The 144,179-nt window shown below is 43.8% G+C and overlaps 6 protein-coding genes and 1 long non-coding RNA gene across 23 annotated transcripts in view; 4 read left to right on the forward strand and 3 right to left on the reverse strand.

Annotated features, from left to right (window-relative positions):
• LOC143473339 (uncharacterized) overlaps nt 1–290 on the forward strand; it is a 7,141-nt gene extending 6,851 nt beyond the window's left edge. Inside the window, exon 3 of the long non-coding RNA XR_013120508.1 lies at nt 151–290. This is a non-coding gene — a long non-coding RNA (uncharacterized LOC143473339). The remainder of the gene's footprint in view (nt 1–150) is intronic.
• abcd4 (ATP-binding cassette, sub-family D (ALD), member 4) overlaps nt 1–5,485 on the reverse strand; it is an 8,799-nt gene extending 3,314 nt beyond the window's left edge. Inside the window, exons 1-12 of one of the 2 annotated variants that reach the window (XM_076970276.1) lie at nt 5,106–5,485; nt 4,826–4,944; nt 4,404–4,531; nt 3,803–3,942; nt 3,574–3,690; nt 3,257–3,382; nt 2,887–2,937; nt 2,534–2,628; nt 1,559–1,680; nt 1,168–1,259; nt 458–547; nt 142–335 (exon numbers count right to left, since the gene is read on the reverse strand). In XM_076970276.1, the coding sequence (XP_076826391.1) occupies nt 142–335; nt 458–547; nt 1,168–1,259; nt 1,559–1,680; nt 2,534–2,628; nt 2,887–2,937; nt 3,257–3,382; nt 3,574–3,690; nt 3,803–3,942; nt 4,404–4,531; nt 4,826–4,944; nt 5,106–5,137 (1,306 nt within the window). In that variant the 5' untranslated portion in view covers nt 5,138–5,485. Of the gene's footprint in view, nt 1–141; nt 336–457; nt 548–1,167; nt 1,260–1,558; nt 1,681–2,533; nt 2,629–2,886; nt 2,938–3,256; nt 3,383–3,573; nt 3,691–3,802; nt 3,943–4,403; nt 4,532–4,825; nt 4,945–5,105 lie in introns of those variants that run through there. The other variant, XM_076970277.1, reaches the window with a different exon arrangement.
• A 497-nt stretch (nt 5,486–5,982) lies between these two features.
• Nucleotides 5,983–16,924, reverse strand: klhl14 (kelch-like family member 14). Of its 2 annotated transcripts, none has more exons than XM_076970274.1 (9): nt 16,174–16,924; nt 14,488–15,382; nt 12,658–12,779; nt 8,744–8,833; nt 8,560–8,638; nt 8,279–8,469; nt 7,902–8,060; nt 7,382–7,539; nt 5,983–7,186 (listed from the first exon to the last, which is right to left on the reverse strand). In XM_076970274.1, the coding sequence occupies exons 2-9, from the start codon at nt 15,357–15,359 to the stop codon at nt 7,046–7,048; spliced, it is 1,812 nt and encodes a 603-aa protein (XP_076826389.1). In that variant the 5' UTR covers nt 15,360–15,382; nt 16,174–16,924; the 3' UTR covers nt 5,983–7,045. The 2 variants fall into 2 exon arrangements, with proteins under 2 accessions (XP_076826389.1, XP_076826390.1); XM_076970275.1 differs by lacking the exon at nt 16,174–16,924 and adding an exon at nt 16,085–16,141.
• A 7,451-nt stretch (nt 16,925–24,375) lies between these two features.
• On the reverse strand, nt 24,376–71,151 carry ccdc178 (coiled-coil domain containing 178). Of its 7 annotated transcripts, none has more exons than XM_076970285.1 (22): nt 68,385–68,580; nt 65,477–65,535; nt 64,534–64,586; nt 64,281–64,352; nt 64,003–64,133; nt 63,201–63,259; nt 63,002–63,087; nt 62,680–62,892; nt 62,069–62,289; nt 59,964–60,106; nt 58,738–58,891; nt 58,410–58,505; nt 57,300–57,436; nt 56,423–56,606; nt 55,450–55,512; nt 54,408–54,569; nt 49,943–50,056; nt 49,704–49,849; nt 48,049–48,208; nt 43,051–43,200; nt 37,896–38,030; nt 24,376–25,098 (listed from the first exon to the last, which is right to left on the reverse strand). In XM_076970285.1, the coding sequence occupies exons 4-22, from the start codon at nt 64,336–64,338 to the stop codon at nt 24,934–24,936; spliced, it is 2,577 nt and encodes an 858-aa protein (XP_076826400.1). In that variant the 5' UTR covers nt 64,339–64,352; nt 64,534–64,586; nt 65,477–65,535; nt 68,385–68,580; the 3' UTR covers nt 24,376–24,933. The 7 variants fall into 7 exon arrangements, with proteins under 7 accessions (XP_076826400.1, XP_076826399.1, XP_076826397.1 ...); XM_076970284.1 differs by having other exon boundaries at nt 68,381–68,580; XM_076970282.1 differs by having other exon boundaries at nt 68,298–68,580.
• dtna (dystrobrevin, alpha) lies at nt 68,663–96,184 on the forward strand. 8 transcript variants are annotated; one of them, XM_076970291.1, is made up of 22 exons: nt 68,663–69,116; nt 73,250–73,308; nt 73,587–73,746; nt 74,938–75,151; nt 75,861–75,946; nt 77,989–78,143; nt 78,712–78,817; nt 79,238–79,404; nt 81,694–81,818; nt 82,494–82,577; nt 83,659–83,742; nt 84,203–84,295; nt 87,409–87,502; nt 87,687–87,775; nt 88,025–88,138; nt 88,809–88,905; nt 90,066–90,228; nt 90,892–90,981; nt 91,189–91,291; nt 92,141–92,241; nt 93,119–93,149; nt 94,723–96,184. In XM_076970291.1, exons 3-22 carry the CDS (start codon nt 73,602–73,604, stop codon nt 94,733–94,735), a joined length of 2,154 nt encoding a protein of 717 aa, XP_076826406.1. In that variant the 5' UTR covers nt 68,663–69,116; nt 73,250–73,308; nt 73,587–73,601; the 3' UTR covers nt 94,736–96,184. The 8 variants fall into 8 exon arrangements, with proteins under 8 accessions (XP_076826406.1, XP_076826408.1, XP_076826410.1 ...); XM_076970293.1 differs by having other exon boundaries at nt 68,663–69,008; XM_076970295.1 differs by having other exon boundaries at nt 68,666–69,008; nt 73,587–73,667.
• A 3,595-nt stretch (nt 96,185–99,779) lies between these two features.
• mapre2 (microtubule-associated protein, RP/EB family, member 2) lies at nt 99,780–114,073 on the forward strand. 2 transcript variants are annotated; one of them, XM_076970301.1, is made up of 7 exons: nt 99,780–99,855; nt 106,553–106,680; nt 110,361–110,506; nt 110,717–110,933; nt 111,187–111,335; nt 111,555–111,713; nt 112,613–114,073. In XM_076970301.1, the coding sequence occupies exons 2-7, from the start codon at nt 106,560–106,562 to the stop codon at nt 112,688–112,690; spliced, it is 870 nt and encodes a 289-aa protein (XP_076826416.1). In that variant the 5' UTR covers nt 99,780–99,855; nt 106,553–106,559; the 3' UTR covers nt 112,691–114,073. The 2 variants fall into 2 exon arrangements, with proteins under 2 accessions (XP_076826416.1, XP_076826417.1); XM_076970302.1 differs by lacking the exon at nt 99,780–99,855 and adding an exon at nt 103,745–104,017.
• Nucleotides 114,074–114,275: 202 nt separating this feature from the next.
• The window catches only part of spidr (scaffold protein involved in DNA repair), a 40,575-nt gene continuing 10,671 nt past the window's right edge, over nt 114,276–144,179 (forward strand). Inside the window, exons 1-12 of the mRNA XM_076970300.1 lie at nt 114,276–114,450; nt 114,711–114,851; nt 114,975–115,041; nt 115,586–115,795; nt 117,657–117,706; nt 126,089–126,312; nt 126,869–126,969; nt 129,384–129,561; nt 133,559–133,772; nt 134,112–134,311; nt 140,951–141,109; nt 143,537–143,624. Of these exons, the coding sequence (XP_076826415.1) occupies nt 114,433–114,450; nt 114,711–114,851; nt 114,975–115,041; nt 115,586–115,795; nt 117,657–117,706; nt 126,089–126,312; nt 126,869–126,969; nt 129,384–129,561; nt 133,559–133,772; nt 134,112–134,311; nt 140,951–141,109; nt 143,537–143,624 (1,650 nt within the window). The 5' untranslated portion in view covers nt 114,276–114,432. The remainder of the gene's footprint in view (nt 114,451–114,710; nt 114,852–114,974; nt 115,042–115,585; nt 115,796–117,656; nt 117,707–126,088; nt 126,313–126,868; nt 126,970–129,383; nt 129,562–133,558; nt 133,773–134,111; nt 134,312–140,950; nt 141,110–143,536; nt 143,625–144,179) is intronic.

Raw genomic sequence — 144,179 nt, forward strand, 5'->3', positions numbered from 1 at the left:
TCGCACCCCACACAAATCTGATTAACATCTGTTCCACGGTAAAAGTGTCTGAGGGTAACAATGTAACGGAGAGGTAAAGGGGGAGGGGCCAGCTGCCCGCACTCTGACTGGCTCTCTGGTTTTCTCCTTTTCTTCTCTCACCACTTGAAGGTTCCCACAGGTGGTTGAGGACCCTGAGGAGGGAGGTCTTGCCCGTGCCCGTATTTCCCACCAGGAGCAGGTGGGAACCCTGGCAGATCCTGAGGCTCAGGTCCTTCACCAGCGGCTCCTCTGAGACTGGAGACTTAAAGGAGAGTCGGTCCAACACGAAGGCAGTCTCACTGCTGCCCGTGTCCCTGAATCCATTACAGAGAAGGTGGGGGTCTTAATGGGGCAAAAGACGCTATGGACGCTATGCAGGCAGACCCTGGTTTAAACACTCAAACACACACACACACGTGATCTGATTATGTCATACCTTTTAAAGTCATTAGTCTCCCTCAGCACGGGGTCATAATCATACTGTTGTCTGCCAACATCATTCATCACTTCCCTTAGCTCTCCAATCCTGTGAAAAGCAACATAAAACATCTAACCTGAAAGGACTCTGTGGTTAATCATCTCTTTTGTTAAATACAACCAGCAACAAACTAACAATATGAGTCATAGAAATCATATACTGAAATCAGAGCAATATTCAGCTGTGGAGAGGTGAATGTAACACTTCATTGGTTTATGTCACAGTGACCCATATTACAGGGTAATGCATAACGTAACTACAATTTACAAAACCTTGAACAAATATTTACTTTGTTTTGAACAAGGAAATGTGTGTAAGATGTTTGCAAAAGTATATTTTAAGAGAAGGTTTAGGGTATTTGTTTAGTACTGGAATGTATTCAATGTGTTAAAGCTATTATAATTTTGTGCTCAAACCTCAGCACCTGTTTTGAAAGGTTACAACTTTAGACCTTCTACTTCTAATATCAACAAATGCATTATGTGTTGTTCACGCAATTTTTTGTACATATGTGAAGAATTTACATTTGTAAATTTGAGTAAATTTAACACGAGGTATTTCAGTGCAGCTGAACACACAACTATTACTAGTACTTGGTTGTATTCACATGGCTCCTGTGTGTGTGTATCCTACATCACCCACCTGTGTGTGTATCCTACATCACCCACCTGTGTGTGTATCCAGCAACATCAGAGAGGGTGGTGGAGAGGTCTATCAGCTGGGTGAAACAGTTGATCAGGTATATGCACACAAAGGCATTCTGCAGGGGGAAGAAAACAAAGCCATGCATATAGACATTTGAGTAAAATAACTGAATGAATCAATTTTGTGAAAATCAATATTGTGTTTTTCCTTCCCTTCAGGTAAGGTGCATTTTGATGTAACCTACAATTACATACTGCAGCTCATCTGTTGCCGTGCATATATTGACAACTAGCATCTACTGGATAAGTAGTGGGCAGTTTATGGAACTATTATATAGTAATCACGCAGATCAAAGCCCCTGAATATCAGCTGATCTGAAAGGGTTCTGCCCAGTACCTCCAGTGGCATACAGACCTTGCTGACCAGAGCGCTGAGCTCACCAGGGGTCATCCCATCATACACGCCCGCGAAGATGGGAATGGCGATGACGACGTAGCTGAGGATGCTTCCCAGATAGTCGAACAAGTTCACGCCCACTGCAAACCAAAAGAAACATGACCAACCAACAATGGTTTAGAAAGAGGCTTTAATGTAAGGTACTTATATAACTGAGGGCAAAGCCATGCGTCCAGAGTGTAAGTGCAGAAACTATTATATAGTTAATAGCATAATAGCAACATAAGCATAATAGCTAGTGTAGTTAAAATGTTCACCTCATCACCTCAGTTACATTTTAGAAGGAGATAAAATCACTGGTGTGGGACAGAGAGCTGCCGTACACATAATTCTAAAGGAGTATGGAGGAGATGCCCATGACATCACACAAAATGACTGCACCAACTGACCAAAGTCAAATAAAAAACAAAAAAAAAAACTCCCATCACGTGGGCTTTACATACAGAAATCAGAGCCCTCCAAACACACAGGCATTACACACAAATAACAGAGCTTTCCAAACACACAGGCATTACATACAGAAATCAGAGCCCTCCAAACACACACAAGGATTATATGCAGATCGCTATTTTTTGCCTCTGATTTCAATCCTTGAATTTTTTCAATGACTCATTTTCACTTGTATTTTTAAATGTTAAGGAAAAAAATTCAGATACATAATTTCAATGCTCAAAATTTCAGCGCTAAAAACTCAAAAGCATTTAAATTTCAAAATCTAGTGAGACTGATTTGGTTCCATACAACACACTCTAAACACATGGACATTAGATATAGAAAGCAGAGTTATCAGAACACACAGGCATTATGTCCACTTAGCAGAGCACACCAAACAGACAACACATACATGTCAGTAAAAGCTCTGTAAGCAATGTCCTTTGGAAGTGTGTTTGAATGCTGTAGGTTTTAAGGCAACAGAAAGAGACCATCACTTACTGTATAGCCAAAGCTCTTTGTTAATCAGTTTCTTCTGAGTGTGTAAGAGTGTGTGCAGTCTCCGATCTGTCCTCATGTGTTCCACCTTTCCCGCTCTAAACGTCAAAACATCAAAACAAACGCCTCATCCCTAAATGCCACTAACTACTAATTCATCTGTTTGACTTTGAAAAATGAAAAAAAAAAAACATATAGAATAATACAATTATAACACACAACATTACTTCTTCTATATGGTTGATACAGTTTATGGTTATATATGGTTTTATGTGGCAAGCCACAAGTCCAAAAGTCCCAATACTGTGCATAACAACAGAGGGAACAGACAAGGGTGTGGAGCCAGGCACACTGACCTGTAGAACGCTGCCGATTCTGCGTTCACGCGAATCTGCATGTGCTTGAACCTGGAGGCGTACAAACCATTCATAGCAGATGAGACAACGGACTGATTCCACCGTAAGAGAATCCCCTGCTTCTCCCAGACAGACAAACAGCTGATTCCCGACCACAGATAAAACTGCTTGACAAATCAGACCAACAAATTCACAAGCCCCTGCCCTTTGGTTTTATATGTCAGACTAAAGAATGCGAGAAATGATTTGCCAGAGTTCAGTCTTTGACGATCTGGCTCTGTATACTCTCAGTATCTAATCCAAACCATCTCTGAATAAGATAAAACCTGTGTTTTCCTTGTAAGATGTTTTTGACACCAGCGGTGACTACCTGAAGTCTCCTTCCAGCTTCTCCTGCTCAATGAGAGCAGACACAATGGGTCCCATCAGGATCTTGTTGACAATGGTCCCCAGCACAAAGTAGCCGAAGATACTGAGGAGTCCCGTCCAACCCGTGCTGGAGGTCCAGAGAGTGAACAGAACACGCGTTACACCCCCAACTGCTGTCGGCCACCGTCCTGAACCAGCGGTCCCAGTGCTAATACAAGCTCTGTGTAGAGTCAGTGGCAAGTAGAATGGGAATCTGTGTTGGTGGATGAGGCTACGTCTGCAACACGTGGTGTAGCGGTGAAGGCAGCGTTGTAGCACCTGCTGTAGCACTGGTAGGTGTAGTAGGAGACGGTGAAGGGGGAGATGACGATCCTGCTCGCCATAGTGCTCAACTGTTTACACAGTCTCTCAGCATCCTGGCTGATCCGCTGGTCTCTGTGTGGCAGAAGGGACACACACACACACACACACACACACACAGGTTTGAATGCAGGTAGACATAGCAGACTGCTAATAGACTTACATGGCTGCATCAAGGCTACATTACGGATTATCTATGTCTTTGCGGAGCACGTTGAGGGTGTAGTACACCCGGCCCCAGAAGTAGTCTCTGTGTAGGTCCTCCGTTAGAGACGTCCTCCAGCTCACATACAGCAGACCGCACACATACTGCTCCACACTTTTCAGCTGAAACAATACATAATTTTGCATGTTTGTGTGTGTATCAGTTAGCTTTGCAAACATCATTTTAAGAATCTTCATGGGTTAAACTAAGCTTAATTTTGGACTTTAACATGATCTGATGGCACTATTTATCCGTAAGAAATAATACTTCAGATGTCACATAATGCTCAAATCAAGTGTGCTTTCCTTATTGATCAATTCAACCTGGTATCAAATGGCATTGGTATCATGAGTTGATAGCGAAATATAAACAGGAGTGCAAAGGTTAGAATGTTAGAGAAAAAAGGAAACAATATCAGTCTATAGAAATTAGAGAAAAACACATTTATTTGATGTTCCCACTGAAATGCAATTCAACAAATTGTCACTAATATTTTTCTATTGATAATGTAAATACCATAATGTCTAATCCCATGAGTATTTCAAAAACAGTGAGCCATGAAGACCAACAAACAGGAACTCACGGTGGAGTTGAGAAGAATGAGCAGAACAGCAAACACTACGAGCTCCTGAAACTTGCTGTGGTTCTTCTCAGACAGGACACCATAGAACTGGCTTGGAATAAGCCCCACTTGATAGATCACCATCTGAACTAACGGGTTCACAGAGGTTCCACGGTGTAAACACAATGACTGACATCAAATATTGACATCAAATATTGTATATACTACATACTCCAAAATAACTTTGACAGCGTCTGACCGCACTACATAACAACATAAAACAAGGACTTGATACCGTTCTAGTATAATACGACTTAATGGAGAACACTGAGGTTCACTGTGGATTTTAAAGTGTACGCTGCCTCTCCATAAACTTCAGAAAGTAGCCTAGTCGTAATCGTCAACAAAATCACATCTGGAGAACGACAAAAAATATATTTTACCTAAAAGAGTGACTGCGAGGAGTGTCCCAAACATGAGCACATTCTGACTGAACCAATTTGGGAAAAGAATTTTCAGAATTTTGCCGAATCTTTGCAGAAACTTCCAGTCCACCTTTGGTCTGAAATTGCATAAAATCAGATTCAAATAAGGAAAGCACAGAGAGCCTGTTGATTAATGCTGCATACACATATATAATATAGTCCCGTTTATTCCGCCCCTTGGTGTGCAGAGAAGTAGATATTCGCAGAGAGGATTCGCCTTGATAAAAAATCTCGTTACCTTTTCTGTTCGGCATTTTTCAACGGCCGCATTGCACCGACACGGAAGAAGTATGAATCTAATTTAACTTTTATTTTGAAAGACTGGAGACTCTAAATCTGCCCCAGGTCCAGGCGGGCAGGAGCGGTGAACTCGCTCCTAAGAGTCTGAAGTGTGACTGGGCATGTGACCGTGGACAAACATGTCCTCACTCTCGCTGATAAACGCATGTTCAAACGGCTGAAAATTTTGAAGTGATGTGGATATATCGGCCTAGGCCCTCCCACTATGTTAAAGCACCAGAAACACGAGTTAGAAAAAAAAATAAATAAATGTTTTTATACTAAAGAAAACATCCGGCTAGCTTGGTTATGTTTTGCAAAAGTGTCAACCTAGCTTCTCTTACTGTAAAGCGCTGAGAGAAACGGCACCCTAAAACTTTCTACTGCCCCCTGCTGGACTGGATACTAAACAATGTGTTTTACCTTACAAGACATTTTATACTAAAATTGTATATATGACCAAGAGACCGGAATCATGTACAGGAACTTATTCAAGGTATATGAGTTGATCAATCACATATATAAAATGGAGGAGCCACAGAAAGTAGTGGAGAAGAAGGCTAACGTTCCTATAAGACCCCAAGATCCAGACATGTGAGCAGATAGCAGTGAACCAACCAGGCACAGTGATAAGATGGATTGACATCATCAATCTCAGTCCAGAAGAGAGTACAGCAAAAACACTGCAGCACAACTGCAAACTCTCGAGTCTCTGGTAAAAGGCCTGCTGCGTGTGAGGACAACAACACGAGACATTGTGTGCTTGGGTGTGTGTGTGTATGTATACACCTCAGCTTTAGGTTCAAAAGATGGAGCTGGCTATTAAGGAGGCAATAACAATCCAGAGTTTTTATTTTTGTTGTCTAAAATGTAAATAACATAACAGGATTTGATAATAAATCCTATGGGCACAAAAATATTCCACTGAAAGCGATTATTTACAAGAATGACAATTAATATATACTGTATACTTTACCTGATTAAATTAGATAACCGGTAACAGTGCTGCATTGGAAATTTGACATTTCACCAGAAGACCAAATTTAGCAATTTAATATTAACCAAACTAGTAAACAAATTGTTAACCACAATTTTCTTTTTCTGACATGTATGAGGAAAAATTAAATTGGTCTTAGAAATAGGCACTGTTAAACATTAACAGGTAATATCAGAAAGAAAGCAAATGTACCCACCATAAAATATAATAACATAAGGGTCGTTGTTCAGGCCATGCATATACATCACATGGCTCAGTAAACAATATTTTGATTGTTCATTCATTTTAGTCCTCATAACTTGTTTGTATGATACTTCGAGGATCTTTATTTTAACTGCATCCCTCACGTTTGTACAAATGGTGTACCATATACAGCATGGCTACGATATTTAACGAGCAGGAGTGTGGTAAACAGCGTTCTATTCTACAGTGTACACAGGGTCATGGTTTTGCTTTGAATTAAACACAATCCTTTGTCGATTCTTTCCAGCACATAAACACATTTCGATCAAACATTGCATCACCTCTGAATAATGTTTTCCACAAAATTACAAATGAGAAAGTACAAATGGGAGCTATATAAGTTCAGTCGAAGAGTATGCGTGCTATATCAAGTTAAGCCAAAAAACATTTACAATAAAAAATGACGACCAAATTGAACATTTGAATGTCAACACGGATGAGCATCAAATACATAAAATCGAATAGTAGTTCTTTTTAAAACTTTAAAGTATTCAAGAAAGAAAGTGCTCTTGTCAGACTTGTAAAAAAATAATTTGTACACCACCTATCTGACCAGGGGCATTCCTCAGAGACAGTCTCCTGCACCGTTTTGTTTAGCGATGGACTTTTCCTCCATCCTAAGGGCTTTTTTGATCTGTGACTCTTCCCCCCATGTTCTGTCATTTGTTAAACGGCAAGCAGGCGGGCAGGATGACTGTAGCACACGCAGGTCCCGCTAAAGGCTCCGCCACCTCACCTTCCAGCTCAGTCCACGTTCCTTTCTCTGGGCTGTAGCATATAGTGGATGACTTATACGCTCCCTGCAAAAAAAAAGCCTTCAGTCAGATGACCACGCAGGCTCACAAGACCATTTGAACACATTCTACTACAACATATAATCCATCGTAGCAATTTACTCATTTTGTAACCTGTTCCAGAAAGAGGGTGAACTATGTTACTTAGCGAAGCATTTTTCTGAAAACCTTCGTTTGAGAGGGAAGGGTGGAACTTCTCACCATGCTCCAACTATAGCCTCCAACGAGGAAGATGCTGTCGTCCAGAACAGCACAGCCAGGTCCACTACGCCCCTCCAGGATGGGGGTCTGGAGAATGTTCCACTGGTCTGCCTTAGGGTCATAGCACTCCACCAACATCACATCCAGATGGGAGAATCCTACCCAGAAGACACATGGTCATCCACACTATATATTATATATATAGCTTGGGACATATTAAAAGAAATTATGCATTCAGTGAGACCAACACTTTATAGCTTATGTAAGCACAAATTAATACATATTTTTGGCACAATGTTGCTCATAAATCCATTTGATTTATAGCACAAGATGGAGCTTCAGATTTGATGAAACTCCTACTGAGTCCCAAATAAATATGGTGTGTTTTGTTTTGTTTTTCGCCTACGTAAGATCAGGGGACCCGTCCTGTGGTTCTGACAGGCCAACGTTGGACCTGAGCTGCATGGGCACATCTGATAATAAGCATTTTCTCTTCCTGTGTTGACTTTGAGAGTTTTACCTTTTAAGTGATTTCCTCCGATAGCATAGAGGCGGTCGTTCATGACAGCCAGGGCGTGGATGGCACGTTTGGTGTTCATGTCCTGCTTCCGAGCCCAGACGTCCATCACTGGGTCATAACAATATAACCAGGACACATACTCCCCATTGTGGACTCCACCTTTACCACAACACACACAACAGAACATCAATAATTCTGCAGTAGAACACCTTGACTTTTTTTTATGGCTTTTTTTTTCTCAGTATTTATATACTATACCAATTAAGTATACCAAAATACTAAAATGTAGATGAACCCAAAGTAGGAGAACCAGTTAGAAACCCCTAAACTAAAACGCTACGAAGAATGCAGTATGAGATGACAGAGGACGGTCCCACCTGAGATGTAGATCTTCCCATTGTGGACGGCGCCGGCGTGGGCGGCGAGGGGCTGGGGGAGGGAGGAGACGTAGTTCCACTCGTTGCTCTCCAGGTTGTAGGCCTCCACGCTGGACAGGTAGCCCGACTCGTTCCTCCCTCCTATTACGTACAGGTGCTTGTCCAGGCAGCAGGCAAAGAAGCTCGCCCTCCTGGAGAGAAAACACGCGGACAGATCTTACGGTCTCCATTCGGGACGGGACGTCGGATTCGAATCGGGTCGTTTGAGCTCGGCATCGTACCTCTCCTGCATTGGAGGCAGCTGAATCCAGCTGTTGAATCTCGGGTCATAGCGACTGACAAAGTTAGTGCTGTGTTTACCTGGACAGGACGAACCAGAACAGTAAGCAATGTGTACTCGGTTCACAAATGAACGTACTGATTAAACTGCATTTGATTGGTCGGTTTGTTTGTTCGTCATTTTACCATTTGGATTCCATTGGTCCTCTCCACCCAGTAGCAGAAGGAAGTTCTCTACTTCTACTACACAGTGATGTGCACTGTTATAAGGCATTACTGTAAAACAAAAACAATATAACCCGTTATTATATTCATTTACACTGTTTACACTTTAAGGCTAGGGCAGGCAAATTACGAACACTCTCATTTCAATAGGCTTTATTTGTGCAGCTGCACTCTTTCCACGGTGAAGTGCATAGCAGCACCTTCTACATCATTACAGTAACAAAAACACAGTGTTCAGCTGAGCAGAGGAACAGACCAAGGAACGATGGTGTGAGATGCTAGGAGAGTCAATTGCAGCCCATTATCTGGGGTCCATTACACTGAATGACGTGGTCCTCACAGAGGATAACCTGAGGTCTCACGCACTGTCCAGGCCCAGGACCAGGGAAGGTACACGCAGCCGTGAAAGGCCTACGAAGTTCAGGCAGGTAAGAAGAGGGCAGCACATGCACCATTTGTTGAACGCACCGACGGGTTTGTGTTTAATGTTGGATGAAGCAGGCAGCGGGTGTAACTGATAGAGATGTGCGCTCGGCGGTGTTAATGGAGAGTGTGTGGGAGAGCGAGCTGCTGCGCTGAAGTTTACTTAAGGTTAAAAGTTCACCCGTACTTTTTTCCGCGACAGACACGTGACACTAGCGAGGGGCTAACGGCTGTGTTGGATTTGGGACTAGCGCAGATCTGGGAATGTCGTTGGTTTTTTGGCACGACCCTGAATCCTGAGATCATGGTGTCTAGTCCGAGGGAGAGCGCGTCTGTTTGGAAGAGGAGGTGGCCACAGCTGATCCCGGGTGACTGCTTAGGGAGCCCTTAAGGACGTGTACCAACAGATGGGAAAGGGGTCTGCCAGAGACTTCGTAGGAAAACCTCGGGAAGTCTACAACGCCATTACGACACAACTGACCATGAAGCAGGAAGGTGCAACAAATATTCATAGCAGAGGCAACACAAGCCATAAGAGGGAGTTCTGTCTTAAACTCGATTATGAAATATAATGGTGTAAAGTAAGAAAAAGACATAGTGAAGACAGAGACATGACTGCAAAATACCACTGATACTGTACTACATTGATAATGCTGTGAAGCAGACTGTATCACCATACACTGCACAATATTGTAGAATGTGAAGGGAGTAATCTTACAGCCTCCATTAAGGGAAGTGCAGCGAAATGCAAATGTTCCCGCATAACGTGAGAAAACAAACTGTAGATGGATGGATGGATGGATAGATAGTCGACCTCTGACATTCTGTATATTCAAAGTACTGTTCCACTATGGGTCTGCATGCTCTGTCTCCACTACTCTGACTTTGCCTTTCTACAGCTAAAGTGACCCCCTGTTGGAATAGAGAGAAATGGTCCTGGGGTGGCAGTCATAATGAACACGATCATCTTCACTCAATAAATCTCTGGCCCGTGCCTCTGCCGTGTAAATCAGTCGTACGTTAAGAGCCACCTGTCTGTCTCTATCAGTCATTTCCAGTGTCACCCCTCTGCTGCCTGATGGATCGCAGTTGCTGTAAAATTAGACAGCCTTGAATCTCACTCCAATCCCATTGGCTGCTGCCACGGTGTTGAACGTGAGTTTGCGGCTGATTCGCCAAAGCCCGTCTGCAGAAAGGCTTGGGAGGTCTGCCTGCCTTCACCACGCCAGCCAGCTTCCTGAGTGACACAGGAAATGCGAGATGGGGTGAGCCGCACTGAGCGTGCCCGCGAGCGCAGTGCAAGAGAAGGTGAGTCCTGAGGGGCGGGGCCAGTGCTGAAGGCTCCCCGCATCACACCTGGATCCCTGTGCCGTTTGGACAGTGTAAACGTCCAATCCCATTCCAGAAGTACAACGCAGAGTGAAAAGGGCTTTTGGCAAACTGAGCTTTTGTTAAAAAAAAAAATTAAAAAAAACAGAAAAATTCAAAAAATTCAAAACGTATTCAAATCCTTATATATATATATATATATATAATGTATCTCAGTATCCTGATTTGAAACTGAATGATATGAATATATATTAGTGCTGTCAATTCCAGGTGCCGCGATTAAAAGTCCTCACCAGGATTTTGCTCAAGCTTGCTAGATTTTTGCTAATTAGCAATCCAGGTAAAATTAGTGGAATCAACACAATCCAGGAAGCCAGAGCAAAATCCTGGTGAGGACTTTTAATCGCGGCACCTGGAATTGACAGCACTAATATATATATATATATATATATATATATATATATATATATATATATATATATATATATATATATATATATATATATATATTAAAAGTATTCAGATCCTAATGTAATTAAGCTCTTTAAACACCACTTCAACTTTTATCTTTTGGGGTGTTTTTTTTGTTTAAGTCATGTATTAGAACATTCATTTTATCTCATCTCTTTCTAAAACAGAGACATCTTTCCATTACCACTAACGATATTGCCAATACTGTACCCATAATTTAACCTAGTTCCAAAGGCTGTAACCTACGCAGTAGGTCTGACGTGGAACTGGAGCAGAAGACCATCAGCCACGCTGGTGAGGGTCCACTGGCAGCGGTCTGAGCACACACTAGATGGCACTCACTCCACTACGGAGGAGCAAGGCGGCACCTTGGTGCTGCTGATGGAGATCTTAATCAAACGTGTCCCCCCCTTTTGGGTTGTGGCTCATTGAAAAGTTCTGATTGAATGTTAATATCCCGCGCACCCAGAAGACCTCGGTGCGCTACTGATGTGCTGGGGGATGGTGGCACGGTTTGGGCACTCCAATCAACCATGGACCATTTGAGACTCAAAGCTCGCAGATGAAACAAAGGACCCTGTGACCTCCTGAGTCCAACCTATACTGATGCGGCTATAATTCAATAATAAATGTCAGTACATACTAGCAATAACGCAATACGCCCCTTTTGGGAATTTTGCCCATGGGTAACACTAATTAGTACTTTTACATATATTTATATAACATTGATGTTACATTAAAACCCCAAAGCCTTTTTCTATTCATTCTGCCTCCAGAAGTGAAGAATACTTTCAAAGAAATAATAAAATATCTGCCAAAAAGCAGATAATTAATAGCTAAGGAGCTTGTATAAAAAAACCCTGAACAATGCATTTATTGAGGTTTCAAGAAAGACGTGCAAGAGAATACAAAGAACAGGGATATTTTTGCAGTTCAAAACAGCAAACTGTATCTAGTGAGTCAGCAAGAGATTACTAACAAACCATTAGGGAATTATATAACATAATTATAACAACAATACTTATATAACAACATTTTTGCTCACATTGATTGTGATGCTATGAAATATGTTTTGAAAGACCCTGCAATAGTATCTAGAAAAAATAAGATTACCGGCAACAATTCTGACTAGGTAATACCGTGGGTGTTGAATGTAGTCTATCGTATCTACTCTAAAAATTGTCAATAAAAATGTAAGAATAAAATTATGAAGGTTACCATGCATTCTTTTAAAGTTTAGCATGTTGTGCCACAATACATTCCTTGATTTCAGTTTTTCACTCAACAAATACATCACAGGTTAATTAAGCACTACAGTAAGAATATGCGATCAATCTGTGTGTGATCATCTGAAGATAAGATCTGATTGTATCATTAGATTAAAATGAATCCTTGCTAGCAGATCACTGTAAGAGAAAAAAAATCAAGGAAATCAAGACATCGAGCTCCTCAATGGTGTGAAGACAGTCACGCTCTGATTAAAAAGTTACATTAAAAGTGATAGTGATACATCATTACCTCAAGCATCTAAGGAGCAAGAATTTCTATTTTACTGCAGAATAAATCTGCAGTAAGACATAAGCGCAAGTAGCCAGGATCCTTCCGGAAGAAGAACAGCACTTGCATGTACGGTGGAAGATTAGAGCACTCACGTGTAAGGATCTTCCATGTTTTCTTTTCATCGTCGTAGTACTGCACTAGATTACTGGGGAGGCGGTCGGGACCCGGGGGAAGACCTCCAACCAGGAGAAGCATTCTTTTGTTGGAACGAATCCTGGAATATCGGAAGGCAGAAACGGATAGGAGGGAAGAATTTGTTAAAAGAATTCCTTTAATTCCTTTTCCAGTCTTTATCAAACGTGAACCTACTCTGCTACGGTTGTCCGGTTAAAATGCACCTGAAAGAATGTGAGAGACAGTCCGAACTTTCCCTCGACTTTAACCGACATCAACTTCCTGATTCTGATCATAAACCTAATACATTTCGTCAAATTACTTTGCCTTGGATATCCACCTGTTCACCATCTATTCATGGCCTCTGTGACATGTTATTGTCACTGTGATAAAACAGCAAAACAAATCCTATATTGTACACTAATCTTTAATATCAATGTTAAATGTGTTTCCTAAGATCACGGTTGGAGTTAAAATAAATTATACAGGCACACCGTTGTTCATCGAGCAAAACATATATATTAGGTTGGTTGTAAGTCCTACACACAGGCCTGGAGCTCTGAGAATTTGCCTGTGTCATATTGCCTTGAGATACTCTAACTAGACAGTGACATTTTAAAGAAGCACTTAAAACTCTGCGTGCATGATGTAATTTGTATGTGTAATTGGTAAACACTGGTATTGACATCAGGGTCCAGGTCTAGATGCTATTGATGACTCGTAAGTTCATGTCCCAAAACAACCCCTCAGGACTCTGGGCCAAGTGTCTCGGTGACAAGGGCTAATCAAATGGTGGGATGTACAGTGGTGTGGCGTTATCACAGAAAACAAGATCTGTGGTGGAACTCCAACTAAGTTGAGTGAACTAGAAAAAGCAGTTGTAAACAATGTATGTCTTTGTTGTAAAGAAAATAAGAATTTTTCATAGTGTATAGAATAAGGTAGGTACAGATACTTACTAAATGCTGTTGAAGGTGATAAAAGGAGGCATATCTTCCTACAAAGCCTTTCTTTCATTCTTAGAACATTTTACTCTTTCATAACCCTTTTTTTCCTTCTCACTATGAAATTCCTTCCAGCTATCTATGTACCGTGTGTTGTCTGACATACTTTTATCAGTTCATAAACATATTTTTATCATTTCCTAACAATCATATTTATACTCCAAAATTGAATGACCACACAATCCCCCCCCCCCCCCCCCCAAGTAAATAATACTTCAGACAGGGTTTGAGTACAGCTCGTGTTTGTGTGAAGGTCCGAGCAAAACATCACATGTCACAGAGCACAGGACACAGTGTGGTCATTCTCTCCGCCCTCATATAGGGACATCATCAAAATGTCACATCTCAAAATACATTGGTGTATCACAGAGTAACTTCACTAATGTCAGTGAAACTTTTCATAGGTGGATTTACTCCATCACAGTGTCACTGTCTTTCTTCATGATTTACAAGTGGCTTTTGGTTTAAAGACAGGGCTACTGACAACCAGAAGTAAACTTATGACTGCAAAGTACATCCTTCGCACCAAAATCCAACAATCATGAGCAGATCAAGAGAATACCAAAATATACTGACATACTGACAAGGAGTCTCTGTTCGTCTTTCATTATTAAATGTGAAACCAGAACAGCTGTAGATAAGTTCAGCTGTAGACATGTTGACTTGAAAGTTCCGACATGAACTCACTCCTAAAATCTCGCAGGTTAGTACTATGACAGGATTCAGACAACATATTTTCAACGGTGGATCGATACGTATTGATTAAGGGTGACACGTGTGCTATGACCGAGGTCACGTTCTCACCTGCTGGCCGTGGTCTGTCTGCAGTGTTGTCGGAAGGGCATCAGGTGGTAGTTCATGGCATCCAGAAGGAGCTTCTGGCACACGGGGTCACTCCTCATGAAGTCCACCGACTGCACCCTCTCCACCAGCTCCGGGGCGGGGATGAGGGCGAAACGGAGGCGCTTCATCAGGTCCGGGGCGTAGTGCATGCGAGTCTCCCTGTCGTGCTCCAACCACAACACGGACATCTGGAAGAGGGCCAGCTCGGACTCCACGGGGGGCGGGAGGGCGTCCAGCATGGCGCACATCTCTTCGAAGTTCAGCAGAAGCACGTCCTCCACTAGGTACTTGTTCGCGAGCTTCTTGGTCTCGTCCAGCCCGTGCAAGGCGGCGATCTTACAGATCTGCTTGTAGTTCTGCACGGAGATCTGGTCGTTGAGGAACTGCACGCTGAGCTTGGTGATCTGGGGGACGTTGAGGATCTTGCTGACGGACAGCACCTCCTCCACCGTGTCCAGCGAGAGGGTCACGTTGGCAGTGTACAGATACTCCAACACCAGCCGCAGCCCGATGGAGGAGCAGCCCTGCAGCACCAGATTGTTGATGGAGCGCGGGCTGGGCAGGAGCTTGTCATCCGGGGAGGAGGAGGGGGTTCCGCTGCTGCCCTGGTCCTTCCCGAGCCCCTCGTTGTTCAGCATGTGCGTGGAGAACAGAGACCTGAAGTACTGCGAGCAGGAGGCGAGCACCGCTTTGTGGCAGTGGAACTGCTGTCCCTGAGCTGTGAGCGTCACATCACAGAACAGCTGCTTCCTCCACAGCAGGTTCAGCCCATGCAGCAGAGTGTCGCTGTGAGTCGGGTCAAACGTGGAGGTTCGGTCACCCGATCTGGACATCACTCTCAAGCTGCTTACACCTCCTACAAGCAAACAATGCCGGAGCCATTGATCCACTGTACACCTGCAAGTCTCAGTTTCTGAATAAAGACAACAGTGTTGCTTCTCGTTTGTTAAGATGTTGCTGGAGTGTAGTTCTAATGACTGCAATGCTTAATAATCCATTACAATGAGAGTGGGGTTTTGTAAATAACGTGCACTTGACGGATAAATAAACAGCATTAAAGTCCAGTTACGTGCAAACCTCTTTGTTCTTTTACTCAGTCATTCGTGACTAGATCTCAAACGGACGCTGCGGACTGTAGCGCATTTCCTAAACAAACTAAACGATACAACCTACTGCAGCGGGTCCACAACGCAACTTAAGTTGGCACCGAGGGAAGCGAGCCGACGGTATCGACTAGTAATAACGGTTCAGGTAGATATCCGAACCCGCCGTGCTCCTTATCTGGACACACACAATCCCACGACGGAGGCGTTTAGACGTTCATGTACGCAGACCCGTACAAAAGCAATTAGTTTGTCTCCGGCAACCACCACAAATGCGCGGCGGCTGCGCCTCTCCGTCGGCAGCCCCGAGTTTGAGGGGAAAACACACGATAACGTAAAGCCCGTTAGTCAATACACACACCGGAACGCTGTCGTGTCGATGTGTTTGAGGACAAATATATCACACAGTCGACGTTATCTCGGTAAACTTGACAGGAGCCGTGAATGTAGCCTACCTTCACCCACTGTCGCTGTCGCCCATTCTCACCAGCGCCTGTCACAGCTAAACCGTGTAAGCAGCAGCCTGAGAACAAGCCAAACTTACCTGACTTAAGAGAAAAGAAAGTAGCTTCGGCTCCTTAATATTCTCACCGGACTTTCCTTTGTTCCCCTTTTAAAATAATCCTTTTCTTTTTAAAAAAAAAAAGTCTACAGTCGACGCAGGAGAATAATCATTGATTCCAACTCATATAGTCTATTTCACGTTATTTGTTGTCGCTGATCATTTGTTCTTCTGAATTAACAAGAAGTGTGTGAGTCTGAGAGGGAGCTGTGCTTTCTGCAAGAGAAGAAGAAGAAGAAATATACGTGTGACAAATTATGCTACCAAGAAACAACACATCATTATCCTTGGGCCTGGGGCTCAGTGAGTCGTAACGAGAGTAATAGGAAATCCACGGTTGGGGAGAGAAACGGTCGTGCATGGCCGGTGGAGAGAGACCATGCAGGGGTATAGATGCTGGAGAGACTGGCAAAATTATGGCTCAAGGCTATTGTAAAAACTGTCGAGCGTAAATGACTGCGATTTCAAACATCTATGGAAAAAAGAAAAGAGAAAAAGGGAGAGAAAAGCGAATCTTTCCCTCGCTGTTATAGAGAGAACCGTCAAGTTTTAGTGCGCATTGCTAATTAGTCAATTTCTCTGTGCCTTCACAGCCCGACGACTTCGCTGCTGAGCTGAAACTGCTAATTTCTGGGACCAGCCTTTTTTTTTGGCTGAGAACGGGATGGATGAATGGCTTGTCTCGCACAAATGACAAAAAGCCCCTGCCTTAATCTCCATCGCCAAAATAACCCCCATCTTATTCTTTTTGCTAGTCCTTCAAAGAAGACACTTTAAGCAAACTTTAGTAGTACGTCAACATCAAACAAAAATAAATATAGAAAATAACAAAACACAACAAAAAAAACCCCAAAATAAATGTATATTGAAATAATCAAATGATTACAGTGCATATTTTCAAATATACCTAGAACACATGAACACTGATCAACGTTTTAAAAAATGTTTATTTCCCCCCAAATCACATATAAACTGACTATTGTTACTAAACATCTTACATACTAATATGCATACAGAAGTGTATTCTGTAAACAAAACTTGTTAATAGATCCACAGGACCAAAATACTTCCACTCTGGCCTAAATGAATGTGTCATTCTACACAAAAGCCTAATAGATACTTATAGCCATATAATCACCACAAGGCTATAAATATTGACCAAACGAACGTGTAGATGGCAGGTGCAGCTTGCCATATGTCTCAACGGTGGAAGGCTTGTAGATTGTAAAAGTATGACCTGTAGAAAGGTAATAAACAAAGAAACAAACAAATAAAATAAATAAATCTTAGGAAAAGCATCCATTTCCTTATTCCAAGTCACATGACCATTCGACAGTGATACTAGTTCAGATAGGACATGTCTGGAGCACAAAGGTCTGTACAATCACTCACATTAAAGGTTCCATCTGAGTAGTATTCAAAACACACGAGTAGTTGATGCGGGAGCATTTACATATGTAGGTACGCATTGTACACATGGTTGAGAAATAATCAGTATAAGAAACAGCTGTAATGACAAAAGCCTCAGCTGGTAATCACAGTTTAGAAATACTATTAGACACATTTGAATACCAATTATCAAGTTTGAATGACCATTTGGATATGTGTTAATCGCAATTTACCATATAAGCATCCAATAAGTTTACATTGTACTGTGATTGCAAAGAACTATGACCTAGGGCAAGAAATCCAAGAAATTATATTTATTTATTTATTGGATATAATAACAATACAAACTGTATTGTTATTATATCCAATAAATAAATAAATAAAAACATTTCTTGGATTTTACAGGGCTATAAGTGAAAGCATGTAGTTATAGGTAGCAATGTTAAAGAGTAGCTTTTGTAGCACCAACAAAGGCATTTTAAATCTATATGATATCGAAATTTCCAAATAATTATGAAGATAAAAATTAGTTTAACATAGGAATATATACATAAAAACATTTTTAAACTTTCCTTAACCAATATGGAGGACCTGGGAAAGTATTAAACTCCAGTTTCCTCCCACCCTCAGTGTGAAGCTCTGAAGTCTTTACAAGACGAAACCGGCAGTCTAAATTGATATTATATCAGCCAAGTCTCCGCTGACTTGTTATAACGTGCGAGACGGTCATCTCAGAGTCTTTAAGCCTCCTCGTGTGTCTCCGTTCTCTCGAGGCCTGTGGCTTGAGAGCAGCAGGCTGGCTGTGCCATGTTACGGGGGGCGTACGGAGAGCCTCAGCATGGTAAAGCCAAGACTGTGGACTTAATTAGACCCTCAGAGACCGCGAATCACGGACAGCATTTACAACTCTCTCTGCCCAACTGTTAAACCACCTCCTATTTATCGCTCACATTAAATATGTGGCGCTCATGAGTAGACTGCTGGCCACACGTCAGTGAATTACACCTGTGGTTCTTGCCTCAAACAGTGGTGTGTGTGTGTGTGTGTGTGTGTGTGTGTGTGTGTGTGTGTGTGTGTGTGTGTGTGTGTGTGTGTGTGTGTGTGTGTGTGTGTTTGTGAATTTCAGATAATCAGACAAACATGTTCAGCCAGATAGACCTCTGACCTTTAACCAAAAAAGGAAATTGCCCAAATTGCCCAATCAAGTCTAAACGTGAAAGCATGAGCACATTTTGCCTTATCATTATAGGTGGCTTCAACCATAAATAAGCTTTTTCTTTCCTTATGGCAGAACACAAGAGACCTTTACATCAAACATCCCGGTTACGTCAAACATCCCGGTTACCGTTAGCTTTTCATAAAAGTCAGATTCCGTAGCATCGCAGAGGTAATAAGAATTAACTTAAGAATTAACGTATTATTTGTTTATACACTAATGCATACTTATGTACTATCTGACTGTTTCCACATATAGGACAGTATTTCTTCCACACTTTTGAGTACGCTTCTTCTGCATTTAGATTTGTACTGCAATTTGCCCAGAAATTCAAGAAACAGTAGATGCATAAAACATAAGAAATAAAACAACCAGTCATTGAAGAGCATAGAGAGTGAGAGAGTGAGAGTGGGAGAGGGAGAGAGAGAAAGAGAGAGGGAGAGAGAGAGAGAGAGAGGGTGTACAAGGAGTGAAAGTTACTAGCTGCAACTCCTCCAGGTACATTTCTTTTGGCTGGCTGCAGAGGGGAGAGTATGCTAAGATAGAAAGTATTATTTTCCTAAATGGAAGGTGTCAGATGGTCACGCTGGGGTGATCGGCTGTTCAAGATCACCGCTTCCCATCTGCAATTTGTGACGTGTGAAAGATTCAGCCCAAATGTGCTCACAAACTGGAAATCCACAGCCCTTTTCCTTATCGCCACCCAGCAAGATAACCAGCTGCTTTACAGATCAGGGGACATATCATATTAATATCATGGAGTAGTGCGATAGCATCTTGTTTGTAAAAATATTTTTGTTAACTAAGGGTGGTGGGATGGCAACCTTCAGAAAGTAGGAATTTGAGGGTTGGTATCAGCACTTGGTAAAAGTCAGATTTTTACTCCCTTAAAAACCAAAATTAACCCATCGCCTGTTTCCAATGCTTATAGTATTTGGATTGTGTGTAATTGAATCTAACACGGTCCAAGTGTAGTGACAATCACACTGCAGTATGACTCTCTCTTTCTACAGCTGCTCATATACATGTCTTGTTATTACTGCAGAACTCCAGTCATAAGGGTGATCACTGCTCTTTGTACAGTACAATTCCTCTTTAACGGTACAAGCAGTGCCTACTTGTTGAGAGTGGTCTAAGTGTTGAACACCGTATTTGAAATCTAATAGACCACCCAGCTCTTTGTGCACATGTGGGACTGTATGGAGCAATTATAGTTTACATACAAAACAGCCCATCATCCACTGGGTTTTAACCAGTGCAACACATGAACCATGCCAGTTACTAGGGTCACACTATCATTTTATCTAAGACTCCTTTACATTCCTCTAGAGACAAGCGTCTGCAGTGAGAGTTCATCAGTGCTTGGTAACCATTGCTTTTGTGTTATTTTTCCACATGCTTTTGCTTGCGTCACGGTGATCGTCCCACATAAGCTCTGGTACCGGGTGTAGCTCGGTATGCGTGTGTGTGCATAAGCGGCATCAGGCGCTGCGTTGAACACCCCGAGAACGCGCCGGCCACATGGGTGTTGATTTGGTGTTGAAACGTGGATGGGCTGTTATCCTCCATATGGGGTTCTGATGGGCGAGTTCTCGACCAGGTGGGCCCAGGCGCTTGGAGACCGGCAGATGATCACTCATGACAAAGGAAAGGCAGCAGAGAGAGGGAGAGAAAGAGAGAGAGAGAGAGGGGGGGGGGGAAGAAGTGTTTAGGTGTACCTGCAGAGGGCAACTGAGCGGCCGGGGCAGAGACATGACGGGCAGCGGGGGCACGGTGGCACGTGCGCGAGCGTAGCCGAGAGCGCGCGCGAGCACGCGCGGGGAGTGTGTGTGCGCTGCTAGCGGGTAGCCACCCTCAGGGCTGGCAGCGTCGGCGGAGCCGTGTGCGACGGAGCGGCCGCGAGCTCAGTGGCGCGATCACCTGGGGAAGGTAAAGGCAGCAGAGCAGAGCTGATGCGTATTTCTGGGGAGAACTGGGAGATTTTATTAGTCAAACCGGCACCCAGACGCTGCTCACAGGGACATGCCGTAGAAACAAAACCAGCCATGTGGGTTTCCAAAGTATGACATTCCAAAAATGTACCTTAAATGAGCAAGTACCCAACGGTTCTAGGATATGATTAGGTAATCATTTCAGATTTAGCTAACATACTTCATATTTATTTGTTGTCATATGAAATTTTGCTTCAGATGAGATTCCTTAGTTATGCATAAGCGCGCGTGCGCGCGCGCGCGCACACACACACACACACACACACACACACACACACACACACACACACACACACACACACACACACACACACACAGCAGTAGTGACTACATTGCTTCGTTTGACTCAGCCCCTCTGTTTTGGGACTCATTTACAAGCGTTCATTTCCCACAAAAAGCTAACGTTCACAGACATTAAGCCTTTAATTTCACTTCCCTTCTTTTGTGTGACATCGGCTTTACCCATTTTAAAATGTTCTCTGTGTCTAATATGGTCAGCACCACCCAATTACTCCCTCCATTCAGCAGTGAAACAAACAGTCGGGGTAGAGCATTTCTGCATTATCTGCACTCCGTGGATAGTCTGACAATAATAACTGTAACACAACGTCAGGCTGCCAAACTCCTGCGCTTCTACTTTGGAAATGAACTTTTAGTCAGAAAGGAAATGTTGGTCTACCGAAGGCACTGTGCGACAGCAGCAGGCCAGCCTCCCGAGCCCGGTCTACAGCAGCAGATCGCTGGCTCGCCGGCAAACTCATGGGACCTGGGGTTATTATCGTGCTAATATTTCCAAACGTTTACCGCGCAAAACTGTATTAGATTTAGCGAGGAGAAACGCTAAAACTACAGACGGGGACCAACAGCTCACTGCGCAGCCCGACATAATAAGCTATTTTGAAATGGTAACGACGTGGTTAAGTGGCCTAAATTGAAAGTCTTTGTTTTCTTCCAGACCTCAAGCCTGTAGTGCTTTGAGAATCTCTCTTCTCCTCTCTCTCTCTTTCTCTCTCTCTCTCTCTCTCCATTTCCCTTCTTCTCCCTGTGCTACAGTAGCCGGTGATTTGGCACCCAACCCTTCAAGATGTCCCCAACAGGATCGTGCTTCGCTGGCCACGTAGTAGAGTGTGTGGTTTCCTTTAAACAGCTGTAATTTGTATTTCCAATCACCGTGCTGATTTCTGCTCATTATATCGCTGTTTCACACCGGTAAGTGAGCAAAAGTTTGGATTGATTGACTCTAATTAAGTAAAAAACGTTCCGAGCCACGGGTTTATTACCATGCTAGCTAGCCACAAATGTCAGAGACTTTCACAAATTATTATTCTGTTAAGATGAATGTGTGGGAGAGCAGGCGAGTGTGGAGACAAAAGGAACATACATTATTTTCCTGATGAATTTGTTTGCCAGTTCCCTCTCTTTTTTGTCATTTTTTCCAGATATTTTTCCCTTAAATGAGCACCCAATCTCATCAGCATCCTTCACACAACTCAAGCCGTTGTCACCGGAACATACTGTAACAAACACATATGGGTAAACACAAGCAATAAAACACAAAGGTGTCCTCTAAATAGTATATAGTTTCAAATTTGAGTCGCCTTAAACAACTACCACATCTCACTAGATTTTTTTCCAGTGAGAATAGTGTCACTCATTGGCCGAGCTAACCCCATCAGAGAAAACCCCCATACACTTCCCCATCACAAACAGGTGATTGTTTCAGGAGTGTTTCAGTTATGAAATTTAGATTGAAAATTAGATTTTGATTTTACAGGTGGATTGTGTTTTTCTTCTTCTCAACCATTTGAATTTAAGTCTTCATTCAATACACATTTTGAGTAGCTATACACATATGTATAGGTAGGAAAAACTAACCTCTGGTTCTTTGAACGTGAACTTAACTCTCCTATGATTAAGAACCTCTCCTCATTCATGCCTTCCACTTGATTCCTGACAGTGTTTCCTGTGTCTAAAAAGCTAATATCCCAGTAAGTGGCATCCACAGTTAAGCATCTGACCACTGAAATGCTAGTCCATCCATACCCAATCTTGACTATATACCTCTTAAAAGATTATATTTGTTTTATTTCAGAAAGGGTGCGTGCGTGTGCATAAATGTGTCTGTGAACATCACATGCGTCTGAGCACTGCCTCACAGCGACGTTTTGATGCATGCTTCTGGTGAAATTAATGACAGGAGGGTTTCAGGTTTGGTGTCATTTATTTCACAGGATTGATTGGGAGACGAGGGGGACCAGATAAATGTGTTTGGGAAGTCTACTAATTTAAAATATGGCTTCCCAAACTGGAGCACATAGCAGAAAGACATTTCATCCTTCAAAACATGCCCGTGGAATCTGCCGCATTGAGGAACAACAGCTTGTATTGCACTAAGGGACGCGGTTACATCCAGGGATACTCAGAGGCACTGGACAAGAATAATAGCAATTATTGTCCAGCTTAAATCAGAATTTAAATGAGCGATTCTGCATGTTATATACATGGAGCCACTGTCTGATCTTCGTATGACAGCATATTCCGAGCATCTTGAAACACATGGTCAGATACCTGAGACGTGATTTGTCTGCAGGGGTTCGAGATTTCTCAGCAATGCAGTGTGCTTGCATGAGGTGACTGGGGTAGTTAGGGCCTGTTCCATTAACAACTCTCTGGAGTGAGATTTCAGAGTGGATACTGCCTGCCATTAGACAGAAGCAGAGTCTGGCTGAGGGGCTGCACCCACTCTGACAGCCTGCGAGGCAACAGAGCATCACGCACACAAACTTTCATACAGCCCTCTAGTAAGGCTGTCAGGAACGCAGCTCAGCCCTGCTCACGCGGCAAGTCAATTACGCCATTACAGCGCCGCTTATGCGTCTGCTTCCATATCATATATGTAAAACGAGACACGCGATACGTATCTCCAACAACGCCAATGCAACGCGTCCAACACGTAGAAGGAGAAGACGGCCACGTCCAGCTCAGCTGGCTCTTACAATAAATGCACGATTCATGTATCAGAACCCTGCAGAACTCGGCCAGATCCAAATTTCTCAGCACCAAAATGGAAAAAAAAAGTTCAAAAAAGGAAAAGAGTACAAATAAAATCGAACAGTACACAGCTAATTAATTTTGGCGAGGAATTAGCGCATCTAAAAGGATATGAACGAACAGTGAGTGGAACAAAACTTAAACAAGATAGCTATATGTCCTTTTTTAAATAAAATCCGCCCAGGGAAAGGGCGACCTACTTTATAACCTGTACGTTAGCTGCATTTCTTTATACGTCGCCATTCTTACGGGCGTGTGAACATGGCTTTCAAAAATGAGGTAAACAAAATGGAAAAACTCGTTGGGAAATGACTCCTTGTCACCTCCGTGCATCAGTCATGTGATGAGAGCAGGCAAGAGGACAAGTGCATTCTGGGGGTTGTGAGGAACGCCGGTGGGTAGTGCTCAAACTACACCCTTCATGAATACAGGGTCTAGTATTTACTCCTGGACTGCTTGAGGCTAATGTCTCTATAATTTTCCCTCCTTTTTTTTTGCAGGTCCTTCCTACAAAGGACTTGACTAATGATCCATGGACAAAATGAAGCATTTAAATTTATTCATTAATCATTCATCTCCAGCTCATTGAAAATGCTAAACTTCCACAAAATTAAGATTGAATATTGAAAAGTGATTGAGAGAGACAGCTCTCTGAGAAGACAGGAGAAACAGGGAATAAACAAAAAAAGACAAAAAAAACCCCCACAGACAGAGGCAGAGGGGAAGGGTGGGGCATGGCCCCGGCGTAGGTACGGCCGCACAGGTATACTAACCACACTATAAGGTCAGGAGGGGTTTAGTAGGTGTAATTAGATCATGGAATCTGGAGAAGCGTAGAATTTCTGTCAACACGGCCCTGTAATTATTCTCTTTTCCAATTAATGGTGACATAGATTAATTATCTGATGAGGCAAAGCCAATTGCAATCATTCACCCAGCTAAAATTAGATCATTCCTGACAGCAGCATGAAAGTCACCTGTTTCATTGTTATGGATTGGGCTGTAAGGAGCACAGAGGGTGGAGAGACTGAAGCATGCTGGGTGGGGTGGGGGGGGGATATAAGTGAGTTGTCTGGTACACAGGTGAGTGTCCAATTACTCTGCTATCTGAACTGTATGCATCGCCCCGTTCAATCCATCGCCGTCCAGGCACCTTTGAGCGTCCGTCACCGCGACGGCAGTGTGGTGGCCGGGGGACAGGCCGTGCGTCAGGGGGCGCAGGAAGGCAGAGATGCGGCCGTCGGCCCTGGACAACTGCTCCTGTTTAAACAGGCAAACAAACAGCATCAATAAGGATCAAAAACAAACAAACAAAAACACTGAGAGAAAACGAGATGGTGAAGCAGAGGCTGAAGGCAGCGAGGAACTGCAGGAGAACCAGGCCTGGGCCCCCAAGCCACGTCCTGCTGCCCGGCCGAGCGAGGGCAGACCCGGGCTCCATTTCTTCAGGAAAAGCAAAGAGAAGGAGGAAAGAAGAAGGAAAGAAAATAGGAAAGAAGGAGAAGCAGATAGCAGGCAGTGGTCCTGGTGAACTGTTCATGTGGGTTCAGTGCACATCTGTTTTAAAAAACCTCAGCGACCAGTTTTTCTATTAAACTGCTTTGCACTGTCAACCAGCTTGGGAATCTGAGCTGGCCTAGCCATGCAGAAATTCTCTGACTAACAATTATATCAGAAACAAGATCTTGGATTATGGTCTCCAGGGAGAAGCACAGTGGGCATCTGCTCCAATTATTACCGGCCATTCAAAACTCTCCACCCTGCTCTCTGTTGTTAGCAATTGTCAGTTATGCTATCCCTGGTGTAAACTTGCATAACCCGGAACTGAGTGCCCGATTTTGCAATAGCGTTACGAGATGACAGGCTCTTGCTCTCGCTCTCTCTCTCTCTCTCTCCTCTGCATCCCTCCACTCTAGTGGAGCTCGGAGCAGACGTTGCTTTCTGCTTCAGGAAGACGCAGCGACAAAAACCAGAGACGCAGGCGTCGCCATGGCCGTTTGCGTCCGGCCGACGTGTGGGCACCTTCTGATATAAGAGCAGTGGGGACAGAAGCGTTGAAATACTTCGGGAGTAAACTGGTACACGCCATCCTGCTTGAGGAGTTTCTTAAACTCCACCTTATTACAGGAACTCCACCTCATTACCAAGCCATCTGTCATTTGGCGATGTCAGTGTGGAGTTCCAAAGGCAGATGCAGAGAAATTCTCAAATGCAGAAACTAATTTAAGGTCATACAAACAGTCTATGGCCCAATCACCCCTCTCCAAGTACAACTGGTCTCCTAATTACCAAGAAATTAGCTGAACAATAACAGAAGTAGAATATTAGAAGTTAATGTAAACAAAACATTGTTTAACAAAATGCTTACACTTTTTAATAGTTTCCCCTCATTAATGAAATATTCAAAGACCGCATTAATGATAGTGTGCAAAATGTGGTACAGATTGTAGAACTTGATAATGTAAAGCACTGTACTATGACAGCTGGTCTGCATAATGACTTACTGTGAGGACTACTGTACAAAGCTTCACTTGGGTTTGGTGGCTGGCTTGCTCTACTCTAACCAATAGCACTATGCTAAGCTGTTGTGATTGAGTCATTTTACTGGATTCTATTTCTTGGAATTTATTCTCTGGATTCTCTGTCTTGGTGGTGGGACTTCTAATAAAAAAGAAGGGATGGATTCTAGCTAAATTTGAAACGAAACAGCACGCTTAACCCATGTTCCTTTCTCCTGGAATCGGTTTATTGTATCTCTCAGAAACAGAAACAAGCGTTTCTTTGTCGGTCTAGTGATTTACGGCTCAAGGCGGACGCAGCAATCCGAGCTGACAGTCATATCATTGCCCTGTGTTCAGGCACGTGGAACACCAGGCTCAGATAACTGCTCGCCTCAAATTACAATACTGGCACCAAGCTCTGATGCCAGGATGGTGGCATCCAATGCTTCACTTTATACGCTGTGAGCCAGTGGGCACTGAAACGAACAGGCTGAAGTCAGAAACGCTGCCGTTATCGTCGACTCTGGATAAACATTTAAAGCTCAAATCGTTTGAATCTTTGCAAACTCGGCACGTGCTAGACCTGATCTGTGTCTCGTAAGCTGCCGGAGGCATTCGTCTTTTTCTCAGCGGTGGTCACATTGACTTCAGTGATATAGATGTAGTTTTTCTTGTATTACCTAAAAATACAACAGACTACAGTTTGTTTTTAGACCAGACAGTATTGGCTTATTGAACACACCATGGGTTAAATGCCTGAAGTAACACTGACTCTTGTTTTTACACCTTAAAGGTTTAGATCTCATTACTCCTCAGCACCTGTCCTGCCCCCCCCCCCCAATACTATTTTTCCAATTTAACTTCATCATTTGTTTTTTTTTATCTTTAAAATTTTATCTTTAAAATTTTATTATCTCTTTGGAGTTTGATCCTATTTTTTCTGTATTTGTATACAGCTGTTGTTTGGATACTATTTGGGGCTCCACAAGATATAATTTTTAACTGTTATCAAAATACTGACCTTAGTAATAGTGATATCAGATAACATGTTAAGTTTGGATGCTGTGAATGCAAATAAGTCCTTTTAACATGTCCCATTGATTTACTGTGCACGTAACATGCTGACCAATCGCATGATCCAGATCAGGTCAGAGTCTGGTCTCATGAGCATAATCTCATCAGGTCAGTGTCTGGTCTCATCAGGTGAAGAGTCTTTAGTGAATTTTGTCTTTCACATAATCAAATGTAAATAATTTGGATCAAAATTAACTCTGAATGATGTCACATCAAATGTTTTACCGGCCTACACTGCAAGACCAATACGTGGGAACAGGATGGCAAAACAGAGCTGTTGTCCAGACTTGTTTTTGTACAGTGCTGAGGTCCAATTCTACACTCTTCTACTCTATATTAAGAGAATACTTGTGAAGTGTTGTAGCTGAGTGAAGCAACTGAGCAATACTGTACAACCTTATGCTAGGTGGTTGATACAGCAGCGTAGCCTTAAACGCTTTAAACCCCTTGAGGTGGGCAAACTCACAGCCTTGAATAGACCCCCTGCCTGCCGCTGTAATAACCTACCTGAATCATCGCTACGTTTGGTCGGCCAAGTAATGCAATATAAAACTACGCCGTTTTGCTTGTGGGGCTCTGCATGTGCAGGAAACTTGTTGGTGTGTCGTGGCCGTGGTGTGACGGGGCCGTGGTGTGTCGGGGCCGTGGTGTGTCGGGGCCGTGGTGTGACGGGTCCGTGGTGTGACGGGTCCGTGGTGTGACGGGTCCGTGGTGTGTCGGGGCCGTGGTGTGACGGGTCCGTGGTGTGACGGGTCCGTGGTGTGTCGGGGCCGTGGTGTGACGGGTCCGTGGTGTGACGGGTCCGTGGTGTGTCGGGGCCGTGGTGTGACGGGTCCGTGGTGTGTCGGGCCGTGGTGTGTCGGGGCCTTGGTGTGTCGGGGCCTTGGTGTGACGGGTCCGTGGTGTGACGGGGCCATGGTGTGTCGGGGCCGTGGTGTGTCGGGGCCTTGGTGTGACGGGTCCGTGGTGTGACGGGTGCGTGGTGTGACGGGTCCGTGGTGTGACGGAGCCGTGGTGTGACGGGTCCGTGGTGTGTCGTGGTCATGCTGAGCTTCACAGAGTTATGAAGGAGGTGAGTTGTAGCGTGCAGAGTAGGTTATATAAGGATGATCCACACTCTTAGGAGTGCGCACTTATGCTGTGGTATGAAGTCGTCTTCGCGCTTCTGTTTACTCTTGGGAAGAAAGGTGCATGCTTTTTGTTTCCAAGTGTTAAATACATTCTCTGTGCAGCGGTTTTGACCAGAGTTCAGAGTTCAGTCTCACAGAATTCCAATCTACAAACACACACAAGTGCACACGCACATAAACAGCACAGCAGATAATCAACCTAGTGGTTTTCTCAGTTCTGAAGTCCTTTTCCGGCTTTAGCCCTTTAGAGAACTTCTTTGAGTCTAATTCTGAAGAGGTCCTGATAAACCGAGGTAAGCCTGTATGTAGTTCTAGGCCTACACCACACTCATCCTGGGGCAGAAGGAGAACGCCAGGCCTTGTGTCCCGCCGGACCTACTTGATCCGTGCCGGGTGGTAATTGAAGGCAGCACGACGCTTATTGATCGCGGTACTAAACAGATCGCTTCTGAATGTCGAGCGTGTGAGCACATCGCGCCTTTCCCCACAGCGGGTCCTTGGGCACCTTGGCAGCGTATTGGTACTGCGGCATTAAATGTGCGAGCTGTGTGTGCGTGAGAGCAGGGCTGGGGGAGGAGATCTATGCTAAGCTCTGACACTGTTGAGTACGGCTGCCCCTTTGTCCTTCACACTTGGAGGATTCCTAAGAACTCCTCGCCTTCATGCTCCAGTCCCCAGGCCCACTTCCTGAGCTCGTTTCCCCTGACTGGGCCGCAAACACACCAGGGCTCAGCTCATTACAGCCCCCACACCCACTGCCTAGACCCCGCATTATAGTCCCCACACCCGCCACCCAGACCCCACATTATAGTCCCCACACCCGACACCCAGACCCCGCATTATAGTCCCCACATTCGACACCCAGACCCGCATTACAGCCCCCACACCCAGACCCCGCATTATAGTCCCCACATCCGACACCCAGACCCCACATTATAGTCCCCACACCCGACACCCAGACCCCGCATTATAGTCCCCACCTCCGACACCCAGATCCGCATTACAGCCCCCACACCCAGACACCGCATTATAGTCCCCAAACCCGCCACCCAGACCCCGCATTATAGTCCCCACATCCGCTACCCAGACCCCACATTATAGTCCCCACACCCACCACCCAGACCCCGCATTATAGTACCCACACCCACCACCCAGAACCGCATTATAGTCACCACACCCACCACCCAGACCCGCATTATAGTCCCCACACCCACCACCCAGACCCACATTATAGTCCCCAGACCCGACACCCAGACCCCACATTATAGTCCCCAAACCCGCCACCCAGACCCCGCATTATAGTACCCACACCCACCACCCAGAACCGCATTATAGTCCCCACACCCACCACCCAGACCCGCATTATAGTCCCCACACCCACCACCCAGACCCACATTATAGTCCCCAGACCCGACACCCAGACCCACATTATAGTCCTCACACCCGACACCCAGATCCCACATTATAGTCCCCACACCCGACACCCAGACCCCACATTATAGTCCCCACACCCACCACCCAGACCCCACATTATAGTCCCCACACCCTCCACCCAGACCTACATTATAGTCCCCACATCCGACACCCAGACCCACATTATAGTCCCTACACCCACCGCCCAGACCCCGCATTACAGTCCCCACACCCACCGCCCAGACCCCGCATTACAGTCCCCACACCCGCCACCCAGACCCACATTACAGTCCCCACACCCTCCACCCAGACCCGCATTATAGTCCCCACACCCACCACCCAGACCCGTATTATAGTCTCCACACCCACCACCCAGACCCACATTACAGTCCCTACACCCACCACCCAGACCCCACATTACAGTCCCCACACCCACCACCCAGACCCACATTATAGTCCCCACACCCACCACCGAGACCCCACATTACAGTCCCTACACCCACCACCCAGACCCATATTATAGTCCCCAAACCCGCCACCCAGACCCCGCATTATAGTACCCACACCCACCACCCAGAACCGCATTATAGTCCCCACACCCACCACCCAGACCCGCATTATAGTCCCCACACCCACCACCCAGACCCACATTATAGTCCCCAGACCCGACACCCAGACCCACATTATAGTCCTCACACCCGACACCCAGATCCCGCATTATAGTCCCCACACCCGACACCCAGACCCCGCATTATAGTCCCCACACCCACCACCCAGACCCGCATTATAGTCCCCAAACCCGACACCCAGACCCACATTATAGTCCCCAGACCCGACACCCAGACCCACATTATAGTCCCCACACCCGACACCCAGACCCCGCATTATAGTCCCCACACCCACCACCCAGACCCGCATTATAGTCCCCACACCCACCACCCAGACCCACATTATAGTCCCCACACCCGACACCCAGACCCCACATTACAGTCCCCACACCCACCACCCAGACCCCACATTACAGTCCCCACACCCGCCACCCAGACCCCACATTATAGTCCCCACACCCACCGCCCAGACCCCGCATTACAGTCCCCACACCCAACACCCAGACCCGCATTACAGTCCCCACATCCGACACCCAGACCCGCATTATAGTCCCCACACCCACCACCCAGACCTACATTATAGTCCCCACATCCGACACCCAGACCCACATTATAGTCCCGACACCCGCCGCCCAGACCCCACATTACAGTCCCCACACCCACCACCCAGACCCCACATTACAGTCCCCACACCCACCACCCAGACCCCGCATTATAGTCCCCACACCCACCACCCAGACCCGCATTATAGTCCCCACACCCACCACCCAGACCCACATTATAGTCCCCACACCCACCACCCAGACCCACATTATAGTCCCCACACCCGACACCCAGACCCCACATTACAGTCCCCACACCCACCACCCAGACCCCACATTATAGTCCCCACACCCACCACCCAGACCCCACATTATAGTCCCCACACCCACCGCCCAGACCCCGCATTACAGTCCCCACACCCAACACCCAGACCCGCATTATAGTCCCCACATCCGACACCCAGACCCGCATTATAGTCCCCACACCACCACCCAGACCCCACATTATAGTCCCCACACCCTCCACCCAGACCTACATTATAGTCCCCACATCCGACACCCAGACCCACATTATAGTCCCTACACCCACCGCCCAGACCCCGCATTACAGTCCCCACACCCGCCACCCAGACCCACATTACAGTCCCCACACCCTCCACCCAGACCCGCATTACAGTCCCCACACCCACCACCCAGACCCGTATTATAGTCTCCACACCCACCACCCAGACCCACATTACAGTCCCTACACCCACCACCCAGACCCCACATTACAGTCCCCACACCCACCACCCAGACCCACATTATAGTCCCCACACCCACCACCCAGACCCCACATTACAGTCCCTACACCCACCACCCAGACCCACATTATAGTCCCCAAACCCGCCACCCAGACCCCGCATTATAGTACCCACACCCACCACCCAGAACCGCATTATAGTCCCCACACCCACCACCCAGACCCGCATTATAGTCCCCACACCCACCACCCAGACCCACATTATAGTCCCCAGACCCGACACCCAGACCCACATTATAGTCCTCACACCCGACACCCAGATCCCGCATTATAGTCCCCACACCCGACACCCAGACTCCGCATTATAGTCCCCACACCCACCACCCAGACCCGCATTATAGTCCCCACACCCGACACCCAGACCCACATTATAGTCCCCAGACCCGACACCCAGACCCCGCATTATAGTCCCCACACCCGACACCCAGACCCCGCATTATAGTCCCCACATCCGACACCCAGACCCTCATTATAGTCCCTACACCCACCGCCCAGACCCCGCATTACAGTCCCCACACCCGCCACCCAGACCCACATTACAGTCCCCACACCCTCCACCCAGACCCGCATTATAGTCCCCACACCCACCACCCAGACCCGTATTATAGTCTCCACACCCACCACCCAGACCCACATTACAGTCCCTACACCCACCACCCAGACCCCACATTACAGTCCCCACACCCACCACCCAGACCCACATTATAGTCCCCACACCCACCACCGAGACCCCACATTACAGTCCCTACACCCACCACCCAGACCCATATTATAGTCCCCAAACCCGCCACCCAGACCCCGCATTATAGTACCCACACCCACCACCCAGAACCGCATTATAGTCCCCACACCCACCACCCAGACCCGCATTATAGTCCCCACACCCACCACCCAGACCCACATTATAGTCCCCAGACCCGACACCCAGACCCACATTATAGTCCTCACACCCGACACCCAGATCCCGCATTATAGTCCCCACACCCGACACCCAGACTCCGCATTATAGTCCCCACACCCACCACCCAGACCCGCATTATAGTCCCCACACCCGACACCCAGACCCACATTATAGTCCCCAGACCCGACACCCAGACCCCGCATTATAGTCCCCACACCCGACACCCAGACCCCGCATTATAGTCCCCACATCCGACACCCAGACCCTCATTATAGTCCCTACACCCACCGCCCAGACCCCGCATTACAGTCCCCACACCCGCCACCCAGACCCACATTACAGTCCCCACACCCTCCACCCAGACCCGCATTATAGTCCCCACACCCACCACCCAGACCCGTATTATAGTCTCCACACCCACCACCCAGACCCACATTACAGTCCCTACACCCACCACCCAGACCCCACATTACAGTCCCCACACCCACCACCCAGACCCACATTATAGTCCCCACACCCACCACCGAGACCCCACATTACAGTCCCTACACCCACCACCCAGACCCATATTATAGTCCCCAAACCCGCCACCCAGACCCCGCATTATAGTACCCACACCCACCACCCAGAACCGCATTATAGTCCCCACACCCACCACCCAGACCCGCATTATAGTCCCCACACCCACCACCCAGACCCACATTATAGTCCCCAGACCCGACACCCAGACCCACATTATAGTCCTCACACCCGACACCCAGATCCCGCATTATAGTCCCCACACCCGACACCCAGACCCCGCATTATAGTCCCCACACCCACCACCCAGACCCGCATTATAGTCCCCAAACCCGACACCCAGACCCACATTATAGTCCCCAGACCCGACACCCAGACCCACATTATAGTCCCCACACCCGACACCCAGACCCCGCATTATAGTCCCCACACCCACCACCCAGACCCGCATTATAGTCCCCACACCCACCACCCAGACCCACATTATAGTCCCCACACCCACCACCCAGACCCACATTATAGTCCCCACACCCGACACCCAGACCCCACATTACAGTCCCCACACCCGCCACCCAGACCCCACATTATAGTCCCCACACCCACCGCCCAGACCCCGCATTACAGTCCCCACACCCAACACCCAGACCCGCATTACAGTCCCCACATCCGACACCCAGACCCGCATTATAGTCCCCACACCCACCACCCAGACCCCACATTATAGTCCCCACACCCTCCACCCAGACCTACATTATAGTCCCCACATCCGACACCCAGACCCACATTATAGTCCCTACACCCACCGCCCAGACCCCGCATTACAGTCCCCACACCCGCCACCCAGACCCACATTACAGTCCCCACACCCACCACCCAGACCCCACATTACAGTCCCCACACCCACCACCCAGACCCACATTATAGTCCCCACACTCACCACCCAGACCCCACATTACAGTCCCTACACCCACCACCCAGACCCCACATTACAGTCCCCACACCCACCACCCTGACTCGCATTATAGTCCCCACACCCACCACCCAGACCCACATTATAGTCCCCACACCCACCACCCAGACCCCACATTACAGTCCCCACACCCACCACCCAGACCCGCATTATAGTCCCCACACCCACCACCCAGACCCCACATTATAGTCCCCACACCCTCCACCCAGACCTACATTATAGTCCCCACATCCGACACCCAGACCCACATTATAGTCCCTACACCCACCGCCCAGACCCCGCATTACAGTCCCCACACCCGCCACCCAGACCCACATTACAGTCCCCACACCCTCCACCCAGACCCGCATTATAGTCCCCACACCCACCACCCAGACCCGTATTATAGTCTCCACACCCACCACCCAGACCCACATTATAGTCCCCACACCCGCCGCCCAGACCCCACATTACAGTCCCCACACCCACCACCCAGACCCCACATTACAGTCCCCACACCCACCACCCAGACCCCGCATTATAGTCCCCACACCCACCACCCAGACCCGCATTATAGTCCCCACACCCACCACCCAGACCCACATTATAGTCCCCACACCCACCGCCCAGACCCCACATTACAGTCCCCATACCCACCACCCAGACCCCACATTATAGTCCCCACACCCACCACCCAGACCCCACATTATAGTCCCCACACCCAACACCCAGACCCGCATTATAGTCCCCACATCCGACACCCAGACCCGTATTATAGTCTCCACACCCACCACCCAGACCCACATTACAGCGGGGTCTGGGACTATAATGTAGTCCCCTCCACCCAGACCTACATTATAGTCCCCACATCCGACACCCAGACCCACATTATAGTCCCCACACCCACCACCCAGACCCACATTATAGTCCCCACACCCACCACCCAGACCCGCATTATAGTCCCCACACCCACCACCCAGACCCACATTATAGTCCCCACACCCACCACCCAGACCCACATTATAGTCCCCACACCCGACACCCAGACCCCACATTACAGTCCCCACACCCACCACCCAGACCCCACATTATAGTCCCCACACCCACCACCCAGACCCCACATTATAGTCCCCACACCCACCGCCCAGACCCCGCATTACAGTCCCCACACCCAACACCCAGACCCACATTATAGTCCCTACACCCACCACCCAGACCCGCATTATAGTCCCCACACCCACCACCCAGACCCCACATTATAGTCCCCACACCCACCACCCAGAACCGCATTATAGTCCCCACACCCACCACCCAGACCCCACATTACAGTCCCCACACCCGCCACCCAGACCCCACATTACAGTCCCCACACCCACCACCCAGACCCGCATTACAGTCCCCACACCCGCCACCCAGACCCCACATTACAGTCCCCACACCCACCACCCAGACCCGCATTACAGTCCCCACACCCACCACCCAGACCCGCATTATAGTGCCCACACCCACCACCCAGACCCACATTATAGTCCCCACACCCACCACCCAGACCCGCATTATAGTCCCCACACCCACCACCCAGACCCACATTATAGTCCCCACACCCACCACCCAGACCCACATTACAGTCCCCACACCCACCAACCAGACCCACATTATAGTCCCCACACCCACCACCCAGACCCCACATTATAGTCCCCACACCCAACACCCAGACCCGCATTATAGTCCCCACATCCGACACCCAGACCCGTATTATAGTCTCCACACCCACCACCCAGACCCACATTACAGCGGGGTCTGGGACTATAATGTAGTCCCCTCCACCCAGACCTACATTATAGTCCCCACATCCGACACCCAGACCCACATTATAGTCCCCACACCCACCACCCAGACCCACATTATAGTCCCCACACCCACCACCCAGACCCACATTACAGCGGGGTCTGGGACTATAATGTAGTCCCCTCCACCCAGACCTACATTATAGTCCCCACATCCGACACCCAGACCCACATTATAGTCCCCACACCCACCACCCAGACCCACATTATAGTCCCCACACCCACCACCCAGACCCGCATTATAGTCCCCACACCCACCACCCAGACCCACATTATAGTCCCCACACCCACCACCCAGACCCACATTATAGTCCCCACACCCGACACCCAGACCCCACATTACAGTCCCCACACCCACCACCCAGACCCCACATTATAGTCCCCACACCCACCACCCAGACCCCACATTATAGTCCCCACACCCACCGCCCAGACCCCGCATTACAGTCCCCACACCCAACACCCAGACCCACATTATAGTCCCTACACCCACCACCCAGACCCGCATTATAGTCCCCACACCCACCACCCAGACCCCACATTATAGTCCCCACACCCACCACCCAGACCCCACATTATAGTCCCCACACCCACCACCCAGACCCCACATTACAGTCCCCACACCCGCCACCCAGACCCCACATTACAGTCCCCACACCCACCACCCAGACCCGCATTACAGTCCCCACACCCGCCACCCAGACCCCACATTACAGTCCCCACACCCACCACCCAGACCCGCATTACAGTCCCCACACCCACCACCCAGACCCGCATTATAGTGCCCACACCCACCACCCAGACCCACATTATAGTCCCCACACCCACCACCCAGACCCGCATTATAGTCCCCACACCCACCACCCAGACCCACATTATAGTCCCCACACCCACCACCCAGACCCACATTACAGTCCCCACACCCACCAACCAGACCCACATTATAGTCCCCACATCCGCCACCCAGACCCCACATTATAGTCCCCACACCCGCCACCCAGACCCACATTACAGCCCCCACACCCACCACCCAGACCCGCATTATAGTCCCCACATCCGCCACCCAGACCCCACATTATAGTCCCCACACCCGCCACCCAGACCCCACATTATAGTCCCCACCTCCACCACCCAGACCCCACATTATAGTCCCCACACCCGCCGCCCAGACCCCGCATTATAGTCCCCACACCCGCCACCCAGACCCGCATTATAGTCCCCACACCCGCCACCCAGACCTTGCTCCCGTTCAGAAAGCGATGCGTTTCGACGAAGCTCACTGAAACAGCACACAGGGGGATCTTCACATCGTCGTTTTGGCTCCCTGACGTGGCCCGTGTTCTGTTCGGCTGTCGTGGAGTGCCTCACGGTACACAGGCAGAGCCTACACCAGCCAGCCTACGCCAACACGCTTGCTAAGCCTGCAATGTCACTCGGGCCTTCCCGACCCAGAGAGCGCGAGTGAGTCCGGTCAGCTTCAGGTACCGCCACGCACAAGTGGCGGCCGGACAGGACCCTGGTCCGGCAGCAGGCTAATGAGCCTGACAATCCATTTCATCATTATCATATGACACAGACAGGATCTCTTACACTACATCACATTTAATTCCTCGTATTTCAGTGTTGGGTATTGTCAGTGCTTTAGCACAAATAGCTGCATGTTAGATGTGTGTGTCTGTGTGTGTGTGTGTGTGTGTGTGTGTGTGTGTGTGTGTGTGTGTGTGTGTGTGTGTGTGTGTGTGTGTGTGTGTGTGTGCTAAACAGCCCATACCTGGAGGGCTTTCATTTTCTGGTTGTTCTGGTTGGAGAGGGCCTGGAAGCGAGCCAGACCCGCCTGGCTGTGCACGCCGCGCTGTTTTAAGTATTTCAGCATAGCTTTGTGCATCCTCCTCTGCAACAATGAAAGCTGGGGAGAAGAGAAAGGAAAGAGAGAGAGAGGGAGAGAGAGAGAGAGAGAGAGAGAGGTGAACCAAAAGAGAGAGGGAAGAGACAGAGAGAGAGAGAAAGAGAGAGTTGTAGACGGAGAGAGAGGGAGAGAGAGAGAGAGAGCGAGAGAGAGAGAGAGAGAGAGTATTGGTAAGGCAGAAAAGGAAATTAATGGCAGTGTTCAAGAAGAATGATGGAGGGAAATAGAGAAGGCAGTCAATAGCCCATTCTGCAGTACACGGGCCTGACAGGAATTTCACAGTCTCCTGCTCTCCCTGCCCAGTCATGTGCACTGGGCAGAATCCAGTCACATCTGGCAGTCAGGATGGGGGGTTAATTTTCTCTGAATGCTTCAGCGGTTTTGTTCTAGCTGAGGCGAACCCTGTGACTGCAAAGCTGATGAGCAAAATATTTCGACTTCACCCACTTTAACTTTATACCAATCCCCTCTAGACATATTTTACACATACACAAAGAGTCATGAACCCCCCACCGCAATTAGAAATTATTCGGAGGCCACTGGAAGAAGACAATAAAACGGAGTGAGAGAGACCGACAGACAGACAGAGGGAGGGAGAGAGGGAGCAAGAGAGAGAGAGAGAGAGAGCACATGCTGCTCTCTGTTCAGCATAGTTTTCCAGTGGAGAAAAGGGTGGGGGTTCAATTCTGCAGGAAGCTCCGGATTGCTACGCCCCATCTCTTCTCTCTTCCTTTAAGCTTATCATTGCTTGGCAATGTGTTCCTCAGAGCATGAAAGAACTAACGAGAATTAGCTCAACCATCAACTGCTGAAGGAGGACAAAAAAATGGATTTTATTCCTCATGGAACAGTATGTTAAAATGTGTACACTTCTCTCAGTGTAATGCATCACAATACTTAAAAGATGGGCGCATTCTTCAATTGTGAAAAGTAGCGGCAGAAAAGAGTCTGGCGTCTGTGGATGGTGCTCCAGACTTCTCGTGGTGTTTCCGCAGATCACACTTGGAGAATTATGGATTTGTCATAATGTGATGAGCAGTTAATGGTTAATGTATTTTTCAGTATTTTCAATTTTTGTACCATGAGCTGACAGAGGCCAAGGGAATCGTCAAGTGAAGATCGACAAGAGAAGTGTCTAGAATCCAGAACCGGGGTGGGCAGACGATTGACGTTTTGAATTAGGGGCCTTGGTATATAATAGCTGCATGCTAATGCTCATAGCTTAACATCCTTGAGGTCTATAGCAGTGGCAGCATACCTGACCATGAACTTTGACCCCTGTACTCTACTTTCTAGGACATATTTGCAAAACTGTATACAAAATCACCCCTCTCTTCAAAGAAAATCTTTCACCTTAGCCTGTTTTAACCTTTGTCTTTTTCAGGCTAAAAGACACATGCGTAAATTTGCAGCATTAATATGAGATAGTAGACCTAAAGATTCAGAATGGTACCGACCCACGTGTGAGCGTGGTCCCCATTGCACCTGCTCTACATACAGCTGTGTGTCGAGTGCTGTATATTCACTGTATGGGCACCAAACACATTCACTCTGAAAGTGGCAAGGACCTGAATCTTTAGTTTGGAAATAAACAACACAGTGTTAAAAGGCTGAACACTGAGTAAAAGAAAATCAGGCTTTGATCATGAGCGTGGAGAATCCCGTCCACCGGATTTGACTTTTGCATGCATTTCTCACTTGATAACATTCATGTAGTTAGATGAGGAGTTGGAGAAGTATTAGTCTTCTGGGGAGGAAACTGTGTTTTTCTTTCCACTACAGTTGTACTGTTTGCTGCTTGTTGTGAAATGGCTTTGATCAAATTTCTGAGTTATTAAAATATACTGCTATTTTATGGCAATAAACACTCACGTATATAAACTTATGACTTATGTGAAAGACGCAGCAAGACAGACTGCAGACACCCAGCACAGACGTCCAGCACAGACGTCCAGCACGGTTGTCTAGTATAATACCTGGACGGTGTCATGGGGGTTTTGATGATCTCTTGCACTATTAGGAGAATGATCAATATCTGCTATAACATACAAATACTGTGAAAAAGATTCATCGGTGATGATTCTGCAAAGCCGAGCTAAAACCGCTGCTCTGTATAATGTCACAGGTTAGATTTGGACAGTTTAGGATCCTTTCTGAGCTGCAGAGGTTACTTAGTAATATTTGTCTACTGAGGTAACACTGGATCAGTTATCTATATGAAATTTCTTCGTAAACCAAACTGTCTGTAGCTTTAATGCACATGAGCAAGAACAACATGACAGCTGTTACAGTATGACAGAATACAGTACAGCCTGCAAATGGCCATATATTGTCATGTCTTTTTTGCACAAATGTCCTCATATTTTATTAGGCTAACATTACCTGCAAAGCATATCATCCAGAAATAATATTCTGTTGATGAATGGTGCGTGAATGTCTTACAAAAGGCTATACCTTCAACAAAGTAACTATGACAAATATCAGCTAACGTTCCAGCCCTCTGGTGCTGGATGTATTATCATTTGCAGGATGTTTTGGAGTGATAAACTCACTTTTGTGATCACATCCATTGCACTCCTGATTCCACACTCCCCCGGGTGAGGAATAAACACACACACTCGAGTGCGGCTGTCGCACTCCTCCACAAGACTCTCGTCATGATTAGATTACTGCAGTGGCCTTCTTGCTGGCTGGCAGGATTACACCCAGACAGCACTGCCAGTCTGTGTGCTGCATGAGCGTCTGCATCAGTCTGTGTGCTGTGTGAGGGTCTAGATCAGTCTGTGTGCTGCATGAGCATCTGCATCAGTCTGTGTGCTATGTGAGGGTCTAGATCAGTCTGCCTGCTGCATGAGCGTCTGCATCAGTCTGTGTGCTGTGTGAGGGTCTAGATCAGTTTGTGTGCTGTGTGAGGGTCTAGATCAGTCTGTGTGCTGTGTGAGGGTCTAGATCAGTCTGTGTCCTGTGTGAGGGTCTAGATCAGTCTATCTGCTGTGTGAGGGTCTAGATCAGTCTGTGTGCTGCATGAGCGTCTGCATCAGTCTGTGTGCTGTGTGAGGGTCTAGATCAGTCTGTGTGCTGCATGAGCATCTGCATCAGTCTGTGTGCTATGTGAGGGTCTAGATCAGTCTGCCTGCTGCATGAGCGTCTGCATCAGTCTGTGTGCTGTGTGAGGGTCTAGATCAGTTTGTGTGCTGTGTGAGGGTCTAGATCAGTCTGTGTGCTGTGTGAGGGTCTAGATCAGTCTGTGTCCTGTGTGAGGGTCTAGATCAGTCTATCTGCTGTGTGAGGGTCTAGATCAGTCTGTGTGCTGCATGAGCGTCTGCATCAGTCTGTGTGCTGTGTGAGGGTCTAGATCAGTCTGTGTGCTGTGCGAGGGTCTAGATCAGTCTGTGTCCTGTGTGAGGGTCTAGATCAGTCTGTGTCCTGTGTGAGGGTCTAGATCAGTCTATGTCCTGTGTGCGGGTCTAGATCAGTCTATCTGCTGTGTGAGGGTCTAGATCAGTCTGTGTCCTGTGTGAGGGTCTAGATCAGTCTGTGTCCTGTGTGAGGGTCTAGATCAGTCTATATCCTGTGTGAGGGTCTAGATCAGTCTGTGTCCTGTGTGAGGGTCTAGATCAGTCTGTGTGCTGTGTGAGGGTCTAGATCAGTCTGTGTGCTGCATGAGCGTCTGCATCAGTCTGTGTGCTGCGTGAGGGTCTAGATCAGTCTGTGTGCTGTGTGAGGGTCTAGATCAGTCTGTGTGCTGTGCGAGGGTCTAGATCAGTCTGTGTGCTGTGCGAGGGTCTAGATCAGTTTATCTGCTGTGTGAGGGTCTAGATCAGTTTATCTGCTGTGTGAGGGTCTAGATCAGTCTGTGTGCTGTGTGAGGGTCTAGATCAGTCTATCTGTTTTGTAAGTGTCTAGATTAGTCTGTGTGCTGTGTGAGGGTCTAGATCAGTCTGTGCTGTGTGAGGGTCTAGATCAGTCTATCTGCTGTGTGAGGGTCTAGATCAGTCTGTGTGCTGTGCGAGGGTCTAGATCAGTCTGTGTGCTGTGCGAGGGTCTAGATCAGTCTGTGTGCTGTGCGAGGGTCTAGATCAGTCTGTGTCCTGTGTGAGGGTCTAGATCAGTCTGTGTCCTGTGTGAGGGTCTAGATCAGTCTATGTCCTGTGTGAGGGTCTAGATCAGTCTATCTGCTGTGTGAGGGTCTAGATCAGTCTATCTGCTGTGTAAGTGTCTAGATTATTCTGTGTGCTGTGTGAGCGTCTAGATCAGTCTGTGTGCTGTGTGAGCGTCTAGATCAATCTGTGTGCTATGTGAGGGTCTAGATCAGTCTGTGTGCTATGTGAGGGTCTAGATCAGTCTGTGTGCTATGTGAGGGTCTAGATCAGTCTGTGTGCTGTGTGAGGGTCTAGATCAGTCTATCTTCTGTGTGAGGGTCTAGATCAGTCTGTGTGCTGTGTGAGGGTCTAGATCAGTCTGTGCTGTGTGAGGGTCTAGATCAGTCTGTGCTGTGTGAGGGTCTAGATCAGTCTATCTGCTGTGTAAGTGTCTAGATTATACTGTGTGCTGTGTGAGCGTCTAGATCAGTCTGTGTGCTGTGTGAGCGTCTAGATCAATATGTGTGCTATGTGAGGGTCTAGATCAGTCTGTGTGCTATGTGAGGGTCTAGATCAGTCTGTGTGCTGCATGAGTGTCTAGATGAGTCTGCGTGCTGTGTGAGGGTCTAGATCAGTCTGTGAAATATGTGAGCATCTATATCAGTCTGTGTGCTCTGTGAGTGTAAAGATCAGTCTGTGTGCAGTCTGAGCATCTAGGCCGGTCTGATAAGACCAGGTCTCTGCTAGCGCTCCCATTAGCAGCTTTGCCAAAGATGTACTCTGCACATTCCAACACAGCACAAAAGCCTGCAGAGAGAATACGTGCTGCATTCATATTCCTTGGTGTGTGTGTGTGTGTGTGTGTGTGTGTGTGTGTGTGTGTGTGTGTGTGTGTGTGTGCGGGGGGGGCTCAGAGAGTGCTTGTATCTTGCTCTTACCTGTTTGTGATGAAGGAAGGAGGCTGCCGCTCTGTTCCTCCCAGTGCACACACACACGGCGTCTTGCTTGGCCGTCATCAGGGCTCTCTGCAGCTCACTGTACTCCTGGGCCAACTGTGCATTCTCCTTTAGAGCTTTCTGCAAATTAGCCTGTGCATTCAGCAACATCCACATATGGGACATGTCACACACACACACACACACACACACACACACACACACACACACACACACACACACACACGTGCACAGACGCAAGAACGCGCACACATACGCTCACACACACACACGCACGTGCGCACACACACGCGCACACACAGACACACACACACACACACACACACACACACACACAAACACAGACACACACACACACAAACACAGACACACAAACAAAAGTGAATATATATATTTTTAAAGTCTCAATACATTTCCCAATACCAACCCACATAAGCTTTGGGAAATACTAATATATTTTAAAATGATCTGAGAGTGTAACCCAACATATGAAAGACCCTTGACATCTAACATTTCATCAGAAGCCCCAACACGTCCAGCAACTAACATAAGTTTGCAAAATTGACTTCACTATCCCTATACCGCACACCACACAACTCGACACACCTCGAAGAAGCTTCTGTCCATCACAGCACACACACTCCAACACACTTCGTTAAAACATGCACCAAAACTAATAATTCGACAGCACTTAGTGACCAAATTACAATAAATAACGGCTTGATCTGCCCGTCTCGTCCCATCTCGTCTCCTTCTGGCAGCTCCAGCTCAGACGGAGACCGAGGACGTCTCCGTCCTACCTGGACAAATAACGGAGTGGATGTGGGCAGTAAAACAGTAGCAGTAACTGATGACTGGAACCCAGTGCAGGGAGTGGCCGTAAAACATGACAAATGCAGTCTATTGATTTAAAGCTTAATTACTGTATGCGGCACTGACAAAGTCTGCCTGATGCGCCCACAAAGTGTAAACGGAACAAATTACGCTTTGTTGGCTGTAAGAAACTGATGGAGTCGGCACTTTGCGCCCTCTCCTCTTCGCCTTGACGAGAATCGGTCCTGATCACGTAAACAAGCCAAGCACAGGAAAAAAAAAACACAAAACGGGACAGTCATGTCATAGTTGAGTGCGATCTCGACTCCAAAATGCTGCCCTAGTTGTTCATACATGCTTATAGGCACTATATGACTGCCATATGGTGTCGGTTCGTATTAATTTAATTAATTTGCTCATTCGTTTCGTACAAATGAACGTGATGCTGGAGACGCCATGCGCCCCCCCTCACCTGTCGGCAGACGCTACACCTCCCAACACGCGTGGCTACGCCCCGAGAGGCCCTTGGGGTCTCCGGTCATTGTTTTTAAAGCATGCAAAAGTCACGGCGTGAGAAAAAAAAAACGTGTTCCATGTCACACACGCCTCTTTAATGTGTTAAAGGCTGCCCCCACGGTTTATGACTGCTTTTCTTCTGCGTCATTAGGTAAATTCACTTAAGATTAAGAGAAGATTAATCGAATGCTGAGGTGGCTATGGCTAGAGTATTAAAAAAAAACAACTCTTCTTCCTCTTCTTCCTCTCATTTACATCGTAGCATGTTCAGAAGCTCCTTGGTCTTCATCCACGGTCACATGCCAATGGCCAGTTGGGCACGGTGCACCGTGCTGACGTCCGCGGCGCGTGAAACTCTTTGCGGTGGAGTTCCTGCAGATTTCTTTTGGTAAGCAGTAAAGAGCTGTGCGGGTGCTGTGCGTTGATTGTTTCCAACGCAGGACCCGAGCACACGCTCTGCTCGGCTGCCCCGCAACCAGCTAATGGGAGGCCGGCTCTATGAGGGAAGACTTTTAATTCTGCGCCTGTCTCGCACCAACAACTTGTTTGGAGTTTGCTGCACCCGTGCGCGCATGGCGGATTAAGCTCCATTGCCTTTTCTTGTTTTGAACTAATGCATTCTTGATCACCGTTTAATGAAACTATATACCACATGGCGATTTCACATTAGATAAGCCATGTGAGACTCTCATCAGGAGCAGGGCTCTGACTGGGGCCATAATCCTGGCTCTCAACACCCCCAATAAATGGCTTTTTCCAAGGAAAATGAAGTGATAATTCATGGCTTTCATGCAACACATAACATATTATTTCTTACAGAAAATTATATGCGGCTGCATCACATTACTAGAACAAACATGTATTAGCAGGGCGCCACTGTATGACAGTACAGCCGTGAAGAACAGGACCTGAAGATTTGCACCGCTTAGTGAAACAGCGCAGACCCGGACAGACGACGTAAAAACAAGCAACGCGAGACCAGACCAAGGCCAGGTGGGATGGCAGGCCTTCGAGACCGCTGGCGTGTTACAGCGTCCAGTCCCGTACGCCTTCTGGAGCACCGCAGAGGTGGCGCTTATATTCCCGGATGGTTCATCCCAGCGAGAAACGATCCTCGGACCTCTAGAAGTATAAGCAACAAACAGCTGACGAAACCTTAGTGGCTGCAGATTACGAGGCAAACGCTCGAGAGCAAGAGGCAGGATAAATATCCGCTCCGCCTGTTCCATTATCAAGCACTCATCCATTTAAACATTTGGCTTTTATGAGACGGTTTTGTAAAGCCCAAATTTCTTATAAAATACAGCAAGCAATCGCTTTATTAGGTGCGCCTTCTCAATAGTTGTTCTTTGTAGGCCGCCATGTATTTTACAGTCAATTTAGTGGTAATCCAGCACGGCTGCTCCAGTGTAATCGCAAGGCAGTTGATGGTTTTTACACATTTTACGTTTTTGATATACATGATTTACATGACGTACACACCACATCTGGAAGCAATATACATGCATTTCTATACACATGCTCAAAATATGCAGACATCATATATTTGTACACATCTTCTATGAAGGTGGCCACAGAAACAAATGAGAAGAATGAGATAAGCTGTGATTACATTCTGAGTACATAGAATTACCCGAGACAGGATTGGCTATATAAAGGTTTACCTGCACAGTAGTTTGACCTAATAATTTGGTTATTCTGTATAGTCTCTAACTAAAGACCCACAAACTATTTCATTTTTTTTACTAAATAAGTGAGTAAAGTTAAAACCTAACAGATTAATTCAAACACCTGTTCACCATGACCTTTGAACCAAAGATCACACATTAAACCTCAGCGTTACCTCTGAGGCTGATACGGCTGAGAAGAAGCTAAAATCTGTAAAGGACTGTTTCCTGGACAGAAAGTGAAAACCCAGACTAAAGGCTAAATCCAGCCTAAACTAAAGGCTAAATCCAGCCTAAACTAAAGCCTGAATCCAGCCTAAATAAAGCCTAAACCCAGCCTAAACTAAAGCCTAAACCCAGCCTAAACTAAAGGCTAAATCCAGCCTAAACTAAAGCCTAAATCCAGCCTAAACTAAAGCCTAAATACAGATTTACATTGATGAACACTGGCAGTTCATATTAAGAGCGTCATTACTGGACTCATATGTTAATATTTACAAAATGAGAGAGGACCACATGATACACCATTCAAAAAAGATGCTAAGGTGGCTAATGTCTGAATGCTAGTGGAGAATTCACAGGAGAACACTATGGCAACAGTGAACCTCTAAACCACACAGGAGAGCACTATGGAAACGGGGAACCTCTCAACCACACAGGAGAGCACTATGGAAACGGGGAACCTCTCAACCACACAGGAGAGCACTATGGCAACGGGGAACCTCTTAACCACACAGGAGAGCACTATGGCAACGAGGAACCTCTCAACCACACAGGAGAGCACTATGGCAACGGGGAACCTCTTAACCACACAGGAGAGCACTATGGCAACGAGGAACCTCTCAACCACACAGGAGAGCACTATGGCAACGAGGAACCTCTTAACCACACAGGAGAGCACTATGGCAACAGGGAACCTCTAAACCACACAGGAGAGCACTATGGCAATAGGGAACCTCTTCACCACACAGGAGAGCACTATGGCAATAGGGAACCTCTTCACCACACAGGAGAGCACTATGGCAATAGGGAACCTCTTCACCACACAGGAGAGCACTATGGCAATAGGGAACCTCTTCACCACACAGGAGAGCACTATGGCAACGAGGAACCTCTCAACCACACAGGAGAGCACTATGGAAACGGGGAACCTCTCAACCACACAGGAGAGCACTATGGAAACAAGGAACCTCTCAGCCACACAGGAGAGCACTATGGCAACGGGGAACCTCTTAACCACACAGGAGAGCACTATGGCAACGGGGAACCTCTCAACCACACAGGAGAGCACTATGGCAACGGGGAACCTCTTAACCACACAGGAGAGCACTATGGCAACGGGGAACCTCTTAACCACACAGGAGAGCACTATGGCAACAGGGAACCTCTTAACCACACAGGGGAGCACTATGGCAACAGGGAACCTCTTAACCACACAGGAGAGCACTATGGCAACGAGGAACCTCTTAACCACACAGGAGAGCACTATGGAAACGGGGAACCTCTTAACCACACAGGAGAGCACTATGGCAACAGGGAACCTCTTAACCACACAGGAGAGCACTATGGCAACGAGGAACCTCTTAACCACACAGGGGAGCACTATGGCAACGAGGAACCTCTAAACCACACAGGAGAGCACTATGGCAACGGGGAACCTCTAAACCACACAGGGGAGCACTATGGCAACAGGGAACCTCTAAACCACACAGGAGAGCACTATGGCAACGAGGAACCTCTTAACCACACAGGAGAGCACTATGGCAACAGGGAACCTCTTCACCACACAGGAGAGCACTATGGCAATAGGGAACCTCTTCACCACACAGGAGAGCACTATGGCAATAGGGAACCTCTTCACCACACTCTCACTTCCACGGTTCTGTACGTTCTACACTTTGCCTCCTTTAGAATGGAGCGGAACATGCCATTTCGCAACTTGCACGTTCCGCACGGTAGCGTTTCACCCGGTCGAGGAGCGTGCCTTCAGGTCCTGCATGGTAGCGTCCCGCTGGGAGAGGAGTGCGGCGTGCGTCTCCTGTGCACGTGCTGTCCTGGTCCTGCAGGCCGCCGCGTCCCGCTGCAGGGCGCTCGCCACTAGGTTGGCCACACCATGCTTACGTTCCACCACATCAAATGCGCTCCTGAAACAGCACACCCATCACACCAACACCATTCTGGATTCAAAACCCTAGCTCTGTCATTGTAGGTAAGCTAAGCTAGTTAAAGCTAGCTAAACACATCACGCATCACACACCTCTGTTTGATAGCCATTATGTTTTACTCTGCTGTTACATGGTAACCATATATAGCATGCAATTAAAATAAAACTTCAGTCTTTCTATAAGTGTAATCTGCTCTCCTTACTTTAACTAACAACAGTATTTAAAGACCAGGACTGATGTAACAGCCCTCCATACAGACGGGTGCATAACAGTGAGAGCTCTGATATTTCAACATTTTGCATGATGGTTATTTATTAGGAATCTCAGTGTAACAGTTCTATATATACAAATATGGTCAAAAACATGCCAGTTCACAGAATGTGGGGGTTTGGGTCAAAGGTGACATTTGGCTAGCTGTACACAAGAGCTTCTAGCACACACACTCAGATCCAGGAAGTGAAATTAAATAATTTTAAGCCCCTCTGGCCCCTCTCTGCAGTTTTTTACAGTTGGCCTACCATGTTAAATTGTACTCTGATCATACACAAAATAACTTACAGTATAACCTCGTCGTAAAGAAATCTCCCATTTTCTGATTGGATAATACAGGTGGACTGTGTTAAAATTTAGAGCTTTTGTTTACAGAGCTCAGGACAGTGAGAATTATTTCTCAGAACAGCTATTTTACTGTCAGTCAGACAGGGGAGTTTCTGAGATACGACGTGACACATGAACAAACAGTCTAGTAAAAATGCACCTCACATGACACATTGGTCGGTCACATCAACGACCAATGTTATATCATGTACAAACGGACCAAACGTGATACAAACGTGATGAACATTAAATCATTCAGGGATAAAAGAATCTAAGAAAGATAAAAGTCTGCTGTGCCATTGTATCTAATCATAGAGCTGAAATCTACAAAAGTGTTTGTTCCACCAGCAAGCAAGACAGATGAGAGCATAATTTGTTTATGTTATTAAACAATATGTTACACTGTATCCTTTAATACTGTATTCATTCATTATCTTCATTAAATGAAATGAGTTAGTTAAGAACACACTCTCATTTACAGCAACAATATGGTGCACATAGTAAGCAAATTTGCGAAGTATTCCATAAATAATGTCGAATTATTTGGCCCTGTTCGTATCAACATTGCTGTTTCAAGCTTCAGTCCAACACGTTTCACCATTAGCCAAGTCTTAATATTAAAGGCGGGGCTGAAACTCATGTTTCACCATAGCCACCTGCTGTATTCAGATACTGCTTAATAATACTGCAGGGGGTTTTATAGCCTCTACATTGTAGCTCTTTCTATTCTATGTGTTTTAGAGCTTGCAAAGGACCACAGATAATTTCACAACAATGTTCAGACCAAGGAGCCGCCTCCAGAGGGTGTAGAAACAACCTGGTTTTTCTTTCTCTGGTTCTCCCGTGTTGCATTGCGGGTCTTTCAAAGTGGACTTACTGCAGTTCTTCAATAGCACGTGACACGGTGGCCACGACGTGCTCCAAGGTCTCCGACACTTTCCGGTGCTCTTCAGACTTCTGACTGAGCTCCAGGATCCTGCTGGATACCTGCTCACACCTCGCTGAGACTGCACTGCGGGCGTCCTGCAGGCAAACAGTCACTGAAGATCAATCAGATACGTTACTGGACACGTAACGATATCAAACGTGAAGACACTTAAAGAGTTATATAACTACTTTAGCTGAATCCAGATGGTGGAGGCAAACCATCTTCTTCTGCTCTAGCACATCAGACAGGCTCGTGTGTTTATTTAGCACATCACTCAGTCTCCATTTCAGGGTCTCAATTATCTAAAAAAGGGGTAAATAAATAAAATAAATAGAAAGTTAGGCATATGAAGTAATAATATACAACAGTCATAATAACCTAAAGTATTGTTTCAAAGAGGTCTGCATATACGAAGATATATGCTTATAATACCATGTAACGTATATAATCACGATCTATGTGAGTTGTCCTTCAAGGTGTGCTGGTGTGTTGAGCAATGAAAAGAATGCAGCATAGCCTAATATTTAACTAAAACTTCCAGCAATGACCCACTTCACCTTGCACCATGACACAGACAGCAACACTCACAGAACGGCTTACACACCAATCTCCTACAGATCGACTCAAAATGATGACGACCGCAACAATGTCCTCTGATCCTGACAGTAAAAGAACAGGGGCTCTCACTAGGCGGCAGACCTGTGTGCGCTAATATATATAAACACCATTACAAAACTCGTCCTCCGGTCTGTGGATTACCTAAAAGTGGAATTAAAACAAAGGCACCTGGACCACAAATAGAAAAATGTGTTATCACAGCCACTGGACAGACTACTGCTTTGGATATGTAAAATATGTTATAGAGGTGAGTTAGAAGAGCGTAGGAGTTCAGGAAAGTGTTAACTTCCACTTAATATGTGGTTTTATGCTTCAAAAACTGTTATTATTTGCACAACCATAATTCAATCATAGTTAATTTTTACACAACCATTTTCGAACATTTCCAAACCACTTTCTAAACCACTGTTTAGAATTAAACAGGCTGTTTCTGTTATTTTTTAAACCTGTGCCTTTAAGAAGACCCTAAGAAAAGTGAGCTCTATTCTGATTGGCTGTCCTATATTGTGCCTCGTTCAAAAAGCTGAAGCATGCTTGAGAGCTGCAATGTAAGTGGGCAGGGCTAAAGTACTGTTGGTCCAATAAGCGGATATATGTAAATGAGCTTGTTCTTGTGGGCATCATTGGAAACAGACCATATTTACATAATTACCTAAAAATTCTTTAATTTAAACAAAGTGAGGGCCATCGTTTTACATGATGAGCCACTTTAAAACATCTGCATGTGGTCTAGGGTTCAAGCTCCAGCACCTACAGCACCTGTTTGTGCTGTTGTAGATGCCGTTGTAGAACAAGGTAGCAGAAACACCAAGACCATGGGCTTGTTCCATGCCACCGTTTCGGGGAGCACACGAACCACCATACTGATAAATATGAAAGTCACTCTGGATAAGAGTGTCTGCCTAACAATGTAAATAATAATGTCAAATTGGGAGATACTGAGCAACACTATTTGTATAATTCCCTCTGAATGTAAGGGTAATCTCTGTGAAGCTCTAACAGCGCAATGTGTTATGTGTCTGCAATATGTTAATTATGCCATATAAGCAAGCTAAATTCAGGTATGATGTGGCTACATGTGCTAAGGCCAGCCTTCTAGGGAACCTCCAGGATCCAACCATAGATACGTACAAGATCTTTATCTGACACAGCTCACCACAGCAAAGAACACTTATGCTCTTGGGTTACACCATCACTCTTGAAAGAAATTCAGATGGCATCGTTCTGAACCCACAGCAACTGCCCCACCCTCAGCCACCCCCTCCCTCACCACCCCCACCTCCCTCACCACTCCCAGCTCACACTTGTGTCAACTACCCACTAGTAGGCAGTGGGCCTTTCTAACAGCTGCCACTCTGAAGCCTGGTTTATACGAGCGGCGCGAGGGTCCGCGCGGCGAAAATGATGCAATCGCTGTGGCTCCGCCCGTGCGCGAGGGCCTCGCGCACTGTCGATTCGCGACTAGTGATGGGATTTTCAGCTCTATTTTGAGATGCGGTTCTAATGTTATTATTGACATTAAGCACTTGTGATGAGTAAAAATGCTGCATAACAATGCTTTATAAATAAAACCTTTATTATAACCAATTATTAAATGATCACAAAATAGTACCAAAATAGAACACAATAGTGGAGATAACCTTTTTTCTCAGTGTTTTCCCACCACATTATTAATTGAAAGCTGCGTGTGATTGGTCAGATGTGTGGAGCACACGCTTGACATGCGGGCAGTGGAGACATTCTTTGCAGTGTTCTCCGAAACGATATGTGGTAGTATAAAAGAAACACTCCTCAAAAACAGGGGAAGGAACATTTACCTGACGAATTTTAATGTTGCATTGTGTTCCTGGTTTGAAAAATGCTAAAGTAGGCTAAAGTACTTGAAAATGCTTGAAAATGTAACTGTATTTCGTTTCACAACAAACTATCTGACTGAATTGATGTGATAAAAAAGCAAATTATTTCTAATCATTTCGAGTATATGTATAAATGTTTAACTTAATTAAGTTTAAGGTGCTGGGAAATATTGAAAATGGACCTTGAAAGTGACGTACAATTGCTTGAATTCCACCTTGGAACCTTATTTTACTTAAGAAGTTATCTAGTACATATGTTATTGTTTATTGCGTTTTTAAATCTGTACTGTCATCTCATTTTTTAAATTTCTATTTTATTGCAGTTAATTAGGAGAGGATACAAATTATAGTTAATTAGGAGAGGAGCGGGCCCAGGTATAATGGTCACGGTTCGCTACTGATGTGACATCACAAACAGGACAGAACTACAGTGTGAGTCTGGCCTTATTTGACATCACAAACAGGACAGAACTACAGTGTGAGTCAGGCCTTATGTGACATCACAAACAGGACGGAACTACAGTTTGAGTCAGGCCTTATGTGACATCACAAACAGGACAGAACTACAGTGTGAGTCAGGCCTTATGTGACACCACAAACAGGACAGAACTACAGTGTGAGTCTGGCATTATGTGACATCACAAACAGGACAGAACTACAGTGGGAGTCTGGCCTTATGTGACATCACAAACAGGACAGAACTACAGTGGGAGTCAGGCCTTATGTGACATCACAAACAGGACAGAACTACAGTGGGAGTCTGGCCTTATGTGACATCACAAACAGGACGGAACTACAGTTTGAGTCAGGCCTTATGTGACATCACAAACAGGACAGAACTACAGTGTGAGTCTGGCATTATGTGACATCACAAACAGGACAGAACTACAGTGTGTGTCTGGCCTTATGTGACATCACAAACAGGACAGAACTACAGTGGGAGTCTGGCCTTATGTGACATCACAAACAGGACAGAACTACAGTGGGAGTCTGGCCTTATGTGACATCACAAACAGGACAGAACTACAGTGTGAGTCTGGCCTTATGTGACATCACAAACAGGACAGAACTACAGTGTGCCCAATAAGGAAGTGTGGGTAGATTGCATGACATTAAAAAGTAGGAGATGAATGACAGGCTATCATCCATCTGCACTGACCGTAGCCAATCTGACGTCTGAACTTCTGACCACCTACGTATGCATGTTAAACCGCGCTAACTTGTTCAGTTACCTTGCTACGTAGCTAACCTCCAATTTATTTAAACTAAATACAACAAAGGGTATAACAATGAGTGCCGCAGCTGGTCCGACTAAGAAGCCTAAAACCAAAGAAGGGAAATGTGGAGCGGCATTTTCGCACTGTTCAAGTTCACTGTTGAACTCACTGTTCATTTTGGGTGAGTCACTTAATTGTTAAGCACAAGAAGTCCTTCTAAGACGTCACGGACGTAATTGGGGGGGGGGGGGGGACATGTCCCCCCCACTTTTTCAAAAGCCAGTGTTGGTCCCCCCCAGTTTTTACGGTTAAAACCAAATATTTAAATAGCGACGAATCCATGTCCCCCCCACTTTTTATTACAAAATTACGTCCATGTAAGACGTAGAGATGATAAAAGAGGCATTTGTTGAAGCCGCTAATTCTTTGTTTCAAGACTTTAAAAACAAATCGGAAATATTATCTTCAATCAAAGCTCTCCAGCTATCGAGGAATACAGTTACAATTACAAGTATCGCTACAATTAGCGATATACTTTATAAATATAAATAAAAATAAATAAAATACTTTATTTATCTTAAAAGGAAAAATGAAAAGGAAAGAAAGAATACACAATATTTAATAGTAATAATAACTTAAATAATGATAATATAGAAGAAATACATTTGTTTTGCATTTTGACTTGGTCATCTTATAAGTAGCTCGCAAGCTAAAAAGGTGTGGGCATCCCTGGACTAGATGAAGAGCTTCTGATGTTGGGCTGGCATGAGACACAGCATTCCACAGTCCTGTTTGTCAGTGATGTATCCAGTATGTACCTGTACATACATCTCTACAGTGGTAGCTTCACTGTTACCTTTTCTATATTCTGCCTTGTTCCAGGACATAATAATTTTCCTTGAAGCAGTAAATCAGGAAAAAAACACTGCAGAGCTTGAATGCTATTCCAGGGAAATGCTTACCTTAGATTTTGCTGTGTGTGTTTCTCTGAGTACGACCATCTCGGTCTCCAGCTGAGCGACTGCAGTTGATGTGTCTTCATAGTCCCTCACCAGCTCATTCTCCACCGTCTCCCCATCGGCCTTTGCCAGGTTGAACTCTTCTGTAATTGAGGCTATATCACCCTGAGGTCATAGGAGAAGATTAGATGTAAATATCACATAAACAAATGGAATTAAAAGCAAAGTCTCCTCTAATAAAATGGTTCAAAAAACTTGTTTTTGTCATAGAAAGGGAACTGTAGCAAACAGCAAATATTCATCTTTGTGAAATCAAAATAACCAATTACAGCTGTTAGAGAGACGCCAGATTCCATTTTTAAAACAAACATAAAATCGTTAATTTTTAGTTTGCAAGATATGCAAACCAAACAAACTATTATTTGTTTGTTGGTTTACTGGAGTAGTACTATATAAGTCCAATATAAGGATAAACAGTAAGGATTATTTTGAGACAACATTACAGAACGTTAGCTAGTATAATACAGGTTCAGATCATCTTTAATGAGCTTTTGCATGAACTGGCATCATGGTGTCATATGAGATCTCTTTACAGAACAAAAATATTACTTACAGAAAACCTCAAATTTTGAGAACCCTTAAGATACTTCAGAATGTGACATTTCCAATGTTTAGGCTCTGTTACACCTGGCATGCTCAAAGACTAATCACAAATCTCCTAATGAGACATTAGACAAGAGTGACTCAGTTTAAAGAGCACATGAACTGCTATGAGTTATTTACAAAAACCTGCAACTTGTGTGCCATTCATTAATTTCTGTGCACATCATACATTATCAAAGCTGTACTTCTATGTTGATATGATTTAAAAATCAAAGCCGTTATAAGAATTGATCACATCCCAAAGGCTGCCATACGAACATGAGCTTGAAGGGAAAACTGCAATCCTAGAATATATTATTATAGATTACAGATTATTGGACTGCAAATTGGTAGATCAGTGATTAAAGCTTAAGTCATGGCGGTGTGGTTTTTGAGAGCTTACCTTGAGCACCAACACCGCTTTCATCTCATTCTTCAGCTGCATCTTCAGTCTTTCTATCTCTTTCTGATAAGCAAACGAAACTCTTGATTGTTAAAATATACAGTAAAATCTGAAGAAGAACTATTTATCTGGCTATTCAAAAAGTGGGGTTTATGTCTGCCGCCACTAACTTACACTGTTTATCTCATTTCTCACTTCCTAACAGAGTAATTATCAAAGCGTTACCTTTGGTGCTCCTTGAACGATACTAAAATACAAAAGCTGCCAGTGATTGGTCATGGAAGTAAATAGAAGATGACTTACAAATGCAGCCTCAGTTATAATGTTTTTCCACTGATATGTCACCAGTGCCAGTGCCAAAATCTCAAACTGTTCCGTGATTTTCCACCACAATAAATAAATAAAGCTTCTCAGTCAGCAAAATGAGTGATGTTCTGGCTCCATTAACTTACTGGTCTTGGACCAAGGAACCTTTGACACAGGTGGCTGAAACACGGAGCCTTTCTGTCACTTGTGACCCTGTTTAGCCAGCATTACCCAGAAATTCACTATTTTGCTGTGTTTCATTTCATCTGCCAATAAAAGCACGATGCTGCCTAATAACAGCACATTCGTAAAGAAATCGCACGGCGATGCTGGACGAGGTCCTGCTTTCTTTGGGACAAAGAACACGATCCAGCTTGTGTTTATGCTCCCACCAAGATCTTTCCCATCATTCATCGTTCACACACGTGGAAATACAATTCGCTAGAACCAGAACAGACTCTTTGGGGATATTCCCAGCCTCAAATTCTTAAACCACAACAAGCAATCTCGGTTACCGCCATTTAACTGATTGCACATGGCATCTCACAAAGGGAAGAATGCTATACGATGTAATTTCCATCTGCAGCCTTTAGGGGCCACTGGTATAACGAAACGTAGCACGAGAAGGTGGAGAAGAGGTGCATATCTGGAACAATGCTCTTCTCACCATCTTTCTTTGTTCCTGCACCAAAGTTTTCTGCTCCAGGTCCTCCAGACTGGCCCTGGTGTTGGCGTGCCGAGAGGCATGGCCGCTGAGCTCCCCCTCAGCCTGTTCCGCCTGCACCTCCATCTGACTGATCTTCTCCAAGGTCTTCTTACGCTCCATCTGAAGCTGCTTCACTGCCTTTTTGCTGTGAAAAGTGAAACGAGCAATACGGTCCCGTCAACAGTATCGGACGTAAATAAAGAAACACGTTACTTTTCATTCAAACCTAATACAAACATAAAGCATAAGTCAGCGTCTTCAGGTATCGCAAATCACAATGTCTGAAGCGTTTTCGCACAAGATGCATACATTATAACATTCGTGTAAACGAAATGTAACTTCACAAGTCCAGCATGTCTGGCACGTCCTCTCTTTTGATGCTGGCTTCTCTTTTGAAGGGTACCAGCCCTGCCCTGTAGTGTCTGCACCTTAACTAGCCCTTCAGGAGTCTTGTTGCTGGACTGTATGCAGTCCTACCATCACAAATGGCCGACTTTTTGCACCCCTTCTACTTCCGGGTTATTTACCACAAGCCATAGACCTAAGTATGTGTGGTCAGATGTACTATTTCTATTGAAAAAAGGAAGCCAAAGTCAACCGTGAGAAGAAATACTTCCTAGAACATGAGGAAGAATCCTAGAGAGGAACCAAGACTCAAATGAGGGTTGGCAATAGACACCATGATAACAACATATCTTCATGAATGTGTTTTACGCTTGTGCAAAAGTCAACCTTTGGTCATGACCCCTGAAGCTCCAAGCCTAACGCACCGAGCCAACGCCCGCAGTCAGAGGTCACAGTAACACTCCGGGTCGTGACCTATCAGAAATGTGCAAACCTTTGGCTGATCTTTCTCTCCCAGTCTTCCATCTCCATCTCGTGGTCTTCGTTTTCGCTACGCAGACGCTGGAGCTCCTGCTGCTTTCTCCTGCGGACCTCCTCGCACTCGGACAACGTCGCCTCCTCCTCGTCTCTCTGCAGACGTGACCCGACAGGTTTGTACACGCACTGGTCCAGGCGTAAGAGTGACAGGTTTCTTATAATGTACGCACAAGTATCAGAAAGCGAAGGAACAATCAGCAGGATAATGAATCAACGTCCCTGTAGGTTAAACTGGCAGAGCACGACCGAGGATCTTCCCTCTTAACGTAATAATAAATACACTAGCAAAAAATGTAAAAGCACCAGCTGTCAGGAACAAATTCTTTTATCCTTTCTTTCTTGAGCATTTTTATGTTTCGAGTACTTATATTTTATTTGCAGTGTTTAATTCTAAGTTCATTTTATAGATTCAATTCATGAGTTAATAGGGGTGCATTTGCAGACAAATGAGTTTAATATGTCGACATGTTTTCACATTTTACATAATTGATTTTTTTGTGGATCCAAAATGACTATGTAGATTATTTGTCCACAAATGAATACCAAGCTCCAATCTTTCAGAGACAAAGATGTTTTACCAAAACAATGGACAGGATAAGGTAGCTGAGATTCACCCAGCTTCAGAAGTGAATCAGAATGCATAATACACAGATGTTTGCGATGTCTTTGGCAGGTAATACCATGAAATTCCAAACCTACACTTCAAACTTGCAAAGACTACCTTATTTACACTATTCCCACTTATGGAGGAGCACTGTTAAGAGTCCCGTTTGACCACTGCTTGGCTATTGCTATTGGCTATATGCTCTTCATAATGTGCACTCCCATACAAAGTTTTTTACGCATGAGTCTACTGTTAGAACAAAATGGTGGTGGTGTTTTCTGAGCACTATGGCACAGTGACCAAAGGAAAGCATGGCCCATTCCTGCCCTCCAGAGGACATGTAGAATGACACTCTTAACACACTCCCCCGGCATCACAGAACTTACCATCAAATGATCGCAAAATAATCACCAATAACATTAGTAATAATTTCTGCAATTCATATTAAATATAATCACTTACAGTTGCTTGGGTCTGTTTTAGAAGGCGTGTAATTTCATCATGTTTCTCCCTCAGTTCTTTCTCCTGATCATATACTTTTGTTCTCAGTTCTACAACCTTTAAGCAAAAAGAGTTGTCAGCAGTACCTGGATAGCAATGTAAATAGTTAAATGTCTTCATAGAATTTCACTGCTTTATTTTTATATGAAAGTAGGAAATACTTCACAGAAGTGATCTTCTGGGAAATAATAATATCATGAATAATATATTTTTAGGAATAATAATAAGTCAGGTCTGTTTGTCATCTCAGTCACCAGTAACCCTGCCATGATGTTCAGGTATAACTCACAGCATTGTTCATTTGCGTTTCCTGTGTTTCCAGAAGCTGAATCTGCTGGACCACGTCATGAAGTTGGGTGTCCTTCATCGCAGTCTTCTCTTCTGTCTCTCGCACTTGGAGACAGTAAAAATCCCAATAAGACGTCAGCTGCTGGAGATTAGTGCTGGAATCAGAGGAGAAGCACTTTCAATGTATGAATTAACATACTATCATTGTGCTCATGGTTATACACTGTGTGAAATAGTTTGCAAAACAGATAAACTCAGGAAGTCTTTGGCATTGTTAATGTACCTATAACGTGACAGAAGAATTTAACAAATTTTACTACCTCATTGATAAAATTTATTTTTTTGCATGTTTGCTTCAGTAATAAGCTTCAGAGGCTGTTTAATGGACATTTGAGACCATGGACAAACTACTAGACCATGGAAATAATCTACTAGTCTTCTTACCTGTAACACTAAAATATGTGTCCTGCCCTTACCTAGACATGACCCACTATGAAATTTACATAAGCAAATCTATATAACCATATGTCAAATAAATTACATGCAGTAGTTTTAACACACTAATTAAATCAACGTTGTTGTTCAGTAGCTACAAAAGAAAAATAGTTCTGATATTGTGTGTGATACCACAAACACTAGCAATATGATAATAATAATAATAATAATAATAATAATAATAATAATAGCTTAAGAAATGATTTAAATATGACACATATTTTAAGGAAACATTTTGTCACGTTAACGATCATCGTAATGAACGTTGTCTGTAGGGCTTATTCATGAGCAGAGACGAGGTCTTCTCTCTTCACTGCCAGTGCTATCTGCAGCTGTTCAAAAGCACCTCGGAACGAATCGCACGGATGAACCACATATTGGTGGTGGTAAGAATGAAAAATAATAAGAATAAGAAATACTCCATCCATCCCGAGGGAAATCTGCACAAGTTTCGGTGAGAGACCCAGGACAGAGCGTAGAGCTGGGAGTGTAGTTGGAGTCTAGCATTTTAGTGACCCCCACTGCCTCAAATGATGCAATACAAGAAGGCTCGAATGTTCATAGTGAAATCAGAATGCGTACTGCTGTTATGATAACATCATCGCAAATGTCGTCGTCCTTGCACAGATCTGTGTTCGGTTCTAGAGTTTCTTAAAATTTCTTAAAGTGGTCATGTAAGGGGGTGAGGGAGGTTCTAGAGAAACTAGGGGATGTTGGTTGTGACTGACGTACAGTTGGTCTTTAAGCTGATTGTGGACATCTCTGAGCTCCACAGTCATGGCTTCTCGTTCTTCATTGGTCTTCACTTCCTCATTTTCCAGCTCCTGCTGGGATCTCCTCAGATCATGGGACAGCTTGGTGAAAGAGTCACTGGCCTAAATAAAACACATCAAAACATATTTTTTTGCATACAGGTCATAGAAGTCATGCTAGCAAATACAAAGAGAATGTTTTAAGGGTACTAAAGGGAAGATTACAGAATATTATTATTACAATTATTATTACTTTATGCACATTACAATAATATTCACTATAATAAGTTTCCATCCACTTCCGTCCTTTGTACTGGTTATTTAAAGTTAATATTATTTGACCATAGACAAAATTAAACCTGGTTTTGTTTCTAACAACAGTAATTTGTTTTTTTTTATAGGCTACTTCTTAGAGTCAATAGGCTTTTTTTTGTGTCAGTTCAGCTATATACAGGTACACAATGAAATGAAATGGCACTCCTCCGGGACCACGGCACAACACTAGAAGTGTAGAGAGTCTATGAACATATAGGGCACCACTGACTAGAGGAAAGGACATACCAGATAGTGATATTTTTTAACACTTACAGCCGTCCCTGAGGTATCTAGTACATTAACTCTAGATCCCAGTTTTGGTAAATGGGTCCAGCTGCAGAGGAATGTTTTCAGGCCCAGCAGTGTGTTTGAAATCAGATGCTGACGAGTGATGGTGCTGATTGCTGAACTGAAGACTAAGAACGTGTCCTTTTGGTCCAGCGGGTTAAGGGCCAGATGAAGGACGTTGGCGAGCGCATCATCTGATGAATGGCTGGGGCGATATGCAGATTCTAGGGGGTAGTTGCTTCTCGATGTGCCACTCTTCACAATGATGGGCGTGGGATTGACGGGACAGTAGTCATTGAGACAGGACACTGAAGGCTTCTCTGGCACAAGGACAAAGGTGGGGTCCTTCAAGCATGTATGGACGGTGGTGGTGCTCAGGGGTATCTGGACCAGCGGTCTTCCATGGACGTTGACACAGAGGTTTCTCAGATCACTGATCTTTGGGAGGATGGGTGGACTGTTGTTCTGTGCTTCAAACCATACATAGATGTCACTCAGAACGTCTGGAAAGGAGCTTCACCGTCACAGGCAGGAGTTGCTGTCTTGATGCAGTCTTGGTGGCCTCTTCCACACGTGTTGTGTCATATGAGTCCTGGAAGTGTCCATAGATTCTCTGACCATGTGTGTACTTCGCATGTCTGATAACTTCACTAGCCCTTGATGTTCTGATGGCCACTTTGTCGCCTACTTTGAAGGTTCATCGTGTCTTCAGCAGTCACCCACAACGTCTAGGCGGGGCATGTGGCATTGGTTTTGGAGCAACGTCGTCAGCCAGACACTGGTGCTGTATATTCCTCAGGGTTTACGGAGTCACCATCATTTGCTGCTTACCTCGATGTGCTCCGGGACAGTTATGTTCAAAACGATCTAAGAGAACTGGCCTGGAGCTTCTGATGATCGGACTCTCCAAGGTGGGACGGGGCTCTGCTCACCATGCGCTGGAGATGTTTATGTAAACAAGATCCAACATGTTCACCTCTCTTGTTGCAAAGTCTTACATACTGATTGAATTTTGGGATTGAACAGAGACTGATTGAACAGAGACTTGAGATTTGCACGACTGAAATCTCCAGCGAAAATTAACAGGCCATCTGGGCTCTGTAGTTCAGGATTATCCCCATGCAGTTCACAAAGTGCCTCTTTAGCATTGTTGCTGGGGGGTTACACTGCAGTTGTACACCGTAACTCTTTAACCAGAGGACTGATGTCTAGTCTTAGCACATACGACCATTATTGACCCTGCATATTTACTCCCCATACAACATACTGAGGTTAAACAACATTAGGTTCTGCAGATCCTTCTATAACAGAATAAAGAACCGTTTGTGATCTGCTGACCAGCCACAGAGATCACATGGAACCCTTCAAAGCCCCAAAATGCACCATAACATTTAAAGTTTCATGCGAAGCAATTTAACGGATGTGTCTGAAACTTCTGAAATGTTACCACAAACGCTCCAGTCCTAGCGTGGCTGTTCTCACCTGGGCTGTTTCCCTTCTGATCTGCTTCATGACTTCCGTCTCCAGCTGTAGCTTATCTTTCACCAGCGGCCCGTGTTTCTGCAGGAAGTCGACGTCGTCCACCAGCCGGCGGTTCTGTGCCTCCGCCCGGCCCAGGACGGCCCTCGCTCGCCGCCTCTGCTCTTCCCGCAGTTTAAGATGCCACTTGAGCTCAGCGATGTCTCTGGTGCAGACCTCGTACTCTGGGGAGCAGCAACAACTCAGGCCGGCACCAAGACAGCCAGACTTAATAATCCGCAAAACATCTGGTCCGATTTGCATCGTGATAGTCAAGTTGATAGGGCACAGCTTAAACTTCTCCTCCATACATCATGGAGTCATGATTCTCTCCTCTCAAAACACCAAGTTAAACGCAGGATAATGGAGATGCCATAACGGTCATGCTAATCTAACATATTTGATACAGGCGTTCATTTTTCTGGAGCTAAAAACACTCCAGTTATTCAGTCTTCCTTCACTTGGACTGGACAATAACTAAGCAGCTAACCAGCCGTAAAACGTGCTTTTATGATACAGAACTGACAAACTTGTGCATCAGTACTAATGTAGTACTCAGCACCATTCTCACTGACCTAGCTGCACTGCTGTGGGGAAGTGCTGCAGTTTCCACAGAGAGAGAGAGTCCTGCTTCCTCCTCAACCTCTGGGCCTTCTGGTGCTCCTCCCGCAGGGCCTCGCCGGCCTCCCTCCGCCCTGTCTCCAGACGCTCCACCAGAGCCAGCGCCTCCAGCAGGACTCCGCCCGTGCCAGACATTCCTTTCCAGAAAAGGTCCAGTGTCTTGCTTTCTACAGGATAAAAAAGCACAGAAGAACATGTCTAGACGTCTGGGATTTATCTGATCTTGAGTGGATTTACCAAAGAAAATAACACCGAAACAAAGGAAAATAAACACACCATCGTTACGCAGAAGACAAAGACCTGTGCCTTCAATACACAATTCAGTGGATGTTACCGGGATTGTATAATTGGTAGAATCAAATCTAGGGAATAAGCATAAGTGAATCAATAAACAATATAAATAAATAACTACTACACTATACCGGTTCAGTTCAACAGTTAGCATAGCTAACTATGGTTCTTATATGGTTCTTACCTCCAGATGACTCTATTGTGATTGGTCCTCACTGAACGATCTTCTGGATTATCGGTTCCCTAAAACAGAAGCACCTGGTTATCCATCAAAGAGGCTCAGCTAAGAGATTCTGTCCATCTCTGAACGCTGAGTTAAACAAAGGATAGCTGATGTCAGAACAGTCATGCAAATCTAACATATTTGATACAATCGTTCTTTTTTTGGTCATGGTAAAAAAAACTCCAGTTGTTCCGTCTTGCTTCAACTGGCCAGCCTGTTCTTCAGTTTAAAATGTACAAACACCTGTCTGTGTGTTGAGAAGTATAGGAACAGTATGCTGTGCAGCTACAAATGTGAGTAGCGGACATCTCAATATTGTCTGTGCTTTTATTCATATTTGCGTGTCTGTGTGTATATATATCACCAAATAAATTATATAGTCTTTATGCCCCTGAATGGCTGAATCACAGACCACATTAGCAAGTCGTTTGGAGATCATCAAGTCCATTTAATGTATGTGAGTAATTCTGTAAAGTATATTTTTGATGAGTAATGTCTTTAAAATACTGTTCTAAAGTGAGCACTGTTGGGGGAAAATGTGACCGCAATTGTGTTTACATTATGCTTCCCTACACTAGACACCTCTTTATTGACCTTCCCTACACTACACACCTCTTTATTGACCTTTTATATGGAGGTAGCTCTCAATAATTTAATGCTACTGCTGGTTCTACATTAGTGGTTTAAAAGTTTGTAAACTTGCTTAACTATACTATGAACTTGCGATCATTCTCTAGGTCTCTAGGTGTTTGATCTGAACTACCTGATGACACCAGATCTCTAGTTTGTTCTTCAGCTCCTGAATGTGTCTCCTTGCATTGCTCACACATGGTCCTGGAGTGTTTGACACTTCACAGCTGCGGCTGACGTAGACTCTCTGAAGCTCTCCCTGGTCTGAAGAGTGAAAGAAATCAGACCTGGACAGCAATAACGTGAAATGTGAAAGGTGTGGCCAGACTTTTACTAATGTGACTAGAAACCAGACAATGACAAAATATAACACCACTGACGTTCTATGAAACTGTAGCCAACACAGCTCACCATGTAACCTGTCTCCACCTTCCCTGGAGGGGCGCTGTAATAGTTTAATGTCCGGCATTGTACAGAGTGAATCTGGGAGAAAAACAGATTTGTGTTGGATTGGTTTTGTCTTCCTCAACCTTGGACAACCTGACAGACAGCACATTGTGAGTAGACCTATGTTAATAACTTCTTATACATTATTTACACTAATGTTGTCATGTGTACATTTTATTACATAATAAAAGATATCTGACCCTTCATATATTCCTACCTCAGGCATCCATCTCTTCCATAGCCACTCTGCAAGGTTAAGGTGGTGATAATCTGGAGAGGAGATATATATATATATATATATACATATATCTTCTTATATGTATATATACTTCTTATATATATACATACATAATACTTCTGTGAAGTATTTCCTACTTTCATATAAAAATAAAGCAGTGAAATTCTATGAAGACATTTAACTATTTACATTGCTATCCAGGTACTGCTGACAACTCTTTTTGCTTAAAGGTTGTAGAACTGAGAACAAAAGTATATGATCAGGAGAAAGAACTGAGGGAGAAACATGATGAAATTACACGCCTTCTAATATATACACACACACACACACACACGCAGTATCATGTAGATTAGGACTGCATTTCTCCATGGTTTCAGCATTTAACTAAAGATCATGAGGTCAATGTCATTGGAAATGTCTTGTCAGGTTTCCGGGATGTTGCTTTTTTTAAGAAAGGCTTCACAAGACAGAAAGCAGCATTGGGGCTGGAGACCACGCAGAGATAAGATGGCTGATCATTTACATATTTTAAGGGGGCGCCTCACAGATGATAATAATAATAGTAATTATATATAATATAATATAGTAATAATAATATTAGTGGGAGTTTGAAAAAGTAACTGAGGGCATTTTTTCAATTAAATTAGATTTTTCATGGTTGAACTTTTACCTTGAGAAAGAACTAGAAAGAACTCAAATTAGTAACGAAGAAAAATAAATACCTATTAAATTGGTTGGTATTAATAATGAAATAACATGAGTGTAACAAGGCCCCCAAACTGAAAAACAGTTTAAAAAGCAAGTAAACTCTTCTCAGTGGACTTGTTTATTCCATCTGAAAGTAGATTTCTTTTTGTACATTAATGAAACCATAATGGACCTGTTAGCAAAAATACTATGTAAGATAACATTCCCCACAGACCTTATTGACTTTTCTGTTTGTATTCCACTTCCTGTCATTTTACTGGTGTCCATTTAAAACTACAAACATAAATAAAAAGAAAAACAACACATTTACATTAATAAAAATAAAGCACAATTATGCAGAGCAGTTTACTATGTGTAGCCAGTAGACGGCACAAACATCTAAAGTACACAAACAGCAAGTGGCCATTAGACCTTTAACTGTATGTGCTGGTTAATGCAACAGATTTACATTATATATATTATATCCTAAACAGCATTATATTTGTTCTCACATATCCATCCCGCATATTTAAGATTTCTAAGTTTTCTGCAGTGGGGCAATGTCAGAAATGTTTCTGACATAACTCATCCATGCATGCTTTGCGTCCTTTTTAAAAACAAGGGATGCTATTTGGAAATTTCCAAACTGGCATCTATAAAGATGAATGAAGACATTATGTTGTTGCAGTTAAGTTCAAATTGTTCAATCAAGATAAACCAACTTTTTTATCTGCGATATCTCTGGGAGCCTTAAAATAAAATCAATACTCCCGTCAACCAAGAAGGGCTACAGTAAAATTATTCTCATAATATCAGGCATGACAGGAGCACTACATCACACTACGTCAACCCCTAACAACCAAACAACCATTAAACAACCATTCTCTGCAACAATGTGATGCAAGCTTTAGGGTAGGCTTGGCCAACCCCGTCGCTACTTCTTGCAGTTATATAAAGTGTTCAGGAGCATCTGAAGGTCATAGCTAGAGTGCTGGAAGCAAATTCTGCACTTCCCCATAGACACCTCGGTGGTAGCTGAATAGAAAATTACAAATGACATGTCTTTCTAAAATATGCGATTTACATCTGAATCATAAATGTTATTAAATGTTTAGTTACATGTGGGAGCTTTGAGGGGGTTAATGTGTCTAAAGTGTCTGGGTGTCATGGAGACTTTTGAGAACAGAATCACCAGATTCACTGCCGATGGTGCTAGATGATGCTCAGAGATTTCCTGTGCAGACTCTTAGTAGAACTACTCACTGGTTCTCACTGAATTATGTGGATACATCTCCCAAATTGTCATTTTTTTAAGTTCCATAAAGCAACTTTATTCAGTATGAGTTACCAGCATAACCAGAGGAGATTGGGTTCCTTCTCTGAGCTTTGGTTCTTGGAGATTTCTCCCTCATGCTCTCAGGGGAGCTTATCCTTGCTACCGACACCTTTGCTTGCTCATTAGGGATCTAGACCTGGATTCTCTGTTGGGGCGTTCTGAAAAGCTGAGGCTTTTTGAGGTTACGTTTGGAGCAGGTTAGGGGATGCAGATGATGCATCCTTCCAGGCCTTTGGGTTACCCACAGTTCTCTGCACACGTGTGACGTGAAGGGAAAAAAAACAGCACCATGTCTGAACATGAAGCCTCTGGTGCTGAGATGGTTTTAAAACGTTTTCCACACGCTCAGTTCATCTTATACAGTCTAAAATTAATAATTAGAACATTTGCCCATATATTGTATATTATTCAGAAGTATATTATCATACATTTTACTTAGGTAGGTATTTTAGGTGTCTCAGTAAACACTTTAGGTTGGCGTTTGAGTAATTCCAGGAGACGTCTTAGAACGCAGTGTCAACAGCGCCCCTTGTGGAGAATATATTTATGCTAAACATGAGTGAGCATGAGAGTTACACGCCATGCACATGATACACCACTAGGGCTAGAACTAAGAGAATTCATCTCTTAGGTCAAGTGAATAATCTCTCCTCTAAGATTTCTAATTAGAACTCTCCAAAGAGTTTCCAATTAAATAAAGTGACTAGCATAATTACACAAGATGCAAATCAGCATAATGCTGTTAAAAAATAAGGAAATGTGACTAAATCAGTCCAAGTAAATATTTTTAGCCGATAAAGGTTTGTAGCTAATGTTCAAGCATCAATCTGCAACCAAGTATCTAAATTCTGTGACCTGTCATCGTTAGGTACCTTTGGAGAACCCAGAGACCCATTTGACTTGACGTTAAAACCACCCAGAGCATTAAATATTGGTGTAGGTGTGCAGCAAATTCAGCATGACCTGTTGAGGGTCAGATCCTTTAAGCGCATCTCAAACATTTTTGATCAGATTGAATATGGGAATATGGAGGCCAGTTTAACACATTAAAATATTTGTCATGTTCCTCAAAGCATTCCTGAGCATATATATATATATATATATATATATATATATATATATATATATATATATATATATATATATATATATATATATATATATATACCATCTCCTCCCAGCCAGCCCACCTTAATAGGCACTTTTGGCAGTGGATAAGGATCAGCATCAATGCACTATGTGATGCCTTTCTAATCACAGCTAGTATTATCCTTTCAGCACACTGTGCTACAGTGGTGCTTTTGTGGGATCAGAACAGAGGGACTAACTTCACACACATCAGTGAGCCCCAGGCACGCACCACACTCTCACTTAGGGCAGTTGTTCAAGTCCTTTTGGAGGTGCTCTGATCCAGACGTCTGGCCATCACGGTTTAGTCCTTCCTTGCAAAAGTTGCTCAAATCTTTACGTTTGCAAATTCTTCCTTCTTCTGGTCAAGAACTAACTGGTCACTTGTTGACAAATACAATACATCACCCCACTTGACAGGTGCCATTGTAACGAGATAATCTATGTGATCGCTTCCCCTGTCATTATTTTTTTAATGCTGCAGCTAATTTATATTCTGATATATTGCACTTTACCACAACCTAAATTATGTCTGAATCCAACATTAGCTGTCTAGGTTAACTAGCTAGAATGGTTACCTAACTTAACTTACCTGGTTGTGTGCAAGCCCAAAGCGGCGGTTGATTAACCATTAATGTTGCAAGTTTTAAGTTAAGTAAAAACTTTGTCGGTTACCTACACAAATCATTCAGACCAGACCGGTGAGCCTTCTTAGACGGCTAACATTAACTGTCCGATTATGTCCAGCAGATCGCGACCCGGGTCATCATACCTATCGCGCATTTTTGTGTCGGCTGCATGTAACACGGTTCCCAGGCAACAAGCGAGCGAGCCCGTGCTGGAGGGAGCTCGCGCCGGAGCGCGTGGTCTGCTCCCTGCACAACACGGGGCACGTGCAAGAGCGGAGCCCCCACCTAACTTTTACACGCACACTTCATACGAAGAAAATTTTGTTTATGTAGTCTGGACTGCACTGCGCAAAATATTTGGTACTTTTTCCCTATGAATAGAATAGAACACCGCAGAAAGGTTTGAATACTTTAAAAATGGCTTTTCGAAAACATATAATAGCGTATTAGTAAACATTAAAGATTTAGTGGACATTAGGGACGATGAATAAATCATTTATAAATATGCGAAATGTTGCTTTATGTCCCTTGCATTTTATATAAGCAACGCTGGTGCACAGAGAGATTCCGCATTACGTCATTGAAAGAGACCTCGCTGTAGGCAAAGGAAAACCCGTCTGGAAACTGAATTCGGTCACAGTTCACACTACAGCTGCAATATACTGGAATCCATGGTACTGTAGTTCAACATCGATAACATGCATGATAATTGTGCCTGTGGGCTTTTGGTGACACCGCCGTATTTGGCTGTAGAACAATTTTCGCGATGCCTTGGAAGCACGGTGAGTAGCAAGTGCACTGCAAACTGGATCATAGTTGTGCTACGATTGCGCTAGCTCAGAACAAACTCTCCGCCACTACAATGAACGTAAAACATTTTTACAGGTTTACTTTAACTTCGGCATTACTATCTTGTCCGTGTAACATGAGATGCTTAAAATAGCCTCTGGGGCTGACAGAAGATTACAAATCAGGGCTTTGGGTTCTGCTGTGCTAGTCAGATTCTGTATTCTGATTTATTTTTTATTACACTCTTTTGCATGTACACATGCTGTTTTGTCGTTGTTACATGATTTCCAGTGCTGTTGTGGTTTTCTCTGTGAAACGTGCTTAATTGGCGTAGTTGATCTTGCCGTGCATTTCACAGCGGGAAATGCATCTTTAACAATTATCAGTTGCAATTAGCCATGCGTATAAAGTAAAAACTAATTATTTAAATGTACTCAAATGGTATATGAAAAAAAACATCGCCAAGACTCATTTGATTAGTCCTTAACATGTAGTCATCAGTCAACATCAGTCAATCAGATCAGTTCACTAAGTGAGTCAAGGCAGTTGTCTTAACCGTTTAAGTGAACTTAATAAAATAATTGGTTTAAAATCGACCTTCTGCCAACTTTTAATTGGTTACTGCATATAGGACAGAATCATTAGTGAACGGAAAAATCCACGTGATTGGTTGGAGTATCGAAGATGTGTTTTGCTGTTTATAACCAAATAAAACACAGACGAATTGTTGCATTGTCTGTGATAAAACAATAAGTGTCGTTTGAATAAGGTCTTGAAATCATAATTATAATGTCCAAAGTGCAGCTGGACATAATATGTATTGGATTTATTTCAGTATATAAACTTTATGAATAAGTTTATAAAATCTAAATAGGAGTTTATTACTCCTACAAGTATTTGATCTTGAATGCAGAGTGCTTTGTGCACACTGTGCATTCTTCTTCAGTCCTAATAAAACCAACAGCATCTAATCCACTGTGTCATATTCTGCCCAACATTAAACACGCAAAAGCATTAGACATGCAAACAGGAATTTCTAAATTGCCTCTTTAGCAAGTCTTCACACAAAAGACCCAGGGAAGATGGCTATGAACGTGTCAGGAACTAACTGTGGTAATGAAATCAGAGTTCTGTGCTGACTAATTGAAGTCTGATTGCAAACTGATCAATAGCAACTACGGACCGGTGAATGTGGATTAAGGGACATTTATTTTGTAGAATTTTATAAGATTCTGGAATCGTTATAACAGAAATGTAACACATTTACATCACAGCAGGAATGAGCTCAGATGCTATACAGACTCAATGAGCACAAGTGTTATACAGACTGAAAGGTGGTTACTGTTAACTAAAACATTGAAACCTGCTCTGGCATTCTGTTTATGAGTTAATGTATTTTGTTATTTTGTAAAAAGCTAAAGAATATGGAGAATGTTTCTTGACATAGATATATACATGAGAGATGTATAGACTGTGTTATGGTCATGAGGTTGTCACAGTTTGTTGTGAGAGGTTGTTTTCCATCCATGATTTTGGAGTGTGAGTGACTTGGTTTGTTGAACTGACAGGATGAGTAACCCTGTCACTTTCTGTTGATGTCCTGAATAACTGTGGTTTGCAAAGGAGTCCTTTTCTTACAATCCTACTACAATCCACATAACTTGTGTCTATATATTAGACCTACACTGCATAAAGTGCTGCTCTAAATGGTTTAAGGATGTTAATAAAGAAAGTCACGACCTGTATCTCTTACTCTTTCAAAACCAGGTCATGGTTTAGAGAGGGAGGATCTCTGCTGAGAGAGAAAGAGAGAAACTGTTCCTCGTGTAATATGGGTAATTACTATGCCTTAGCAATGTAACATTACAGGCCATAAATTACAATGATCCTTACCCAGGCATGGCGCTGTAACCTCTTTATTTCATTAGCTTCATATATTATGCTCGTCTGAAGAGAAAGGCCCCAGCAGAGAGCCGTGGAAGGCAGCGACTACAGCTGAAGCGAAGTGCTTGGTCTGAGGCGAGCAGGAATGCGAGTTAAAGATAGAGGTGTCGCGGGCCGTTTCTAATTTCATGGGCCGCCCACTCGCTCACTGTCGCCGCGGTGGGCCTATGGAGCAGAAACGCTCGGTGGTGCGAACCTCTGGTGGTGACGGTCAGTGTAAACAGACGGTCAAAGAGAACCGCGGGCCATGGTGGTCTCCGACAGGTACGTCTTCAAGGGTACGGCGGTTGTTCGCTTCCGCTTGTGACCTGTAGCTGCGTTCCACGTCGTGCATCTTCACTCTGTCGACTTATTTTAGTTCATTGTGTGACCGGCGTGATTTCAATTTATATATTTGGTCATATTTATATTCAGTGTTGTAGAATATTTTATTGTTCATTTTCTGGTCAACCACTCTGGAGCCATGAGATGTTGGCTAGTGTTACCGCGCTCTTGAATTCGGAGCAGCACATTCTCTAAACTTAATCACGCGTTTCAGGCTGAGCACTGACACAAATGGGTTTGGAGGAGCTCAGGCTGAGATTGCTAGATCATAGCTGTATCTCTCTGACAGTGTAATCCATGCACTGGCAAATGATGAAAATCATTTGGAACGGATTCCCCCAGTTATGAATTAGGCTCAATAATGATACATAAAGGTTGCCATTATAAGACTGAATGCCTTTTTTGTTAGTACTGGAGTTTGTTTGTAACATGTAACATCAGGTTTTACACTTTAACTAACTTTTTCCTGCAGAGTAGGTTGTTAAGCTAGGTGCACGTTTATGTTATACAGGTCATGTGTTGTTTATGGTTGATTGTACTATGCCTCGGTAAGTTAGATGAATGCCTTGTTAAGCCACACTGTGCTGTTAAAGGTTGGCAAGATTGGATCAGTGTAGCAATGACTTTAAAATATGAAGATATATCCAGATTAAAGTCGCGTGGCCACAGTTTGTTTGAGTTTCCAAACATTTTCCACCAAATCTGAATGCTAATAAAACAATGGGACACTGTCCTCTGATTGTGCCATAACAAAGTCAAGGTGTCACAGTAAAGATAGGCTGTGCTAGAAAAACTCATCGGATTCATACCAAAATCATACTGGAATCACACACGGTGTAATCTGTGTATTATAAACGTATTGCACACACGTGTCCTGAGTGAAAGCTGCCATGTTCTTTTAGGTTTAAGACGTCTTTAAGTCAGGGCTATCTTTAGCATACTTCTGTGCTCTGTAGCTCAAGTAGTGACACACCTCATCTGCTCGGCTGCATGATCCTGGAGTTCTGCTGGGGTCTAGAGTTGTATGATATGAACACAGCATATTGTGTTTACGTTGCTCCATACAGAGACAGGAATATGGGAGGGGGGGGGGGGGGGGACGTGACAACAGTAAGAGGACGAAGAGGAACGGTTGTGTCAAAACAGACTCAAATAGCACACAGACAAAATACTGCCGACGTCGGTGTATTTTTATTTCTAAGGCCAGTATTTAAAAAAATCTGCAGTTTACAAGCCAGTGCACAGTTATGCAGTCCTGCTTCATTCTAAGAACATACAACAAACTTCCCTCTTCTTCTCCAAAGAACCCCAGTGGGGGAGGAGCCACCCCCCCTCCTTTTGGGACAGGGATGGTTGGGTTCTCTGTTGCTATAGCAGTGGATCACATGATCAGGTGGGCAGTGTTAGATTGCATGGGACAGTGTGCAGTCAGCCATGGCTTGAGCATGCCACGGTGATCCAAGCCATGGTCTGTGTGGCAATCTCCCTCATGCTTCTTAGCGATGAATCTTGACCATATCAGTCTGCATTTAAGAGTAATACACTAGTTCCTATGCATTACCTATTCTGGACAGTGTCGTTACTTACAGTTTGTTTATTGATCCTGCTCTAAGCCCACGACAGAAGCACAGTAGATCTGTACCTGCGATTCTGACTTGCAATTAAGGTTTCCGGACAAAAGATAATTAGCGACTTGTGACTCGTTGGAATAACGAGACCGCCACGCTCGTTCTTGCGAAGATGAAGTGACGTTAAAGACACATTCTGAAATTCTTTGTGTCAGTTTGACTCCCTCAAGGCCGCGGGGTGGCTCGGTGTCTCTTGGCTGAGTTAATGTATTCTTTTGTCTGTGTGGCAGAATGATTGAAGACCCGAGCGGCGCTATGGCAGACAAAAGACAACTGTTTGCAGAGATGCGTAAGTGTCACAGTACGAATCCGTCACCATCCACATTTCCACGGATTCTAAAAGTAATGCGGTAATGATACTTGAAAGACATCTGTTATTATCCCTGTCCTACTGGTGAAATTATTTTGATGGTTTTCAGGTGACGTACGGTTCAATAGATAGATTAATGGTATATGACACAGTTAAATACAGTAAAACGCAGCATTCAATAGATAAATGGTATATGACAGTTAAATACAGTAAAACACAGTTAAATACAGTAAATCACAGCGTTTTTGATCCTACAGGTGCTCTGGAATTGGATGCCATCAGGTTGTCCACGTACAGAACAGCTTGCAAGCTCAGATTCATTCAGAAGAGGTGCAATCGTGAGTAAGACGGGCACAAACCCAGCTATCCTTACAAGACTGTACAATGACAGATGGACGGCCAATCAACTATTATTCGGTACAAGGCAGTTTGCAAATGACGGATTTTTGTGGTTTTGGCCGACACCAAGAGCCAGTGTGTGACGGAAATATGTGTGCCCGGTTTCTTGTGCATGGAAAACAAAACGTCGTCCATCCATCTGGTGGTTTAATAAGGCAGCCAGTGTAGATCAACATTTTCTGTTCCTATTAGAGCATGACTGGGCAGGTCTGCAAATAAAATTAAGAGACAGGCTGCGATGTTTGGTGTTTTGACACGAAGCAACTGCTTAAAAGTAAATAAACGGAGCCCTATTGCTACCACCATAGGAGTGGGCCTGCATGTCCACTACTAAGTGCTGTTTACAACTTGAAAAACACGAGCATGTAAACACGAACATAAAACGCATAAGGGAAGGACTTTCGCTCGAAGCATATAAAACAATAAAATCTCATATATCAGCTAATGCCAATGATACATATTGCACAAAAAGGTGCATAAACACTGCACAAAAAGGTGAAAATGAGGTACTTTACAGGCTGTGTAGCTTAAGGAATACACTGATACAGAAGTATACTTAAACTCTTAAGACCTGATAACAGGATACATTTGAAAACTAAACAGATGCTTAGGTAAATAAAGTAAACCAATAGGTGTTTAAAAAAAACCAACAGAAATTTCTCAAGTTACATGTGAGAAGTGTGACAAGAAACGTTGATAGTCAGCAGTTTCACATAACCTGCAGTCCCCTGCCCAAAGATCACTCTGCTCTGATGGCTTCACTTGTCCCAGAACACTGGATAACCATTTGAATCTGAGATAGATATGAGAACTGCTAGGGGTGATATGTGGTATATTATCACAATATATATATTTTTTTGTATATTCACCATTTTTTTGTATATTCACCATGTCTAACAGCTGACTGCATTTTGTTTCTGCATATATACATTTCTTGACTTATGAATAGTTTTATGTAAAAATACAGCATTACTCTCTTTTTAAAGATGTTCTACTATACTCCTGTTTTGTGGGTATAATATTTCCAATTAATTAGCAACTTTAGAAAAAACTACATAATAAACACATAGCAAATTGTGAAAACTTTCATGCACATTTCATGATATATATATTTTTTAGCATACTACCCACCCTTAATAACTACAAGTAATGATATTTGCCTCCTTCACATACTCATTGTAAGAACCATCCCATATGTTCTGGTTACAGTGCACTTGGTGGATATTTGGAACGTCATCGAAGCATTTCGGGAAAACGGCCTCAACACCATGGACCTCGACACCAGTTTCTCAGTGACACGAGTTGAAGCAATACTGTCCACCATCTTCCACCAGCTGAACAAGCGCATGCCCACCACGCACCAGATCGACGTGGACCAGTCCATCCTGTTGCTCCTCAACTTCCTGCTGGCTGCATACGACCCGTGAGAGTTTCCCCTCACTTCCCGAGATGACTTTGCTTGTTTTCCGGCCGCAAGAGTTGTGTGTTAGTTTATGTCTTCTGTCCCAAATACAGGGGGGGGGGGGGATTGTCATTACCGTCTGCTCCTCAACAGAAGCCAGTAAAACGTAACATTTAAAATAACGTTTGTACACGTTCGTAGGTGTCGACGTGATCTGAAGCCTAATGGTATCCGTACCGGTTTAAATTTGGCGTGGGGCGTGGGGCGTGTCATTTCAGTCTGATGTTGTTTCGTCACACTGGAGAGTTGTGAGTGATGCGGGAGTGACGGCGGGGTGTGACAGACGCACGGCCGTGCTGATTCAGCAGCGGGGCTGCTCCTGCCCCCCCCCCCCCACCCGCACCTCCACCAACACTCCTGTACACCACGCTCCGGAGGAATGTGTAGATGGAGGCGGAGTGGTGGGGGTCGGAGGGATTATGGGCCCGGCGGAGGGAGGGTGGGTGTCTCTCTGTCAGATTTCCGATTCAGTCTTGAACAATGTTTAGGGGATGTGCTAAAATTAGACTCTCAGCCTCAAAGGGAACCACAGGACTGATGGTATTTCAAATCAAGGCCTGGATGCGTCACCTGTATCTAAAATCTCTCTGCTAGTGCACGTTTTGCTAGTGCACGTTTTGCTAGTGCACGTTCTGCTAGTGCCACGTTTTTAATGTGTCTTTTCTTTCAGGGAGGGTCTAGGGAGGATTTCGGTATTTGTCGTGAAGATGGCCCTCGCTACAATATGTGGGGGAAAGATGGTGGACAAATTAAGATGTAAGCTCCACCTTGAATTTTATCTTTGGACTATGCCATTGTAATCTTGATTAATGATGAGCTAAGTTGCTAAACGTGTCTTTTTATCATAATTTGACAAGGTCACAGAAACTCTAATTTTCATGAAAGTCATTAAAAAAACAGGACCTTGACCTCATCTGGTAGCTTACCGGAGTTATGGGCAGTATTTTAACTTTTCAGCTCTCTTTTATAACTCTTAGGACCCTTATATCTGTAGCACCTGTGTCGTTTTGCTGATGCACAATTCTCTACAAATATAACCAAACACCTTCCATCATCAGAATCTTGCTTTGCTCCTCACAGTTTTCCATGCTCAGCACTGATAGTAAAAATGTCTTGTGGCCTACCAGGGGAACACTATAAAAAAGAAAAAGTGTATTGACCTAATAAATAGCTATTTAATCATTATCTAATCATCCTTATCTAATACTTTGTTAATTAGTGGTAATAATTATATACTTGATTTATAGGATTTAATAGATACTGCTGTTTGAATTTATACTGCTTCCTTACATGTTTGCAAGTATCTCTTGAGTGTTGGTTCCTCTGAGCCTGCATACATACAGTATGCTTTCCAATTGCAGTAAGGCTGTAAAATGCCATTAATGTGTAAGAAAATCACGTTACACCACTTGTATCGGTTTGATACATGAGCTCTAATTTGTGCCAGACTGTTTACACGGTAAATGTTTAATAATACAAATTACATCATATATCAGTGACAATTAAACAGTTTTGTAATTCTTAAAATTGATTAACAGACTTTTAAACAATTGCTTAGTATTCTACTATGGCCTTTTACTATCAAACACTATTAAAAGATTAGATTTCATAGGAATGTACTTTAGATTTTATCAATTTTTAATATACCCTTTCAGATGTAAAAAGGTCACCCATGTCTATTCATCCTTTCAACGTAAATATAATTGATGACAAACATGATTCACAGAACACACACATGAAATGAAAGCAAAAGATTCCGACGATGAAACTTGCACCATTTCCACTGTGTGGTCCGTTATCTCCAGCAGCTGGAATAAAGAGAGAGATGGTCCTGCAGGAAAGAGTTCAGGCGTGTGTGTGTGTGTGTGTGTGTGTGTGTGTGTGTGTGTGGTGCTTCACATGCCATTACATTGATCTTTCTTTCTCTGTGAGACCATTCCCACTCTGATACAGCTGTCTTAAGGTCTATAGTAAGGCATATAGGTCTATAGTGAGTACCAGCTATTGTGTTCTGTGTTGGGTTGAAATTAAATATACAAACCTCATACTTCATCTGGTATAAACCTTTAAATGTTAAGGCTTATAGTTTTTTTTGTAATGTGTGGTGTTGTAGGCTACATATCAACATGGGCTAATACCTTAGCACTATTAACCGATCAGTAATTATAGGTTTCTGACATAAGGCAGATAATAGAATCAATAGACAATAGAATCAGGTAAATTGAAGGGTTTGGGTTTCCGACATAAGGCTCAGGTCTATTGAAGGGTTTAGGTTTCTGATTATAGGCTCAGGTCTATTGAAGGGTTTGGATTTGAATCTCACTGCTTCAGTTCCTGTGGCAACTTTCCCTCTAGCTCACTACAGTTTGTGCAGCTAGTTGCATAGGCAAAATGACGTTGAACTATAATATTGACAATTGTATCGACCTGATGTTTCCTATATCAGCCGGATACTATTTATCATCGATAGTATCGGCCCAGCTATAGCTGTGAAACGTGTTGGGGGGGAGCTGACTTGGACCAAGAACTGAAGGAATCTCCTTCCGCATGGAAGAACAACCTCAGATTACTTACTCTGTTCTACAGACTCTTTAAGTGATATTAGTGATATTAGTGATACATTAGTGATATTAGTGATACATTAGTGATATTAGTGATACATTAGGGAGGGTGCAAAAATATGAATGGTGTACTTGAATGGTATACTGAGTATTATGTGGTACTCTCTCTCTTAACACAGTGATGATTTTGGGATACAGGACCCAGTACATTTACATTCGATCTTTCTTGTTGTTCAGATATTTTTTCTCAGATATCCGACCCTACGGGCCAGATGATTTATTCGCAGTTTGACCAGTTTTTGAAAGAGGCCCTTAAGTTACCAGCCACTGTCTTTGAAGGGCCGTCCTTTGGCTACACCGAACAAACCGCCAGGACTTGCTTTGCACAACAAGTAGGTGCAGATTTACTATTTACGTTTTACAGGCTCCGGGTCATTTCAGTAATGGAATTTTATTGTAATTAAACGCGAGACAGACTTCCCGAGCTTTGCTGCGAGCTGTCCTACACTGCCAGGAATAGATTCGGAGAATAATGAATGTTATGCTGTTGATCTTCTATTATTTTGTTATCAGAATCAAATGATTTCCACTCCCCAGTTCTGGAGTATCTGTGTAATGCATGGGGGGAGTGTTTCCCCTGCTCAAACACCCCTGCTTCAGTGAATAAGCTCGTCACCAAGCCATGTACAGCATGGGAAACACCTATGTGTGTAACAAGAACACCAGAACAGAGAAGCGGCCATTTTCGATATCCAGTTTTACAAGTGTGCTAAAAGCAAAACAATTTCCCGAGCTTTAGAATGAACATGATTATCTGTGGAAAGATGCAGCTTCACCAGTTTGAGCTTGGTTTTACCGTCATGAATGCCAAAGTCCTCACAAGAAACGACGACTATGGGTCTGTATTGGAGAGCCCAGAAAGTGAAGTTGTCCAACTGACTATTGCTCGTTACTTTGCAGAAGCAGGTTAACCTGAATGCCTTCCTGGACGTGTTCACGTCAGACCCTCCCCCGCAGTGTTTCGTCTGGTTAACGCTCCTGCATCGCCTGGCTAACGTGGAAAACGGTGAGGTGTATTTTTCGGTCCCCTTCACTACGATATCGAAAACCTGAAAAAATCAGGTCATTATAGGCTAATAATAGAATGCTGAAGTATTGTTATCCTGAATTCTCCACCTCTATGTTATGACTGGCTCCTTGTGACATTGCGACAAAGCTGAGAGATTCCTTACATCTCGGATCAGTTCCCAAATGTGCCATGTGTAATATGGTGCTTGGACATATATGGGTCAGGGAGTTAACAGTAGGGGTCACTGACAGTACATCTTCTGAAATCCACCTTGTATGCCATAGAACATCTTTCACTGTCCCAGTAATGTGTCTGGGGAAGGGACAAGGACGGGGACACACATTTAGACAAACAGACTGGTTAAAAGGCATAGGTCCGTATAAATCGTGGTTCCTTAATGTTTTCTTTATCTTTTAGTCTTCCACCCAGTTGAGTGCTCATGGTGCCACAGCCAAAGCATGATGGGATTTCGCTACCGCTGCCAACAGTGTCATAATTACCAGCTCTGTCAGGACTGCTTCTGGAAGGGCCATGCGTCTGGCTCCCATAGCAACCAGCACCAGATGAAGGAATACACATCATGGGTAAGAGTGTGGTGTGTGTATATGTGTGTGTGTGTATGTGTGTGTGTGGGAGGGGACACACATGTTTGCTTGTGTGTATGTACATCTTATCCTGTAACATCCATCTGATGAGCTATGCAGTGGTGCTCGGCCTTCTGATAATAAGACTGCAAGGTGAAATGTGGAGCCGTGGGGTTAGTGGGCGGAGACTGTGGGCGGAGCTGGATGGAGCATGCTCATTCTACCCAACATGCTCATTCTACCCAACATGCTCATTCTACCCAGCATGCTCATTCTACCCAACATGCTCATTCTACCCAACACGCTCATTCTACCCAACACTCATTCTACCCAACATGCTCATTCTACCCAACATACTCATTCTACCCAGCATGCTCATTCTACCCAACATGCTTGTTCTACCCAACACACTCATTCTACCCAACACGCTCATTCTACCCAGCACGCTCATTCTACCCAACATGCTTGTTCTACCCAACACACTCATTCTACCCAACACGCTCATTCTACCCAACATACTCATTCTACCCAGCATGCTCATTCTACCCAAAACACTCATTCTACCCAACACGTTCATTCTACCCAACATGCTCATTCCACCCAACATGCTCATTCTACCCAACATGCTCATTCTACCCAGCATGCTCATTCTACCCAACATGCTCATTCTACCCAGCATGCTCATTCTACCCAACACGCTCATTCTACCCAACATACTCATTCTACCCAGCATGCTCATTCTACCCAAAACACTCATTCTACCCAACACGTTCATTCTACCCAACACGCTCATTCTACCCAACATGCTCATTCCACCCAACATGCTCATTCTACCCAACATGCTCATTCTACCCAGCATGCTCATTCTACCCAACACGCTCATTCTACCCAACATGTTCATTCTACCCAACACGCTCATTCTACCCAGCATGCTCATTCTACCCAACACGCTCATTCTACCCAACATGCTCATTCTACCCAACATGCTCATTCTACCCAACATGTTCATTCTACCCAGCATGCTCATTCTACCCAACACGCTCATTCTACCCAACATGTTCATTCTACCCAACACGGTCATTCTACCCAACACGCTCATTCTACCCAGCATGCTCATTCTACCCAACATGCTCATTCTACCCAGCATGCTCATTCTACCCAACACGCTCATTCTACCCAACATGCTCATTCTACCCAACACGCTCATTCTACCCAACATGTTCATTCTACCCAACACGGTCATTCTACCCAACACGGTCATTCTACCCAGCATGCTCATTCTACCCAACACTCATTCTACCCAACACGCTCATTCTACCCAACACTCATTCTACCCAGCATGCTCATTCTACCCAACATGCTCATTCTGCCCAACACGTTCATTCTGCCCAACACATTCATTCTACCTGGCATGCTCATTCTACACAGCATGCTCATTCTACCCAACACATTAATTCTACCCAACACGTTCATTCTACCCAACATGCTCATTCTACCAAACATGTTCATTCCAAACCAGACTGATGTTGTGTTCACTGTGTTTAGAGTTTTGAAAATGTGACTACAGATTGGACAAACGCATGTTAGCAGTCGTCAAAAACTGTAACATTAGATTTGTGCACTGTTGGTGCAACCCGGCCCGTTCATGCCTATCACAGGGGCTATAGAATATCCCAGCTCAATACGGGCTTAAAGGATTTGCCACATTATGAAATTACAATCATTGGCATTGATTTCTGTTGATAATATACACAAAAATGTAATTATTACATATTGTGCAGCATTGAAAATGAATCATATTTTGAGTGAAGAGGTACCTTTAGGAATGGTAAGTTTAATGTTTAATTAATGTTCCCATGAGGCACAGCACTGCTGGACTATGGCATTCAGCATACTGTGCACTTTATTTCTAAGTTTAATTCTAACCTTGTTTTCAACACAAATCAGCAACTATCAACAACAGACATGCAGCACTAGAGGTAATCATGAGATCATGAGGGCATGGGCCCATAACATTGGTGGTTCAACACCCAGCAGTAACAATGACACCTAACCCTTGAACTGCTCCCTGGGCACAGAGGCAGATGGCTGCCCACTGCTCCGGCTGTGTGTGTGTGTGTGTGTGTGTGCATGTGCTCACTCTGGGGGAGTGTGTGTTTGTCTTCACTTCGGGTGTGTATGTGTTCACTCTGGATGGGTTAAATGCAGAGAGGAATTTCACTAATGGGATCATTAATAAAGGTACATCTTCATGTGTAATGCTAGGTCAATCATCTTTTTGTTCTTCAGAAATCTCCTGCTAAGAAGTTGACGAATGTCCTGACTAAGTCTCTGAGTTGTGCTTCCAGCCATGAACCTCTCCACCGTATGTTCCCTGATGTTCCTGAGAAACCTCTGAATCTCGCTCATGTGGTGTAAGTTCATCCCATGCCTACAGTGATCTGTGTGCTTACACCATTGTGTAAACCTCACCAATGTCATAACTCATTCCTGTTATCTACGTCACCTATGATACATACTGTCAGTCCATGTTTTTCTTTCAGTAGTATGCTTAAGTGAAGGTAAGAAAATTCGTTGTTCTGTGATGTATTGTGCGTCTTAACATTTTGGAGATATAGTGGTTATGGAATGTAGTTTTATTGGCCTGCAGTGAAATTTATTCATGCAAGAGTGACTTCATTTGTTTTGGCCATGCTGCAATGGACCTTCTCATAAAGCAGATCATTTTTCACGGAAAAGCTTTCGATGTGACAAGAACAACTTTTCCTAAAGGAAGAATGTAGTCTATAGTATGACATTTGCATGCACTGCTAATATTTCGCTACTTTGTCTTTGTGCTTCAAAATAGGGACACCTGGTAAGTTGACCCTATGCTATTATCATATTAGCAACTTGAATTTGCATAAAGCTGTGACATGCTAATTTCAGCTGCAAACTCTTGAAGGCCGATGTACGCACAGGTGATACACAGAACTTCAGACCCAGTTCTTCTCCTGCTAATAATCTGTGCCTTTCTTACGTACATGCTCGCCAAAACATGCACACATTCGTCGTAGATGCTCTAACGCTATGAAACGTGCTGTTTTCAGGCCTCCGAGGCCGGTGAACTGTGGGACTGAGCACTTGCTCTCACAATCCATGCCCGTGCCCAGCATGCCGGCTTCCAGCAGAGTGTGAGTGGAGCCTTCCTCAGCACACACTGGTTAAGAGCTGCGTCTAACACCGATTCAGCTCTCCTAGCCTGTAGCACACCTGACTCAACTCGTCAGCTAATGAACAAGCTCTTCATAAGGTTAAAATGGGTGAGTTCATGCAGGCAGAGCTAAAATGAGAGGGAGAGTGTCAAATGTACTTCATTTATATAGTGCTTTACAACAGCCATTGTCACAAAGCAGCATTATAGATGTCGAGTCCAAGCCCTCAGTGAGGCACAGCAGGAAGGCATCAGGGGAGGTGGGAGGAGCCACAGCAGGAAGGCATTAGGGGAAGTGGGAGGAGCCACAGCAGGAAGGCATCGGGGAGGTGAGAGGAGCCACAGCAGGATGGCATATGGGGAGGTGGGAGGAGCCACAGCAGGAAGGCATCAGGGAAGGTGGGAGGAGCCACAGCAGGAGGGCATCAGGGGAGGTGGGAGGAGCCACAGCATGGTGGCTTCAGATGGTGGGAGGAGCCACCACAGCTGTGGTTGAGGCTCAGCAACATCATGACACCAGGAGTGGATGTACCTCAGCAGAGAGAGAGGAGATATTATTAGACTAATATTGGTAAATATTGTGTAGTGGCTCTATAGTGCGCAAGGATGGACTCTTGCAGATGTAGCTATGGCAGCACAGCTAAAGGAGAGAGCCAGAAGGTAACACAGGCATGAGGGCTCCCTGGAACTTCAACACTCCTCCAAGTCCTCCAAACCTGAAGTGATGCCATCATAACATGCCAGCTTCCCATGAGCTGCTCCTTCACTTATGGAAGGTATTTCCATAGCGTGGGAGCTTCATAGGAAAGTCCAGAGACAAGATTTAAGCACTGATCTACATTGCCTCAAATAAATCCGTCTAATAAAACCCAATAGCAACTCTTTCCCCAGTTAAAGAATAGCATAAGGTTAGCTGCCCCAGAATTTAAACAAAGCTAATGGCTACCATAAATAATTTGTTGTATAAGCTGTACCACAACAAATTAAAAGTCCTTAACTGATTATGTAAATGTGTGGTTGTGGGTGTGATTCATGACCTCCTTTTAATTCCACTCTTTCAGTGAAGTAAACAGAGATGCCAATGACGACGGTAACCGGAGAAACCTCCTGGCTAGGACTGCCCCCGACCTTTTGAAAGGAAAAGGGTAAGTCGCTCTGTCACCACGGATCTCAAAAAGCATGCGTGATGTACGTAGCCAGGAGGCAGTGAAGAGCACCTCTGTTGTGCTGTAGTGAACTGACCTGTCTTTAAAGGGTCTGTGGGGTCAACGTGCTTATTTCATTTGTGTTCTGTGTAGGTTACAACTGATGCTCTGACAGTTAGTTGTTATTTAACAAGAATAAAATTATTTTAAACATAAATTTGGACAACTGCCAGTAATGGTAGAAGCAACTTTTGGACATTTCAGGTACTTTAGCAATCTTTTCTTTTCAGTGATGCATTTTAGCCAACATTATTAAATTTGTTCTTTTTTCCCCATTATTAGTGAGGAATGGAACATGCGTGTTTGTGAATGTGTGTGTGTGACTTGTGGTGTGTTGGAGAGTATGTATGATGTATTGGGTGTTGGAGTGTGTGTAACGTTTGTGAACCCCTGTTTTCAGGGTTCAGTACAATCTCGATATAGCGGACAGACTTGCTGATGAACATGTTCTTATTGGCCTCTTTGTGAATCTCCTCCAACAGAAGCGGTCCTGGTTAGTGTGACATGCACTGCTGTAGTCGCACTGGTGGTTTCTACCTTTGTAGACATCTGTAGTCACCATCTCACCATCTATTCTCACAAAAAACTATTGTTGGAAACACAAATCCCAAATGACGTCTGAAATCTTCAGACCTTTTCCTGAATCAGTTCTATTCGTATTTGTATGCAACACTGAATTTCAGCAGTCTGAGGTCAAAGGATATTAGATGTGGAATGGTGACTATGTTAGCCATTTTAGTTTTGGGTTTTGCAGCTTCTTAACAGGTAGAACTTGCATTTTTATAGAGACAAGACAGCAGGCTATATAATTTACACTAATGGTATTAACTACATTAATAATATTAACTACGTTTGTTTTGCTTCCTGCTGTTTTGATTAATATTGATATTTTAGTATACCCTTAGCTGGATATGTTGATCTTTCAGCTAACATTAACACTGAAATTTGAACTCATTCATTCTTTAATATGTTTTATAAGACTGCATTTGGTAAATCTATTTGTTTTCTGGTCAGCTTCAGTATCTATTAGCCTGAGGCATCAGATTTTGGCACAAACTGAATAACTAGCATGATCTGAAGAAACAAATGTTCAGAATATCTTTACCTCCTACAGTAAAACATCATGAAGGTGTTTGTTCACACTGGGTCACTTTTCTAGGTCACATCTTCTTCCAGTAGCCGGACAAGCTCTGATAACTGATGAATATATAACTTCATATATAACTTCATATAGCAAGACTGACATGACTTGGTTTCAAGATATATTGAACAAATTGGTGTTTGGTAAAAGTTTTGAGGATGCATTTTCTGTTTTCAAAGAAAGCTGTGCATTAATCAGAGCGTTAAACCAAACGTTAATCTGATTTCCTAAGACCAGTTTGGCTTTCGTTGACAAAGCAGTGGCCTGTACATTCAGTAACTAGTGTTCATTCACCAGTACTGATTTGGCCTAACCATTTAACATTAACATAATGAAAATTCAAGTTTACAATTTATATATATTTATATATTATTGTGTCTGTTATTCATATTACGCACTTTGTCCGTTTTAAAGAAATATGGCAATACTGAATCTGCTATGTTATTTTATGAATATAAAGGAATAGAATTGCAGTCTAACTTCTTGCTGACAGTAACAGCTGTTTGAGAAGGGAGAAATGTCCACACAACAGAGTTGTCTGTTGCGCTACACATGCGTGTGTTGGTAGCTACAACCTTCTATACAGTCTGTACAGTCTGTACAGAGAGAAAATAACTGTGAAGTTTAAGGAGACCCATTATACACTGCCCAAAGAAAACCCACATGTGTCATGTGACTCATCACATTTTGGCTATCATGATCACTGACATGTAACCCCAGTGCAAAGGTAAAGAGAGTTTAGTGTACCTTACGTTTATGGAGCTATAGTGTATGGAGTGTTAATAACCTGTAGAGCCACCTGTTATTAATGGCGTACATACCACACATCTTGGCTCATACAATAAATAAGAGGTAAAGAATGCCCTCTTACAACATCACAGACAATAAAGGTATTGTAACGCGGGGGTGCGGGCGGAATGACGAGGCACAAACTCCAGCGCGCACACTCAAGCACAACTTTATTGAGTGTCTTAAACTCAGAACTCATACACACAAGCACGGACGTAATGACACTCAGACAAAGACGAGCACAGACGAGCACTGCGCGAACGCACGTTAAATAGACGATCAACACATACCCTCGTGATCTCAAGACAAGGCACAGATGTGACCACGAACACGGTCACAAACAACCCACACCCACGGAAGTACATACATGGACACAACGACACGCAGACAACGTAGCGGCACGCCCACAGGGAAGGGTCTGGAGCTGTCACCGTAACAGGTATTCATTGTTTAATTTATAAATATTATAAATATTTTATAAAAACATTATTCAGTAAGAATACTAGGAAAAGAGATATTATAATACTGAAATCTGGGAGGTTCTAAGGACTGATTATTGGCCATTTGACAACTGAAATAATAAAAAAACGTCAAGTAGCATAAATGTAAATAACAAACATTGCTGGCATTCATCTACTTATTATATTTTGTTGGCTGATGATGGCAACACAGTATATGTAACGTGGGCGAGAGGTTAAGGATGAGGAGACGAGCTGCAGATTCACACACAAACGTTTATTAGCATACGCTTATCTCAGTAGCGCAAACGCACACAGCATGAACATGGAACATGCGCGATGCAGACAAAGACGAGCACGAGACATTGCGTAAACGCACGTTAAATAGACAAACAACACGAGCCCCGAATGGTGACGAGATGAGCCACAGGTGAGACCGACGAACACGCTCACACAAAGCCACACCCACTGAAGTACATATATGGACGGAGACGACATGAACACGCCCAAAGGGAGGGATTACAGTATAATGTAATTGAGCAGTTAGCTTCTTGTTTCATGTCTTGAAGAGTAGCAACTAGAAAACTCATTTTAACGATAGCTGTCAGGGATAATCTTTTGATTCACGCTAACTTCGCTTCATTTTGTATTAACTGATGTACGTGTTTCCGTGCAGGTGTTATCCAGGTTTTGTCTCACTTTTCTTTGTGTTGGATGTATATTGCACGGCCTAATGCATTTCTAATGTCCCTGGTGGTGTAATCAGTCATGCTAGAAACACTTCATGTTTGAAACATAAATAGGCAATGATGAGTAAACACAGTGCTATCAAGACTTTTACTCTGCAGTAAAGGTCACGGACTTCCGTAGCTAATTGGATGGTGACATGTGTTCAGACAATGGCAACAGATTCGAGCTATAGAATCAACTCCAGCCTCCAGCTAACTTGTGATAGCTGTCATGTGCTAATGATGAAACCACATATTTTCTGAGCTGAAGCTGACAATTTGATTTCCTAGTCTTATGCAATTTGACCTTTTAATTTCATTTGTAACTAGGTTAAAGCAAAATCTCATAACCATGAGCCTAATGCATACGGTTAAACCCTAAATGTATTGTTTGCCTTTAATCAAAAGTCTTTCTGTCAAAGTAAGATGCGTAATTAGTTTTGGAGAACTGATCTGGTGAAGATGAGCTTCCTCTCTGCCTGTTGATTAGTGGCTGGCTGGAAAGTGGCAGTCATAACCAGGATGAAGAACACACTCTCATTGTTCGATATGCTTCCCGACTGGCTGCTGATGGATCTTCGGTGGTAAGACAACCAATCACATTCGTGCTTACGAAAATAAATGTATGACCCGACGTGCTAATGATCGTGGAGAAACCCCTGGGGTCATCCCTGTTTCCCTTTTGACTGCACCCTCAGTTTGCTGAATAAGAAATCCTTGGTCTTGTGCTTTATGCATCTGAAAATGTTAAATTTACCTCTGCTGCAGCAAGCCAGGGTGTCAGGTGACACATCTCTCTGCCTGGACACGAACAAAAAACAAAGACAACTGATCGCCGAACTGGAAAGCAGAAACAAGTAAGAAAATGGAAAACAGCATCTTGCAACATAAGAGGTTGCTCCATCTATTGCTGTTAACGCCATATGACAAGACTGTGCTGAGACGGTTGGCGTAGATCGATACGTGTGTGTTTGGTGTTTGTTTGGTGCGGTGTGCGTGTGTGTTGCATTCACAGGATCTGGACACTGTGCTCAGTGACGTGTGTGTTATTTGTCCACAGGGAAACGGATTCTGTTCTCAGCGCTGTGTGGGTTTTGTGTTCACAGGGAGATCCTACAGGAGATTCAGCGCTTGAGACAGCAGCACGATGAAGCCTCTCAGCCTCAGGATGACAAAGGCCAGCAAAACCCAGCTCTGCTCGCAGAGCTCAGACAGCTCAGGTATATACAGACAGCTCAGGTATACACAGACAGCTCAGGTACACACAGACAGCTCAGGTACACCCAGACAGCACAGGTACACACAGACAGCTCGGGTACACACAGACAGCTCGGGTACACACAGACAGCTCAGGTACACCCAGACAACTCAGGTACACCCAGACAACTCAGGTACACCCAGACAGCTCAGGTACACACAGACAGCTCAGGTACACACAGACAACTCAGGGACACACAGACAGCCCCACTCCACACAGGTTGCTTTCTGCACATCTTTCTACTTTGTAAATAATATTTACGACTTCAAAAGCATCTGTTCACACACACAGGCTGTACTGACACAAGCAAATCGATCTACGCATTCATTATAGATTAAGCCCACATCCTTCAACCCTTGTGTTTAGTTATTCGTCAATAATGTTCAGTTCTAGCCTCCAGGGCTATGTGAATAAAGTATTTTGCTAGTGACAGAGACAGTCATGAACCTGTGAGAATGTGTGAGAATGTGTTTAGAATGTGTTCCTGAGAAATGAACAGAAAAGGCCTGAATTTTTGTGCTCAAACATTTTTTGTTCCTTTTAGAATTATGTGGCCTGTATTGCTCGAGTTCATCCAGGATCTTGCAGAGGTCTGATTCTTCTGTGCCTCTCTGACTCTCTCACTCCACCAGACAAAGAAAAGAAGAGTTGGAACAGAGGATGTCTGCTCTTCAGGAGAGTCGGAGAGAACTGATGGTGCAGTTGGAGCAGCTCATGCTGCTTTTAAAGGTAAAGACACACACACACACACACACACACACACACACACATACACACACACACACACAAACACTCAAACACAAGCAGTGACAAATTAGTGTCATTTTGGAGAATATATTTTTTATTTCAATAAATGCACTTTAGTTTTCTATGAGACAAGTTCTTCATTGGATCATCTTTGCACTGGAAGACTCGAGTGTATCGCCTAAAACTAAATAACTGACTGCGAAAGTGTCCTTATGTTCTTCATGTTAAAGAAGGAGGCATTCTGGTTATTTCCGTGTTGAGTGTCAGTGTTGAAAGGTATGAAAGGAAGTGAACTAGATACAGCAACAACCAGAGCAGGCTAACCTGGTTCACAGGAAGACGAGATAGTGGGGGAGCAGGTTCCTTCTGCCTCTGCAACTTGAATGTAAAGGGTCTGCAGGTTCATTTAATGTTTAATAAAAGTTCCCCGCGTGAAAGTGCCCCACGTGAAAGTGCCCCGCGTGAAAGTGCCCCGCGTGAACGTACAGAGTGGTTACCTCCTTTCACATTAATGCTTCACATTTGTGGTCTCCTTTCTGGTGTGTCAGTTCCCTAACAAGAAGAAACCGCAAGCTACGTTTAGTTTTATATACAATTAAAGAAGATTATAAATGTAGGACCCCAAACCAGGCTCTATACAGGCTCGTCTCTGACTAAGCCTGCCCATAAATCTGCTCGATATCGATGCTAATCTGATTTAGTTTTATATCACGGGGATCTGTGAGGCAGAATGGCCCTTAGAGGGTTTAGATCATTTAAGAGATCAGGGTTGCTAAATCGCTTGATTGTTCAGCGAACAGTAGGCCATAGCGTCCCCTCCTTCTTGATTAGACTGAAGGCTTTCACATTTCACTAGCGTCACACAGTCTACTACGTGATCAGAGTGTGTTAATCACTGAAATGAGAATGCTGATTAGTTTACATTTGAGAAAGTGTTTATGTAGGAGATAGAAGAGGATTTTTGATTGTTTGCTTGTTTACTATGCTTGTTGAACAGAATATATAAGGACTAAGCACACACATACATACATCTACACAAATGGTTAAAAAAATACATATATTAGATGTTAGATTATATTTTACTTATTTATTTTTATTCAGAATATGTATATATGTATATATTTACCTTTACGCCTTTGCAGAACCAGGGTCCTGGTCCCTCCCCTAACTCCTCCCCAAGCAACACAGTGAGCAGCTCCACCCCTCAGCCTGTCCAATCAACAGCCGGCAACACCACAGCCAATCAGATGTCTCAGGACTCACTGATGGGCCTGGGAGGAGATGTACAGAAGGCCTTCAACCAGAGTAACTGACACTCTCTCCCATGACACTCTCTCCCATGACCTTCACCCAGAGTAACTGACACTCTCCCCATGACCTTCACCCAGAGCAACTGACACTCTCCCCCTTGACCTTCACCCAGAGTAACTGACACTCCCCCATGACCTTCACCTAGAGTAACTGACACTCTCTCCCATGACCTTCACCCAGAGTAACTGACACTCTCCCCCATGACCTTCACCCAGAGTAACTGACACTCTCCCCCATGACCTTCACCCAGAGTAACTGACACTCTCCCATAACCTTCACCCAGAGTAACTGACACTCTCCCATGACCTGTTACACAGAGAATCTCCTTTCACAAAAGTAGCACACATATCCACAAAACAATGTCAAATTAAGGCTGAATAGAGTTGGATATTTTAATTTCGACTGTGATGTCAAACAGAAAGATGTAAATGTCTACAGTAATACATTTATTTTGTTAATTCTCCAGCTCTGGTTTTACTCAATGTTTCAACAACATATTTCTTTGTCAAATACAGTTCTGGCTCTTGATGCAGCTTGTATGATGTGTGTAAACTTCAGAGAGTGTACCAGGAATGCATCCCATAAAGAGAGTGTCACCTAAGCACCAACACGTAGACACCTAGCTGTCCTCAAACAAATGTGTGTGGTGTTCTGTAGGCTCCAGAAGGAACTTGAGGAACGACCTGCTCATGGCAGCAGACTCCATCACAAGCACCATGTCCCTGCTGGTCCGAGAACTCCACACAGGTGAAATGTCTTTAACGTCTTCAGGGGTCACTGCAGCTGACAGGCTGGACCTCTGGGTCCCGTAGTGACGAGACGGAAGTCAATCGTGTTTCGCTTCGCTGAGCCGTAGTCTCACTGTTAGTCTACTTATGGTGTTTATGAATATTTCAGAGCGTTGTGGCATCTGGTTCTGTTTCTAAACTTTCTTATCTGATGCCTCCTTTCCAGAAGCAGGGAGTGACAGTGACAGCACTGTTGATGGAGAAGCTGAGGGTATCCCATCAGCCCTTGTGGGAAGCGTATCGGCCCAGCTCAGCAGCACCCAGCCACGGTGAACAGACCCCCACGGGCCTCGGGTGGTCAGTCCTGAAGCCCTTTGTTTCCCTGGCTGGGGAATGTTGGAGATGAAACAGACCAAAATCCTGGACTGAGTGGGAGTCCCTGACAATTGGATTACAAATGTCCGCTGCATGCGTTTGGCATATTGGAGAGGCAGCAATACAGAGCAAAGTAGCAGTAGTGAAGATATCTAATCTCTCTAAAATCACATTTATTTCAAAGAGCAGTTGCTTGCGAGATAATCAGACTTATTGTATACAGCAGAGTCTTACAGCAGTATTCACTTTGCTCATATTTGCACTGCTCTCTTTCAGAATTACGGCATATGCAGTCATATATCCTGAGATACCCACATACCACATTAGCAGAACTATTATCAATAATAATTGGTTTAAAATAACTTTATTTTGAAGTCTTAGTGAGATGGTACCCCCTCCCCCCAAACACACACACACACACACACACACACTTGTTGTTTTTTTTTGTGTCCTCTAACACACTTGACTGAGCCCTTTAGTTGAGAATGTCATAAAGTCAATCAGACGAGCGCTGGGTTCCCAACAGATTTGAGAAAAACCGCAGTTGCATTAGCAGGTTATCTCCAGTAGGTGTCACCAAATTCCATAATGTACAACTAGAACTTTGGGAAAAGTTATGAATCACATGTTAAGGGAAAAAGTTATAAAACAAAAATGATGTAAATGATGTGCATCTTTGAATTTAGCATGAATCTTCAAATATGCAAATTGATAAGACAATAGTTTCCAGCTTGGAAATCTGAATGAGGTGATGTGGTTGTTGTGGTTAACGTGAACCTTTTCTTGGGGACCCGGGGGGGCAGACTGACAGATGGAGGAGAAGAAGGAAGTTACGAGAGTGAGTTGGAGCAGCAGTTAGAGAGGGAACTGAGGATGGAGGAGCAGACAGATGAAGATCTCCATGGTGAGGACACACACACACACAACTACACACACACACACACACACACACACACACACACGACTACATAACCTCACACATACACACCTACACATACACACACAACTACACACATACAACTACATAACCTCACACACAACTACATGACCACACACACACACACACACACACACACAAAACTACATAACCTCACACACAACTACATGACCACACACACACACACACACAACTACATAACCTCACACATACACACCTACACATACACACACAACTACACACATACAACAACTACATAACCTCACACACAACTACACACACACACACGCACACACAACTACATAACCTCATACATACACACACCTGCACACACACATGCAACTACACACATACATCTACATAACCTCACACACAACTACATGACCACACACACACACACACACACACACACACACACACACACACACACACAACTACATAACCTCACACATACACACACCTGCACACACACACACACACACACACACAACTACACACATACAACTACATAACCTCACTCACAACTACATGACCACACACACACAACTACACAACCACACAAACAAGAATAGTTGTATTAACACATTAAGACATTTGCACATTATAGACTTCAACTGTCATACACAAAATACATTACGTTTAATACCAGTGTAGTTATCTTCTGTAATCTCAGACATATGCCATGCACATATAAAATGGGAATACCCAATGCAGTAGCCTGTGAACATGAGTGCACACTTGGTCTAATAAAGTAGTTGAAAGTGTATAGAAATCAACCTGCTCTGATACTTTATGATGCCTTAACATCACAATGCTGATTATCATCCTTGTTCTTTGTGTCTAGGTGACTTCACAATGGCAGTTCCATCACCGTGGTGAGTGACACGTTCTAACACACAACAAAAACATAATATTCAGTGAGCATGTATATATTTATAAAGCACTTTTTAAGCAAAGTGCTGTACAAGCTAAGTACATTTAAAATGACAAAAATGAAACAGCATCTTAACAAATACAAAAGAATTACAACAATGGTCAGTTTCTTAAAAGACTTAAAAGCATCAACAGAGAGGGTGGACTTAATGTCCACAGGTAGACTGTTCTACAGTCTCAGTGCAACAACAGAAAGACCCCTGATCCACTTAGGGCCTCCGTGAAGACTGAGGCACAGTGAGCTGACCTCATGACCTCCGGAGGGAGCCACTCCGCTTAAGGACTTAAAAACAAACAGCTACAATTTGAACTGGATATACTCACCGGCCACTTTATTAGGTACACCTGTCCAACTGCTCATTAACGGAAATGTCGAATCAGCCAATCACATGGCCGCAACTCAATGCATTTAGGCATGTAGACATGGCCAAGATGATCTGCTTGAGTTCAAACCAGCATCAGAATGGAGAAGAAAGGTGATTTAAGTAACTTTGAACGTGACGTGGTTGTTGGTACCAGACGGGCTGCTTTGAGCATTTCAGAAACTGCCGATCTACTGGAATTTTCACACACAACCAGGGTTTATGAAGAATGGTCCGAAAAAGAGAAAACACACAACACATCGAACCTTGAGGCGGATAGGCTACAGCAGCAGAAGACCATACTCCTGTCAGCTAAGAACTGGAAACTGAGGCTACATTATGCACAGGCTCACTAGAATTGAACAATAGAAGATTGGAAAAACGTTGCCTGGTCTGATGATTCTCGATTTCTGCTGTGACATTCAGATGGTAGGGTCAGGATTTGGCATTAACAACATGACAGCATGGATCCATCCTGCCTTGTATCAACGGTTCAGGCTGGTGGTGGTGGTGCAATGGTGTGGGGGATATTTTCCTGGCACACTTTGGGCCCATTAGTTCCAATTGAGCATCATGTCAACGCCACAGCCTACCTGAGTATTGTTGCTGACCATGTCCATCCCTTTATGACCAGTGTACCCATCTTCTGATGGCTACTTCCAGCAGGATAACGTGCCATGTCATAAAGAGCAAATAATCTCAAACTGGTTTCTTGAACACGACAATGAGTTCACTGTATTCGAATGGTCACAGTCACCAGATCTCAATTCAGTAGAGTGATGCTATCATGCCAATATATACCAGACTCTGTGAGGAATGTTTCCAGTACCTTGTTGAATCTGTGCCACGAAGGATTAAGGCAGTTCTGAAGGCAAAAGAATGTTCAACCCGGTACTAGCAAGGTGTACATAATTAAGTAGCCGTTGAGTGTTCAAAGTGTATAGTGTTCAGGAAGTCAGTGTGATGATGCCAGTATAGGGATGATGTGGTCCCTTTTCAGTAAGCTGACGCCTTCTTTAATTTACTTACATTTTATTTACATTTATTTACATAATAATTCACCCATTTATTGAAGAAAAAAAAAGTTCTTGGTAGAGTACAGCACAGGAGGCTAAAGTAGGATTTTAAAAGATAGGTGCTCTCTCTCCTGCAGGAAGGGGCAATGAAGCGTTTCCCAGCATGCACTGCAGGATGGCGGATGACACGTGCAGGCAGGCACTCCCTGCCCTACTGTAAATATGGTCCTTTTTGATACTGTGAACGGACTGAGAATATAAACAATGGCTAATTACAACACCACCAGTGCCATCAAATCCAGAGATTTGGACAGATTTTCTTTACTTTTTGTCAGCGTGTGCACTGTTCTAAAAAGTACTGTATATCCATAAACGAGGGGCACATCAGGTGAAACAAAGCTGCTATCTCTACAAATATGTAACAGGTCACTCCTCAATAGAAAACGTAGGCCAAAAACATCCACCAGCTTTGTTTCGTCAACATCACAAAAACATTAGGTTGACAATGTCTACCCGTTTGACTTTGGTTTGAGATTTTACTGTAGTATTTGATGTGGAAATACAAATAATTACACTGCCTTATTTAATCAGGTTGTCTTTGCATAGATTTAAATTTGCATAGATTTGCATAAAACAAGTGCAAAAATTGCATTGATTTTCTAATTTAAAATAACGTTGCCAATGATGTGATGGTGGACGTTATATCCATGCTTTGCCATTTTTCACTGGAACACACGTTTGCGTGTAATTACTTGCTCACGTTCAGTTGGATGGTGATTCTCACAACTGCGTTGCCATTTACTGAAGATCTTTTCTACTGAATTAAATCTAGAAAACAGAAGTATTAAAAGTTACTATAGAGACTGCGAGTATTTGAGTACACGAGGCACGTAAATGACATGAAAGCTGATGCCTTAGAACATGTGCAATAACTCATTTATTAATGTAATTTATAAAAATCCTATATATTCTCTACTGCTCCATCATTGTCTGACAGGTACCGCTCAAAATATACATATACCCCATACACATGAGGAGTTAACGCTTTCTGTGCAACAATGGAAACCGTATGACATTCCTCTCTTAGACACCAGACGCTAACAACTCTAAGATATGAGACACTACATGGAGATCCCATTGGTACAGTAACAGCTTGGTGAACTTGGCTGTTTTGAAACATCTGTTTTCATAGAATTTGTATATGAGCAACTCAAGAATATTTGTTATTTTTGCACGTACCTGTGTGCAAATTTCATAAAAAAAAAACATTAGTTCTGATAGCATGTCTTATTTCTTAATGAATACATTTGTTTTATCTATACTTTTCTGTCTTTCTGCTCAGAGGAGGGATTTATTCATCAAAATGCCAAAAGCAGTAGAAAGAGTGGCATTATCCTCAGATATAATTGGAAAACTTAGCTGCCTCACTACATACGCTACTGATAAGTGTGACCCACTTTTGTGAGTTCGCACATGATAATATCTTAATCCAGTGTAATATTTGCACTTTTGTGAAACACTGTATATCGGACATTTCGAACTGGTTTGTAACATTTTGCATGGTGTAAATCAGATTAAAGAGATTACATTGTATTGGTATTCTGACTTCAGTGGCTGTTTCTATTTTTCTACTTGGCACTGTTTATGTTTGTGATCCCTACCCATAATACTGAAACGCACACAAGTCTGCTTTAGGGATGGGCCACGTATAACAAACATGTAACATGGTACTGGAAGATATTTCATCATGCATCATTTCTATCATGATGTTTGGTTTTTCTGAGGGTTGTTAAGACAGAGAAGACAAGAGACACTATCAACTCATCCATTTGTAATGATGCAAAAAAGGGAAATATTCATGACACTGATATTTGTTTTTGTTAAATATAATAAGCACAGCTCATAAACTAAATAGTAAAAATACTAGGATGTTTATATGCTCTCAATCTTTATATACTACTTCATTCAATGAGATTTATACAAAGTTTATATATGTAGCCTGTAAGAACTGATTCCATTCAAGCTTACAATATATTTCAGAAGAGCAACATGAATGTATTAATTTTTTTTATGAAACATGTAACTAAATGTAATTGAGCTTTATACAGTGCACTATTGTAGTTGTGAACGGCATGTTTTGTATATCACAGAAATTGAGAGGTTCTTTGGCATTGTGGATGGAACCAGTCAGCTGGTTATGAGGGTGAGGACGTGAGGGAAGAAACTGTGGTCCAGCAGGACAGGAGGGGAGGAGTCCAATGAGGTCGTGTTTAGGACAAGTACAAGTCCTGAGGACTGGGGAGCATGGACAACCTCATGGATGATCTTCTTATGGGTGATCTTCTCATGGACAACCTTATCATGGATGATCTTCTTATGGGTGATCTTCTCATGGACAACCTTATCATGGATGATCTTCTTATGGGTGATCTTCTCATGGACAACCTTATCATGGATGATCTTCTTATGGGTGATCTTCTCATGGACAACCTTATCATGGATGATCTTCTTATGGGTGATCTTCTCATGGACAACCTCATGGATGATCTTCTTATGGGTGATCTTCTCATGGACAACCTCATGGATGATCTTCTTATGGGTGATCTTCTCATGGACAACCTTATCATGGATAATCTTCTCATGGACGACCTTCTCATGGACGACCTTCTCATGAATTATCTTCTCATGGATGACCTTCTCATGGATGAGCTGTAGTCTGTTCCCTTCATGTTTAGTGGCTGCTGCAGACCAGACCGTGATGGAGAGATTCCATGATTCTGTGGTATAGAACTGACAGAACTCTGTGGCGTAGAACTGTGCAGCTGCTGTGGTAGATTCTCAGGTGTCGTAGGAAGTGCATACTGCTCTGCTGGGCCTTTTTGAGGATGTAGTTGATATTGGTCTCCCACTTCAGGTTTTGGTAGTTGCCATAATCTTGAAGGACTCCATGGCTGACAGGGCAGTTGGAGATTGAGAGAGGGAGTCGTGTTGAGAGGTGTGGCATTTTATTTAGTTATTTGAGTGCTTTATCTTGTTAGCTTTCGATGTAAGAACATTTATGTAAGCTTGATAATGATTATTATTTAAAATAGTAGTAGTGTATTTTTAGATTAATAATGAAATCTAATCAAACACCACTCACTGCACCACCGTTGACAGCCAGCAGGGGGCACCATAGCCTTTGCCTCCCACACAACTGCATGATATATATTTACTGCCTCAGAATCTTGAATGGAAACTTAAACATCCCTTTAATCAAGTGCGTAGAATTAGCATGGATGTAAGTAGACGCGTCCCTACCAATGTCAAGAGCAAATCTACACTCTCACCTTTACCCCTTCCCAAGTCATTCCCTGAGCAACAAACCACACACACACTATTTATCCAGGCACAACTTTGCTGATATAGCAACAGTGCTGCTTTCTAAGGTAATACTGTGAGTTCTGAAGCCATCCCTACATCCAGACTCAGTCAGTTTAAAAGTATTATGAAGCTCCTTGTTACTTGGTGTCCAGAGGGATGAACTCCTTCCGTTATTTCCCCTGGGTCGGGTAAAAGGACTTCCCTCTCAGCGCTTGAGTGATGAGGCCCGCAGAGCAGCGTTTCGGTTCGGGGATCATTAGCAGGATAAGTAGAGCAGCCCATAAAGGTGGTTAAGTGGTTGGAGGCTACAATTAACTCCTCACAAGCGGAAGTTGGTGCTTTCTCCTTTCTACCTTGGAATTCGGGTTGCTGGTATATACTGTACCAAGTCGCAAGGCATGTTCTTCCTAAGCGGGCTACATCTTTATCTCTAATGCCACGTCTGATGATTCAACCCCTCAATGAAATTCATATTTCTAATGTGGAATAAAGGTGGTTCGTGTACTTCGTATATGCTCCTTCGTGGTTCTAACTGGTGTGAGATTACACACCTCTGACCACCCGGATCCTCGTGTTCGGTAGTGAACGGCCCCCACTCCATCATGATTTTTATATTATTTTGTTTTTTTAGGCCATGTTTTAGCGTGAACCTGCTGGATACGACTGAGGTTCTTTCCATGTAAACCAGTTAAACAATATGCTTGCGTTCGTTCACGAAACAGGTGGTGCAGATTCACACTGAAATACCTTTTTGTTGCTGAAACATTACGCTTTTTTCTGAGTGAGGCCTCATATATGATACCGGATACCTCTACTCAAATCCTCCTAACCACTGAAGAACAGTAAATGGCCAACAATCAACATGCCAGCAATCGATATAGCACGCAGAGATAATGTTAGATTTTGTTCCCTTTTACATTATGACCTATAAGATCTTTATAAGATGTCAATAGTGCAGCTGGACGTAATTGTTTCATAGCGTCCATTGGTGGACATAGAGCATTAGGCTCTTGTGCAATAAAATATTAATTCATTTCAAGGCGTGGTCCAGACAGAACATTAAGTGCTAACATGGGCTCAGAGAAAACATTTTAACTGTGATGTTTGAATGTATTAAAATTGAGATGGATGTTATTTTTTTATTTGCGGTTTATTCTTAAAATAAAGCGCACTTGTTTAAACGAATCCATACATCAGGTCTAAACCAACTGGCCGAAACACTTGATTCCTGTCAAATCCACCGCACTCTGGGGAAACGTCATCTCTGGTGATACAGTGAGAGTGGGTGAGTGAGGGTGGGGTGAGAGTGCATGGGGTGAGAGAGAGCAAGTGAGGTGGGGTGAGAGAGTGAGTAAGGTGGGGTGAGAGCAAGAGCAAGTGAGGGGGTGAGAGAGTGAGTGAGGGTGGGGTGAGAGAGTGAGTGAGGTGGGGTGAGAGCAAGTGAGGGGGTGAGAGAGTGAGTGAGGGTGGGGTGAGAGAGTGAGTGAGGTGGGGTGAGAGCAAGAGCAAGTGAGGGGGTGAGAGAGTGAGTGAGGGTGGGGTGAGAGAGTGAGTGAGGTGGGGTGAGAGCAAGTGAGGGGGTGAGAGAGTGAGTGAGGGTGGGGTGAGAGAGTGAGTGAGTGAGGGTGGGGTGAGAGAGCGAGTGAAGGTGAGTTGAGAGAGAATGAGTGAGGGTGATTGAGAGAGAGAAAGTGAGGGTGGGGTGAGAGAGTGAGGGTGAGAGAGAGAGAGAGAGAGGGTGGTTGAGAGAGAGATAGAGAGAGAGGGTGGGGTAAGAGAGAGAGAGAGGGTGGGGTATGAGAGAGAGGGTGGGGTAAGAGAGAGTGAGGGTGGGGTAAGAGAGCGTGAGGGTGGGGTGACTGAGCTAAAGAGCGTCGGTGCGGTCCATTTCGGAGTAGAGTTAACGGGTGAGTGGAGGTTGTATGAGGTGTAACTGTGTTGGTGATGTGGTTTGTGGGTGGAGGAGCGCGCCGTAGCTGCCCCACACAGTCCCGCTGCTGGAACAACCACCCGTGTCGGTTATAACGCTGTAAAAGTGCAGGGAGAGCTAGCTCGGCGGCTGTGCTAGGGAAGCGACTGCGTTAGCCGGGTCTGGCTGTCACTACGTGAAGTCGTGTGTCCTTTTGTCAATAAAATAATGTTTGTAATTTTACTGTCGACAGTTTTGTTTGGCCTTGTGCCCCTAAGGTGATGTTTGTTACCCCAATTGGACATCATATCGAGTGGGCTGGCTGGTTAGCTCTCTCGGCTAGTTGGCTAATGGGCTGCGTGTCGTTTTGAAGTCGTGGACGTGGTGCGGTTAGTTTATCGGGGTGGTGTTGGTGTGTGTGTGGGAAATATGAACCAGGCTGATGTTGAGTGTGTGGAGGGTGATCCCAACAGGGCCAGCAAAGCTGTTTAACCGCACAAGGCACATCAATGAAAACGTTACAGATTAACAGTCGTGACTAATGTTGCCGATGGCTCCGTTGTTCAAAAAAAATGTCATTATGCAGTAGAGGTTTTGTAACATGGTGTGTAGTAGGAGAAAAGTGACTTCCACAGTAGTGCTGCAGATCAACACGTGGCATCGTCTTTCTGTGTCACACGTTGAACACTTAAATGTCACTATTCTTTTTGTTCGTGGTTCATGGATCGACGCCACCAGAAAGATTTGTGGCGGAAAGATTTATCCACAGTGGTGATCCCGTTCCTTTAACAGCTAAACCAACTAATAAAATATGTCAAGTTGTTGCTGTGTGTCTGTGTGTCTGTTAAACCATAATTCCACTTTTATTCTTACTCAATATATGCCATCGTTCATATTTAAAAAGGTCCTTCAAAATAAAAGTCTCGCGATCATGGCGGAATGTATTCTAATTTCCTATCATTTACATTTTCTCGATTTACTTGAGAAACCTAGTTGGCAAATAAATACATATTGGTATACATTGTAGCTCATAAACTAGGAGCTTAACTACAAAAAAACCAATGAGTTACATTGTTGAAATGCATTAATACTTGCAGGGTATGCTACAGTCTAATTCTAAGGCTAATACTAACAGATGGCAGTCGCAGTGTTAATATGCTAAAGCCAATTAGCTATAAGGTTCAAAACTCCAAAGAAATGGAACATCAACTGTGGTCCTAGTATTTTGTAAATTAAACTCAAGAACGATATCTTAGATAAGAGCATGTCCACAACAGCAAAATAATGAAAGGGTTGATATGTATCAGGGTACTGACTACACCTGACCATTTTACAATATGGTCAAAATAGTCAGGTCTCCAAATAAGGTGTTCACCAATATGCCTGATCAATATCTAGAAACTATTGAAAACGTTACAACATGATTGAGTTGATTTGCACAAGGATCATGTGTATGTACAGTGTATATTAGGTCTATGATAACTAATTTTTGAAGGGCCTTATTAAATGCAAAAACCTGTATCATTCTGCAAGGATAAACATATTAGGATAAAAGTTTTGACACGCATACAATATCTTGATATATTTCTTCTGTTAACTGAATTAGCTGTTCAATAAATGGGCTCAATACTGTGAATCAGTGTCACGTCCGTTGCAAATGTGCACGCGCTTCATCTTTGTCTACAAACTTTGAAAGGGTCTATTGTATTCCAACTAGCACTAGTGACTTGGCTTTTCCTTAACCAGGAATAAATTGGTAATAAATTGTTGAGTAGATAGCCTCGCTGTTAACTTTTGAATTTGACTAAATGAACCTTTCCATTATTTATTACACTGTTTATTACACTCTTAGGTAAATGCTTAAATTAAGGTTATCTCCTTTACCTTAATTTAAATGCTGTTTATGACATCTTAGTGTAGAAATTAGATACTAAAGAGGCTTTAATAGTAGAGCTAAAACAGAGATGACCAAAGACAGAGTGTGAAGATCAGCATGCTATAACACCTATAGCTGTAATCCATCATTCTAGAAGAGCTGTAATTCACCACTCTAGAAGAGCTGTACTCTAAAAGAGCAGTAATTCACCACTCTAGAAGAGCTGTACTCTAAAAGAGCTGTAATTCACCATTCTAGAAGAGCTGTACTCTAAAAGAGCTGTAATTCAGCACTCTAGAAGAGCTGTACTCTAAAACAGCAGTAATTCACCACACTAGAAGAGCTGTACTCTAAAAGAGCAGTAATTCACCACTCTAGAAGAGCTGTGATTCACCACTCTAGAAGAGCTGTACTCTAGAAGAGCCGTAATTCACCCTACAAGCAGGGTCACTCTGCAGTAACCAACAATACATTTGACTATCTGTAATAGCTGATTCTTGGTGTTTTGATTCCGTCTTTGGTAAACTGTTCAAATGCAATTGTAATGCAGTGATAAAATACAGTAATCGTCTAGCTTTGGGTATTATTTTAAAATGCAGTTCTGTTTTTGGATATTGTGTAATAACAACTATTAACAAATGACAATATTTGCATATTTGACAAGTTTTAATGAAGGTTCTTTGTTCTTTGCTGAACTGGGATGGTCCTACCGGACTGGAGTTATGTGTGGTTATGTTAATTCCATAACTTCCATAATGCAGCTTTGTTTAATTTTCCAAGGATTGCACTGACATTATTAACTAAAGTTATTAGTTCTACATCTGTGTGAGTATTTGCAGTAGTACTGAATATTAGCCATCAGTACTGAATATTTACTGCCTTTGAAGCTATTGGGATAATTTTTGCATTATTGGCCTTGCGGTGATGTACATTTGCAAGTTTTTTGTCACACGCAGCTGTAGTAGAGAGATAATTACAAAAGACATGAAATAAAACTAGACAATTTAGGCATAATATTTACAGTATAAATTTACTATTGTTATGCATCTTATTCCAGTGATAACATGATATTCTTAAAGATAATGTTAGAACGCATTCACACCTCTTCCTCAGGTAGTGTTCACATACGGACGCTTAATTCATCACAGCAATTAATCTCGTGATTAATGATACTGTTTCTAAAGACTGAAACTGCATACCAAGAGAGTGGTACTGAATAGCTAGTGTGAGCATCTGCCCTGCACAGCTCATCTAAACCAACCACAAAGACAAATAACAACATACATTTTGTGGAAAAAGGGACAATGCTTTTGCTTGATGTTCTGAGAAGAACTAAGCAGCATGTGTGTAGCTCCACCTGCACCACCTGCTGCACCCGCACGGCGGCACGGCGGCCGACGGTGCCTTGATGAATAACGTGGGAGTGAGATCTGTCATGAGCCCAAAGTAGAGAAATGACAGCAGGCCAGTAGAAGATCGCCTGAAACTCCAAAACATACATTTGGTCCTCATGAAGCTGAACTTGAAAATGATGAAGACTGGGGACACGTGAAGGTGTGGAGCAGTCTGACCCAAGCGAGGAAGGCCACTGTTAACAGACAGGTAAAGGCATCAAGTCTAGTCAATGTAATACGACCTGATATATGTTGCCTCTTTAGATAGCTTAAATATAAAGTGATAATTAAGGGTAAAAAAAAATCTCGCACATTTGGAACTAAGGTGACCGTGTGTCTGTGAAAGAGACCATACCTGGATGATCTGAAAGAAGAGTTTGAAGCCCACCTTTTTTCTCCCAAAAAAAAAGAAAGCTAAACGAACTTAAGCACAGCGCCTCCGTCACCGAAGTTATGTTTTGATAATTAGGCCTGTAATAAGAAAGACTTGATTGTCTGAGCTAAGAGGCATCTCACTAGCCATCATGAGGAACCGTTAAAAGAAATATTTTGGCCAGACTGAAGTCGCCACTCCCATGATCACGTGACTGAAGTACCTCCTGGCTGCCGCTGGGCGCCGCTGTAGAGCCCGGGAGAGACTCGCCTAGAATAAGCAGACCAAGAGCGAGTCGAGGTGCGGCACAAGGATCTGCGGTTTTGTTTCCCCCCTCCCCGTTTTCTCATCTGGAGCGAACAGGAGACGCTGTTCCGGCGTTTTTTACAGACCCAATGCCAGGTCCCACTCAAGCACTGTCCCCCAATGGAGAGAACAACAACGACATCATCCAGGACAACGGAACCAACATCATTCCCTACAGAAAGAACACGGTGCGGGGAGAGCGCGCCTACAGGTAAAACCGGCGCAGTGCTCCGTCCGACGGGCTTCCACAGCCCCGGCGCCATCGCCAGGATTATACCACCCGAACACACGCTTATTAATATATTCGCTTATTATATTCGGGTCGAACCCGAGCGGACTGCGCAGCGGCTTGGACGGGGGACGAGACTCGTGGTTGAACGGTGTCCTCGCTTCCTATTCATTGTGTGTGTGTGTGTGTGTGTGTGTGTGTGTGTGTGTGTGTGTGTGTGTGTGTGTTTGGACCCAGCCGTAGGGCTTCTGCAGCTGGCCCAGACCTCTTATCCTCCTCCACAGGACCCGTCTGCCCGTTTTTTGGGTTCTGAGCCGTCGGGCCGTTGCACGTTACGCGTCGGATGTTTTACCGTGTTCGTGCGGGTCGGTGTAATCCGACGGGGACGCTCGACCCTGACAGCGCGGTTTATAATCCGGGAATAGGCGCCGCCAGCGCGGTGTGTGGCGGTCCGGCAGGCGGGGTTCGCCTACTGGTGCCGCCGTTATTTCATGAACTGCTGTTCGTGGTCGGACACGTTCGGACTTTTGCCCTGAGAGGAGTGTGTGGGCCGTGTGGCGGTGATATGGGCCGGTGTGCTGGTGTGTGTGTGTGTGTGTGGTGGAGATGAGCTAACCTGACCGCTATCTCCTGTCCTTTACCCCTCGCTTCTGGCTCCGACGAAACGTTTAGGGTCAATGGACATTTTTTAAACTCAATGCTTCATATGTGATATTGCAAAGTAACTGGGCGTTTGTTAATTTGGCTGTAAGAGTCCTGGTGTAGGCTTTAAAAAACAAACATTTTATCTGTGAACGCGATGTATAATTGAGACGGTGGCATTGCGAAATGAATGGCAACACAGTTCTCCTCAGAAAAGCACAAGCCGTGTGATTTTTTAAAAAGTCATTTAATAGAAATGGGAAAGGTGCGTTTGGTATTGGTAAGTAATGTGTCCAGATTGTTTACACAGTGGCGCGCTTGGCGCGTTCACGTCGCAGCCCCTGGCCTGCTGTATTAAGATGATCAGAAAGCAGTTTGGAGGCAACTATATGGTGTTAGTCTTTTCTCCTAAGCACCCACTGTGTCATTGACGGTTTAAATGATCTGTTGGTGGTTGTCTCTAATTCTAGCCTTACCTTAAGTGTGGGCAGGGAGAGGCATCCCCTGATATAGGTAACACATGCAGGCCACAAAAGATCAAGGCCATAAACTTCATTCTTGCAGAGACACAGTCTTCCCTAGGATGGAAATTGGGTTGCAGTCTGATTTTTACATTTTTTTTACAAGAGGAAATGCAAAAATAGTCACACAGTCCAGGCTACTGTACTTGCAGCAAATCACATAATGATCTATGAAAGCTTTAAAGGTTAGAGTATGAATAATGAAAACACTATGTTAATGTATGTACGAGCTGATTTCTCTGTAATTCTTGGTTGGCATGAGACTCCATTCTCAGTTAATAATGAATTTCACCATCCTGTTCAAAAACACAAGTCATCCAGATCAGAAGATAAGAAAGGCCGACACCAGATTTCAGAACAGCATGGTTTGATTAATGTACCTAACCCTAATCTGTACACATATGAACTATATGTAGGAATGAAAATGTTTACTCTTGTAATAGAAGATTTGGGATGCATTCACTTGGATAAATGATGTGAAGTAAAGGCCAAGATACAATTTCATGCACATAGAAATGTGGGGGAAAACCCTAAGAGTGATGAATTTATTTAGTTTAAAGCTGATGATAGCGTGATAATCGTTTTGTCAAAATTATCGGGCATAATTGTTGTGATAAGTTTATAATTGCTATTAAAATTTTGCTGCAATACACTACACACCGGATCTTTCATTTACTTTCACTCAACACAGCATGCTGTATTTAACGATATCCAAGTACCATTTCATATTATCACTACTGAGATTATTGAGTTTTATGAAGTTGTAAGAGGATTGCGACAAATATGTCAACACAAGTAGTAAAAGAAATTGAGATAAGGAGCAGAAATAACAGGGTCCTCTGATAATTCTGAGATACTCTGTCTTGCAGACATTATCAGTCGAACTATGATAGGTTTTCTCAATTTAGAACATTACCCATCCTAAAAGTCACCTGTGTATGCTGATGATCCTTATCGATTGACATGACATTCTACACATGAATTCAAATATATAGCCCTGTATCCTGGATTTATACTTGTAAGTAATTTCATACTTTAAAATGAATTTTTGACTTTTTCAAGCTTTCACGTGGTTGTCTCAGAGAGTGTTTTTCAAACTACTAGAAGCTGCTTTTGAAATTTGTAAATTTGTACTCAAATAGCTGTGTATTAGTGTGTCCAGTTTGTCTTCAGTCTACTGTTACCTGAAGTCTAAACAAAAAGAGACTTGCTCAAGCAAAAAGGGATTAAGTTAAAATAAATTCCTTGATCAGCTGAGCTGAGATCTAGTCCCAACATTGAAGTTATTTACACGTGTTCTGGATGTTGATGATGATGATGATGATGATGAAGGTGTCCTCTGTGTCATCCTCAGCTGGGGCATGGCGGTCAACGTGTATTCTACCTCAATTACCCAGGAGACTATGAGCAGGCATGACATCACTGCCTGGGTGAACGATCTCCTCTGCCTAAACTACACAAAAGTGGAGCAGCTGTCTTCAGGTAAGACTCCTGACTCTCCCTGTCGGCCACGCCTTGGGGGCGGAGCCCTAGAACATGGCGTGCCACACCTGTCGCTACGCCAGGGTTTAACTGTCTGGGACATTTACAGGTTGAGGATTTGTGACAATTAGGTTGTGTTTCTCAGTCGTCTCACAGTAGTTGTTCCTTTATTTGTTTATTTGTTTATTTCTTGAACTTGTTTTTGGTCACAACAGTATATTGTCATTTTACTATAACTATAACAGTATATCTGTTAATACAAAAACATAAATGATCCGATTTACCACAGTGTATACATGTTGTTACCATGTAATAAGTTATAGCTATATACCGGTAGTTACATAAATGCAGGCTAAGTGTCAGTTGTATTGGCCTAAAAACTGCAATGAACAATCAAATCATATAAGCCTTGAAAAAGAAAATAAAAAATAACAATAACTGTTTGCTGTTACTACCAGTGTTGGATATGTTAGTAGATACTGAGTGAATTAGCTTTGTTGGCTTTTACACGTTCTTAAAGTGTGTTAGTTTGTGTGAAAACGTGTCGGTATTAGCAGATGGAGAGTAATCATTTCTTTAGTACCTTTTGGCAGACGATCACTCACATGGTGTTTGGTGAGGGGTTCATTTAGCCGTGTCATTCCTGTCTCATTGTAGTGTACACAACAGTGACACAACACAACAGTGACACAATGCCTCGGCCACAGCTTGGAGATAACATTTAGGTTCACAACACATCAGCGACACACAAGTGATTTTTGTTACAGTTACTGACTCAAATGCTTCTGAATTATTAAATAAAAGTGTATTACATTTTACAGCTTTAATACACATGAATAACACACACATACATATATATATATATATATATATATATATATATATATATATATATATATATATATATATATATATATATATATATATATATATATAGAAACGTCTGCTTTATATGAATTGACATAATCAGGCTTTACTTTTCAGAATTCCCCGAATTTGGATTTTAATATAATAAACTTCTGAGGGGCATAAAAGTCAATAACCAATCAAAGGTCTTTAATCCCAAAGATTATCTGTTTTAATAAACAAATTGCATTTCTGTAATGATTTAGACCCCTCCTGGGCCACTGACGCCCCAAGATGGGAAATAAAACTATGCAGAACATTACAGTATTGACTCTTTTATGAAATAAACTCATAACCTCTACAATGTTGAACTCAAAACCTTAGCATTTTAAAGGAATTGTGCTTTTGGCCTTCTTGTACAATCTTTTGGGAATCTTGGCAAAATGTCAGATTGCAAAACTGTGTCATCTTTATTTTCATAGTGACTGTGGCATATCTTTAAAAGACACAACAGCTCGATGTCGCTGAGTGTCGCTAGTGAAAGTGACCTAGCGAGCTAGCGTCTCTCACCGCAGCAGTAACCATGGTTGCGCTAGTACCCAGCCGTTTCACTGAATGAACAGTAAACAGAGCGCTAACGCTATCTTGTCCAAAAGTGAAGGGTATCAAGACTTAGTTGTGGTGTAAACACTGTGGTTCATTAGTCATTGGTAATCATTAGTCACATTACCAGTCTGTCTTCATCCACGAGACAAAAAGGGGAGTGACGAGCTGACATTATACAAGACCTATATATTTCCAGGGGATAAAATAGACCAGATATTTGCTGTGTGTGTGTGTGTGTGTGTGTGTGTGTGTGTGTGTGTGTGTGTGTGTGTGTGTGTGTGTGTGTGTGTGTGTGTGTGTGTGGTGATGATGATGATGATGCAGTGATGCACTATACTGTACGTCTACTGTTCTGGTATGTAAGTAGTGTTATTACACATTACTACTCCCTATATTACACTGATATAGTGACGCCACTCACTGGCGTAATGGACAGAGTTCCTGCAGATTGTTCCACTGACTGATAACTGTGGTCTGGGCTTCACTGGCTAACTGTGGATAACAGCCTGTGGAATCATGGAGATGCTACAACACAGGCTCGATATTTATTGTTTTATTTGAATGTTTGTGCATATAAAAATCAACGGCTCTGTTCGAAATAGACTACTACATACTGGATACTGCATACTGGACTCAGTAAATACTGGATACTGCATACTGGTCCTCGTAGTAGTATGCAGTACAGTTTCCAGTATGCGACAAAAGCAAAGCACACTACGGGGTCACGTGAACGTAGCGTTGCATGATGGGATGCAGTACACCACGAAGATAGCTCTGTTCGCGTACTGGAATATTTTGCGGAAGTAGTAGGTCATCCGGGTATGTTTCGCGTACTGGAAAATTTCATTTTGGTCACATACTGCATACGACATACTGATTTGGGGCTCGATCAGTACGCCAGTAGTATGTAGTAGACTATTTCGAACAAAGCCAAAGTCATTTTGAGTTTCCTGATCTTTGTTCAGGAAACACAGATATAATGTCTTGAATCTTTAAAGTAACTTTGCAGTAAAAATGACCGCATATTATGTGTTTCTGGTCATTGAGGTTACTTTGTTTAATTTATACATTTCTACTTGATACCCAACACTACTAAACTTACTGCTAAACTGATTCAATGTTTTACCACAATTGATCATATGTAAACTGTGATGTTCAGATATAATGTTGTGCTGGTGTCTTAAGGTTTTCAAGAATACCACCCTGTGGACTTCATAAACGGAAGCAGCAACTCTTGAATAATAAAAATATTTCAAATGCACTGTAATTATAATGGCGATATAAAAGTGGCTGAACTTTGTCAGGTCTGGACGTGGTGCTTGTCAACACTGCGCCGTGTTTCTTGTGTATGACTTAATGAGGCTCCTTAGTTTTGTTACAGTGCTGGTGCCGGGCAGAGTCCTATAAAAAGCCCCCAGCCACTGAACCTCCCCTGGAACATGACCAGGTCCCTTCAGACGTAGTTCAGATAATACACTCCGCTCAAGCTAGCCGAAAGAGAAGGCTTCCGAGGAAGACCGTTATGAGAGCTAGGGTGCCTTTACATGGTTTAATGAGATTCTACAGTCATCATAAGAGGTATATGCAGTTTTGTACAATTTACTGTACAGAATAAGGCTGGCAAAAAAAAAAAAAATTTATAGAACATTGTTGTTCGGGGGGGTGAAGAATACGTTCTAACAGAAGGCAGGGGACTGCCATAATGAGGTTATGGGTAATGAGGTAATGGGTAATACTGGGTAATGAGGTTGCTTCCTGTGAGGTTGTTTAGAATTGAGGTTGGATGGGGAGCTTGTCTTTAATACCGAGGTTGTTTTGAAATCAGGTTACATTGCAAGGTTACTTCCTAAGCTGACCTCTGTAAAAGGCCATACAAGCACCATACCAAAAAAATCACTTGCACGCTGTTTCTGTAACTGGCCTTTTTGACCTTTTTTCAAAGCATTTTGTAGATCAGTGATTCCAAATGAGATGTGCCTACAGCCCTGAGTCTGAAGCTGAAGGTGATATAATGTGATGAGATGGAGTCGAGCTCCATTACAGACGCCAAGCAGTGTGGGAGGCGTACGGTTACAGCACTAATGGTGCTTTCTGCGGTTGGTGCTAGACCTAACCCCCCTTCTCTCTCTCTCTCTCTCTCTCTCTCTCTCTCTCTCTCTCTCTCTCTCTCTCTCTCTCTCTCTCTCTCTCTCTCCCGTGTCCTTCTCTCCTCTTGTCTCCCAATTCAGGTGCTGCTTACTGCCAGTTCATGGATATGTTATTCCCTGGCTGTATTAGTCTTAAGAAGGTGAAGTTTCAGGCCAAGCTGGAACACGAATACATTCACAACTTTAAGCTTCTTCAAGCCTCCTTCAAGAGGATGAATGTTGACAAGGTGAGACGTCTGACAGTGAATTGCCAAAGCGCCACCAGGTGACCACAGCAGTGTAGGGATGATAAAGGATGTGGGTGAGGTTACGAAAAAAGTACATCAACCGCAGAATGAGTCGTCGTACTTTGGCACGGCGGAGTTTTGTGGTTATGGAGAAGACGGCGTGTTTTTGGCCGTGGTCATTTTACAGCTCATATTTCCACACCTCTGCAGATTATTCCGGTGGAGAAACTTGTCAAGGGACGATTTCAAGACAACCTGGACTTCATTCAGTGGTTCAAAAAGTTTTTCGACGCCAACTACGACGGTAAGGAGTACGACCCTGTGCAGGCGCGACAGGGTCAGGACGCCATTCCTCCCCCGGACCCTGGAGAGCAGATCTTCAATCTGCCGAAGAAGTCTGCTCACGCCGCCAGCTCCCCCACAGCAGGTCACACTCTCTTAATTCACCTTCAGCTCTTTGTCTGGCTGATTCTTCACATCAGTGCCCAGTTGATAACCTTTAATTAGCCGACTAACTTGTTAACTGAGAACATGCAGACCATTTGGCCTGGCAGAGAAGCTTTTGACTGCCTAGGGTCCCAGATCTGACTCTCTGGCTTTCGTAATCATGTTGAATCTGTCATTTTTATGGTTAGGACTAAGAGTGCCATCCATAAACCTTTAAATCAATGTGTGAACAGGAGCTACTAGATCAGCGAGTTCAACTCCTAAATCGTCCTCCACATCAACCTCTCGACCTTCTTCGGCCAAAAAGATCCCTGTGACGACAACGACCCCCGCTAAAGGAGAGAAGGAGCTGGAAGCTCAAGTAGCACAGCTTAACGAACAGGTTCACAGCAACCTTATTAACTCATCTTATTGTCTCCAGATCTGTTTTAGTTCAGTAGGATCAATCCTTTCATCACTAACCAAAATGTTGTACCATTTGTTTGGTTTTATTTTCTATTTTTACATTTTTTTATGTACTTGTTTTCACACAAACTTTCCAGCGAGGCAGCCTAGCTGCGCTCTAATGCTCTCTGATCTGACGTCCCGCTCTGTCCCGCAGCTGAACACGTTAAAGCTGGCCCTGGAGGGCGCGGAGAAGGAGCGGGACTTCTACTTCGGGAAGCTGAGGGAGGTGGAGGTGCTGTGTCAGGAGCAGGGTCAGGATAACGGGCCCTTTGTGGAGAGACTCATGGAAGTCCTGTACTCTGCAGATGACCAGGTCTGCAAGCTCTCCCTCTCTCTTTCTCCATCCATCCCTCCCTCCCTCTCTCTGTCTCTCTCTCTCTGTATGATTCTCTATCTGTATAATTAAAGAACGGCTGTCATTATTTCCAACAAAATAATTTTTCTATTATTTTGAGCCAAACTATTTTGTATTTATTTTGAACCAAATATATATTGATATTTGGTCATTTTAATATATATTATTTGTATATTTTAATGCAAAAGAAAAGATTATTCATCAGGAACAGCTGGCATTGTTCGCAATGCTCCACAGCACAATATAACAATAACATTAAACAACATATTGTACAGTGTTTAATGAACTGTGTTAGAATTAATGCAGTTTGGGATGTGCTGTTGCTGACTGCATGTCTAATAGTACAGTTTAAATGCAGCTCTAAATATAACTCATACAGGTCTACGATATATAATCATACAGTTTAAATGCAGCTCTATGATATCTATCCATACAGTTTAAAATCTTGTCCTTCCCTGCAGAATTGTTAATAATTCTGCTAATTAGCATTTTTAAAAAGCACATTATTATTCACGAATATTCTTGGCAGCATTGCAGCTGAAAGCACAAACAAACAAGTACAAACAGGTTTCAGCCTTAATGTGGCCTTGGTCTGTGTTTAAACACACCTCACCTATCCAGGTGACCCTCAGTCCAAGAAGAACGCACCTTCAGGAGTTAGCGTGTGGTTTGTGGGTTTGGTTGAGATGTTCAGGAGTGCTGGGGTGGATCTGTAGGCCAGGCCCTTTGGGTTCAGGTGTTTAAGAGGATTGGCTGAGCGATCCTGATTGGCTGAGCGGTCCTGATTGGCTGAGCGGTCCTGATTGGCTGAACAGTCCTGCTGACGTGGTGTCCTGGTCTTGTATCTCTTTGTCCAGGAGGCTGCCGGAGACGGTGAGCACGAGGCACTGGCACAGGAAGGGGACGTCCCTGAAGACACACAGGATGAATACTGAACACTCACACACACATGCACACACACCACACACACACACACACAACACGCACACACGCCATGCCAGCGGCTGTGAGTATTTCCCATAGTCACGTTTTAACCCCCCATTTATTTTTCACATTTCCTTTCTGAAGAGAAATGGTCCAGAATTGCCACACACCTTTTTTTGCGTGAGTGTGCACGCATGTGTGCGGATGTGTGGGTCTGTGCGCATGCGTGTGTATATGCTTGTGTGTGTGTGAGCACATGTGTGTGTATGCATGGGCATGTGTGCCTGGGTGTGTGCGCATGTGTGTGTGTGTGTGTGTGTGTAGGTGCACACATATGTGTGCATATGTGTTGTGAAAGTTGGCTGCAAAGCTGATTCTCATTTCTGTTGAAAAAAAAAGGTTTTTTTTCCTCCCTACGATCTCAAAACTGAACTGAGTTTTCTTTAATCTCCACAGTGCAGTTGCGTAGTGATGTTACAGTTATGAAGGACTGATGGCTTTCTGTTGTTTTCTGTGGATTACCGGCTACTTTCTTACACATACTGTGCTCGATAACTTTACGTTTGGCATGTCAAGCCAAATAGTCAGGACACAATTCTGCAATAAGTAAATCCCTATGTATATGATCGGAATAAACATCTAATTACTTCAATATTCTGCTTCTATACCTGACACAGAACTGCATTATAAAAATATTCAGTAATGCTTTGGAGTGGACCAGATCCTGGTTCTGCACATGGTGATCTATGAACTGAGTGGGGCTACACTGTCCAGATAGTCCTGCTACTCTCTTAAATGTTTACCACATATAGAAATCTGCAACTTTTGAGTAACTTAGTGTCTCCATTTCACAGCTGTAGATGTTGTTATTGCTGTTAGACAGAATCTCGATTTCAGCCATATTGTTTGTTTTAACAGTATCTGGTTACCACACTTTTATTATGTTTAGAAGGCTGCCACATTCTGAAGAAAACCATGTATATCGAAGATATTTTTAATATAATTTTAAAGTACAGGTCTTAGCAGAACTAATGGTCTCTCCACTGAACTATTGGACAGAATCCAGTATTCCAGTGCATTGTATACTGTTTTATGATATTGCATTTAGTTCCATTATTGAACTCCACAGATCAAGTCATTTACTATTGTGTAAAATGAAAAGGAATGTAAACATGTACTGTTAATAATTATAAATAAGAATTGTTCCTTTTTCCTCTCGGTATCCCTCATTATGCATTCCCCAAACTGTGTTGCATGTTTTCATTTTTTTTGTGAATAATTTGACCTGCTTTTTACATATTTAATAAAAATGTTACATGTTTTTGTATGTTTAACCTGCTATTTTAAATCTCTGGAGAGATGAACTTGCCGTAATAAAATCTGTCACTTTCAAAGGGTTGTCTTAATTTTTCCCTACATATTTCGATCACAGTATGGCAGGACAAAAAAATGGTTGTGTAGTAAAACGTCATTAATGTCCTTAGCACGGGGCCCTGAACATTGCCGTCGCTGTTTTTGTACCGTTATCTCATCGGTAGCTCACTAGAGGGCAGTAGGTCGTCTGTTCTGTTGCAGGGACTGCAGAAGAAGACGCCGCGTCTCTCGGCCCGCGAGCACAGCTGAGCGCGCGCAGCTCGCGAGACGCGATTGCTGACACCGAACTGAATGTCGGTTAGCGCTCCAGCTAAACCCCCCCGACCCACCACCGCCCCCTCCCCCGAGGAACAGAGTAGTCGGCTTACGAATCAACAACATGTCTTCTATTTCAAAGGTAAGTTACCAGTCAACCACTGACAAAAAGACGCCTCTACGTCTTCGTTAACGTTAATTATCCGTCTATAAAACGGTGTTTGGGGTCCCGTTAAGGGGGTTTTACACAGTTTAGCTGGTTGGCTAACCTAGGTGGTCATGACTGACTTAAACTAGACCGACAGCATTTGTTAAGTTTAGGTCTGTCCTAGCTGGGGGGCAGCGCCGCTGGCCGTCGCGGTACTGACGACCCCCTCGCTTGTTTCTGGTCTCTTAAAAAAGCGCGAAGGAAACTCTGGGAACGTGAGTCGCGCGACGTGTCCAGCGCACGTGAACGAAGCCTTCGGCGCGAGGGGCCGCGCGACCTCCAGTGCCGCCAAGTCGTGGGAGAGATGCAGCGAGGGCTTCAGGGACTCCGCCAAGGTCTGGGGGGGGGGGGTGGGGGGGGGGTCACTTATTCCGACACCCCCTTAACCCTGAAATACACCCTAACCGTGACTAAAGAGACCTGTTCTAATATGAATATTAAATGTTTATTTCCATTAGTCTCAGAAGTTTCAAAGAGCGGGAAGAACGAGTGCATCAGTGCGGCAGTTGGTGTCGTCCAGACCAGGTAGGTGTCCCATACACCGCCCTTACCTCAGTACCACCTGTAAGGGGCCTTTTCTTATATATGGAGTACCACAATAAAGAAGCTGGCTGTACTCTTTTAAAGGAACGGTGTACATTTTTGTGAAACAATGACATTTAGGACTGGGCGTCCATTTAGGACTTCTGAAGAAGTCTCAAGAACATGTGCGTCACATACACAATTCATAAACCGCAGTGAGGCTGAATGCACTCGCTGTCACTTTATGTGCATTGTGGGGGGCAGTCATAATCCTGTTTCCGCACAAGTGTTGTTTTTTTTTTGTTGTTTGTTTTGTTTTGTGTTTTTTTGTGTGAAGATGGTCCTGTTTTATGAATTCACATCTCAGAATGAACAGTGTATTCTTTTTCCTTACTTCAGGCGTTCTTAAATAAAAAGAAAGAACATATTCATGTTTCATGTTGGAATTTGTGTTATGGAAAGTGAAGTCTAAAGTAGGCTTCTTTATTGTTAAAAAAAAAACCTTTACAAAAAAACAACACAGAAAATTGTCCTCTGTGTGTTTTAGGGAGGTTTGACCTAGCAGAGGATCCAGTCCATATTGCATGGAGCTCGAGTGAGGAAGAGCAGTCTGAGGGTGAACGGCAGCTTCCTCTTCCTGTCCCCACCGCCAAGGCCTCGCACCCCCCCAGAGAACGGAGGGGTCATGGAGGGGTCAAGAACGCGGCTGCAGGCTCCTCCTCCAGCCGATACCGCCATTTACTCAGCACAGAAGCAGGTACCCACCAGTTCACAGCTCTCGTCAAAGAGGTGTAAAAAGTTGCCTTTTGTTGTGTTTTTGTTTAATTATTTATTAATTCATATTTTGGAATAATTAAACTTCAAAGTGTAAGATGCAATAATGAAGGGCATGAACATAGAAAGTTTTATTATCATAAAAGATCTATTTGGATAGATGAACTCAATTCAAGTTAAAATGGTATAAAAGCTACTGCTAGTTCCTTTTAACTCACACCAGTTAAAAAAGCTTGTGTTTGAAGCTCTCTTGCTGAAGTTACTAAGCGGTTGGGTAAGATTTTGTAGCTGTCCATGAACAAATAGTAACCAATCTGGATGCTTAAAGGAACAAATTCAGCTTTTGAATTTATTGCATGGCAAAACTAGGTGTGTGTCCTAGGAAAAAAAGCCATGGTTTGGCTGACTGTGGAAAACTCCACTTGACTGAGGTTAGGAAAGGTACAAATGTCATCATAACTGTCATTGCACACAACTTACAGTGGAGGAGCTATATATATATATCCTCTCCTAGATATCCTGCTAAACCACATATAATTGTATATATATATCCTCTCCTAGATATCCTGCTAAACCACATATAATTGTATATATATATATCCTCTCCTAGATATCCTGCTAAACCACATATAATTGTATATATATATATATCCTCTCCTAGATATCCTGCTAAACCACATATAATTGTATATATATATATATATATCCTCTCCTAGATATCCTGCTAAACCACATATAATTGTATATATATATATATATATCCTCTCCTAGATATCCTGCTACACCAGATATAATTGACAGCACTGCAGGATGTACACATTAGCATCAACCCCAAATAGGTCCACTCTTTGCTATTAGTGATTTGAGGCGGCCATAACTGTAGCAGAACAAATGTTTTGGCAGCGTGTCTGCAGATTTCAGTGGTGCATCACAGCAGAGGGAGATAATGATGCACCATGGTTGTTCTTAGGGCAGATGAAGCGGGTCACACAGCACTCCTAGACATGCATGCAGCCTTCTTAGGTTAATGAAGGATCCCAGTGATCACCTATGAAACTGCACGTTGACGCAGTTAAGAGAGACCTGGTCCTTTACATGATGCTTTTGTAACGAGGAAGGAAGAGACCCAAAAGTGCTCTCCTCATATAGGCTGGGAGGACGTGGCTCTTTTCATTTCATTGATTGTCAGTCGTGCGTTTGCTGCAAAGGAGACTGTATTCAAAACCTAAGGAGAGTGTTTTAGGAAAAGTATAATCGTCTCAAAGGGAGATGGTCTGTAGAACGGGTTGCCAGTGCATCATGGGTACAGTATAGATAAGGCATCCAAACAAACATTGAAATACTACTTTAAATTCTTAAAAGTTAGTTTTTTCCATCTTGTATTTGGCTATACAGAGGAACTGAACACGTTACTGTGGGTTGATATTATCGATTTCTTTATTTCGTATTTATACTTTAACACGTGCCAAACGTCCAAATCCCAAGTGTGAACATACACATGTGTACCCTTAATAGTATGTCCGTCTGTTTTTGAGAGATTTGGAGGGCAGATGATTCAAGTATGCTCCACTGATGGGGTGATGAAACTACCGTCCTTCAAGTTCAATAAAGTTCATGTCCTGTTTCAGTCTGGAAATCAGGCTGGCATGGCAACCCGTTGTCTGAGTTGCCAAATATAACTGTTCCTTAGGAAAACCCTCCTTTTTTTAATCCGTAGTCAGTTCAGATAGTTTACATATGAAGTGAGTGATTGTTTTTATTGTGGTTGTACCACTATTAGTGAGAATGACCGTGTAACAAGAAATCTGCGGTATCTCAGGCCCTATATTGTGTTGTTTTCACAGACACAGAAGACCTACCCACGATTGATTCAGAGAGTGAACAAGAGGATGAGGTAAGTACACTTCCTGTGAGGGGCGTTGTTCTGATTTATATAATCATGTCATAAGAGAAAGACCGACAAGTGCTCAAAGACAAAACCATTGCCAGAAGAAGCTCTAGAGCACTGGTCACCAGTTAGTAGACAGCAGTGTGTGTCTCACTGTCGAGAGTGATCTATATGAACCATAAACCACGTCACTAAACAACGTGCTTAACTGCTAACTTCGTGCCTTGCGTTACCATGCACGTCTTGCACGATTTTGTCCAATCACAACTTGCATAAATCATTTAGCACTGTAGAGCCAGTCAAATCGTTTCTTCTTGAGAGCAGATACATAATTTGCAACTATGAAAAAATGTGTCTACTATTTAATCTAGCAAATGTGTAAGAGTTGTCGTAGTGTTGAATGTAGCACAGAGTAATTAGAACATGCTGTCAACTAGCACAGCAGTGAGGAGACAGAGCAGCTTAAAATTGATGCAATGTTGAATTGTTCATAAAGGGTTTTTTTTGCCTGTGTAGACCACAATACGTTTTTGATTTAGCATTTTATGTCTTGCCTCTAAACTCACTGGAGTTCGTCCTCACATCTAGCTTGTTTTCACTCAATGTGTTACTCTGTTCACACTGCAGCATCTGAGGCTCACTGTACAGTGTGGTTGCATTCTGTATTTGCAAGCCTTTTTCACTGCCAATTAGTGTTGCAATAAAAAGACAGTTTACACACTACGGCCTGGAATGAATCGGCCCCAGAATGATGCCAGTCATTTCTTGTGAGTGGATTGCTTTTATAAAATCATTACTCCCCTCTGCTCCAGTGACTTGTCAGCAGAATTGGTGGCATCATGGGTAAATACTAGTCACCCAATCTTTAGACAGCTGCTTCACATAAACGCTACAGTTCCATAGCTTACATGTCCAGAAATGCTTGCATGTCCTTTAGTGAGTAATTCAAACATAACTGTACAGGTTAGTAGCTTTAACCTGGGGAGGTAAGATCAGGGTGGTGTTGGGGTCAGTGCCTTCTCCTGTGATGGGAGGGGGGGGGGGCGTGGAGGAAGACCACCTCTACACTCACTCTGCCATCGTCTAGTCTGGCCTGGGCTACGTTTTGTCAGTACGTTGACTGCAGTGCAGCAGAGATGAAACTTCCCAGCTTTCTGAAGTAAACCATAAGAACGGTCTTCATTGTGGATCTGGGGGGGCTGGTCTTGTGGAGTTTTCAAATGAAACCAAACGGGCCTTGAAGTGGGTCTCAGGCTTGGGTGACTGTGGACGGGACTGGTGGCCCTAATGTGTTCCATGCTGGAGTTGGGGGTTACAAATATCTCACACTTGTGCACAATTGTTGTGTGCTCTGTATCAAACACAGAACGTAGGTGACAGTTTCCTCTGCAGTACCCCACTTGAGAGTCTAATGTGTATTTTTATGTTTCTCATGTTAAAAATATTTTTACATGTTTTTTTTTTTTTTGAAAACTTGTGTGACATGTGAACAAACCCCCAAACAGTTCGTGAAGAAGGTGTGAATAATTTTTTTTCGCTGGAAATTAATTGCTATGGCAGGAAGATTTAAAAGTTTGATGGCAGCATACAAGTGCTTGCATGGAAATACGTGTTGAAGAGTAGGTACCCGTGAAATCCTCAAATAAGTGGAGGTTGCTCTATAGTACCTTCTGTTTGATCTTATTAGTCAGTGGATGAAGAGCTAGGGTTCCCAGATGATAGCCAGAAAGGATCCATGAAGAGCTGGATTATGCGCTCCGTCACCAGTAGGGAGCGCTGTAGACCGTTTAGGATGGTCTTCTCGAAGACCAGCACACTGCAGCAGATGTTGAGGGTTCCTAACTGCAGCTTTCAGTGCAGTGTAGTGTGAGCAGACTAAATGGTTCGGTTCAGTTTCTGTTTTCAGATATTTCTAGCTCTACTTCACTAAAGTAGCAGAAACCTGCAGTTCAGAAAAGGTGTCGAGTAGTTTGAAAGTCATTCTGAAGAACAGAACATAAAACTGAAACAGCAGCTAAGGAAGTAATTTTTAAAATATTCAAAAAGTGTGTCTGGGTTCTATGATACCGTGTGCAAAATATTGAACATATTTTCTCATAATAATAAATTAAAATGAAATACAATAAAGAAATGCAAAACATTTATTTTCTGATGTAGTCATTTCTAAGGTGTTTTGATGTAGTCAATGGAGAATTCACATCAAAAGCTATGAATGTCACAGTTTACCAGGCGCCCAGCCCAAGGAACACGCCCACTACACACACACACACACACACACACACACACACACACACCTTCTCTGTTCCCAGTCTCCTGATTGCGAGCACCTGTCCCTCGTTTGCCTTTAATCCTCACGCTTCTCCAGCCTGCGGGGACACTCGTCCAGCACGCTGGTCCCTCCCTGCCTCTCGAGACGTCCCCAGAGTCCCCGCCGCTCAGCTCCGTCCCAGAACATGCACTTACTGCAAGAGCCTTTGGCCTTTTTTCACTGTTTGCCAGCTCGACTTTGAGCTTTGTGTTTCCTTCATAATGGAGAATAAAGAGACTGACTGGCATCTCGCGCCCGTCAGAAAGGAGACCGTGCGGCCCTGCCTGGGTGGTGCAGTTGAGACCCACACTGGGAGTGGGGAGTAATTATACAACACCTTCAAAAATCAATAAACATATGAGACAAGGAATGTTCATTACCTCCCTAACCTATCTAAACTACTCACTTAGGTTTCTCTACTAGAATTTTTTTCCCCCTCTTGGACATTACTGTGGACAGGAGAATAATTATTTCAAACATCACCGCAATTTGTCTTCACTAAAATCGTCACCACAAACAGCAACTAGAGGATTATAGATTAGAGAACGTATGACCTGGGGCAGCAACTCGTACTGTCAGTCCCACTTTGAGCTACACAAGCTTCTGTTTTCGGGTAGTCATTTCACTCAGTCGGGAAGGTAATCCAAACTTGTAAGTGTAACGGCAGGAGGAACAGAGGAACACAGAACGTTGCTGGCACCGTGTAAGATGGGGGCACCGGTGCAGCGAACATGTATGGAGGAGATGGTTCAGTTCTACTTGTTTGGGTTGATGACTTTCTTGGGTGTTTATACGTATACAAATGTTGCCATATGTGCAGTGCTGTGATGGGGGTATTTTCATAAACTCGGAAGGGTTGTTTTTGGTAATTTTATTCCTTGTGCATACGAAACAGGAAGTTAGTGTGGCTGTGTTGCATAAGATGAGATGGTGCTATTGATTTAAAACCACCAAAACTCAGCATGATCTGGGATTTTGACATTAGAGACAAGCATGAAATAATGACCCTGCCACAGTATTATGGCACTGTGGATCACTTTCCCAGACTTGGAATAAGCTTGGAGTAAACCAGCACTGAGAAGTGTTTCCAGTGGTGATTCACCATTATCCCTGCAATTAGGTCCTAGGCTCTGTTTAATCCACGTCTGGGAAATGTGCTGAATGGCTGGAAAAGGATACGATTACAGCCTTTATTATGGTGGTATTAAAACGTGGACCTTGAATCAGAAGCCACTCCTGAATGTTGGGATCACAGGTAGTTAAACAGTTAATATGAACATGACGTGATGTAATTTGCCACTCTGACTCCTAGAGGCAGGGCAGAAGCTCTGTAGGGCCTGAACCTCATGGGCACAGGCGATTGAGCACCTCTCCTTATTAATTGCATTATTGTATTTAAGCATTCTTACCTGTATTTCACTCTTAATTAAGGTGTGTAAACCTCAGAATAGTCAAACCTCATACTTCACAGTATTCCAAGAGGTTTGAAAAAATTTATGACTCAGATGTGCTTTTTCTTTCTTTTTTTTTTTGTTTGTTTGTTTTTCTTGCATTTCACTCACCGCTACTTATTTGTGATAAGTGATGTCCCTGAAAATTTGCCATGCATGGTTTAATAGTGTCATGGAATACAGTACTGTGGCTACAAACACTCAGGCTAAGATCTTGTGCACAAACACCTGTTTTCTTTTTAGTGAACGGTTCTTGGCACCGTCCTGACTGCTCTGTGTCTGAACCCGAGCACGGCTGATTACAAGCTAGATGGCCGAAGCTGGGAACGTTTATTGATAATTATTGATAAACTGTATCACTTTATTGTTGTCGAGCCTTATCCGCCCAGCACAAATCTATTTCTGCCGTGTCCATCTCATCCAAAAGGTTGTTCAGTAAGTCGGGACAAAAATTGAGATCTTGGTTTTTAATTGGAGAGAAGGACTGAAGCATGAAGCTAGTGATCCAACATCTGGAGAGGTTTTTTGAAAGCTAATGTCTCCCAGTGAAGAAACCTACAGATGGTCACTTATAGGTCACGGTTGTCTATAGACCAACAAGTAAGCTCTAATTTTCTTATGTTATACAATATGAATCTGAATGAGAGTGCGATGGTCAGATATGATCAATAAACATAGGCTGTTCCGTCAGTCACTACCCTCCGTTCTTGGCAGGACGACGGCTAAAATGATCCAAACAGGACAGCAGTGTAGAGCAGGATGGCAGTGTGTTCTGTGTTTGATGGGATGAGTTAGAGGTGTAAGTTCCTCCAGCTAACTGTGAGTCAGGCTGAATTGTTTTTCATCTTGAGAGAAGCTACATTACGTCCATGTGTCCGCACAGTTGGGGCCGTTATTGTGCTGAACAGTTGTACAGTGAGAAGATGTGAGGACCAAACTTCTCTGTTTATGCTAATTTCACATTCACGCTCATGCTGGGAGTTTCGGGCTTTTTGACAGCAATCTGATCTTTAATCATTTTAGTGCAGCTGTGGTTCAGGTTGGAGTTGCTGTCCACTCACAATAATTTCTTGCGGCCTAACAATTTTTGATAAAAAAAAAATATATATAATAATTCTCTACTCTACTCTAAGGTGAAGCTCCAATCACTGTCTTGCATGCATGTAGTTGGATTTGTGCAGTTAAGATGCTTCTGTTCTGAATTCATTTTTCTGTTGATGTTGAGATTGTCAGTAAACACAAGTGACCCATTTTCAGTTACATCCATTCAAGCCAATGGTGACGTGTTCCACAGATGAGGTGGTTTGCTCAGGTTGAAGAGCAGTTCCTCATTCCATAGTCCATCTCCCTTGTGTAGGTCCCTCTGCCTTTACAACCATAACTGCCCATCATTCACAGGACCAAGGTTTTTATCTAAATACTGGCTCATTACAGGTCATGCTTATGTAAATAACACTTTATAACTCGCTGACACACACTCCTTTTAATGTTTCTTTTTATTTATACTGTAAAGCACTTTGAGTTGCATGTATGTATGAAAGGTGCTATACAAATAAATAAAGATTATTATTTATAATCACAATTCTCACAATTGTATTTAAATACTGGCTCATTACAGGTCATGCTTATGTAAATAGCACTTTATAATCACAATTCTCACAATTGTATTTAAATACTGGCTCATTACAGGTCATGCTTATGTAAATAACACTATAATAACAATTCTCACAATTGTATTTAAATACCGGAGCATTACAGGTCATGCTTATGTAAATAACAGTTTACAATCACAATTGTTGTGATAGTACTATTAGTACTATTGTATTGAAATACTTACTAATAACTTGTCAAAGGATCTGAGAACAGGATCTCACTACACTGTATGATTGTGGTTGTAAACAACAATTTCTTCAAACCAAACTTTGGTGCTGCGCAAGTCTGAAAGGTAATTTTTACCACCTATAACGAAACCCAAATATTTGACAATCACAATAAAACCCCTTTAAATCACCAGGAAGACTGAATAATAAGTGTTTTGAGGTTTTTGAGGAAATATTTGTTTGAGAATGGTGTTAAATTGTGGCTTAGCTTGGAGGTGGAACTTGCAGTTATAGTATTACCCTTATCTACAGACAGAGTATTAAGGGTATAGTATTACCCTTATCTACAGACAGAGTATTAAGGGTATAGTATTACCCTTCTCTACAGACAGAGTATTAAGGGTATAGTATTACCCTTCTCTACAGACAGAGTATTAAGGGTATAGTATTACCCTTCTCTACAGACAGAGTATTAAGGGTATAGTATTACCCTTATCTACAGACAGAGTATTAAGGGTATAGTATTACCCTTCTCTACAGACAGAGTATTAAGGGTATAGTATTACCCTTCTCTACAGACAGTACACTGTCCTCGTATGTCCGTTTGGTCGTCCTGTTCTTGCATATTTCAGAAATGCCTCTTCACTATGACTGCTCGGTACATGGAGGGAAAAAAAAGAGATTTGATGGAGTCGGAGCTCGTGTATTCCTCCATTCAGCCTCAGTCACTGCAGAGCGAACACATTTTTGACTCGGAGCCAGGAACATGGTGTTCTAGAGAGAGGGGGAGACAGAGGGTGGGATCACCAGGGAGGGTTGAAGAAAGGAGGGAGAGAAGAAGGGATTGGAAGAAACAAACCCAGGAAGAAAAGAGGTGAACATGTGCAGTGTGACGTCTGCTGGCACCCAGCCCTGTGGGTGGAAGTTGAATCGAATATTTTGAAGGAAAAAAAAAAGGCACGTAGGCCGTCGTAGGCCGCCGTAGGCCGGCTGGAATGCTGGTCGTGCCTCCACATGACACGGAGGCAGAGGCAGCACACTGGATTTTTCCACAAGAAACCGGTTCCTTTACTGCATCAGGTGTACTGCCTGTGACAGCAGTGTGTGTGTGTGTGTGTGTGTGTGTGTGTGTGTGTGTGTGTGTGTGTGTGTGTGTTTCTACGGTTCACTCACAAACATGCACGCTCATGCACATGCGCATATATACACACACACACCTCGCTGTGTCTATATTCCCACACTCGCTGACACACACCCACTATCCCGCCTCTGTATCATTATGTGACCTGCTACTTTCTGAGTTGTATATCCTATATAGTTAAGGGCCCAAAACTCTACCAATTCTGTTGAGCTAAAACCCACTGGAATCGTTTTTTTTCTTTCATAGGGTAAGGCCCTGGTATGTCTGTTCATGAAAACCGCTCCATTACCCTGAATACGCTGTGTTCAGATGGTATACTTCATTGCTTTGGTCTTTTTGAACTAGTTCTACATTCCCTATATAAGTCCCAGCATAGACTAAAAATAATTTTCAGTAGTTCAAGATTAGGGTTAATCCCGGAATATATTTAATCTGTCATATGCTTCAGGATGAATTCTTCAGAGAGTGTCTGGTTGAAACTTTCTACAGTAGCCTCTAATATTACTCAGGGCATCATGTTGTCGATCAGGTTTTCCATTTATGGTATAGCCTCAGAGCTAATCACATTCTAATGTGTAATTGCAATAGATCATTTCAGATATTATGACAGCTGGAATCAGGACAGTGTGCTTATAATGACTTGAAGCCTCATTCGGTAGAAAAGGTGTTTACGCAGCTCATCAACTGCTATGAACCATCACCTCTGCACATCATTGGTGTTATTCTGAAATTTTTCTTATTATGTTGTCTTAATACTGATATTTTGAAAAACTTGTAATGCAAGACCAGTGGAAATCCCTGCAAATAACTTTGTGGTTTTCAGAATTGGGCTTTGGCTGCTTTTAGTTGTATTACAAATAACAAGCACACCCAGATCAATGCAGTGTGCAGGGCTCAGGAACACACACAATGATAAAACTCCTCTAGCCAGATAAAGTCCAAACTCCTCCTCTAACCAGATAAAGTCCAAACTCCTCCTCTAACCAGATGCACCTGCTCCCCATAACAGGGAGTAACATTTAATTGGGATGATCAGACATGTTTTCTTTAGATAACAAGATAGTGAAGATTCAGTGAATTCATTATTCAGTCAGCCAATTATGCAGCAACATTATGTCTAAAATTATCTATATAAAAAAATTATATGGTTTTGTGTAAGTGTAAGTGTGTGTGTGTGTGTGTGTATGTGTGTGTGAGAGTCTGAAGATTCCAAGTAAGTAACTGCAGTGTTCAGATGTTTCAGACAGGTCCTTCATCAGTAGTGCTGATGGGACACTAAACTAATTGTGAATAAAAATTGAATGCAATGATGTGGAGGGGCCAACATCTAATATTTTATTGTGAATATAACAAAGCACAGATCAAAAGTTTAAACTGAGAATGTATCATTTTAAGGGAAAAATATGTTGTTTCAAAATTTCATGGCGTCAACAAATCTCAAAAAGTTAGAACAAGGCTATTTTTACCACTGTGTGGCATCCCCCCCTTCTTACAACACTCAACAGACATCTGGGGACAGAGGAGACCAGTTTCTCAAGTTTAGAAATAGGAATGCTCTCCCATTCATGTCTAATACAGGCCTCTAACTGTTCAATCATCTTGGGCCTTGGTGTGTGTGTGTGTGTGGAGCAACGCGTGATTGTGATGAGTGTTTCTATTGGATGTTAGGTGGTGACGGACATCTCTGACTGCCCCTCCTCTGATGGTGATGGAGGTCCAGACGGGCGCGGCCAGCTGGACTCCTCCGGCCCGGAGCCCCTGCAGCAGCCCCACAGGTCTGTGAGCGAGTGGCTTCGCTCCGTGCAGGCGCTGCTACACACACCTCAGAAGCAAACTGACGGGACCTCAAGGACCCCCGAGGACTCTGGCAAAAAGAGGCACAGGTTTGAAAGGCAAGGACGATTCTGATGACTATATCCATACATGTGATTGAAATTTTGGTTGTGGTGTGAGTAGAAATAGTCAAGGATTTAAGGAAGAGAAGACACAATATCAAAGAATATATCCCGTAATAAAACAATACAGTTGCACATGTGTCACAAAGGACTTGGAAAAATCCCAAATTATAGGTAATAAAACCTTTATAATGTCCTACTTAGCAGATTATAATGGTCTTTTGTATTGTCCAAACGATATTTGGAAAGTGGCGCCTTAATGCTGTCAGAGCCCAACCACAACATGGGCTAAATAAGGTTGTAACGTTCCACATTGTTGAAATAAAAATGCTCGCAAAATAGAAAAACAAAATAACACAATTCCATCCAGCCCAAGCAGGGAATCTGACCTTTCTTTTATGCTCACATCTGTTGCTTCTGTTGTGCCATCCTTTAAATGTGCGAGTGGTGTGTGATGTAACTCACAGCGGTAAGGGGCTCTATAATCTTCACCATGTGCTTCTGTTGCTGAAAGGTTGATAGTGCTGTGAATCTGCTTACTGCATCCTTGTAGTGGGGGTCTTGCAGAAAGACTGAACAGAATTCAGCGGCGACAGAGGTCAGCTGTAAGTTTCTGGAGACACCAGTCTGTGTCCAACGTTACCACACCTACAGGTAAGAAGGACATGCGCTCTTAACTGTTCATGAGTGTGATAGAGAGAGAGAGAAAGAGAGGGGGGGGGGCATGCAGACAATTAGGCAGGCAGACAGACAGACACTATGTGGGTGCACTATGTAAAATGTCATTAAAAAAATTGGAACGTGCAAATCATTGAAACTTTATGTTTAATGGAAAATAGTGGAAAGACAACATGTCAATGATGAAAGTTTTTTTTCTTTTCTGACACAATTACGCCCATTTTGAATTTGATGCAAGCAGTAAATTTCAAAAAGTTTTGCAACAGGAGCACAGGTGGGATGCCACTCCCACTCGTTAGGTTAATTGGCAGCAGGTCAGTAAGATGATTGGGTAGAAACCCAGAGTGGTAAATTAAGAAGGACAGTTGAGAAGGGGATCACCACAAGAATTATGGGTACTCAGTGTAAAAGTACGGTCCATCGGTCCAACATCATTGAAGGATTCAGAGAATCCCTAGAAATTCCTGTACACAAGGGGCAAAGCCCAAAGCCAGCACTGGGTTAAAAACCAGACATGGTTCTGTGTTGGAAATGGCCACATGAGCTCAGGAACACTTCTGAAAACTAGACTTATTTCAGCAAGACAAAACCAAGCCACGTACTGCGTGGATTACAGCGGCGTAGCTCTGCAGCAGGAGTCTGGGGGCTCCTGGGACCTGCCTACAGCCCAGACATGCTCAAAACATCTGACACATTATAACATGAAAAATGTGACAACTGAGACCCTGGGGGCTGGAGGTGTGTCCGGATCATTGCTCACGTGTAATTCAGAAAACATTTTCTACAGAGTGAAAATTAAAACATAAGAAATGACGTGACCGTGACGTGGTCATCTACGTTTCGCGCCATAATCTCACAGACAGTACAATACGCACACCAATAGAAGTACAAGGTGTCTTCAGCGTTGTTCTCCCTGCAACGTTAAACGCACGGATCATGTGTTCCGTGTCTTCAGACCTTCCCAAGAGACTGTTAGGAGCGCTGCTGTGCGTTTTGGCACCGGGCCTACGAAATCTTTAAATACTATAAACGTGACTCTACTGTGAACACAGAGCTGACCAGAACTGTCTGTTCAGTTATTAACATACAATGGTGTGGAAATTTGCAGCGGGGGTGGGGATTTTTGCTTTGTGTTTTTTATTTTGTGGTTATTGTTTTTTGCATGCAGTTCTAATTAACTCATTAACCCATGTTCATGAATGTTCAGCACCGAAGCCAGAGCTTCAGGACGAAATGAAGCGTTTGATGATCATTTCTTATCATCTTAGGATGCTTCATTCTTTCGTTCCATTATTCAGTCTGTTCTCTCCACTACTAACCACCAGCTGTAGATTTGTAGAGCACATTTTGCTTTCATGGTTTCATTTCAGTTTTTAGGGTGCTAAAATGTTTTCATTACAAAGGAATTTGTAACATTTTCTTGCTACTCTGGAACATTTGTTGTTTTTCTGTATTTGGCTACATTTGATCCTGCCTCAGACATTTGCAGTGGGTGGAAAAAGAGTTTGATGCATTTTGTGATAATTACCTGATGCATTTTTATTGCGTGTATTTTCTGGTCATATCGCCTGGCGAGCCAGGACCCCCGCAAAGCTGCTTTGTGACAACGGCTTGAGGAAAAAGAGCTAAACAAATAAATTTGATTTTGACACTTGACTTTAAAGGTTCGATTTTCAGTAGGAAACGCAACTCTGTCATCAACCTCAGCTTGCAGTTGGGACAGGAAACTACACACACACACACACACACACACACACGTGCCTCTACACCTCTCTTTTGTATTCATTTTCCACGGTATAACGGATTTTGTGTGTTCTCACACTCAGCGTGTGTGTGCTCCTGCGTGCCTGTGCACGTGTACACAGGGTGGCCGTACTTAGCACTTTGCCCTCAGCTGAGGTTAGACAATGCAGTAAATGAATGGGTGAGAAAGACAGCCCTCTTTCTTTAGAGTTAGGAGATAAACACGCAGCTACAGTCATTGTGCGGAACACTGGTTTTCTCCACAGACTAAACTAAAGGGTTTTTTTTTCTCTGTTGACAATAGATGCATTTGTATGAAGCCACTGTCAAGTTTCATCTGTGGCAGAGTTTATTTAAGCTTCTAGTTTATGATGCATCCTTTGTATATGTCGTATATGCAATTAACTCCTCTACAGTAAAGAAACGATTATTTGACTCAACAGCCAATCTCCACGTACAACCATTAGTAGCAACATTGTCACAAACAATATATTTTCATTTTAATCTGCATTTGTGTATGTGCATAGTACATGCAGGCTGGCCCACGCGCACCCTGTGGATCGATAATAACGAGTCAGAACTGATTGAAGCTGTCCGCCGAACCTGATGCTGTTTACGCCGTGTGTGTGTGTGTGTGTGTGTGGCAGAGGAGAGGCCAGGCGTGCTGGTCCTGCGCGTGCGGGGCGTGCGGGAGGCGTGCGGGATGCAGGCCGCCCTGTGCGACAGACCCGCGGAGGGGGGGCCCTGCGTGGCGCTCTTCTGCAAGGAAACGGCCACGCGCCTGTGTCCTGCTGTGGGAGACACCATCCACGTCTACCCACCATGGTGAGAGTCTCGCCCTCTCTCGCTGCAGGACTCTCACACACGTGGTTAGGGCACGTCTGTGGTTTTGCTCTTCTGCTACAAATGGGACGAGCCCAGAGTGGTTGTTCCAGCTGGGGTGTGTACATGTGTCCTGCATCAGTGCTCAGTTGGCCCACGGCCCAAACGTGTCCTCCCAAGAGCAGTCTGTGGTCAGGAACAGAGGGGAGAGAGAGAGAGATAACACAAACCGTACCTGACAGCAGATTTGGCCACTGTGAAGTATTGTCCCCCCACTGTACATTCACACTCTGAATGTGGGTGTATCTAAAGGAGATTCTTGTGAGGGTATGTGGGATTTTTTTGTTTAGATAGTCAAAAATAGTAGAGTAAAGTGCTGGCATAGAGTCAAAAATCTATTTGCAATGAATATTTTTATATTTTTAGGCTGGTTTTTAAATACATTGGCTTGATGCCAACGCTATCATTAACTCTACTGCACACTGGCAAATTGGTAAAAGGATAGTGACCACTGGTGTGAACATATTAACATCATATACATAGCAATCAGTTATTCATATGTCCTCAATCTGATGTAAATGTCTAACTAGACATTCCTAAAATGTGGAATAAGTGGTAATAAGTAGTAACAAGTGCTTCATAAAGGATGAACCAAAGAGAAGCGACATGGTGAACAGTCAATGAACTATTCACTGAATTTCAGGGTAGCCTGACTTAGGATATGTCATCCAGAAGACGGATGGTTAAAGGTACAGTGAACATGGGTCATGTACAAGACTGAATACATTTGGTGTTATATATGACGAGGATGAGGTAATCTAAAATGTGTTTCGCTCATCCCCATAAGTGTTTTTATTCATTTTGATTGAATCCTCTGCATTGTTTATCGTACTGGAAATACAAGACTGATTATTTCCAATTGTATGTAATTGTTGTATGTAATTGTGTAAAACATATCTGATCATATATAGCTCATTCTTCACTGCTGTCCTTCAGACCCTGTGTTCCCATGTTGAGTTTTTACCGTTTTATTACAGCGACATGGTGAGATGTTGTGGAGTGGAGCGGTGAGTCACGGTGTGGCTGGAGTTCAGCAGTTGGCACAAATGCCTTGAGAATACAACACTGAATAGCAGAGGTCTGCTAGGACCTTTTTTAGGGGGCACGTTGTGGGGGTGGGTGGGGGGGTCGTAGAGGAACGGCTGGATTCCAGCTCCAGGGGAGGAGATGCGAAGCCCACGCTACAGCTACGAACACGAGCCAAAAGCCAGGGGCCCTCCTCTCTCCCTCTATCTCCCTCTCTCTCCCCCTCTCCCTCTCCCGCACGCTCCATCTCTCCCACGCCGCTCCCACGTCATTACTCCGCTCCAGGGAACGGACCACGTTCCTCTTCCTGGCAGCTCTGCGCTCATTTCCAGCAATCCAGGGGAAAAACACAGCTGGATCCTTTTCTGCTCTCGCTATTTCTCTCTCGTTTCCTTGTGTCTCCCTGACCCTGTTAAGGAGCAGCAGATCACAATAGCTCTGACTGACGCCAGGGAGAAGAATTAAAAACACATGCAGCACATTGTGTTACTGGCATATGTGGTCTTTACTACTTTCTCTTTCTGTGTGGGTGGGTGTGTGTGTGTGGAGAGGGGGTGATTAGTTTTAGGGCAGTCATAACTAGGAAAGCCCACATGCTTGCTTGCTTGATCCTGGAAAGTCCGTCAGTTTGACGAGTGAAGATCTTGGCAGAAATGTGGAGCTACGTTTGAAGCCAAATGAAGATTTTCAAGGATTTTGTTTTTCACTTGAACACACGAGGTTCTGAGAAGTGTTCTAACGTGATGAGAATTTGCTCGTGTTTCTGACTCCTGGTTCTTACATGTAGAAAGACGGAGCGGGTCTCTTCAGTGCCTCTTTCACAGTTTAATCCTGTAACGGTACGGGATTCCTTATCACATCCTCTGTAGTGGCGGATTATTTTGATAAATGACAAAGCAAAGCGTTTTCCTCCTCACGGGAATATAACCGTGTTTCTGTTTTTCTTCACCCTGCATAGCTTCAGAAACAGGTTGTGCGCGCGCGCCTATGTACACATGAATCAGAGAAAAGCTGTGTTCTGATACTTTACTGCTGTCCCAATTAAAGTACATTTCCAGTGACACACGTGACTAAAGCTCCCCACTCCTTAACACACACACTCACACGTGTGCACACGCACAATCACACCAACGTTGGACAGGGGTGGGAGTGGGCGGAAATGGCTTCCATGTCTGTGCTGGTGACGGTGTCTACCCACACCCTCACCTGCGGAGAGGTCTGGCGTCATCTCCAGCTCTTTATTTACTTTAGAACTTCCTGTTCCACTGCCCAAACATAGAGGTACAAACAGAACAGAAGAGGTGCAGTATGGGTAGAAACACCATTCCTTCTAATCTCTGTAAAGGATTTTTTTTTTTTTGCTGTTTTATTTTAATTTTATTTGTTAGGCCAGATGTTAAAAGCAAAACGTTCCAGGATAGTTTATTTATCGTTACAGTTCTTTATCTTATAAACTTAATTTTGCCTTTTTTCTATTGCAAATGAGTTAAGATTGAGAAATGTGGTCTTAATAAAAGATTTCTGTAGAATGTAATTGTTTTCAACATTTAACATGTATTACTATGAGTCATCTAAAACAATATCAACATTGTTGTCATTCCGGCTGCCAGACCGAATGGAAGCTACATATTGAACTGGAGGGCAGTATTAGTTTTTATTGAATATTAGCTACTCTATATAAAAACAGATTTTTAATACCATAACATGCATGTAATTTAGTTAAAGTGTACATACTGGTTCTCTGTTGGAAATAATATTCCTCACTGCCCTCTTCAGACAGATGTTTAATTAATAAACTCAGAGGTGATAAGAGGGTCTGCTGGCGACCTTTGCCCGGCCTCCTGCCGCGGGGCGACACTGGCGGTGTGTTTGCGGTACGCGGGCGGGGGGGCTCCACCTCTCCTGTGTAAACGTGCCTCGGCTGGCCGCCGTCCAATTCTGGCATGAGCCCCCACGGTTCACGAAGTTCAGAGGGGAGAGTTCTCCTTCACGGGCCTCCGCTCCGTCCCGAGACCCGTTGGAGTCGTGACGTACCTGTATCATTATCTTCCCTGGTGCGTCATGAGCGGAGGGCCCAACAGGCCTGGGCTTGTAGCCTGAGCAAGAATAAAAGTTGGGTTTTTTTGTGTGTGTGTGTGTTTTTCTGGAGAAATACAACAGAATTTAATCAGTGTATGATTTTCAAAACATCGTAGATTTCCACATTCATTGTATATGATCTGTAAAATATGTTTTGGTAAATCGCTGTTGTTTATATAGGGTGACTGGCTAAAGTTAAGGGTCGATGATTTAAATGTAAATACTTTTTGAATCATACAAATGATCCCCGACCAAGTTTTACACACCACCACTAGGGAAGAACTTGGCTTGCTGTGTGCGTGCGTCTTGACCTGTGTGTGTTGAAGCAACCGAATGCTTGACCCCTTATTTTGCATTCTTACGTTGTTGTACTTTTTTATGTACTACATAACTCGGAGGACTCGTCATTTCACTGGAATGGAAAAAGGCATCTTAATCAGTTTGTCATTATCAGAGTGCTGTCTGCAGTTTCTCAAACAAAGCAAAGGCGGGTGTAGCTCTACGCGTGCTACCTGAGGATATTTAAAAACCCTTTAATGTATGTTTGCGGGTGCCTGCATAACGTTCATTCTTTTGACAAAGAGGAGTGAAACTGGCTAGATTCCTCGTGAAAATTCATAGAATTCATCAATATGATTGGACTATAAATAATAAGGACAGTGATTCTGTCAAATGATCATCCAGCTATACCAAAAAAAACCTCCCCAAAAAACTTCAAGCTTGATTTGACCAATCCTGTTTCTTCTAGGTTTTTCATTTGTTCTCGTGGTGTAGCTATGAATAATTACCTTTCACCTCGAGTGAAAATAATTCTCTTCATTTTCTTCTACTGTAGGCAGAGTCTAATTGTTGAGGGGGAAGAACATCCCATAATCCTGAACACTCATTTCAGCCAGAAGGTTTTATCAGAGGTGATACGGGACAGCAGCACCGCGCTGTCAAGAGCTCTGATGCCCGAGGAGAAGTCCAAACCGTTACCGTTAACCAGATGCTTATGGCAGAGAGGACCCGTCTTCCCGTCCACTCGGCAGTCCGCACCTGATGAACAGGTGTGTGGAGTATGAACATGACCAACTTTGACCAACATGTACAGGAGATTGCCGCCTCAGGTTTTGGGGCTAAAGCGGCTTTTAAATCTTGAAGGTTCTCAGCGTCACCCTCACAGTGTGAATGTTGATTTAAAGGAGCCCTAAACACGCATGTAACCGTTGAAAAGTCTGGTTTTAGAAGACTTTAGAATCTTTTACTGGCCTTTTGAGATGCAAAAGTTTTCATTAGGCAAATAATGGATTTTCAGTGAAGAGACACCCCCCCCCCCCCCCCCCCCCCCCCCCCCGGCTAGGCCTGACCCGAGTAACGAAGCCCCACTCCCACTTCTCCGACCACAGGTCTGCAGGGATGTGCGTGGTGCGTGCGAGTCTCTCCTGGAGGCCGTCCAGGCTTGTGGTCCGTCAGGCGTGCTGTGTGGCCCTGTGGAGGTGGCGGTTCAGAGGGTCTATTTCAGCAGCGTCTCACGCTCCCTGCCCTCACGCGGGCTAAAACGCAGAGCTGTCGGACCGACCGGACCAGCAGAACCTCGGCTGCACAGGTACTGCACTCCACATCCACTCACATGGGCGTCTGACGCACAGCCGATGTAGCTTTTAACATTGACAAAAGGATCATCGATGTAACGGACTGTAGCTTTTAACATTGACAAAACGACTACCAGACGTCCAGAATGATTGATAATGATGTCGCATTCTATACACTGTCTGGTCAGAACCATAAGAAACCTATTTTTCATACTCTCTGAATCCTGTGATCTTGTACGAAGGGATCTGAGGCCATAACGCGATGCAGAAACTCTCGAGATACCTTATATCTCTGGCACTGTGCCTTTCAGCTAACCCCACAGTGTGGCTTGGATCAGGGCTCAGATAATACCAGATAATACCATTACCTGAGCAGGGGTGCTTTCACACATTATTGTGCTCAAAGGTGAATGTTCCATTCCTGGTCTCCAGGGAGACATTTTTGTCTAAAGTTCCCAGATTTTGTGTAAAATGCACAATGAAGGTCAAAAACATTTTGTGTGATGTTTTTGTGTTTTTTTTTCTTCCCTAACCTTGTTGACACTTACTAAAATATCTCTTACTTATCACAAAACAAAAAGAAAAATGTCTTTTTCTGTCACGCTTTAAACCATTGTGTCCATTCTGGACCCTACTGGTGTTACACCAAATGTCTTAGGACAACACACAAGTTTCATCACACCCCAGATCTAATGGCACATTTGGCACTGATATTAAAAAGCTATTTAATCTCTCTGAACGATGCTGTATCTGATCACTCTTTCATTTGCTTTGAATTTCAGATTCAAGTACAAACCATGGAACTATATTTATGAAATTTCCATGAAACCATAAATAGCTTGCATTTAAATGTACACTTTAACGGGTAGCAAGTATGTCACTACTAATGAGTATTACACTTGTCTTACTAAGATGGGGTCATATGGAAAGAAGCCAGGGGTCAGAGGTCAAACAAGTTTCATTGAGATGCTTGAGATGGACTCTGCAGGTTTTAAAGGTGCAGCCTTTTCCATCAGTGGAGAACCATGTGGAGAATCAGTCTGTCCTGGGCCCTTGTAGTCTGTCCTGGAACAGAGGACGTTGGCAGATTCTGCACCCTTCGATGCTCTGAAATAAAGCATCAAGTGGATGCCAGCTGTGTGCAGTTTGGTGGGCGGAGACGAACCCGACTGCTGCATTACAGACCCGTCTGTAGGGATTTGGTGGTACATGAACACAGACTGTTCCCGTTTCACCACCCCAAGGTGGTTGGCAGTCTTGGAGGAGATGGTTAAACCAAGCCAAGCCGTACTGGTGCTGTGTCGGTCTGGATTACAATCTGAGGATTACAAGAATTTCTGAGTGTGATGGGTTAGACTAGAAGTGGTATTGTGGCTAACGTCACACAGAACTGTGGAGCAGATCCGATATTTTCCTGTATATACGATACAGATTTGTCATTTGACAGAAATCACACAGAATCTATAATTTTCAGTTGTGATTTGGGCAAGTACATATGTGTGATGTATGTCCAACACGCGTCAATACTGATGCATCAGTGCAGAGATGAACTGATTGGTCTCTGCAGGTGTCATGTGACGTTTATGTGAGTCCTGCTCAACATTCATTGTGCTGTTGTTCTGACAACAGTGAAAGTTGTCCAGCAACAGTGAGGGAGGGTTTCAGTGGCAGGGGGAACGCCAGGCACTATTTTTACCAATGTTGTCTTAATGGTACTTAATGGTAACTACTGGAATGGGAACGCACGTTCCTAGTGATGTAGTTGTTGGGCAACATGAGATTAGCAAATACGATAATAATAAGAAAATAATCTGCTGTTCATTTCTTAGTTTTTTTGTTGGTGTGAAATTTACTTTGATTCAGAGTTTGCAGCTGGCCACCACTGCAGGTGACATGAACATTATCTTTAGGTTCCTGACTTCGTTTCTCTGGTTCATCATCTTTGATGATGATGTTCCATGGAAGGCCTTCTTCTCACTGCACCATGTGGGATGCTCAGTTTTTGCGATACGCTACAAGGAACATGACGGCCTAAAAGTATCCTTCCAGGGATCGGACGGAGCCGGCGTGCCTTCTAAGAAAGCTGGCGTGGATCTGGCGTGTCTGTGGTATCTGTAGTGGTGTCGTGCTGTGTCATCTGTGGTGTTGGAACACCATGTCTGGTGTGATGGTTCTGGGCATTAGTGCAGGGTCCAGGCGTGCCATGCGACAAAGACGGTGGCCGACGTCCAGGAAATCTTCTTTCCAGCTGGAGTGCAGGAGTCTGGCAAGTACACCAGAGGTTGTAGTATCACCAGACGGTTAACCCTTCGAACGTGTAGCGGATTAGAAGGTTCTGCGGAAAACACCGAGGCCCGCTAGGACTTCTGGATCCAGTTTCGGTGGCAGTAAATATGTTTGTCGTTACTGGATGTTTAAATTACAAGATGCAAGCACCTGTGAAACCTTTCTCCGTTCTCCAAAGGTAGAGTTGATTCCAGAGCTGCGCCACCGTGTGACCACACAATATTGTTGCCTGGAAAACAAAACCACGCCACACTCGTACCCGTCTATCAAAATTCACATCTTACTTTCCTCTTTCTGTTTTTACTTTTGGCTCTAACAGAAAATCACCTAGCGGGCCGTGTTATTGTATCTGATTGTTTGTGAGTCTGTGTGTCAGTGGCCCACGTGTTCGAGGTGGTGTCCTCAGATCTTTTATAAACCACACCGCAGGAGTTCCAAGTCTTTTCTGAGGACATTCACCTCACCAAAAAAACAGACAGCATGCGCTCTAGATTCTATCAATGACTAACCAGTCAACTCCTCCCAGTACATACAGTTCACACTCAGTCTCCTCCCCCCACTGGCCACATGACATGACAAACAGCCCAGCCCTGTCACCGATCCAGGGCCACGCACTGGCAACGCACACAAGACATGAACTAAGAGTAGGTAGTGATCATATCAACACCCCCCCCCCCCCTTTCTACGGCAACAAATCAACAAATATAGGTTAGCTTGGGTTACTGATATTGCTGATGAAAATGTTCTTTAGCATCCAACTAGGTTAATGGTAAATGTTGAAAAGCATGAACCTTTTTATAAAGCCACACACACACACACACACACTCGTACTTTTGCACTTTTTTTTGTTGCTGCCCAGTAACAGCAGAGGGTCGAACTTGTTGACAGAACAAAAAGACGTGCACATGCTACTCAGATGGAAACAGATTGTTAGAAAGATGGAAATAGACGGAGCTCTAGAAAGGGAAGCGGATGGAACGAGACAGTGAAAGTCATTTGACTACCGCAAATAAGTCCCCGCCAGACACGCCAGTATCCTGTAAACACAAAAACAGATGAAGGTGAGCCATCCCAGAATGCTGTCTGCACATGCGTGTGTACCGGAGGGTCGTATTTCGGGCAGGACGGCAAGCCTGGACTTGACCTCCTGACCTGTGGTCAGGGTGATGATGTGTGTGTTCGAGCAGGGACTAGCACACAGATAGACGCGTAACAAGCTCCCTCATCAGTGGAGTCATCAGTTGAGTCCAGACAGGCGATCCCACGCGTATCTGGACCCTCTGACATGGCAGAGACAGACCACATCTCTGCTGTCACTTCCTCGCTCTGTCTCTCTGTTTTTTCGTCTCTTTTTCTGTCTTGGCCTCGTGCATACCTTCCATCGTGAGTTAAATACAGGGCACTGTTATTCCTAGTGGGGTGGTGTGGGTGGGGGTTTACTACCTTTTGAGGCTCACAGTTGCAGAACGGCTTAAAAGAGAACTGTCCAAAAAACCCAGAATTGAACACAATCTTGGTGCTTCTGAGTGGGATATTGGTAGGGTGTGTGTGTGTGTGTGTGTGTGTGTGTGTGTGTGTGTGTGTGTGTGTGTGTGTGTGTGTGTGTGTGTGTGTGTGTGTGTGTGTGTGTGAAAGCCAGTTTAACTCAGTGTATAAATATGTGGTTTAAACTTTACGTAGTCACCATCAACACATACCATACGACTCTAAATTGAATTGAAACCAATTAGGCATTTGAATTGTGTGGATGGTGTACAGAAATGTTTTGTAGCCATAATGTATTATCTTGCATGTCCAGTAGGAATGCAGCCTAATTAAAATGTATTGTTGTGGATGTAACTACATTAACTGCACCCGTGTCTAATGTCCATAGTCCAAACGCTGAGGGGATGTGTTACTGTGAATAATGTACAACTCTCGGCTACTTTTAGGACAGCCAAAGGCAACACGCAGGCATCTAGGCCAGTGATTTTGAGATTAACCAGCTGCATGTAACTAGCTAGTTAGCTAACTAGCTATATGTCTAACACAGAAATCAGACACTGCATCCCACTTCTTAAAATTATAAAGACACTCCAGCGAATTCAGTTATGACAAACTGGTACAATATCCACCCTTGACTTGAATATTCAAAAACTTCAGCATCTGCCTTTTGCTGAGCAGAAAACTGTATAAAATGTTGATTAATATTGAATGTTTACTTTTGATTCTTAAATGCTGTCACCATGAAGTATCACCTGTCCTGTTTGCATGCTGTCTGAATAGCCCATCTGGCCACCACGCAGTGGGCACAGGTTTATCTGTCTTTTGCTGCTCCCAGTGCTGTAAGGATCTTTATCAACACGCTACGGCTTGCTCTGAATTACTGAATCCACTTCAGACGTTTCTGCTTGTGTGATTGGACATGTAGGCCATAGATTGTAACTGGAACATGTTCGAGTCTGTGAGAAAGTATGTTTTTTTTTCCTGGGTTAAAGGATTAACAAGTTTAACAACTTTTTTTTTTTATACATATATGCCATGCTTTGTGTGTGTGTGGGTGTGTGTGTACGTGTGCGCACGTGAGTTTGTGTGAGTGTGCAGGTTTCAACAAGTACTCCTTGCAGATCACGCTGAGAGATAGAGGAGCCTTCAGCACTCAGAAAGTGACTCTCACTTTCTTCGGCTTCCCTGAACGTCTCTAGGTTCTGTTCTAGATCGTTCTTGCTTTCAGAAAGTGATCAGAATTTGTTTTTTTTTATTGCTCCAAGACAATATTTAGTTCCAGTAAAAGGTCCGGGGAATATAAACAAGCTGAAGAAGTGCTTAGTGTGAAGAGAGATGAGGAGAGAGGGGGATGTTTTCAGGAAAAGGTTAGAACAAAATGTGCTTGAGGTGTCTAATTACAGCCCTGTTTATCACATACTGCGTCCTTATTGGTGAATTCAGTGGTGGAAGGAAGCCCGCCCACTTTGTCCCTACCAATCATGTTTCATGGTAGCATTGAGCTAGGGAGGGCTACTCTCGGTGGGGTTTTGTGTGTGTGCGCGCGTCTGTGTGTGTGTGTGTGTGAGTTAGTGTGTGTGTGTTCCAGGAAGCGCCCCCAAGTTGCTGTGAATTCCTGCGATTACTCACAATAACAAATTCCTGAAGGTGGCCAGCCACTGCAGCTGGCCAATGACAGTGGGTCAGAGTGGCTGACAGCTCCTTCCAGCAGGGCGGGGGGCAGGAGTAACGTGGGGAGGAGGGGTGAGCAGGGGGGAATGGAGGTAGTTGTTTATGTCGACCTGGTCTAAGTACGTGGTGTCTCACTCTCATTCCTGCTCCGTTACCTCCTGACTTCTACAGTTTCATTTAGACCCACACAGGCCTAAACAAGCCTCACAGCTCATGATTCTGAAGCCATTCAGCGTCTGTCTCCCAGACCAGGACCTGTCAGCTCACACTTACTGGGTCCAATCTTAGCAATTGCCTGACTTTGTTTCATTGATTTCTGATTGGCCAAATGTTTTATGACTTGTAATCAAATATCCAAGACACAGAATATCTTTCACAGAAGATCTGTCATGATACCACAGAGAGAAATTTTGGGCAAAAGTGCTATTTAACATCCGCTTCATTAAAAAAATAAAATAAAAATTATTAAAATTATAAGCATCATTGTTCAAAAATGAAATTTTCTTTCACTTTATTTTTGCCCCTAAACAATGCTTCATGTCTTGGCTCAGGTGTAAACATCCATCTATGAAATTATAATCTGTACTCTGGCTAGTACTAATAATACCCAAATTTTGTTAATTCACCATTTGTTTTGTCTTCAGTACTGTTTATTTTTCTCAGTTTTCCAAGGAAATAGCCTATAAAAACTGATCGTTTTTACTGGCCACATAGGAAGTCCTAACCTTATAACCCGGAAGAAGATACAAGCTAATCCCCAGACAGTGTGGACATAGCCTGGAGACCCTCAACTGATTCTTCCATCTCTTTATAGAAAAGAGCTGGCTTTAATCTTTTCTGGCTGTATCGAGATGAAATGTGTCCATGCTGATAAACATTCTCCTTGTTTTCTCCATTTTGCGCTCCAGTCGATGAGCTAACGAGCGCTAGCTGTCCGTAGGTGTCCCCGTGTTTGTGGGTTCAGTGATATTAGAGCTGGTGTGCAGTCTGTGCAGATGTTACAACACTCTTCACCGGGGCGGAAAATAACGATCTGACAGCCCGAACACCTTTCCAGTGTCCTTCACCACCTGAATTACCCGTCTGGTCCAGAGCCAAATGTTCTCAGGTGCCGTGTTCTTGGCTCTCCTGAGTGAGTGCCAGGCTCACAGCAGCACCGTGGCGTAGGTTTACCCTGAACTCTTGCTCCCGCGTGCTCTCTCTCCCTGCAGGTTGTGTGTGCTGGTGCAGGATGTCTACGGGATGTTTGGCGAGGTGGAGCTGCAGTGTGTGTCTTCCGAAGAAGAGCTGAAACTCAACACGGAGCAGCTGGAGGGGAAAACGTGTGTGCTGCAGACACTGAGGGTGATCGAGCGTCTCACGCGCCAAAGGTGACCACCGTCGAGCTGTGTGTCGTGATGTCAGTAACAGAAATAAAAATGACATAAAAGTGTAAGACAGTAGTACATAACTGCATTTACGTAGGGGAAATGGCCCTTTATATGTACCTCCTCCCTCCAAGTTAATGAGAACCGTAACTAATTGGCCAACTGGCTGTTCGGTTATGTCATGGCTGGCTGATGGCCACTGCATGGTTAGTTCACACACGAGCGCTAGCTTACATCTGGAGTCTGTCACTGCTTTCTCTCATCGTGAGGACCACTAATTCAAGCCATTAAAACTTTAATAATTAATAAACCAGAGCCACAGCCAAAAACAGGTATCCAATTCACGTGGTTTGATTCATTATTTTAAAATAATTAGTACATTATAAAAAGCTCTGTACTGTTGTTGAACAAAGTCTTGCAAACTGGTCATGAAAGTGTTATGACTGTATGCAGAACTCCCTCACTCACAGGATCCAAAGTGTCTAAACGGGTCTTAACCGAGATCTGTTAAATCACATTACAGCAGGACAATGGCTGAAACGTAATATGGAGTATATCAGGGACAAAAAGTGGAATGTTCTTGACTAGCCAAGTGAGTTGTCTGGCCTGAATCCCACTGAGAACGTCTCATAATTACTGAGGTGTGAAGCAGGAACTGATAAAGGCTTCAGGTCATGCCTGGAAGCCTGTCAATAAGAGACTCAGCATTAGAGGATGGGTCACGTATTTCAGGAATTCATCAATTCTGGAGGTTTCACACCAAGTACTAAATATGACGGTTGTAACAACTGTGTATATAAAGGTCTTTGGTTTTAAGAACCTTGACATTCTTCGCTTTAACCTAAAACTCACTGTTTTATTTGAAGACCATTGTGCTGGAGCGTAGAGCCACAACACAAAAACCTTTCACTGCTTACAAGCTGATGTTTCAATCAATCTTTGAATTGAAATGAAAATAACCATAAAAGAAACCCCATAGGTTGGCATGTGTAGCGGTCATCTGCCCTCAGCTGGTGTTGACATGGAAGCCGATCCCCAGTATGTTTCCACTGTCTGTTTCCATCGTCTCCTGCTCAGATTAGCAGCGCGTTTAATGGTCTGGCAGCGAGAGGTGCAGGCGTTCTGAAGTATGAGATTTACTGCCATTTCTGATGTTCCAGGTGTATATCTGACGGTCTCCCCTCTTCCGAGGATGAAAGATGTTCGTGTTTGTTGTCATACTACGATTAAGTCTTTGTGTGATGGCGTACCACAAAATTTCACGTACAATAAAACTACCCATGTGCCTTCGTATCCGCACCGGTGATCCCACCCTTCGCCTGCAGGGGTCCTCCTCCCCGGACTACTAATTACCGTCAGCTGTCGTAATCACCACAGCCTTTATAACCAGTCACCACGCCTAAATCTGTGCGAAGTATTACCTCTATTTCCCGGCGTACCGAGCAGTTATTCGCTAGTGTTTTGACTGTTGTTTGCTCTCCGGTTTATTCTCTTTCCCCATTTTGGACACTTGGGCCTTCTCTGCCTGCCATTGGTTAATGAACTTTGCCCTTCCTTGTTTTTTTTCTACTTTCTCCTCCGGAGTATTCCGCCCATAAAACTTTAATGGATTCTTGTCTGTTCCCTGACTCTGCGAAGTTACACTTAGACAGGAAACTCCGCAGCTCTGAGCTGGTCCCCTATATACTGAGAAAGGGCAATAATCTTAAGACTAACCACAGAGGTTAGTCCCTGTAAAAACCTTTTTTTTTTTTTTATACATATAAATGACATTCTTTGCATATGCTCGATGGGTGCTTTTTGTCTGTGTGAGAGTGAAGCTCCACCCCTTGAAGGCGGTGCAAGTTGGACTGGCAGGAGCAGTTGAGCGGGTGGAGTGTTGAGCTGGCCTTCAGTTCGCAGGCTGCAGAACTGGTTCTGAACAATGAGCCTCTGCTTTACTGGAACAGACGGGGTGACACTTCTCATCCAGCTCAAACTGGTCCCTGAAGTCTCAGGGGGCTCCCAGACCACCGGCTGCTGATCTGTGGGCTCTTACGTTCAGACCAAGGGCCCCCCCAGTCCTGTGGGATGTGGTGCACTTCTCTTCACCCTGAACCTTCTCAGAGACCTTTGCCTGTGTTCTGTAGCTGTATGGGTGTGACAGAATTGGTACTATTACATCCTGCCCCCACCCACCCCCACCCCGTGACGGTGGCCATTCATGTGTGATTTATTTTTTTCTCTCTCCATTTTAGTTTTAGTACATAGTGTTTTAGTAACAACTTCATAGATATGGAAAATGTATCACTGAGGATTTCTATAAATAGTTAAAACAATGTGCTGTTTTCATGAATGCAAAAGAACTTCAGGTAACAAGGGGGGGGGTGTGGTTGTGTGTGGGTGCTTGTGTGTGCGCATGTGACCGAAATGCCATCTCTTTCTTCATAGATCTACTCAGCTCTTCAGTTTGATTGACAGCCTGTGGCCTCCTGCGGTTCCTCTGAAGGTTGATGGAGAAGTGGTTGGTTCTCAGGCTGTAGGTATCCCCAAGACTCTCTTAGCCAACATGAGGCTACTGCCCAGAATTGCCAATCAGTTTTCCTACCCAAAACTCATAACCAGTACTATGATGTCACTCTACCACTGAATACACTAACCACTGTTTACACAAAACCACCCTTTACCTTTAGACTACCTAAATTATGTCATATGCCTTTTTCCTTACTTCGTTAATGGATTCTTCTGAATTTGACAGATATTTCAGCTCATTACAGTTCAAAAAAGGACTGTTGTTACACACAGGAAGTCAAATTTCCTATGCTAAACCATTAGAGTTTCACACAGGAATTTCACATGATATGTGACTCACAGCTCTTCACAAGGGTCATCAGGTAGGCACCTCCCTCTGGGATTTCCGTGACATCTCCCGAAGCCTCAAAAATGAGATATGGCATTCCATACCCTCCCCTCCCCTCCCCACGACCATCACGACCAAGCTCGCTTCTAAACCAACCAGATGTTCTTCAGACATAAAGTCACATTGGCCTTCCTGGTGACTAAAGCCATACTCATCCCCACTGACACCCCCTCT

This window comes from Brachyhypopomus gauderio, chromosome 13 (assembly GCF_052324685.1).
Source record: "Brachyhypopomus gauderio isolate BG-103 chromosome 13, BGAUD_0.2, whole genome shotgun sequence".
Classification (NCBI taxonomy): Eukaryota; Metazoa; Chordata; class Actinopteri; order Gymnotiformes; family Hypopomidae; genus Brachyhypopomus; species Brachyhypopomus gauderio.

What these genes read in the sequence shown, in the direction of transcription:
- klhl14 (XM_076970274.1), bottom strand. Translation starts at nt 15,359, where the DNA reads ATGTCCAGATCGGGTGACCGAACCTCCACGTTTGACCCGACTCACAGC. An exon ending in CTGCCTCCAATGCAGGAGAG is followed by an intron (nt 8,470 to 8,559) that starts GTACGATGCCGA and finishes TTTTCTCTCCAG; the next exon opens with GAGGGCGAGCTTCTTTGCCT. An exon ending in CGGAGGAAATCACTTAAAAG is followed by an intron (nt 7,540 to 7,901) that starts GTAAAACTCTCA and finishes TCTTCTGGGTAG; the next exon opens with GATTCTCCCATCTGGATGTG.
- ccdc178 (XM_076970288.1), bottom strand. Translation starts at nt 64,338, where the DNA reads ATGCCGGACATTAAACTATTACAGCGCCCCTCCAGGGAAGGTGGAGAC. An exon ending in TCAGAAGGGAAACAGCCCAG is followed by an intron (nt 60,107 to 62,068) that starts GTGAGAACAGCC and finishes TGTTTTATTTAG; the next exon opens with GCCAGTGACTCTTTCACCAA. An exon ending in AAGCGGTGTTGGTGCTCAAG is followed by an intron (nt 54,570 to 55,449) that starts GTAAGCTCTCAA and finishes CTATGACCTCAG; the next exon opens with GGTGATATAGCCTCAATTAC.
- dtna (XM_076970289.1), top strand. An exon ending in CATTCAGAAGAGGTGCAATC is followed by an intron (nt 73,668 to 74,937) that starts GTGAGTAAGACG and finishes TTCTGGTTACAG; the next exon opens with TGCACTTGGTGGATATTTGG. An exon ending in CTGAATCTCGCTCATGTGGT is followed by an intron (nt 81,819 to 82,493) that starts GTAAGTTCATCC and finishes TGCTGTTTTCAG; the next exon opens with GCCTCCGAGGCCGGTGAACT.
- mapre2 (XM_076970302.1), top strand. Translation starts at nt 103,896, where the DNA reads ATGCCAGGTCCCACTCAAGCACTGTCCCCCAATGGAGAGAACAACAAC. An exon ending in CGCCAGCTCCCCCACAGCAG is followed by an intron (nt 110,934 to 111,186) that starts GTCACACTCTCT and finishes ATGTGTGAACAG; the next exon opens with GAGCTACTAGATCAGCGAGT. An exon ending in TAGCACAGCTTAACGAACAG is followed by an intron (nt 111,336 to 111,554) that starts GTTCACAGCAAC and finishes TCTGTCCCGCAG; the next exon opens with CTGAACACGTTAAAGCTGGC.